Source organism: Hydra viridissima, unplaced genomic scaffold (genome assembly GCF_058129835.1).
Source record: "Hydra viridissima isolate aposymbiotic clone 2 unplaced genomic scaffold, HvirCarnegie_v1 scaffold_6, whole genome shotgun sequence".
NCBI lineage: Eukaryota > Metazoa > Cnidaria > Hydrozoa > Anthoathecata > Hydridae > Hydra > Hydra viridissima.
Genome location: NW_028324305.1, coordinates 18,289,608 through 18,433,786, shown reverse-complemented (window position 1 = coordinate 18,433,786; position 144,179 = coordinate 18,289,608). Strand labels below are relative to the sequence as shown.

The 144,179-nt window shown below is 30.2% G+C and overlaps 9 protein-coding genes, 2 long non-coding RNA genes, 1 other non-coding gene and 3 pseudogenes across 17 annotated transcripts; 7 read left to right on the top strand and 8 right to left on the bottom strand.

The window, feature by feature from the left end:
• Positions 1 to 16,632: 16,632 nt before the first annotated feature.
• Positions 16,633 to 17,510, bottom strand: LOC149887359 (uncharacterized; annotated as a pseudogene).
• Positions 17,511 to 23,081: 5,571 nt separating this feature from the next.
• Positions 23,082 to 25,253, bottom strand: LOC149887358 (uncharacterized). Its single transcript, XR_016453469.1, has 2 exons — positions 24,510 to 25,253; positions 23,082 to 24,395 (listed from the first exon to the last, which is right to left on the bottom strand). It is a non-coding gene; the product is annotated as an uncharacterized LOC149887358 (long non-coding RNA).
• Positions 25,254 to 25,381: 128 nt separating this feature from the next.
• On the top strand, positions 25,382 to 26,165 carry LOC149887357 (uncharacterized). Its single transcript, XM_090091879.1, has 3 exons — positions 25,382 to 25,697; positions 25,830 to 25,898; positions 26,024 to 26,165. Exons 1-3 carry the CDS (start codon positions 25,488 to 25,490, stop codon positions 26,069 to 26,071), a joined length of 327 nt encoding a protein of 108 aa, XP_089948005.1. The 5' UTR covers positions 25,382 to 25,487; the 3' UTR covers positions 26,072 to 26,165.
• A 337-nt stretch (positions 26,166 to 26,502) lies between these two features.
• LOC149887355 (uncharacterized) lies at positions 26,503 to 33,381 on the bottom strand. The gene is made up of 2 exons (XR_016453784.1): positions 33,004 to 33,381; positions 26,503 to 28,197 (listed from the first exon to the last, which is right to left on the bottom strand). It is a non-coding gene; the product is annotated as an uncharacterized LOC149887355 (long non-coding RNA).
• LOC149887356 (uncharacterized) lies at positions 29,918 to 31,872 on the top strand (annotated as a pseudogene). The gene is made up of 3 exons (XR_016453667.1): positions 29,918 to 30,000; positions 30,163 to 30,909; positions 31,109 to 31,872. The product of XR_016453667.1 is annotated as an uncharacterized LOC149887356 (transcript).
• A 13,096-nt stretch (positions 33,382 to 46,477) lies between the features above and the next one.
• Positions 46,478 to 48,584, top strand: LOC149887354 (uncharacterized; annotated as a pseudogene).
• Positions 48,585 to 52,506: 3,922 nt separating this feature from the next.
• LOC149887353 (cation channel sperm-associated protein 4-like) lies at positions 52,507 to 61,739 on the bottom strand. The gene is made up of 13 exons (XM_090091774.1): positions 61,619 to 61,739; positions 59,412 to 59,664; positions 58,602 to 58,796; positions 57,408 to 57,570; positions 56,993 to 57,071; positions 56,540 to 56,592; positions 54,589 to 54,699; positions 54,142 to 54,206; positions 53,501 to 53,668; positions 53,230 to 53,325; positions 53,004 to 53,111; positions 52,851 to 52,898; positions 52,507 to 52,699 (listed from the first exon to the last, which is right to left on the bottom strand). The coding sequence occupies exons 2-13, from the start codon at positions 59,643 to 59,645 to the stop codon at positions 52,631 to 52,633; spliced, it is 1,389 nt and encodes a 462-aa protein (XP_089947900.1). The 5' UTR covers positions 59,646 to 59,664; positions 61,619 to 61,739; the 3' UTR covers positions 52,507 to 52,630.
• A 7,499-nt stretch (positions 61,740 to 69,238) lies between these two features.
• LOC149887352 (RWD domain-containing protein 3-like) lies at positions 69,239 to 72,104 on the top strand. The gene has a single exon (XM_090091371.1). The coding sequence runs from the start codon at positions 69,336 to 69,338 to the stop codon at positions 70,143 to 70,145; it is 810 nt and encodes a 269-aa protein (XP_089947497.1). The 5' UTR covers positions 69,239 to 69,335; the 3' UTR covers positions 70,146 to 72,104.
• On the bottom strand, positions 70,816 to 73,061 carry LOC145190134 (homeobox protein DLL-4-like). Its single transcript, XM_080066912.2, has 3 exons — positions 72,629 to 73,061; positions 71,908 to 72,084; positions 70,816 to 71,762 (listed from the first exon to the last, which is right to left on the bottom strand). The coding sequence occupies exons 1-3, from the start codon at positions 72,891 to 72,893 to the stop codon at positions 71,485 to 71,487; spliced, it is 720 nt and encodes a 239-aa protein (XP_079923038.2). The 5' UTR covers positions 72,894 to 73,061; the 3' UTR covers positions 70,816 to 71,484.
• A 16,419-nt stretch (positions 73,062 to 89,480) lies between these two features.
• LOC149887351 (E3 SUMO-protein ligase ZBED1-like) lies at positions 89,481 to 90,306 on the top strand. The gene has a single exon (XM_090090859.1). It carries the CDS (start codon positions 89,481 to 89,483, stop codon positions 90,210 to 90,212), a length of 732 nt encoding a protein of 243 aa, XP_089946985.1. The 3' UTR covers positions 90,213 to 90,306.
• A 1,654-nt stretch (positions 90,307 to 91,960) lies between these two features.
• Positions 91,961 to 98,877, bottom strand: LOC149887350 (uncharacterized). Its single transcript, XM_090090889.1, has 4 exons — positions 98,691 to 98,877; positions 95,619 to 96,976; positions 95,316 to 95,539; positions 91,961 to 93,071 (listed from the first exon to the last, which is right to left on the bottom strand). The coding sequence occupies exons 2-4, from the start codon at positions 95,653 to 95,655 to the stop codon at positions 92,754 to 92,756; spliced, it is 579 nt and encodes a 192-aa protein (XP_089947015.1). The 5' UTR covers positions 95,656 to 96,976; positions 98,691 to 98,877; the 3' UTR covers positions 91,961 to 92,753.
• Positions 98,878 to 103,052: 4,175 nt separating this feature from the next.
• LOC145190512 (V-type proton ATPase subunit G-like) lies at positions 103,053 to 104,318 on the top strand. The gene has a single exon (XM_080067396.2). The coding sequence runs from the start codon at positions 103,655 to 103,657 to the stop codon at positions 104,000 to 104,002; it is 348 nt and encodes a 115-aa protein (XP_079923522.2). The 5' UTR covers positions 103,053 to 103,654; the 3' UTR covers positions 104,003 to 104,318.
• Positions 104,319 to 106,337: 2,019 nt separating this feature from the next.
• LOC145190148 (cullin-2-like) lies at positions 106,338 to 124,931 on the top strand. Of its 5 annotated transcripts, XM_090090150.1 has the most exons (25): positions 106,338 to 106,560; positions 106,727 to 106,829; positions 107,319 to 107,410; positions 107,572 to 107,671; positions 107,754 to 107,836; positions 109,637 to 109,695; positions 112,077 to 112,132; positions 112,629 to 112,739; positions 112,829 to 112,991; positions 116,939 to 117,063; positions 117,149 to 117,256; positions 117,523 to 117,585; positions 117,682 to 117,765; positions 117,886 to 117,930; positions 118,238 to 118,324; positions 118,397 to 118,543; positions 118,783 to 118,860; positions 120,970 to 121,036; positions 121,365 to 121,470; positions 121,570 to 121,666; positions 121,954 to 122,055; positions 122,199 to 122,252; positions 123,948 to 124,010; positions 124,115 to 124,165; positions 124,397 to 124,931. In XM_090090150.1, exons 1-25 carry the CDS (start codon positions 106,409 to 106,411, stop codon positions 124,475 to 124,477), a joined length of 2,277 nt encoding a protein of 758 aa, XP_089946276.1. In that variant the 5' UTR covers positions 106,338 to 106,408; the 3' UTR covers positions 124,478 to 124,931. The 5 variants fall into 5 exon arrangements, 3 of the variants coding, with proteins under 3 accessions (XP_089946276.1, XP_089946277.1, XP_089946278.1); XM_090090151.1 differs by lacking the exon at positions 107,754 to 107,836 and having other exon boundaries at positions 106,367 to 106,560; XM_090090152.1 differs by lacking the exons at positions 106,338 to 106,560; positions 106,727 to 106,829; positions 107,319 to 107,410; ... (2 more) ...; positions 109,637 to 109,695; positions 112,077 to 112,132 and adding an exon at positions 112,388 to 112,488.
• A 6,261-nt stretch (positions 124,932 to 131,192) lies between these two features.
• On the bottom strand, positions 131,193 to 131,331 carry LOC145190809 (U4 spliceosomal RNA). The gene has a single exon (XR_013847452.2). It is a non-coding gene; the product is annotated as a U4 spliceosomal RNA (small nuclear RNA).
• Positions 131,332 to 133,847: 2,516 nt separating this feature from the next.
• Positions 133,848 to 135,683, bottom strand: LOC145190192 (E3 ubiquitin-protein ligase RNF181-like). The gene has a single exon (XM_080066984.2). It carries the CDS (start codon positions 135,601 to 135,603, stop codon positions 135,184 to 135,186), a length of 420 nt encoding a protein of 139 aa, XP_079923110.2. The 5' UTR covers positions 135,604 to 135,683; the 3' UTR covers positions 133,848 to 135,183.
• Between the last annotated feature and the right edge of the window lie 8,496 nt (positions 135,684 to 144,179).

The window sequence follows — 144,179 nt, the reverse complement described above, 5'->3', positions numbered from 1 at the left end:
GTGAAAATTTGCGAAATGACAAAATTTCCAAAAAAGATGATCATGACCTTTAAAGATAAAAATAATTTCATTTCTTCAAAAGTGTGTCACATTTGCGATGGCAAAGCGCGCGATCACTGCCATTTTACTGGAAAGTACCGAGGAGCTGCACACAACACTTGCAACAAAAAATACAAAGTTCCAAAATTCTTCCCTGTTGTGTTTCACAATTTGTCAGGTTACGATAGCCATTTGTTTATCAAGAAATAGTCTGGTGGAAAATTAACCTGCATTCCAAGGAACGAAGAAAAACACATAAGTTTCACAAAAAAAAATAAAAGTAAGAGAATATATTAACGAAGAAGGTAAACTAAAGGAAGAATGGAAAGAATTGAGATTTATCGACAGTTTCAAATTCATGGCCTCCAGTTTGGAATCTCTATCAAAAAATCTGACCAAACACCAGTGCAAAAACATCGCCAAATATTATTCCGGAAAAAAGTTTGATTTATTGCTCAGAAAAGGAGTTTACCCTTACGATTGAATGGACTCGATCGAAAAGTTTTCTGAAACGCAATTGCCTCCCACAGAATCGTTCTTTTCCAAACTGAATGAGGATGGAATAAGCGACGAAAAATATTTGCATCCCAAAACGGTTTGGGAAGAATTTGGTTGCAAAACGTTCGGAGATTACCATGATTTATACAACTTGTCAGACGTTTTGATGCTGGTGGATGTCTTTGAAAACTTCAGGGACGTTTGCATAAAAAATTACAAACTCGACCCTGCTTGGTACTATACGTCTCCAGGATTGGCTTGGAACGCTTGTTTGAAAATGACAAAAATAAAATTGGAGTAGTTGAGCGATCCTGACATGCTTCTTATGGTTCAAAAAGGAATCCGCGGAGGAATAAGCATGATTTCAAACCAACTTGGAAAATCAAACAACAAATACATGGGAGAGTCGTTTGATCCCAACAAAGGTCGTCCTTCATTCAATACTTGAATGCCAACAAGTTGTACGGATGGGCCATGAGCAAACCTCTTCCCACTCACGGTTTCAAATGGATGACTGAAGACGAACTTTTAAATTGGAAATCGATTCCTTACATTTTAGAAGTCGATTTGGATTATCCAGAAAGTCTTCACGACGAGCACAACGATTACCCTTTGGCTCCGGAAAGAATGATCATTAAAAAAGTGAAAAAACTCATTCCAAATTTAAACGACAAAAAGAATTACGTCCTTTACCGCGAAAACCTTAAATTATATGAACGATTGGGAATGAAAATTTCAATGGTACACAGAGGAATAAAATTAAAGAGAGTAATTGGTTAAAAAAATACGTTGACCTCAACATTAATTAAAGAACAAAAGCCACCAACGACTTTGAGAAGGATTTTTTCAAGCTGATGAACAATTCAGTGTTTGGAAAAACCATGGAAAGCATTGAAAAGCGAGTGGACGTGAGACTTGTGACAAAAAGGGAAGAAGCCAAGAAATTGTCGTCCAAACCAAATTACGTCCGACACACGATTTTTGATGAAAACTTAATCGCCGTTCACATGAAGAACAAAGTTGTTTTACAACAAAACGATTTATTTGAGAATGTCCATTAGGCAGGTCCGTTTTTAGGGGTCGGAAAAACTATAACTTTGCCACTTTATTTTCCCATTCTACGTTGATATACAAGACTTTTTCTGAAAAAATTTTTGAAAAATTTTAAATTTCCTGACCTCCCTAGGGGTTTGAATATTTTATATTTAGTACATTTTTAGTGAATTTTTTTTTTTTTTTTAATTTGCTCTGCCGGACCTATGCGGAGTTATACCCTTAGCGCGCATTAATTTATTTTATGAAACTGCGCTGCGTTTGTAACTTTTTAAATTAAAAATGATAATATCAACACGTTCGAATACTGAAATATATTTATTAGGACAAACCCACGAAGTTGATTGCAGAAGTTTTCCTACAAAAGGCGACGTTTTTAAGATATTTTTATCACTGCTGCAGATAACTAAGTTTCAAAAAAATAAAAAACACACCGAAATTATTTCCTCCCCTCTAGATATAAATCACGAGCTGCTTTGTAATGATAAAACATGTCAGCCCAAATGCGTTGTTTCTGCTCTTAGAAAACCGTGGCTTATGGGTGGTATACCACACAATAGTTGTAGATCTATTAGGTAGCTATCGATTTAAATAATTTTCATAGTTTATTACACAGTTAAAAAGATTTTGATTTTGATTTTAGACGCAGTCATTATCTTTCTGAAGAGACAGTTGTCTTTTGTTTATTTGATAAAAGTCTCGACAATAAAGTTAAAGAAAAATTTACTCAGCAGTTGTTTAAAACAAATTTACCTGAAATCTTTAAACTTAAAAAGTTTAAGCCTGTAGAAATAAATGAAAATTCAGAACTTAATGATTACATTGGTCAAAATTCTTGGCTAATATTTAAAATAGTTCCTTACTTGTCGAAGTGGTTAGAAATTCCACCTGATTTGTGGACTCATGATTCTGATTAAAAAAGTATGAAAAGGTTTATAAAGAGATTAGTCTATGTCAATGACTGTTGTGAAAAAGCTATTAAATTGGTAAAATCGATTCAACAATTAAAGAGGAAAAGTTACAAGATATTTTACTGGTTTTGAAGGAACACAGAGTTAACTTTCCATTTTATAAATGTAACTGGTCCAAAGAAAAATTGTAAGAAAAGTTTTTACAAGAAAAATTTAACTGAATATTTATGTATATTATTTACAAAATGTGTTTGTAAAACCTTTAGTCAAAGTAATTCACATTTTTAACAGTATACTTTTATTTTTTATCTTTATTAAGTACAATATTTGGATTGCTTATTTAACAAACTTCTTAAATGCAAATTTTATTAAGCTTTTTAATGAATATTTAATAGTATTTAGATAAAATATACAATTAAAAGCATAGTAAAAACCAGGTCTTCAAAAGAAACCAGATCATATTTCAAAATGTGTTATCTCGAGAAGTTTTAAATATTTTGAGCTCAAATTTTATACGAACCTTCCTGATAGTAGAGCCAACTCACCCAAAAAAAATTATTAGTTTTGTTGGTCTTTGATCCAATTAAGATAGCAATTTAACGAATAATTGGTCAAAAATGACTTTATTAAAAATATTCAAATCCTCAGGGAGGTCAGGAAAGTTGAAATATTTTTAAAACTTTTTTTGGAATGGTCTTGTATATCAACGTAGAATGGGAAAATAAAGTGGCAAAGTTATAGTTTTTCAGACCCCTAAAAACGGACCTCCCTAATGTCCATCTTGGATTTGAGCAAGAATTTGATGTTTGAATTCCACTACGATTTCATCAAAAAAATGTATTCAGATCGGGCAAAACTGTTGATGACAGACACGGACTCGTTGATTTATGAAATAAAAACGGGCGATTTTTACAAAGACGTTGCTGATGTGGAAAGCAAATTCGACACGATCGAATTTGACAAAAACCATCCCGCCATTAAAAGCATTGGGTTCTAAGTTGGTGCAAACAAAAAGGTCATTGGGATGTTCAAAGACGAAACCGGAGGAAAGCAAATTGAAGAATTTGTCGGTCTGCGGTCAAAATTGTACTCTTACAAAATCCATAAAGAAGAGCACAAAAGATGCAAAGGGGTGAAAAAAAATGTAGTTAAAAAATACATCACTCACGACGATTACAAAGACTGTCTCAAAACTAAAAAAGAAAAGGTAAGTAAAATGAGCGTGATCAGATCCCATTTACACGAAATTTACAAGTAAGAAATTAACAAAGTCTCTCTCAGCGCCGCCGACGACAAAAGAATCATTTTGGAAGATGGAATTCACACGTTGGCTTATGGCCATTACAAATTAAAAAAAAATATACAGAGGCAACACCCGAGGAAACACCAGAGGAAGCACCCGAAGAAGCACCCGAGGAAGCACCCGAGGAAGCACCCAAGGAAGCACCCGAGCAATAGTCCAAGAGAACTTTAAAAAATTTAACGAAGTAAAAAAAATGAGTAACAATAAAATCAATGTGGAAGGAATTGTTTTGCCAAACGAGGCTTTGACCAATTTTCAATTGATAAAGGCAGCAAAAAAACTGAAATTAAAAAACTTTAGAGGAGTTTTTGTCAGAGACGAATTGCCCAAAAAGGCAATGAAAAAAGAATGCGGGATTGTCAACACGGGGGATTCAAGCACTGACGGGTTTCATTGGGTGTGTTGGTACAAATATGGGGATAAAAATTTCAGCTTTGACTCTTACGCCCAACCCCCTCTCGTCGAGCTCGTCGACTATTTAAAAAGTCCCGTCTTTTACAACAGCGAAAGGGTTCAATTTGGAAACACGTCTTATTGTGGTCACTTGTGTCTTTACGTCTTGAAAAAATGTGAAGAGGGAAACAGCTTTCAAGACGTCGTCAACACCATTTGGTGATTGCAAATCGAATTTAAAAAATTTTTTCCATTTAAAAAATTATTGACAAGTTCAACAGAAGCGAATTCAGCGTTTTTTTCGACAATCTTTCAACAGACTCAGCAAACAACGTTTTTATTAAAACGGACGGTTTCAGCACCATTACTGCAAACATTGATTTCAATTCAAACAAAATCATTAATCTGGGAGAACCAACCAACTCACACGACGCCGCAACAAAATACTATGTAGACACGCATTCGTCAGGAGGAACTGGCACGGTGATTGGAGCTGCGGACTTGGATTTAAATTTTCACAAAGCGATCAATTTGAACGAACCGACAAATCTTCTTGACGCCGCCACAAAAAATTACGTCGACGTCAGCTCGAGCATGCGCATTAAAACGGACGGATCAAGCACGATCACTGGAGACTTGGATTTAAATTCCCACAAACTGCTCAACGTCTCTGATCCAACCACTTCTCACGACGCTGCCACAAAAGGGTACGTGGAGACTCGAGTGGCTTATTCGAGCATTAATTACTCAGACATTTACATGATGGCACACAAATTGATCAATTTGGCTGAACCCACTTCAGCCTCAGATTCAGGCACAAAAAATTATGTGGACACGCATTCAGGAGGAACTTCAGTGGGCACCTCTGACTTGGATTTAAATTCCCATAAATTGATCAATGTGCTTGATCCTTCAAACGCGCAAGACGCTGCGACAAATAGGTATGCGGACGTTTTGTCACAAAAATCCAACTTTTTAAGACTTATTCCCAATTCAAGCTTTTCATCCTTGGGGTTAAAATCGAAAACTGTGGCAGGATCAACCACTGCACCAGTCTTTAGCTACGTAGACGGTCCTGGAGTTCTGAGAAGATTATGGCTGGCTTTTTATGGAACCTTCGCAGGAGGATTAAACGTCTCTGGAAATGTTTTTATTCGGATATTTGCAGACGGAGAAATTAGAGTGGGGAATTATTCAACAACCACTGAAGGAATAGGAGTGGACGTCGCTGCCCTTGCTTGCGACTTGCTCTTTTCCCCTCTCGGCGGTCCGTTTTACGCCAACTCATTGCAAGGTTGCAACATTTTCAGCACCACTTCCTTGGGAGGATATTTTACCGTCGACTTACCGTTTACAACAAACTTGACCATCCTATTGGTCAATAATACTGCTTCGGCAATCACTTACTGGATTCAACCGTTCATTTCCACATTCACCTCCATCCCTCTTCTTCTCTCCTCCGTTAAATTGTACTGCAGGACGTTCAGATATTTAAACACCACTTACGAAAACGAATATGTTTTGCTGAACGCCAATGGAAAAGGAAATGGCGTTTTTCTTAGATACTAGTACATCAGGACGCACATCATCGGCTCCTCTGGAAACTGGTGGGAGTCAAGAGTCAGAATGTACGACGGAAATTTACCTCCAGGCAACGGCACTGTCCTCAGCCCCTGGACCTCTTACAGTGCAAACAATTGCAACACTTTCCCTGGATATGACGCCGACAGCAAATGCTTCTTTTCCTCATCTGGATTGGAAGATTTTTACTTGTCTTCGTGGAATGGATTAAACTTAACCTCGTTCAACAACAAATCGACGGGACTGCTGTACCAATCCACCGCATCCATCGGCTCCACCACCACCATTTCGTTTTACAGAAATTTTGTAGAGGCAGATTCCATGCCCAGCGTCGCAGCCGGCAGAAGGCTCGTCGTAATACTCAACTCGGGCGACGCGCAAGTCGGTTAATCCGGAAGCTTTTACCTTCTTGTCGGACAAGCGTATTATTACGCCTAATTATAAACCTTTTTAAATTTAATTGTGTGAAAATTTTTGAGCAAAGAAAAAATAAATCTTAAAAATCGTGAAAATTTTTAAAATTTATTTTCGAAATTTTTTTGAAATTTATTTTGAAAAATTTTATTTGAATTTTTTTTTTAAACTTTTTTTGAAATTTTTTTTAAAACTTTTTTTTAAATTTTTTTTAAAAACTTTTTTGAAATTTTTTTTAAAAATTTTTTTGAAATTTTTTTTAAAAATTTTTTTGAAATTTTTTTTAAAAATTTTTTTGAAATTTTTTTTAAAAATTTTTTTTGAAATTTTTTTTAAAAATTTTTTTGAAATTTTTTTTAAACGAAAAATAATTTTTATCCCAGAACTCCCAATTCCAAGTAGTTGTGTCTCTATCTCACGATTTGTTGGATAGTTTTGACCAGCGTGGTCCGCACTATAGTCAGCTTCACCATTGCCCAGGGGATTTGTTTGAGAACTTGGATCTTTAATTACAACGCGTTCTTAGTTAGATTTGGGAGGTTTAACCAGTGTCAGATCGTAATCGTCATCAGTTGTTATGTCTTTCTTGTCCCCACAACGATGCTGCAGATGAGAAAAGTGTCATTACAACGTATGCCCATTAACTTCAACTTTCCATGCTTGAAACTTAGTTAGGGGTTTTTGTGTTGAATCAATTTTATCGATTCCAGGAGTTCGGACGCGTTTGTATTGTTGGCAAAAGATTTCAAAAGGTCTGCCGTGTTTTGATGGAACGTTGTTGATTAAGAATACAGACATGGGTATACCACATTTTGCTCTCGCTTTTGTTCTTTTTACCGTTCGACGAATTCTTTCAACAATTCCATTTCCAGATGGTTTTTCAACAGCTCAATAAATAAGTCTTATTCCCCACTTCGACGCCATAGCTTGCATAGTCTGAGATCTAAACAACTTACAATTATCTAGGAGAACTTCGAAAGGAGGTCCAAGGAATGACCATATTGTTTCTAACGATTGAACAACCATTGCCGCACTTTCATCTTTTAATGGTGACCATAACCTGTATCTGCTTGGGCCACAAGATATCCTTTATCCCATGAAACCACATGAGGATCAATTGAATTGCATTTATCACATTCAGCGACAACTTGTCTCATTGTTTCTCTGTTAACGTGGACACCAGCACGCGAGCATAACTCCATACTCTTGGAAACTCCCATGTGTGCTATTGAATGAACTTTTTTTAACCTGCTGATTATCGTGTTTATAAATGATATTACATTCTTGTGTTGCAACTTTGTGTTTTATCCATTTTGCTGGCACTCGTGTGAGTTCATCTCCGACATTTTTTGTTGTTGGTTTCCATGTAACATTTACATTAAATGGCATAATCCTCGACCAATTTTCCAAATATCTGAAGCCTTCGTCGGATTAGCATTTCACATTGTCCAGCACATTTTACAGATTTTTCACGAGTCAATTCGGAATTCAACCAGCTGAATACACTATGAGAATCAGTTTTGATAGAGACATCACTAGGAATCCATTTCAATGCCATATTGAGACCTTCAATACATGCATCCAATACAGCTACGTTGACATGCATTGCATCAGACTTTGATCGGAGCCATGTCGCATCTTCTATTTTTTTTTCATCTTGCATTATCACAACTCCTTTTGCCAGCGAACTTGCATCACACCATACAGTAAGAGATGCATTTGGTTTGACATTCTATACGCCTTTGGCTGGATCGCATTTGATGACTTTTTCCACAACCTCTTTTATCATTTCATTAACGTGCTAATCCGTATTAGTTTCATCCCAACCTGCCTCGTTTGTACATCTTTTTATAAAGCTGCATGCGAGTCTCAACCATCCAGCAACTGGTAGATTAGCAACCAGATTACCACACAATGAGACTATCTCTCTCTCTTAGTGAGCGCATTTTTTATAATGGGAATCTCGCGACCTCTCTTCCAAAACATTTTCTTTGTAGACGGATTTACTGTTACTTCCAATCCTAGTGCACGAACTGGGTTTTTGTCAAAATATTCAGGTGTTTTTGCGTGAAGACCCCATTTCTTCAAATGTGCCACCAGCATTCTCCCGTTTCCATTGGTTGCCAAGGTTTCATCAATGTATCCTCTTGTTGATTTTGCGAGTGCAGAATTTTGTTGGAGCACATATCGTAGTATTGAGCTCATCATCACAGGTGCTAGGTTCAGACCGAAGCCCAAAGGTGTGAGAGCGTACCGTTGATCTTTGTAAATGACAGTTTGGTAAGGCCAATGTCGTGCATGCACATGAATTTGTAAGTATGCTCTTTTTAGATCCACCACAGAATCGCTGCTATTTGTACTCATGAGTCTCCAATCTCTCATTGTATCATTGATAACATCCGCATCCCTTGTAGAGACTTTTACATAGGCGTTGAGTTCGCGATAATCAAGCACCGGTCTTATCTTCCTTTTGTTATCTTGCATGACGCACATAAATGGTAGTAATCCTTTAGCTTTTCCCATACTTTTTCGAACGCTTCACGATGTTGATTAGATACGTTATACTGACTTGTTCTGTTCTTCATTTTAGGTTCGTTCTCCCCTCCCAACTAACAATCCAAAATAAGCTTTGCTTGTTTCAATATCAACAGTCGCAACGCGGGGTGTCGATGACAACTTAAATAGAGAATTACAGAATTTTAATCTCCCAGTGCTAATTTTCAGCTCATCACACCAGTATCTACAAGCGCTGTAGCTTTTCTTCCTTTTACTACCAAGTCGATAGTAGGTAGTACTGTTTCGGGACGAGTTCTTGTAGAAATACCTAATGCAAACTCGTCCCTTTTAAGTTTTCTTGGTTTTGTCGAAGTTTGTAACAGTCCTTAGCAGCATGTTTATGCGAGCATTTCTTGCATAAAGAGGTACAGTCACGTGCAAAGTGACTTAATGATTCGCAATTGAAACATCGCATTTCTTTCTTTCTCCGTATATGACTTGTCATTACTGTCCCAGTTGTTCGGTAACTTGCATTTACTTCTTCATTCACAGATAAACATGACGCATTCAATCTGGTTTGTACAATTACGGATGCAGTCTTGACGCAATCGTCAAAGCTCAACGCATCCTATCCCCGAAGAATGGCACGTAGAACACCACCATCATTAACCCCAATGATGAATTGATCACGAAGTCGACCGTCTCTCTCCGAAGGCAAGAACTTGCATTCTTGAGCTGCTCGAATCACTCGATGCGCAAACGTTTGTATCGATTCTTCATTGCCTCGAAAAGTTTTCCCAAATTCTTACCGTGAGATTAACGATGATTTTCTTATCTCCAGCGTTTCAAGTTTTACAGCCAACTCTTCGGATGAAACGTCCTCTGGCAGTTCAGGTGCTGTTAATTCTACCATGGTATTGCAGATTTTCGACGGCAGAGCAGCAAGCAAATAGGCTACGTGTCGATCTGCAGTAATATTGTTTATCACGAAGAAAGAAGTCATCTGCCGAATAAATCGCTTTGGCTGTCCATCTTCATATTGCGGAGATAATAGACACGGCCGGTTAGCTTGTTGTTCTACGCATTTAAGAGCCATTTTTTTAGTTTCTAATATCTTTATTACTTGTCAACAACCTCGACAGCTTTACAAAAAAATTGTTCGCTATATATAGCATTTAAACATACAACTTGTGACTCTTGTCAACAATTAATAATCGTTATAAAAACCGTTATAATAATAAAATTATGCAGCGTGTGAATCTTGTCAATAATTAGCAAAGCTTATTATTGGCACATTGTCGAATATTAAAACCACAACAACAAGTTTCGAGAATTTGTTTCGAGAGGTTACGAGATAACGAGATCCTCAATTGAGAATTTCGTTACTTCTCGTAACCTCTCAAAACAAATTCTCGAAACATGACAAAATTACGAGAATAAAGAGAAATTAACGAGATTTAAAATATTTTTTCGATGTTTTTCAAGATATTACGAGACAAGTTTTTTAACTTTTTAAATTTTTTAAAAATTATTGGAACAAAAGGTTTTTTGTTCATTTTTGTACCTAAATCTTGATTAAAATGGCAAAACGCTATTTCAATGGTCATCTAAGCAGCCATTGGCAGTCCTCATCGTAAAATATATTAGACTCTTTATTTCAGTTTCTACCAGATTGAAGGGAAGGTTGCATCTGGCCAAGAACTTGGCAATTTCTATGTCTCCTCGTAGCTTCTGTTTGTCCTTCAGCTTATACTTCATGTATGCATCAATGTTTTTTGCTTTCTCAGGTGTGGATGGCCCTACCAACTTCCTCTTTCTAAGGCCTCTATCCAAGGCTTTAAGTGTATGTCCTCCTTGCTCTTCCTCGTATCGCTCATCTTCGCCGTATAACTAAAAATTAAAAAAGTAATAATAAGTACCTTTTTTTGTAAAAACTAAAAAGGTTTTGGATTTAGAAGTAAACAAAAGAAAAATGATTCAAAAATTCTAAATCAACAATGAAATAATTAATATTTAATAAAAATAGTTTAATAAAGATTAATTAAAATGATTTAAAACACCAATTCAACTGCTCTAGATTCTGATAGACAACATCTCCTTGGCGCTTTTTCTCTGCCTCTTCTTTTTCCAAAGCCAGATCACTGAGTGAGAACTAATCATGTGACGTCTCATACCACTGGTGTTTCCTCATACCACTGGTGTTTACCACAAAATTTTAAAAATATTTTAAAACATCTTTAAAAGTTTTAAAAATAAACCACATATTTTTTTGTTCGGATTATTTTGGCGTTGACTGTATTTTGCAGCGTCTCCGCAGCAGTCTAGAAACGTTTAAATTCTTTGTAATAAATTATTATCATAAAGTTTGGAGGAAATGATATTTAACGATTGTTGCAATTGACTTCTTCCATAACCGCTAAAATCATCGTCAGTAATTGACTCATGGTTATTTTCATTTATCTTTGATGGATATTTATTGTTACGTTATGAAACTTGTATTAAAATCTTTCTAATTTTCGTAGTTTTATTTATTTTAATCTTTTTAACATCATTTTAAAGTGCAACTATGCAGTCATTAAAAAAAGTTCATACGGCATCCATTTCATTATTTTTCATATTGAAGTTCAGAAATCGTAAAGTGATGTCTTACCCCTCCTAGCAGAAGTGATAAAGTTTCTTTTGGCTTCTTTTTGAAAATATGAGAAAATCAATTGTTTAGGTTTCTTTTAAAAGTTGATGAAGTTCTAAATTGTTTGATCACAAATTAGAACAACTTGCATTTTTCCGTATTACAAAAAATCGTAATATTTTTTTATCTTTCATATTCTTCATACTTTTTATCATGTCATTTTCCGAGGGCTAAGTTTCTGATCATTTGATATTGTTTATCGGTGAGGTCAGTATTCACTTCTAATGCAAGAGTTTGTTTTACACTCATAATTCAAGGAAAGGTTTTATCCAAAGTGTTTTTAACTTTTTTGATCTATAAAATATTTGACTTTTTTTAAAAAGTGTAATTCTTGCAGAGACTAAAAACAGAGTATGATGTTCAACACCTGGTACATTTATTTTTTCTCTTTTGCCTTGCTCTCCAAAAACGAGCCATTGTTTATGGAGTTTTCCAGAACCAAAATGGCTACTTTTATTGGTCGTAAGATTTTCTAAAGTAGCATTAATTTATGTTCTCTTTGCTAATTTCTTCAATTTCATTTGATTTCGTTAAGTTAATACTTCCAAAATCTTAATTTATCCACTCCTAATTCAGCCTTATTCTGGATAAGATCTAATCTTTTTATTGTTGTTGTTTTTAAAATCATTAATATATATCAGAAATATTTTTGAGTACTTTACATCATTTTTCACTTTACACTGTTTAACATTTTATTTTGCTATTTCTTTGACAATTATCACATTAAGTTTCCTATAATGTTTAAGTAAATAATGTTACTTGTATATTACAGGAAATAATGAAGTTGTTTAGTAATGCTATATCAAATATCTAGTACTTCTCGAATAATAAATCTTTGTTAAAAAAAAATAAACATTTTAACAAATTTCTAAGTAGCATATGATGAAAAAAATATGTGTTCTTGAAACTATATTTGATATGTTAAAACATGTAATACTATTAAAAAGCTCATATTCAGGAAATACAAATGTCAATGAGTCCATAAAAACCTTCTTTTCCATCATTTTCATTTGTTTTGATGTAGTATACTACTGCTTAAAAATGGCGGAAAGCAAGGTTTTTATGGGTTTATTGACATTTGTATTTCTTTAATAACTCCCTATACCGCTGGTGACCGCAGCAATCACTTTATATTCTAAAAGTAAAAGTGTTAATTGAACTGAAAAAAATATATATCTCCTTGGAACTCGGTGGAACATTTTTTTTAGTTGGTATTTAAAACAAAAAAATATGTATTTATTGTATGTTATTTTAGAGAATTCTTCTAATTTGAACAATAAAAATCAGGATGCAATTTTTTTATCCAATATTTGAAATATGTAAAGTTAAAAGATTATCTTAAAAGTAAATATAGACTAATTTAGATTAAAAGGTCTCCATTTTTACTAAATAAAAATCTCTAATTTTTTAGATTTCTTTAAAAATAGTAATAAAATTTAACTTCTTTTAACCATAAAACACAAAATATAATCTTTACAAAAAAACTGGTTTTACTTTTTAAATAAATAATCATTTTAATTTAATATTATTAAAAAAAAAAGTGCACTATAGCTACAAAAAAGTTGTGAGGGGTTTATTTTTTTGTTGTTTTGAGTCACCTGTGAAGTCATTTTCTGGCTGGCAAAAATTTTTCTTCACTTCGAAAGCGCGAGTTAGATATCTAGTTAATATAATTGTCTCCTAACGCTTCATAATTATCCGGGACACAATTTTTAAATTCCGAGACAAAATTTATGTCCCGACTTATAACTTAATTCCGGGACAACCTTTTCCTTGTTCTCGTTACTTTTTTCCATGAAATTTCTTGTCTCGTTACGCTTGTCCCCGTTCATTTCGAGAAAACGAGTCCGAGACGCAGACGCTTAAACGACATTATCGGGTAAAATCAGTCAGATACGTGTAATACAATCAAATCTAATCGCGTTCGCAGAAGATAGTCGTTGATTCAGAATTTGTATTGGAAAATCATATGATTATACCCTATTTAGACCCGACAAGAGCACCAACATCACTTCAACAGAGCATAAATATTAACCAAATGCGTTTTTGAGCGTTGCCTTAGACTACTAAAGAGCATATTTAGATGTCTTGAGGTCTTTGCAAGCATTTTATGTAACATAAAAGAGTAATTATAAAATTTATTAACATAATTAACATAATTCTCTTTCTATTCTTCCAGCATTACAATCATCAATGATTTTTTTGTTTGAAAACTCTATATTCATTACAAGATTCTCTGTTATCTTTCAGATATAGCTTTATAGTAAGTTTCTATTAAGCAACATTTGTAGCATTTTATGTAACACAAAAGACTAATTATAAAACTAATATGTCTTCCTTGAATAAAACCCAGATTCATAATGAACAGTTTAGGTTTAAGTTGTAGTGCTTTTCTAAAATTAACAGCATTAGAATAAAAGGTTTCTTTGTTTTGAAATCTTACCTGTCTTACAATATTTAGTATTCATAAAAAAAAGCATTTTAAAGAGAGTAAGACAAGTGAAGACAAAGCAACAATCTATTAGAGATAAAACAATCGAGGTCGATGTGTTTCGAAGTCGAAGTCGAAGCTTCGACGTCGCAAAAAGTTGTGTGTGAACGTGTTTCGAAATCGTTAAAAGTTGTATGAACTTTATTTAAACGGTTTTCAAAATCGTATTACTTCGAATAAAATATATTTTCGCGGTTTTCAAAACCGTAAAAAGTTGTATAAAATTTAATTTGACGGTTTTCAAAATCGTATTAGTTCAAATAAAGTATATTTTCGCGGTTTTCAAAATCGTAAAAAGTTGTGTAAATTCGAAAATGGCGTGTTTCAAAACTGTTTAAAATTTCTAACGGCTTTCAAGTTCACTTCCAAAAATTTAACAGTCTTCGAAATCGTTTAAGTAAACGAAACGAGTGCATACAAAAAGTAAACAAACGAACGTCGCGTGACTTCGTTCAGGTTTTAAGCTCAATGACTTCAAGTTCAAGTTTAATGACTTCAACTTCAAGCTCTATTAGCAAAAATTTTAAAGTGAAGTGAACTGATAAGCCATATTTTAAGCTGAACTTGTATGTGGCTGTACTAGTACTGCTATGCTCTTCCCTTCTGTTCTCCTAGACTCCTACTCTATCCCTTAGATTTGGAAAAAATCACAGTCGATGAGAAGCTAACTATGGTCAGGTTCAAAGACATCGGTATAAAGTAAAGTGAAGTGATAACTGGTTTGGTATATGCTAGCAATCTCTGCCCTTCTATTTCTTAATAATAAAAATTTGAAGTATACACTACAGTAACATTACAGAAATACAGAATATACAAAAGATATGCTAAAAACCTTTCATTTAATAATCATTCTAGATTTCATAAATCCAATTTCTTAAACATGTAAAAAAATTATTTGCATATTATCGATTACCTAATCTAAAATAATCCTAGCATGCTTCCCTAGTAAAGAATATTTAGTTGTTCACTTCCAGTCTTTCATTCTCATTTTTTTGTGCAAGTTCCTGGCCTTGGGAGCCTAAATGATGTCTGTCTCACTTTTCCAGTTCAACAATACTGGAGTTTACATTTTTTTATCATCATCATCATCATCATCATCATCATCATCATCATCATCATCATCATCATCATCATCATCATCATCATCATCATCATCATCATCATCATCATCATCATCATCATCATCATCATCATCATCATCATCATCATCATCATCATCATCATCATCATCATCATCATCATCATCATCATCATTCCCAAATTGGTACAAAGGAGTTTAACAGATCGAAGTTCTCGTTGATGAAGACCAACTTCTCAGTGGTTTTTGGAGACAACCTGCATCTCTTTTCGTGGACCACCTGTCCAGCTACACTAAAGGCCCGCTCACTTGAGGCACTTGAGGCTGGCAGGCAATAATACTCCCGTGCAAGTCCTGCCAAGATGGGCATCTCTTTGCGATGTGTCCTCCACCAGTCAAGGACATTAACCTTCGAATCTATCACAGTTGTTTCTCTGAATTTTGCCCACTCAACGGAAATCGGAGGACCCTCAGCTGTAGCATTTGTCTGCCTGAATTGGCTGGACACAGTATAAAAGAAAGGAAGGAAGTTAAACGTTTAGTAAACTTCGTATAACTTCGCTTTCTTTAATCTAAAATTGTTTAAATTCAAATAATTTTTAAAAAGTTCGTTTAACTTTGAACCGCCCCCCCCCCTCTCCCCCGTATGGCATCGTATCCTCAAATTAAAATTTTTGACTTTGTTTGTTCGATTGCATTAAGATTAGTAGATGTATATTTAACTAGTTTTAAAGAAATTTATTTTACATTATACTTAATAGCTATTACCTTTGCTGCTGCCTTCCAGAATTCAGTCTCACCATCATCTTCAAGAAACTCATCGGTGATCTCATCTGAGACATTGATTGTACCTTGCTGGTTTGACATCCAGTCTGCTGTTGTAGGATGACTGGTTTTCAACTTGTCAAAAATCTCATCCCTGACACCATAAGCGTGCAGTTGTTGGCCTTTCAAGAAGGGGTGCAACAGGCAGCCTACAGTATAAGGCATGATGTCACATTCTCCTCTTGGGAACCGTTTCTCAAGTTCTACAATGAGCTCAACCATGAAAGGACCTACTCCAGTGACACTGTTCTTTCTTATTTCTTTGACCCTCAGAGAAGCACACCTATCCACAAGATGAACAATGGCTGTCAGTGCTCTATCCATTGTAATTTTCTTATCACTCGACATTGACTCAGAGATGACTCGGCATGTGGTCAGGAGTGGCAGAATGGTTGCAACCAGCTCAAATTGTTCATCTGTAGGAATGGGTGTGGTCCATTCTTTTTTGTCAGCCCGGAGAGCACACAGCACACTTTGAAGATGGTTGATGTCTAGGAGCATCATCTGGACAGAGTTCCATCTGGTTGCACAAGGAGCAGTGATCTTTCTGTAGGGTACTGAAACAAAAACTAAAATAAAATTTCGAAAAAAACTTCGCATGAAATCGTAAACTCTTAAAAAACTTTGTTTGAAATTAAAAAATATTTGTAAAAATTTGGCATTAAGTTGTAAAACTTTGTATTCGTATCTACTTAAAAAGTTAAAAATATTACCATTCATCTCGAGGCACTTCTTTTTCAACACCCCTTCAGCAAGAGGAGAGTGATAGACTCGGGCGGAGATTGTCCTGCATGCATCGATAGCAGCCTTGATATCAGGCTGTTTGTTGACAGTTCTTTCCAGGGCCATGTTAAGCTTGTGGTCAATGCACGTGATTGAACCACTTTCAAGATCAGCAATAGTCTCTGACTTCCTCAGTGCAGCTTTTATATTTGAAGCTTGATCACACACAACAACCCGCTTCTTGACCATTTTGAGTGACTCAAAACGTTTAACCAAGTTGTCCAACTGAGTAGCAATGTTCTGACCAGTGTGCTTACCTGGGAATGGAACAACTCCAACAGTTACCTTTTGTAGAACAAACTCTTTGGTGATATAATGAAGAGTCACCGCCATGAATGGGTCGTTGTTGCGTGAGGTCCAGATGTCAGTGCTGATTGCAACTCGGTCGCAATGAGGAAGCTCCTTGTCAAACATGCTCTTCATGGCCATCTGCAGATTCCTATAGAGGACAGGTAACTTGAAGCGAGCCATGCAGGCACCACTTTTAACCTTAAACCTTGAGTCAAAGTGGGCAAGCAGTCTTTGGAACGGGATAGAGTCACATATGGAGAAAGGCTGATTGTCAGTTGCAAGGTAAATCATGAGCTCCATGTCACCACGAAGTTGAGTGGTGCTCTGTGTTAAATAGCACAGATTCTTTCTGGCTTTTAGAACCCTTTTTCTTTTCCTGTGACCTAAAAAAAATTGTATACATTTGTTAACATTGAATTAACCCCGGATTTCGTTGTTTACATAAAAAAAAAGTTGTATAACTTCGCTACATTGCATCGTAAGATCCATTATGTAACTAACTTACCAGTGCCAACTGTTTCCAATTCATCTTCTGCCTCTTCAATTTTGTCCTCCTTAGCAGCTTCCGCCTCATTCTGTATCTTTTGATTTCACATTTCGATGTACTCATCCTTATGGTTGGATCGCAGGTGACAACTCAGGGTCGATGTTGACCCAGTATTCATGTTTAGGTCCTTCTTGCAGATATTGCACACACCATAGGCCTTATCTCCTCTGTATTCCTTCAGGAAGTACTGCCAAACCAACGAGCGATGGGTCTTTGGCATATTTGTTTAATGTTTTACAATGTTTAAATCTTGTTAACATAAACAAAGTTATAAGGTTTTCAAATTCGTTAAATATAATGTAAACAAATTTATACGATTTTCATAACCGTAAAATTTTGATTTACAACATTTTGCGCTCTCAACATCGTTTTAATTAAGTTTTAACAACTTTTAAAGGTTTTCAAAGTCAATTAAATTTAAAGTTACGGCTTGTTACGGCTTTCAACATCGTTTTAATTAAGTTTTAACGACTTTTAAAGGTTTTCAAAATCGATTTAAAATTAAAGCTACAACTTTTTACGGCTTTCGTAACCATTTAATTAACTTTTTTTTGAAGTTTAACGGATTTCGAAATCGTTTAATGAACTTTTTTTCGAAGTTGAACGGATTTCAACTCCGTTTAATTTAAGAAACTTCGCCTAACTGACGGCTTTCAAAGTCGAACAAAAAATATACGATTTCGAAAACCGTATCTCGATTGTTTTATCTCTGCAATCTATTCCACGTTTAGTAGCAAATAATAAAATCTAATAAAAGTTTATAAGTTAAAAATGTTTGGTTAAAAGGTAATTTAAAACTGTTATTTAATTATTTTAGACGATTTTGTATTCTGGAAAAGCATTTTATTTTCGAGCTCCCTTAATTTTGAAGGACAGAACGTATTTGATGTTTTAAGCAAAAATTCATAAAACTTGCAATAAGTTTAAACCGAATAAGGCCTGAAAACCAAAAGGTTAAAAGAACAACCATCTAAACGTTGAGTCTTTTTTTCTAACTTGACATAAACATTACAAAAGTTTTTTTTTTGTTTGCTTTTAGTTAACCAAACTTTTAACTTGTTTTTAGTTAACCAAATTTTTAACTTGGGCTTATTATAGGGATTGCAATCCCGCACACTTTTCAATCCCGCGGGATCCGCGCGGATTTTTTTAATTTTTGTGCGGATCCCGCGGGATCCCGCGCGGGATTAGTAGGTTTCTTATGCACATTATAAAAGGCAAAATGAAAATTGTATTTTTCTTTCAAGTATTTTAGAAAAAATATACTCAACTTATTAGATTGATAAGATAAGGTAAATAAAGCCAAAAAACGCAATTCATTTGTAAATCAATATAATTCTTAACATTTAATGAACAAAAAGATAAGCCAAAGTACATAGAACATCTTTTAGCTTTACGTAGAACTATTAGCTTTATTTGTTTTTTGAAATATCAAATTGAGAAAGTGATTGTAAGAAATGGGCTCTTAAGAAACAGACCCTACTTAAAGTATCATCACTTAATCTACTCCTCAAAGGACTGCATATGTAACCAGAAGCTGAAAAAGCTTGCTCGGCCTCTACGCTTATTGGTGGTATGGTCATCAAGTAACTATGCGCTATATCTAGAAACGTGCCTCTTACTCCATTACTTTCATAGGCAGACATTTCCGGCTTCAATAATATATCAAAGTCTAAAGAATCTAAATTTGGTCTCTCCTTTACATTTTCTGTCCAGCTGTTCTTGTCTTTCTGTGCTTGATTTTCCAATTCTTTTTTCAGCGATAGAATTGTAGGAATAAGTATTTGGGAATTGTTAATAAAATCTACAGCTTCTTTTTCTTCGAGTTCATTTTCTTAAGTAAACTAGTAGTCCATTTAAATTCTTATTACGACGTTGTTTAAACCTCTCACGAAGTGCCGCGGCTAAATCTTTGCTCAAAAGTGATGATTGCTTTCGCAATTTATTTGGCATAAATTGAAAAGTTGTTTCCACCGTGACAAGGTTCGATTCTCTTCTGCATTAAAGTTCGAGACCAAGTTTTAGTGGTGCCAGGCAAATAATTAAGCATTGATTTGGGACCACTCTTCTTGGGTGAAACGAATTTCTGACCCAACATTAATTAAGGCTTTCTCAATACACACTTTTAGTCTATGAAATCTTTCTAACATATCGAACATACTGTCCCACCTAGTGTTACAATCAAGAATCAACTGAAGCTTTTTCCCGTGTTCTTGTAGGATATCTTTCTGTAAATATTTCCTTTTTGACAGGAGAGTTTTTAAATATTTTTACAACCTTTCTCACTTTTTTCATGAGATCTTTGTAATTGCTAACCAATTCAGCTGATGCTCGGTCCAAAATCATTGTCAAACCATATTCTTTATTTATAGCTTCATCATCCTCAGTTTTACCACATTCATCTTCTTTTTCACAATTTTCATATGTAATAAACGATTCTTCGACTTCTCCGCTGTTTTTCTTGTATAAGATATCAATAACTGCAAGTTGTATTCCATGAGCATAACATAGCTGTTGATAGCAAGACATCATTTTACCGACTTTTACCATCACACTTGCTCTATCAGTGGTCATGGCAATAATGTCTTCTTGGAGGTCAATATCGAAGCTATTTAGCCTTTCTGAAACTAACTTGACGCAATATTCTGCATTACAAGATCCATGGATTCGAATCAATCCAAGATTAAAGTGTTTCGCCTCTATATGTACATTTAAGTTTAAGTATCTCTGACTATTTTGTGATGCCCATTCGTCAAACGTTATCTAAAACTTTTGATTTTGCTTTTTTAGTGATGTGAGTTTTTGCATTATATCGGTTTTTACAGAATCTGAGAATTTAACTACCATCAATCTTATAGTATTAGGTGAAGTAGGGAGCCGGAAACCACTCTTTGAAAACAAGTACCGTAAATCTGAAGATGTGCAAAAACTATTAAATGTAAAGCCATCTTTTGCAACCATGCGCGATACCGTTTTTTTCCATAGAAGTTTCCTTTACGAAAAACGTGTCAATTGTTCTGACTTTTTTCGATGGAATTACTTCTTCGTCTTCGCAGTCGATGTATATTTTAGGCTCTAGTTCAACTGGTTCATGCTGTTTTGAAGTTGAAGCTCCGTCTTGTTGTAAAACGTTTGATTTTAAATCGGTGCCACGTTTAGTTTTTAAATGGATTAATAACCCTTTAGTTGATCTTTGATTAATTTTTAAAATAGCCGAACATAACATGCACTTCGCATTTTCTTCATTATCACTTTTTTAAAATAATTCCATATAGTTTTAATTTGCGACATGCTTAGTACTTTTGTTTTAAAATCTTGATGTAAATAATTTTTAAAGACTTTTTAAAAAGTAGTTTTTAAAAGTATATTTTTTACAATTATACACGCACGTTTTCAATTTCACGTTTTCAACATACTCATTAACAAAAATTTGAACATACTCATTAGCGAAAATTTCAACATAATCATTAAACAAAAAAAACTTTATCACTACAGTTTATTTATCTCCTTCTAGAACGATATTTTAGTGGAAAAAGTGAAATAGTATCAGCTGATTTCAGCTGCTACCATTAATATTGCTAAAGCTTTGTTTGTATAGATGCTATAACAAGGTTAATAGTAGCAGCTAAAATAAATGGAGGTAATTGTGCCAGAAATTCATTACTTAAGTTTTATATTAAGGATTAACTAATATGTCTCGTTATGTCTCGTTATGTCCCGTTAAAAAGATGTAATTTCCGGGAAACTGTAAAAGTCCTATTTTGTCCGGAACATCTCGTCTCGTATATTTCTGTTGTCGAGAAAATCGGTACAACTCAATTAATTCACAATTTTCAAAGCCATGTATAAAATTACGTTCTTTGTAATAATTATATTGTTTGTAATAACTATAGTTTTGCAATAAATATAACTTTACATCGTAATAATTGAAACTAGAAATAAGGGCATGTTGATGTTTGAACCAATGGTTTAATATTATAGAGTATTATATATATTTCATTCGGCTTCAGATAAGTACACTCCCACAGTAAAAATAATACTTTAGTTCTTTAATGAAAATTCAAAAGAAAATAGATCAAAGCTTTCATACTTCGTTTTTTAAAGATTTCATACACTCGTTTTAAGTGTGTTACCCTTTCCGCGAGTAAATATTTTAAAATCAAGAAAATAAGAAATAAGAAAAAGCAAAAATAAGTTAAGTTCAAAAGATTTTACAGCTTAGAACGTGATTCTCTGTATGAGCTGAGGATGATGAATTAAGTTAATTGATGACCCAAAATTTACCTCCGACGGAACTCCACATGCATCTTGGACTTGGAAATGACCTTTTTAAGGTTTTTGAGCAACTCTTAGTTGCCCTAGGTTTTAAATAAACTGCACATTTAATGAACTCTTCTCTTCCCACCAAAATTTAAGAATTTTGAATTATTTGTAAAAAGCACTTTTGACCATTTAACTTTAAAAAATCATATTCACATGCAGAATGATGTAATTTTTTCACTTTTTTTTATATTACAGAAATTTAATTCTTCCGCCAAAAGTGAATCCATTTCGACCAATCCATCAACATCATATTAAAATATTTGCAGCAGATGGAATCCCTCAAAGTATGAAATGTTTTTGAAATTTTTTTGTTTTGTAGAAATATTTTTTAAATGTATTTTTAATGGTTAAAATGACAGAAGAAAAAAAAAATTCTGAAGAAAAAAATAGGAATTTTTTATAATTATTTGTTTATTTTACGTTTTGAGATTTTGGGAAAATCATTAAAAAGTTAAAAGGATTATTAAAAAGTTATTAACTTCTAATTTAAATGATTTTCAAATGGGTTGTGACGATCTCGAAACAGCCTTTTTCTATCGTTGAAAAAAAGTATTCTTTTTCGATCTCAGAAAAGTCTCGATCTTTTAAACGGTTGCTATTAGTTCATCAAATTCAAACAAAACTACACATGCACCGTAATGAAATAAAAAAATTTATGCTGCAACGGACGAGTGATAAACCGAACTCACAATAACAGCTCCTTGCTTGATGTTGATAGTTTCACAAAATTTTTGGTCTCGTCTAACCAGTCACATCAACTTCCTTTTAATTATTCAAGATAACAGCAATAGAACCAAGTTTTAAGCTTCATTTTATATAGATAGACATTCCTAATATTTTAAGAAATAACGCTAATGATAATGTAAAAATAGAGATCATTTACTTAACTACTTTAGTATATGTATAACTAGAGATATAATAGATAATACAAAATATCAACTAGTTTTGTAGCTACCCAGAGCATATTGGTTTCATGTCCAGAGAACTACTCCATCTACTATATTGCTGTAGGCTTCTAGTTTATTAATATTACAGAATTTTCTATTTTTATGTTTAGCAGCAGAAATATATACAGTTAAGGATAAATAACTTATGCAAAAAATGAATGTAAATACGATAAAGAAAAAAATAATTTGTCACAGTTTTAAAGAATTTAGCAAAGCCAATTTACGGCAAACCGCAAGTATAACTAAGTATTTAACATTAACATAACATGATTTACCAGCTATATATAAACTAACTTTTATTTGACAAAAACAAATGGGTTATTATGTGTTTTTTATGACAGATGAAGTTATATATGAAATATGAAAAACGAAAACATGAAATATCTGGCCGCATTTTGCAAGATAATTATAAAATTAACTAAATTTTTAAAAGTTTTTGCTTTATCAAATGAATTATAAAAAATCCCATTAGAAAATACACCTATTAAAAAATAATGCATAGTGGAATATATATTATGGAGTTTAGAGTAGTCGAGGCAAAACCTGTTCGTGGTGACAACGAATTTACTTTACCTTGATTTAATATGTTTAGTAATTTGTCAACATATGAAGTCGTTACTTTATCCTCAACAGACTTATTAAACAAATGATATAAAAGTTTAAACTAGTACCACGTGATCAGAGTTTCTGCTTTAAAACTCTGGGCAGCCATTTTAATAGATTTTTTTATAGACGGGTAAAAATTTAGAGTTTTTCGGAAACTCTCATGGCTCGCTGATTTCCGCGGCCTCTTTGAAGTAAAACAAAAGGTTGCACGTCCATCTCGTATAGGTCCATGGTTTATGAGACAAGATTTGTTTAACCACTTTAACTTAACAATGTGGTTAATCTGCAACGATATGGATAATGTTTTGGATTTTCAAAAATAATTTATCCATATGTTAATTGGCACAGTCATGTTATAAAAATAAACATTTTGCTTTTATGAGACACTCCGCTGAATATTTATCATGTTGACAGTCGCTTTTATTTTTTTACCTTAAAGTAACAATTCAGTTGCTACATCAGCGTTCAGGTAAGTCTTTGTACAACAATCATCAAATAAAGTGTTGACCTCATCCTTTTTATTTGCGTTCTAAGCTCACGGCATTTTTTGAATTTAGGTTTGACGAGAGAGAGTTTTCAATGACTTTTTTCTCGTGTTTTGTTTTTAATTCCGGTGAATTCATAATGTTTTTGCTTTCTTTTTTTTCCTGATGAATCCAAACAACTTTAAGTCTCTGTACAGCCATTAATTCCGCAAACTTTATTACTTTTATATTCTTTCGACAAATGATTCAAGTTCAAGTATCTTAAGCATGATATTGCTTCGGAGTGATTTCTCAGATTCGTGCGACATCATGGGTTTTAAAGATTGGACATACTCGAATTTTATGATCATTTTTATAAAGCATACATTTAATGCTCCAGTTCACTTTGTTTATTCGATTATTTTCTTCGAACAACTTTACACGAATATAGTTACAAGAAGGTCCAATGTGATTTAAACCTCAAACTTATTTATACACCCAATAACATTTTAGAAAATGTAATATGTTTGTGCAAAAAAATGTTTAAGGTTTTTATCACTTTGTTTTCTTTTTTTTGGGAATAGCGTAGATATAGAATGCAATACGGTGAGGTAGGGCTGTCAGTGAGTGCAGCGGAGATGGTGATAGGAGTATGATACTTTTCTGTAAAAATATTGATGTACATAGTAATAATAACAAGATTTTCTGAATAGAAATGCATACAAAAATAGTAGTACTTTTTCATCAGGGCATCATTTACCATTACTTTGCATTTACCTTTTATCTGCAAACAGCATACTCCATATTTTTGAAACAAGTATTCCCATTGCACCAACTTTGCAGCTTCTTTCAAGTCACTCCAACTACTTCTTTTTCCTTTTCTTTTCCTAAACTGTTGTGTAACATTAAAATGACTGGAATAGTAAACAAATAGGTACATGAATTTTAAATACATTACCAAAATGGATGATTTGTAGGTAAACATAAAAGTAATAATAATATTGCCTGAATCGAATCTGGTTTTCTTTCTCTTACTTATTTTACTTAAGGAGACCCTCATTTATTTGTCTCATGGATATATTTTTTAACATTAACATATACAAGAGAGCAACACATAATAATACATAATCAAAGCCTCTCAAATGTTTTTTCTTCTCACCAATTTTGAACTCGTGGCCGATATGAACTGTACTCACTTTTAAATCTTCATTTGTCTTTTTTCAAAAATCTCTTTATTAAATTTCTTCTCATAAAATTCTCCCCAAAAAGGAATCCCTGAAGATTGCCTCATAAAACAAAAAAGGAGAGTCCTTGAAGATTTCCTGATAAAATAATTTCTCCTTAAACTCTTCAATAACTCTCTTCATAAACCCCCGTGATCAACGCACATGTCTTAAATAAAACAAAAGCTATTTAGAGAAGAGTGGTTAAAAGATTTCTTAAGATATCCGTAAAACGTTAAAAAAAAAATAAACCGTCGAAAATTTGGATTCCTCACATGTAAAATAACTTTCGACTTTTGATTGTCAATGACGATGTTTGAAATGACAACAAAAAGAATGTTATTTTTACAAAGTGCATCAACAAAAAGTAATTCTTTAGTAAGATATAAAACCAAAAGTGTCAATATTTGTTAGCATGTATCTAATTTTAACAAACATTTTAAACCTATGCAAACTTCGATAATATTGAAACGATATTTAGTTGCACCTTCGCAATCGAAGTTAGTTCGTATCGAAGAGAATTTTTAGGAAGATGGCAGATTTTAGGCACGGACTTTGCGATTGTTTTAACGATTGTGGTGCATGTCTGATAACCTACTTTTTGCCATGCGTAACAGCTGGTCAGAACGCAGAGTATGTTGGAGAAAGCTGTTTCTGTTATGGTTGCTTGTCTTTGACATGTGTCAGACCTTTTACCGGTGCTTTAGTTCGACAAAAAATCCGGGAAAAACATTCAATCCAAGTGAGTTGTTTAAATTTTTTTTTAAAATAAAAAAAAAAATCGAACTTCTAAAGGTATATTTAAACTAGAAACCCTAGAAGTCAGACACTTTAATTCTTTTATTCATTGTAAAAGAAAAGTTATGAATTTTAGGGATCGTTTTGTCAAGATCTGGTCTGTCATTTTTTTTGCCCGTTGTGCGCTTTGGTCCAAGAAGCACAGGTAAGTTTAAATGAGCAGAGTTTTATCTGATTTTGTAAAGAGCTTGAAAAACTTTTGTGAAACAAAATCTTATCATTTTTTAAAATTAACAAAGAAGTAGTAAAATATCTTTATCATAATTACAGGAAATCAAAGTACATGCGCCAGGGGGAGTGGCAATGGCGCGAGAATGAGTTTGAAGAAAATGGTTTGGACTTATCGAGAACATAAAGTTGTAACCTGATATCTTTTTTGTCTGTGTTTGTATATAATAATAGTTAAACTAGATTTAAGATAAATAAATATGTAGAGCATCCCGCCATCGGAAATTGCGTAAATCCCGATGTGAGAAATAGTTTACAAAGGTGACTCCGATGTGATACGATGGTGAGGAACGGTATCACATCGGAGGTGCGATGTAGTCCGAGGCCGATGCGGAGAAATTCACGCACTCTCCGATATATTTCGAGATTTACGCATCATCGTACGATATTTTCGTCACTTTACTCTATCCATTCTTGTAAACCATACATAGCCTTTTTGCAAAAATAAGAAATATATTTCTTATTTTTGTCGAAAATGTCGAACTTATTTGCCTCGCTTTTTTTTTCTCTTGAATTTGTGATTTTTTTTTTTTTTCGTCCTAGTTATAAATTTTCTTATTTTCGATACCTAAATTGCATTTTGTCTAAATGTATTATAACTAAAAGCATCTTAACCCTTTCATGCGCTGGGTTGTTTTATAACAACAAATTAAACTAAGCTTCCCCAATGCAAATAGTGCATTCTAACCGATTGAAAACAATATTATTTTATAAAAGAGAGTTGAAAAAGGCTGTAGAAAAAGTCTCCTTTAACATTTCATAGTGCCACAGTCATTTTGTAGATAATTTTTTATGGGTTATGTTAGTTATGGGAAAATAATTGGAGCATGAAAGGGTTGAAGTTCATAAAAAACTATTAATTTCAGAAGTTGGAAAGAAATATTAAGTATGTATTTTTAATGAGCACTTTTGATAAAGCATTTTTAAACAGTCAGTCATGTAAAGCTACTTTAATTTATAATGATCTTATATAGTGTTGTTACTAATAGTAACAACATGTGATAATAAAATGATAAGATCATACCTTTCGTTGCATATTTTTGAGCCTTCTACAAGTGATGTACAGCCTTATTTTTAACCTTTTCTAGATATATCAAAAGAAGTAATCTTATATTCCTATCTATTATCTCATTACTGGATAAATAATGAGTCTTCATGAGGAATATTTAAAACAATAATGTAGAAAGTGTGGCTGCATAATAAAACAGGATAGTCACTATCAAATAAAACCTGTTGTTATCTTTAAACAAGCAACTCTTAGTTTTTACAAGCTGGATGTAACCTCAGATTATCAAAACGTTCATCCTGAATATTTATGCAAATCATGTCATATGGTCTTATAAAGGTTAGATTTAAAATCAAAAAAAGGCTTTGAAGTTGAGAGAAATGATAAATTCTTCACTTTTTCTGAACACACGGAAACCTGTTATGTTTGTAACACACTCACAAGAGTTGGAAAAAATAAAAAGTATTCATCAACAGTTAAAAGCATTTGCATCAAAACATGGTTTTGACTGTTACAATGAAAATAACAAAAATTATTTTGAAATATTTAAAATCAATAGTTATCGCCAATCAAATGGCATGTGGAGACTAATTGTTTTAAATCGTAAAGTCCCATAATCCATTAATATTAACAAATCTCTTCCAGATCAACTAAATCTTCAATCTGCTAATATGATATTCTCCAACATTTCATGCATAAACATCTATAAAAGTAATAATGACTTCTACTTTTTTTTTTTCTAATCAGAAGTAAATTTTCTGATTTTAAATATTTCCGAAGCACATCAAATGAGGATGTTGGAATAATTGAAAAGAAAGAAGGCAATACAGTTGAAAACTTTAAAGTAATTAGAAATAAAGATTGTTCATTAATATGGTCAGAAGTCTGTTGTGATTTTAGTACCATCTACCGTACTAACTTGTGTATAATGGAATGCAGGTTAAAGAGCAAATAAATTCAATCATCTATTACCTTTAACTAACCATTTTTTAACTGTGCACATTTTCTTACAACAATATATGTAATAAATGTAATAAAGACAACTTGCATTCTTCTACATGAAAGTTCAGTAGTACATTACAACAATTTATTGTTTTGAATAATTTCTAAAATCAAAATTAAGAGTTGTTGAAATATTTTCATAATCTAGGAGTGTTTGCAAATATAAAATAGCACCAGTTAAGACGTTAAGCTCCACAACATGTGGGCGCTACTGCAGTTTCTCTCCCCCCCCCTTTTTTTTATGATTGATTTTGATAGAGAATTTTATGCTGATTCAGAAAAGTATAAAAACATAGACCTGAAAATTAACGGAAAGTGCTCTAATTCGAAGTCAAAGTTGTAAAAAATCCCACTAAAAACCCTAATATTCGCCATTTTTTTTTCAAAACGATTTCATTTTTAACGAAAACTAATTACCGTTACATTGCGCAATAAACAGACCTGGTTTCCATCAGCCTTTGCATTTTTGTTTTAAAGTATTATAACGAAATTGTTATAACGAAATGAAATTAATGGAAGATTTCAAATAAAGGTTGAACGTAGAATTTGAGAATGCAGACAAACTGATGAATAATTATCATTATATTGTACGCTGGTTTTTTTATTAAAAAAAAATGGTTTAAAGGTTACTATTTCTAAATTTTACATGTGATAAAACAACAATTAACTAAGTTTCAAAAGTTCTTCTTTTAGGAAAAAAAACTGTTGATTTCTTTTTTAAAAATTATTACAAAAGTACATTACTTGCAAAATAGTTTATTCTCTAATAATCAAAAAACGGCTATTTTCATTGCCACAAAAACTTGCGCAAGATAAACATACTTTAACAACTTTTTTAACGTAAAAACCATGCTATTAATGTATTGCTTTTGTCAGCAAAAAGATCATTAACTTATTATTTTCAAAATGGCGAATATTAGGGTTTTTAGTGGGATTTTTTACAACTTTGACTTCGAATTAGAGCACTTTCCGTTGATTTTCAGGCCTATGTTTTTATATTTTTCTGAATCAGCATAAAATTCTCTATCATAATCAATCATAAAAAAAAAAAAAAGGGGGGGGGGGGGAGAAACTGCAGTAGCGCCAGTGATATTTTCATTAACGTGAAGTAATATTAGAAGTAAAAATAATTGATTTCGTTAATGTGAATAAAAATTTAAAATTAGGATATACCTGAAGAACGAAAACTGAAATAGAATTGAATATAAGCATCAAAAAACGAAAATAGGAATAGGATTAGGAATTATTACCGAACGAAAATTATTGAATATTAAAAGAAATTTCGATACACTAATTAGTTTTTTTTGACAATTAATTTACAAATTTTGCATACTTGCTTTAAAATTGGCGCACATGTTTCACCATAACGATGATATTTGGAATGATTATAGAATGTATCAATGGACCACAAAACGTGCTTGTCATTACGTTAAGTATAAATTCAATGCGTTCAATCTTTTGTTGTAAAATAAAATAAACATCTAAAGATTCTTAAGAGTTGCAAATTAATAACAGAATAATGAGTTTATCAAGGTTGTTGGCTGGTAGGAAGCGTGACAGTACTGTATGGAAATTCTTCGTTTACGATGAAAAAACTGACAAATCCAAGTGTCTAGTACAGGACATAAATAATGAGGGCGCGTGTGGCGCATTTCTTGCCGGAAAAAATTCCAGTAACTTAGTAGCGCACATTCAGAGAATACATAAAGAGACACACAAATGTTACACGGATGAAAAGAAAAAACGAAATGCAGAAAAAATGTTTTTGAAACGTAAAATTGATGAAATCAATTCTACATCTTCCCGAAATAGTGGAAAGACAAAACCCAGACAATAAGAGAGAGCTTTGAACACCGAATCACCGCGTGGCCAGCGGAATCAAGTGAATATCAAGTTCGTCAGGAAAGCGTGATTGAAATAATTGTTAATACCAGCTATCCAATGGTATTGCTAGATCAGCCGTCGTTTCGAAAGATGATAAAAACGCTTGACCCAAAATTTAAATTGCCAGGTAATAATTAACACAACTAAATTTTTAAACTATTGTTTTAGATTCATTCAATGCTAAACAATTTTTAAATGTTTACCTGTAATTATAGTATGATTAATGTAACACTATAGTAACTAACTACACAAACATTAAATTTTAACTGATTTAAATTTTACATTGCAGGGTCTGCAACACTGAACAAGCGGATAAACAAGCGTTTTCTTCTACAATCTGCACAACTGAAAGACTTGATAAATCGTACACGCAAAGTAACAATTTGTCTTGATGGTTGGACGAAGAAGGGTCTCACAGCATCGTTCCTTGGAATATCTGCTTGTTTCTATGACACCACCATTGATAAAACACGGCATGCTTTCCTAAATTTGATGGAACTCCAACATCCCCACACGGGTGAGATGCTTGCTGAATGTTTAAAGAAATGTCTTGACCAGTGAGGTATTAGAGAAAATCAAGTTATGTTGATTGTTTCAGACAACGGGTCTAATATGGTTAAAGCCATCAGGCTCTTACAGGAAGTGCATGCAGCTAAGAAATCTGACGAATCTGAATCTTATGAGTTTGAATCTGACGAGTCTGAATATGAAACTTATGAGGAAGAGATCCAGTCTCAGTCAGAACAAACTGATTTATTCCTACCAGATCATATTCCATATCGTCGAATCCCCTGTATGGCTCACACACTCCAGCTTCTCATAAAACCAGTTTATGAACATTATAGTGCAACCATCTTAGAAACGAGACAAGTTGTATCAAGAATTAGGAAATCAAGTGTGGCAGTTGAGAAACTTATTGACAAATGTGGGAAGTCTGTGATAACTGACTGCACCTCAAGATGGAACAGTACATATCAGATGATTGACCGGCTGTTGAAAATAAAGACATCGGTGAATGAAGTTCTTACAGAAATTGGTACATATTATTTTATTATTTATGTTATTAGTGTATATAAATTGTTTTAGGAATTTTATTAAATCTACAAAATTGTGTCTTACCTTATTTAAACTAAAAAAACGAAAATGTTAAAAAAGAGACGTACATCAATGACAATTATTAGTTATTACAATTGTTATAAGTAAACTTTAATTACAGATAGTTTACTTAAATTTAGGAATCGACACATTCAAAGCAAGTGAATGGGTTCGTCTTCAAAACATTTCTTCACTTTTGGAACCATTTGCAGTACAAACAGATATACTTTAGACCGATGCCCAGTCTATTTCACAGGTTCTACCATCTATACTCAATTTGTAATGCCATTTACAAGAATATCCTACCAACAAGTCTTTGACAGCGAATCTTCTTGGAGATCTACGTCAACGGTTTCAATCAACTCTGCAGCCGGACTCAGATACGTTTAATTTTCTTCCGTCTACTGCATGTTTGTTAGATCCAACCGTTGCTGTCTTTATCCTCACACCGGAAATGGGCACCTTGCTCCATGCAACAAAGATGTATATAATAAAAGTTTGTGGAGTAGAACAAGAATTACAAGCTGCTGCTGAGTCAAATGGATCTGAATGTGAATTTGCTGCCATAAAGCGCTTTAAGTTCTTGTCAAATAAAATCTTTACAAAAGAAGGAAAGATTTATAACCAAGACAATATCACTGTTGCAAGTCAGCTGTCAAGGTATTTGGTTAACATAAGCGGTGATGAAGCGCTGCCAAGTAACGGCCTGCTCTTTTGGAAACAAAACAAAAGCAAGTATAGCAAGATTGCAATGTTGGCTGAAGATTCACTGTCCGCCCCAGCATCACAGGCGTTTGTAGAAAGGATTTTTTCACTTTATGGAATTTTAACTGTTGGTCGCCGCAATCGAATGAAAAAATCATTAGAGATGAGAACTTTTATGAAACTGAACAAAAACTTGTAACTATAATTCAACCAGATATTTTCTTTCAATTTCGAAAAAAAATCTTATTATAACTCAATTGAATCATTGAATGACTATTTTAAGACTATTTGTATGGTTATTCAGATGTTTATTACTAAGTTAAAAAATTTTTTAATTTTTTTTCTTGAAACTTATGTATTACATTATTTCTAGAAATAATGATAGGGGAGACCGGGGCTAGTTGTCAGTAGGGGTAAGTTGACGAATTGCGTTTATCTGCAGAGTCTTTTATCAAAAAGTATCAAAAATCTTAGGGAACTTTCCTAATTGACCATTTCATCTTGGGTCCTATGAATAAAACTACTATAAATATTCCAGTCACAATTGATTTACTATTATCAGTCAGGTTTTTTTAGTAGTTGTCGTTTTTCAGGATCTTTAGGCAGTTTATTGAAAGGCTTTTGGGGTTTATTGGCAAAATTTTCACTGGGGAAGCTGGAAAACAAAAATATCTTTATAAAATCAATTTTTTTTGAAATTATTATTTGTAACAATATTGAAAAAATTTATTTTTACAAAAATAAATTTTCTTAATTTATTTTTTACAAAAAAAATTTTTTAGGAGATTTTGTTACCAGGAACAAAGGTGGGGTGTTGTTTTGGCTTCATATTCGAACTACTAACTGCTTCTAGCTCATAGAAATATTAAAAATTTTTTATAAATTTTTACTCACTAATACGTTTGTAATCTTTATTATAGTTTGCGCCAACTTACCCCGGGGTGGGGTAAGTTTTTTTTTTTTTTTTTTTAAGGCCCAGGAAGGAGCCATAAGATTTTTTTTTTTTTTTAAATGAATGCAACTAGTACAAGTTACCCAAATTCATACACTTCAAGACTACACTTTAATTTTTTCAAAAAATTGTGCCGTTAGGACTACTAATTGCTGTAAGATTTGATAGAAGTAAAATATGAACTGATTTAGAAACTGAAATAAGAATTAAAATGATTGAAATCATAAGAACTGAACTGAAATTAATTTCATCAGAACTGATTCAAAAGAAGTAAAATTAAAATTAGAAATTAAATCAATGCTACAAGAACGAAGTAAAAATGGAAATTGCAATTATATTTATAACTTAAATATCACTGAGTAGCGCCCAACATGTGACTATAAACACACCTTTAGTACCAATGTAACATTTCATTTCATGCTTTTTAAAATTCGATTCTCTAAGATATTTATTGTGACATTTCGGACAGGTAAATTTAGTTATTAAGCGTTCTTCTGTTTTTTTTTCAGCATTTTGGTTTCTTTTTCTGCAATCAGCTTCTCTGCTGGAATTGGTGGTGGTATGAGCTCCAATTCAAAATCCTCTGATAACAAGTCCGCTAACTCTTCAAGATCTATCTCAATAAAATCATCCATAACTACTTCAATTTCGTTATCAATATTTTCAAGCAAAAAAGAATAATCTTGATTAATAGCAAAGTTTTCTGTCATACTCATTTTATCTATCGCTGCTCAGTAAAATATTTTTAATAATATAATTATTGGATAGTCGAGACCATCTTTTTCCGACGTCGAAAAAAATAAAAATACTCCCCGGTTTCGCAATTATCACCGATTGTTTCGCTTTTGTTATCTAAACAATACCGTAACACGCTTATCTTTTTTATGAAACAATGCGTTGAACAGCCATATATTAATACGTCCTTGGATTACTTAACGCATCATATACATGAAATGATGGATTTCTTCTTAATTGAGGACATGAAGTAGTCTGAGTGTGAGGCCTTTTTTTTGGCTTGTGTGAAAGTGGTTTTTTTTTAACCCAGAACCTCCATCTTGAGGTTTTTGTGATGATGCTCTTGGGGTTGATGGTAACTGTGTTTCAGCCTGAGTTTCAGTGGGTTCATGTATTTCAACTGGTGTAGGTAGAGCACCAGGCTCATCATTACAATTTTTGACCCAGTACTTATTATTTGCTTTCACCTGTGAATAATTTTCTTTAATAAAAACTAACATTTTTAGTGTTTCTGGTTTAATACACTCCCGTTTGGCACTTATAATATTGTCACCTGTAAAACCATCCTTTCTGATGAAGCTGATGTTACTGATATACACCGATGGTCTCTTGCAACACCTGACAGCAATGGAAATCTCTTTTCATGCTCCTTCCACCATTGTAAGGAATTCACATTATAACTTTGTGCTGGCAAGTCCATGTATTTCATTATTTCAATTTCCAGTGGGGAACATTTCAGCTTTGGTTGTGAAGTTTTCAACAATTCTTGCTCCTGATTGATGTCAAACAATTCATCAATTTCAGCTTTATCCAAAGTTATACTATTTTTCACTGTCATCTCGGCTTCACGGGCAGCATAGAATGCAAGTGTTGTTTGATGATTTTCCACCAAAAAATTTGTCATTTCTAACGATTTGTCTGTGTGTTTTGTGATAGTTTGACACCAACACCTCTTTTAGATGGGTTGAAAAAGTTTCCATTGTTGTGATATTTATAGTTTATGCCTTTTTCTTGTAGGCGAGTTTCTTATTTTGATTGGAAGTTTTTCAAAAGAGGAACAAGAACTGTTGAAACCCAATGTCTTTTTTTCACTTCATTGGCACAATACTGATGCAAACACAGAACACCATGTTAAATTTTATGAATTGTTGTTTGTGTGTCGGATGCCCACATTTCACTGTTATGTTTGCACTTGGCAAAAAAAGGTTCAATTGCCTCAATTAATTCAAATTCGTCTGGTGTTGGGATGAGTTCTGTGAGGATTGCATTGAGACTGTTTTCCTGAACATGTCTCACACCAGGCCTAAGGGTTAAAATTGATTTCATCATCATTTGGTTTGAGTTCCATCTTGTAGCAGAAGGTTGGATTAATTTGTTTGCAACTATTCCTTCTTCAGAACATGCAAGTTTGATTTCCTGCCAATTAATTGTACTCTGATGAGCCAGTTTCTTGCATTTGCTAATTACTTCATCAACCATTTGTGTGTTTTTAACAGCAGACTGGAAAAAAAATTAAAATTTTTTAAAAAATTTTATTGTAAATACGATGGTTTATTGTACTTCCGATATTTATTGGTAATTATAAAATCCAATATTTAACTGTAAACCCAAAGTTTTTACTGTAAAAGCAATTAAAAAAAGAAAAGGAATCTGATATTTTTCTGTAAAACAGATATTTAACGTAAATTTCGCTCTTTTTATTGTAAATATTTACCTGTAAACTAAGGTTCATGATGTGGTCCACACAAAGCATGTGTTGATCAACAAGTCTTGATTGCGTAGCAGCAATCTTCATGTTACTAGCACCATCTGTCACACACACTCTTTTAAGATTGTCCCCAGCAAGGATGGGGAATTTGTTAATCATATTGTCTAATCCTTGTGCTAGTTTGATACCGGTTTTTCTGCAATCCAAAGTAAGCTTTTTCAACTCAAAATCCTTGTTACAATAATGGATTATAAGGGATTCATAAGGATCATTGTTTCTGGCAGTCCAACCATCACTTGTGAAAGCAATAATTTTTGAATTAGGAATGTCTTCATCAAGTTGCTCCTGCACATGTTTTTCTATGTTTTCGTAAAGCATTGGAAGTTTGTACTTTGCTAATGTTGTCAAGCTTTTAATAGTTGCTTTAGAACACAAATAGTTTAGGAGCATTTGGATCCCTGGAGATTCAACCATTTTTAAAGGAATATTTGATAGGACAAATGAAAGTGTGAGAACTGCATCAAATTCTTGCTCATTATCACTATGTAAGAACCATTTTGGTGCATCAATATAATCTCCGATTTGACTTTGTGCTTGCAATTTTTTCTGAGATTCTGCCTTAGATTTTGGCTGAGACTTAGACGAAGATTGGGTATTCTTCATGGGGGGAAAGAACCCTCTTCTTAGACCTGATATTTCTTTTTGTTTCCTTGCTTTCTCCTTATCAGCTTCCAGTATCTTGCTCAGGGCACAAGTTTTAGCCTCCATCTCAGCAAATTGTTTTGGATGCTGAGATTTGCAAAAAAAGAATTTAAAAAAAAAAGGTTAAACATTGGAAATTACAGTTATTTACAGATGGCGCTATAAATGCGATATTTTACTGTAAAACGTGAATTACCCATAATTACAGTAAAATTTCGGCTTAACGGTTTGTTTTGGTAATTTTAATAAAATGAACTAAATATTCGCTTAGTATAATACTGTACTTCTACAAAACTTCAGTCAACAACTATTGGCCTTCCTTCTTTAACCACAGAATATTTTAAAGCTATAAGTTATTTACAGCGAAATCTCGTATTTACAGCGAAAACTCGTAATTACAGCTATAACTAGATTTACGAAATATCTGTTTCTTAACAAAATGCGATGTATTATTTTAAATACTTACTCTAAATGTCCTCTGATTTCAGTAGTGCTTCCATGGGTACATTTGAGTGATTTTCTGATGCTTGGACACAGAATACATTTGACATCATAATTCTTCCTCTTTCCACTCTTTGTCAATCCTTTCAATAGAATCCTCATCAATGGTGAACTAATCCCAAATGAGTTGAACAACCATTGTAGTTTTTTCTCGCAACCAACAAATCAATAAATAGCAATAATCTTCTCTCTCCCAACCGAAACTCTCTTTTATAAATTTTCTCCTTCATTTATACTCTATACTTTTTATAAAATATCCTTCAAAAACCGTCATAAATAACTGCAAACACATGTTTAGAATTCTTTGGTTTTCACTGGTAAAAACTATAAAAACTTTTAAATCCACAACGTCATTAAATGTTCTAGAACTTTCCCCAACGGAGTTACAACCATGCTGATTGATTGATTGATCAATCTAAATATTTCTTCCCTGCCCACCTTAAAAACATCAATAATCGACTCCGGACCATGGTCATATTGGCAATTAAAACCATTCCTAGCGCAGGAACAGTATCTTATTTACTATGAAAGCCATTCTTAGAGCCAACCCGTTTAAAAAAAAATTCAACTCATGGCCGAGCATGGGAACATTTTACTACTCTTAGGCTGGAAGAATTATCTTTTCGAAAATGTCCAGAACGTATGGAATTCAAACGGCATCAGGAAAAAATCACTCTGGAAAAAATTCCGAATAGTTCTTTTAAGGTGAGCTTCCACTCATCCGTTTTTGCTACGGGAAAGGGAAAGGGATGGGGAAATTAATCACTTGAGCATGCGCAGTGATTAATTTTCAAAATTAAATTACTAACTGTGCACGCTCACGTGATTGATTTTCCCTTCCCTTTCCCTTTCCCGTAGCAAAAACGGATGAGTGGAAAATCACCTTTATATACTATGACACGCTTTAGTATAGTATCATTTTATTATCGTATCAGCTTTTTTCCTGATACCATTTTTACTGTTTGATTTTTAAAAAATTATTTTATTGCTTTTTTATTTTTGTTTTATCGACTGATTATATTTACGTAAGATTACTTTCAAAAACAATTTACTTTTACATATAAAAAGTAAATTACATTTCGATGTAAAGTATTTGTATAGGTAAAATCTAAATTACTTTTTAAAGTAAATTACTTTCACATGACTTACTTTTAAATTGATTTAACATAGACAAAAAAAAGTAAATAACATTTTTTATGTTAATTACTTTTACTAGTAGTATTAAATTACTTTAACAAGTAAAAGTTACGCATTTTTAAAATTAACTTCATGTAAGTATTTTTTACATGTAATATATTATTTTACTATGCTACTTTTTAAAAAATGAATTACTTTTAAATGTAAATATATTTGATAATTTAATCTAAGTTATGTAAAGTAATATTTGTTTAAAAGTAACTTTTTAACATCAAAGTAAGTAAATGTGCTATCCCTAGTAGGTTTGTAGGAACTAAATATAAAAACTTTAATCAAATTACAGCTTTTACAGCTTTACTAGTTTTTCGTCATTCGGAAATTAATTTCCAATTAATTTCCGATGGAATGTTTAATTGTGGAGGAAATTTGCGAAAATCTAAATCGGTTTTTACAGTTAATTCACTCTTTTTATAGATTACCATCACAATTTAATCAAATACCTCGTATTATTAGAATTACTTCGTATTTACAGTGAAATCTCGTGATAAATCATCGAATTACATCGTACTTCGAGAAACCTCGTAAAGGTTTTTCCGATAAATTACCTTACTTTATTTTGACCATCGGTCAAAATAAAGTAAGGTAATTTATATAAAAATCGCGTATTTTTACGATGGAAAGTAATCCAATTACGCACTTTTGCGTAAAAACCGATGCATCACTATCGTAAATGTCGTAAATGACGTAAATCTCGTACGAGATTCCCGCCGAGTCCGATGGCGGGATGCTCTATATCGCCTCATAACAAATCATCACAAAAATACAAATCCCCCCCCCCCCCACCTTCCGGCGCCGGGCGTAATGTATGGACGACCCCTAACGATTTAAAAATTGATAAAAGAAAAAAATGCAAATAAAATTGATTATGCTTATTTAAATTACTGAAAAATAGAATCCTTTGCAAAAGGGATATAATCAAAAGGTTTTTGTTTCTTTTTGACAATAATAAGTTAATAGGTATGCAGCAACGTTTATTTTACAAAATACCACATTATTCTAATAAAAACATTAAGCGATAAACATTATACAATATTTATTGAATTACAAATAAATCAGATTGGTCAGTGAGAGCCATTTATATCAGTTAATAAAGTATTATAGCCGTAGTTCATATAAAGAGTTGTTTTGTTTATCCTCTGTAAAGATAATTAACAATCTATTTATCATGTCATTGTAAATATTTGTCGAACTCTATTTATCCTTCTTCTCTCCTTCCTTTTATCGTTCCGCCTCCTGCCCCCCAATTCTCTCGTAATAATTTGTATGAAACATTTTTTAAATTTAACTAGACTCAACCTTCCTCATCTCTAAAGAAAAACAGTCTTTTAGTTCTTTTTTATAATTTTGTAGGTAGTTTAACAAGACCTAAATATTTTCAAATATTTTTAGAAAAAATTTTTGTTGAGTATCTCGCCACTTGACTTCTAGTTTTATCAAGAAATAGATGCATTTCGTTAAAACAACAATTACTAGTCAGCAAGATTACCCGCACTCCAACCTTGATAATTTTATTGAATTACGGAGATTTCTTGATGGAGAGATCGCCGCTAAGATGACCAAATGTTTTTAGCATGAATCAAGCATGTAAATCTTAAGGGACATTTTACACTCTTTGTTATGGCAGATACACTTCTTAAAAATTTATACCGAATCAACAGAGATGAGACTTCCTAAAGTCAGCTATAATTATCTTGAAAGCCAACCGCAAATCTTTTTCCTTTACATGTAGAAGCTCTTCAGAGATGTTATCTCGTTTTCAAAATTATGAGCCTGTATAGATCTCATCTTTAATTTTTGCATCATTAACTTCTAAGAATCTTGCACTGAAATGGGTGTCTTAATGCTTTCACAGTAATTTTCATGAGATTTATTGTGTAACTGTGCTCAGTGACCCTGATTAAGTTAAAAACGACAAAAAACAAAATCCAAAAAAGTGAAATTTTTTTTCTGATTTTTAAATCCGTTGAAAATGTTCAAGTAAATACGTTCTAGTGTAAGACCATCTTTAAAAATTTTCATAGGTGTTATCAATGTGCAACTTTACCACTTAAATGTAAAAAAATTGAATTCATCGCCGCATATGAAAATTAAGTTGGTAGTTTGTATGGTGGTAAATAAAGATTTTTTACATAATAAAGGTATCTTTTCGTGTAAATGACCTTTTCTTAACAGCACCATTTAAATTTTTGTTATCATTTATGCTTAAGTACTGAGCTTATTATTAAAGTGTGTTATGTGAGTGTGTAAATATACCCTTATATCTAGGAAGAGTAAGATATGACCTTCAAAACTGAATTGAAAAAATCTTTTTAACTTTTTAATTGTTTTTTTTAAAGCAGACTATTTGTGGCAAAACATTCCTAAAGTGTATCCCTTAATTCCTTAGGGTTGAACATTTAAATGAAAAAATCCTTTTTGGACCAAAGTGATCGCAAGATAACATTTTTTAAGTAATCCGTCTAAACTACGTTTAGCTGAGAATAGAAGTTCTACTTCACAGTTTCCTTTCATCAATCAGGTTTTAAAATTAAATGAGCTCAATCAGAAAGATGTTGAAGAAACAGGGTTTTTTTTTTTTTCTCTTAAAAATTTTTTTTAAATTTCAAATGTAAAAATTTTAAATTCTTTTAGAAAAAGGTAAAATTACTTCTTAGATTATCAAAAGATGATGGTGGTGGTGGTGATGATGATGATGATGATGATGATGATGATGATGATGATGATGATGATGATGATGATGATGATGATGATGATGATGATGATGATGATGATGATGATGATGATGATGATGATGATGATGATGATGATGATGATGATGATGATGATGATGATGATGATGATGATTCAACTCTTTATGCACTTAAAACAACAAAAGTTTATGGTGTGAAAAGTTTACACTCATACAAAACTTGGTATTTTTTAAAAACAAGCTTAACGGAATTGAAAAGTAATTCGCGCAATTTCTTGCATGATTAAAGCAAAAAAATGAAATCTATGTGAGGTATCGCAAATTTTTTCTATGGAGTATTATAAATTTGTGATTAAAATGTAAAAGTTGTTTGAAATTTGGTTTCAAATAGCTGATATCTAAGTTAGTTAGAAGTTTGTTCGATATTATTCGTTATTATTCGTTATTATTCGTTATAAACGGAAAATCAAAACACTGACGACAAATCAAAACATCATTAATGATTTAATGCTTAGTCTGAATCATATCATGTATGATAATATTAGTTATGGTTTTTGGTGACAAATGCGGGTAGTTACTAGTTGATAGTTGATAGGTAAAAAAATATAGAAGTTTACATTTTTTCAGAGATGCCACTATCTGGAAACATGTCAACTAGCTTTTAATAAAATTTGTAAGCGAAGTTCTGATCTCCAGAAGTGTAAAACAAGTAGCATAGCTGAAACCAAAAACTTTATTAAAAGTAGTTGAGTAGCATCGCAAAAGTTTCGCAACTTTTAAGGGTAACAATATCATGAATATTTACTTTCTATTCTAGAGAATAGAAGAATCTAGAGACAACCAATAACTGCAAATTCCCAAAAAACTGATTGAAAAACTTAATTTTTAAAGAAATAATGAAATTATATGTGGGGTTTTTAGCATTTGTGCACAAAATGAAATCTTTTTTCCATGTACTAATAAACAGCGTGCGTAAGTGTAATTAGCAAAGTGTGCAAAGCGCAAAGACGACAAGTGTAATAAGCAAAGATGACAAGAATTGAGCACCCAAAAATAAATAATTTACTCTTGCGAAAAAATATTTCCGTCACAAAAGGGCCAATTGAAAAAAAAAAACATTTTAATTTTTTTTAGGACATTTTCGACTTTGCGACATCCTACAGGACATATCTATATATTTTTGGGGACATCTTAAAGGACATATATTTTTATTTATACGAAATTTCTGATTGTAAAAATTTCTGTGAAAAACATATACTTTGGTAAAAAATTTAAATAGAGAATTCATAGGGGATGCGCAGAAGAGAGTAGGAGCTCATTTATGAAAGCTTACGAAAACAAAAAAACAAGAGGAATGAGCGGAAAAAGAAAATTAATAAATGCAGTTGTTGACAAACTTCAGAAATACTATGGATTATCTATCACTCATGTAGTTTAAGGCCAGTCTCCGTAAATTTTGGGTTTGTTTCGTTTATCTAAGGGTGACGTAAAATTGTGCCGTTCAAATCCCGCGGGATTTTTCTACACGTTTATAATAAAGCGGTGACTAAAAAAAGTCCGACAAGAAAGTTTTCTAATTTTTTGAGCATATATCATGAGTTCATAACATGTTATGAGTTAGTATATAATACAATTATTTATAACTAACCACATTATTTATTATTCAAATCTTGAATATTTATTATTTGCAATAGATTTTTTAAATTGGATGTAAATTGTGTTAGTGTATTTTACAAAATTAGTGCTCAATGTTCAGAACAGAACATAGAAAATAGAAAGTACTCAATATTCTTAAAGAACAAGAAAATAGAAAGACTTCTTGACGATTCTGAAAAAAGAGAAACTGGCAGCGTATATATATATATATATATATATATATATATATATATATATATATATATATATATATATATATATATATATATATATATATATATATATATATAAACAATATCTAGATAATCTAGATAAGATCTAAACAAACAAAAAATCAATTAACTGCATAATTATTGTTAAAACAAAATGAATAAAAAATTATGATAAATTAAATAACGATAATCAATACAAATCAAATCCTATTTAACAAAAATTAATTACTAGAATTTAAACTATTACTCCAATAATATCACAAAGGATGTTTTCAAAACCAATCGCAAAGGTTTTTCCAATTCATTTTGATGTATATAAACATTCGGCAATTACCATAATCTTTAAACTTATTTAGCTCCATTTAATAAAAATTACTTGTTAATTCAACTTATGTCCATACATTTGTTGTCATTGATTTATAATGTATTTCGAATGATAATAATTTTACTACAAAAGAATTTAATAAATCGATTTCTATTCTTCCAAACAAATCGGTTAAATTCGTTTTGTCAACAGTCTACTAAAGACTACTGCTGATTTTGTTAATTTATTTATTTTCAATCTAAATCTTTTTCTTTCTTGCAATATTTTCATTCTTGCTAAATAAACATTTTCTTTTTCTTCATTTTCTCCAGTTTTATTTATCTTTACTAAACAAATTAAACATGCTATCAGTCAAATTTCAATGTGTTGTAATTAAGCAGGATCCATCCTCCTATAGTAAAGTAAATCACATTTCTATATAACTATAAAATATACTTGTAATTATTTTTTTTTTTTAGTTATATAGTAAGCATTGTAAAATAGTAATTGATTTCTTTGACCAGGAAGTTCCATCAACTACATTAAAAAATAAAAAAAATCATTAAAAGTACTCAAAAGAGACTATGCTGTCCAAATATATTTGGGAACTAAAAGAAAAAAATATTAATTTTAAATTAAACTGGTCTTTTCTAAAAACTGCGCCTACCTATAATAACATATCTCAAAAATGTAAATTTTGTTAACAAAAAAAGTTTGAAATTATTACTTATTTAGATCAAGAAAATTTACTAAATAAAAAAAACTCAACTTATTTCTAAATGCAGACATGAAAATAAGTACATTTTAAAAAATTATAAAAACAAATGACCAAACTTATTGACCAAAGTTATTTAACTCTAAATACCAATTAAAAATAATAAATTTATATATATATATATATATATATATATATATATATATACATATATATGTATGTATATGCATATGTATATTTATATTTATAAGTAAACGTTAGGCAGGTCCGTTTTTAGGGGTCGGAAAAACTATAACTTTGCCACTTTATTTTCCCATTCTACGTTGATATACAAGACTTTTTCTGAAAAAATTTTTGAAAAATTTTAAATTTCCTGACCTCCCTAGGGTTTGAATATTTTATATTTAGTACATTTTTAGTGAATTTTTTTTTTTTTTTAATTTGCTCTGCCAGACCTATACGGGGTTATACCCACGGCGCGCATTAATTTATTTTATGAAACTGCGCTGCGTTTGTAACTTTTTAAATTAAAAACGGTAATACCAATACGTTCAAATACTGAAATATATTTATTAGGACAAACCCACGAAGTTGATTGCAGAAGTTTGCCTACAAAAGGCGACGTTTTTAAGATATTTTTATCACTGCTGCAGATAACTAAGTTTCAAAAAAATAAAAAACACACTGAAATTATTTCCTGCCCTCTAGATATAAATCACGAGCTGCTTTGTAATGATAAAACATGTCAGCCCAAATTAGTGAGTCCAAAAAATCGTATTTTTACGTTATCCTGGTAATCGAGTATTTATTTTTTTAATTACCCGGGTACCCGGGTATCCGGGTAAAGAAAAAAAAATTTACCCACACCATGTTGTGTTAATTAAATTTAAAATAAAATGCAACAATTTTAGTTTTAAATCTATTTTTTATTTAAAAAATAATACTTTAAAAATACAAGTTTGTCAACCAATTCTATTTTCAACTGATTTCGGGTTTTTGTGACAAAAGCTGAAGCTACCGAAAACACTCTTTCACTTACTGTTGACGTTGGTTGTATTGTCAATAATGCTGTAAAAAGTTTTCCAATAGAGTCACCTCGTTTTGAACAATCTTTCTCCCACAACTTCATTTCTTTTTCCAATGTGGATTTTCTCTCATTATTTTCTTTCGGAACAGCCATAATTAATTCAATTGTTTTTTGGAGTTCATCATAATTTGAAACCAAACCATTATTTGAAATTATTTCTTCATTTTCAATTGTTAACTCTGTATCCATCTGTGTGTTTGCAGGATCTTCATTGAACAGCCTTTTGAAGGTTTCTTTACCCAATAAATGAATAGAACTTTTTTTTAAATAAGTAAAATGGCAGGTAATCTCTGGTTTAGGATAATTTCCAGATTGTAAAAAACGCAAGAGTGATACAACATCCTCATTTCGTCTTTCTTCAATTCTTTTCTTCAAAGCAGTGAACATTTCCATGGCTAACTGCGTATTTGTTTCTTTTAGTTTGTTTAGCAAAAAAATGTATACTCCTTCAGCTTTTAAAAGATTATTATTATCTTTACTGAGCTCTTTAACAGCAAGCTCAACCGGTTGTAAAACATGTGATATTTCTTCTAAAACTTTGATATTTTTTTGTGAACATTTTTGCTGACCTAATTCTATTAGAGCCTTTTGTATACAATCGTATATTTTTATGAAACGATTTAGCATTGGTACTATTGAGTTCCATCTTGTTTTGCAATCGAGTAGCAATCGTAACTTTTTGCCTTCTTGATCTATTATATGCTTTTCAAGAACACTGCTTCGAACTGAAGAATATTTGAAAAATTTAATAATTTTTCGTGTTTCATCAAGAATTTTGCCAATGTCTTCACGAAAGATTGGTAATTGTCTAACTAAATCATTTTGGAAATTTAAGCTACCATCAAAAGCAAATGCATCAGCTACCTCATCATTTTGTTCGGTAGTTTCAACACAATCATCATCTGCTAAATTTTCATCATATTCTAAATTCTCATCATCTTGGAAATTTGTATCAATTACCGCATCATCATTCGTAATTAAACTCCCACTTTTTTTATAAAATACATCAAGTACAGCAAGATGTATAGCAAGGTTGTAGCATAACTGAGAAAATGGTAAAATATTTTTCCCATATTTTACCATGACTGATGCTCCATCATGTGTGGATCCGATGATATCATTATCCATTTCAATTCCATAATCTTTAAGTTTTGCTTTTACCAAATTGATAGTGGCATTTGAATCACAAGAACCAATTATTGCAGATAGACCCAAGACTACAGGTGGCTTTGTTGCTGAATGAAGAGTGATATTCATGAACCTTCTAACGTTTATATCACTCCATTCATCGACAGTAATACTGAATCTCTCTCCAGATTTTTTTTGCTCTAATAACGACGCCATTAATTCTTCTTTTTTTTCTTTATAAAAATCCATTATATATTTCATTACCGTTGTTTCACTTTTTGGCATTTTATAATTATGACTTGCTACGAAACCCCTAATGGGTTCAGATGAAGTAATTCCTTTGATGCTAAATCCATCTTTTGTCGCACATTTCGCCAATATTTCATTCAATGATTCTCGACTTATGAAATTTATTAATCCATTTCCAACTGGTTTTGTGTTTTTCGAAGAAGACGCATCAGTTTCATTTGTGTCGCCCAAATTTCTTTTTTGTAAAGATATGCTATGTAATTTTAAATGATTAATCATTCCAGTAGTATTAGATCCCGGACGTTGAATTATAGATTTGCATATGTTACAAACTGACTCCGATTTCTCTTTTTTTGTAAAATATTTCCATACCTCTGATTTTTTCGAAGACATTTCTGGGTATATGTAAATAAATCACTAAAATAAAAAATCACAACATAAAAATTGAAAATTGAAATTTATACGTATTTAAATATGCATTTATTACTTGAAATTTAGTACATTTTACTCAAAACACTTCACTTACCAAAGGCAGCTATATATATTAGAAAATTAAGTATTTATTTTATTTATTTCACAAATTTTTTTTTAAATATTTCACTTTCTTGCAAATTTTACGTCGTACAACTTCAAATTACAAATGTTATTTATTTTATGTAACTTAGTTAAAAAAAAACTTTTGAAATTTAGTTAAAAATCAACGGTTGCTAAGCAAATTTATTATAGAAGTAAAAGAAGAAAAAACGGTAGAATACCGATACTCGATTGATTAATAGTTAAATGAATGTGCAATATTTACATTTTTTTGTTTAAATATTATACTCGATACTCGAAAAAAATATTCCGAGTAGTCGACTACTCGGAACTTGCTTATAAAGTATCAATTACTCGGGTATTCGGGTAATCGATAATCGTAATTGGATTCCCTAGCCCAAATGCTTTGTTTCTGCTCTTAGAAAACCGTGGCTTATGGGTGGTATACCACACAATAGTTGTAGATCTATTAGGTAGCTATCGATTTAAATAATTTTCATAGTTTATTACACAGTTATTGATAATTATTGATATCAAAATTTAAGCTAAATGACAAATAAAAATTTATTAACTCATTTAGGGAAAATGTTCCTAAATTAATATTTCATCACAAGAAACTGGTATCGTATCGTTCAAAAAAAACGGAAATACAAAAGCTGCTTAAAAATAATTTTTTGGCATTAGAAAAACAATTGTTTGACATAAGGTACCCAAAACTTTATGAGATAATTGAAAAAGATTTTGATCAAAAGATGCAAAAGAATGCAATATTTTGTTTTATGAAGACCAAAAAACTGAAAGAACAATGGTAATTGACAAAATAGACAAAAAATATCAAAAAGTTTATTCCGACAGAGTTTCGCAAAAGGAAAGTGTGAGCGAATGGAGGAATCTACCACAAAAAACTCAAAGTTAAAACAGTTTTCATCAAATAGCAATTGTATTAATGGAAATCAAGAGCTATTTTTGTTAGAAAATTTTGATAATGAAGAATTTCAGTATAATAACTATGATGAAATTGCAAAACATTCAACTAACATAAAACGAAATATAGTGACAGTAACATTGATGAACTAATCAAAAAAACTTCAACATTTTGTGGGCATTTTGGAATTTCTGTTGGAGTACAGACAGGATTATTAGCATTATTTTTAAGACGTGGAAATATCAATCTTAATGAAGTAAAACTTTCAAAGACAAAATTAGAAAAAATAAGAAAAGATTTATATTTAAGTGAATCAGAATTAATTAAAGAAAAAATAAAATAAAAATGTAAAAACAGTAATTTAGTTTTGCATATTGATACAAAAAAAGTTACGGCTTTAAATGAAGACTATATTTCTGAAGTAAATGAACGTCTAGGTATTGCTTTTTACAAGTCCAGACTGGGATTTAAAAACAACAGGATGAGTTGCTAGGCATAGTGGAATGTCAATTAGGAAAAGCATATGATCAAGCATTGGCATGTTTTAATGTTATAAAAAGTTTGGAATTGAAAGCTTTATAATTGGAGTTTGTGCTGATACAACAGCATGTAACTCTGATTGTAATAAGGGTTGTATAAGTATTTTAGGAGAACTTTTAAATCGACCTCTGTTAAGGCTTCTTTGAAGAAAATATTCTCAAGAACGACATATTTTACATGCAATAAATGCAATCACTAAAACAGAAAGCAAAGGTCCATCAAAATCTATTTATACGAGATTCAAAGCTGCTTGGCCAATGAATTATGAAAATGTTCAAAAAAATATGGATCAGTTATCAAAGTTTCCGTGGTCCGAAGTTAGTGGAACTCCATTAGAAGATATGGCTAAAAAAAGTTTATCTTTTTGCAAAAAAGCTTTGGAACTTCATACTTTCCCCAGAAATGATTATAAACATCCGTGTTAATATATCATTGTTTTTCTGGAAGGAAGGGAGGCAGTTCCTGGATTTATTATACACAAACCAGCTGCTGAACATGAATCTAGATTTATGGCAGATGCTTTATGCATTTTGGCAATGAAGCTTACTCAACCAATCATAAAGTTTTTAACCCTAAAGGAAGAAATAGTATTTTCAAAAGCTGCGATATATGTAGCTTCAGTTTATGCAAAAAACTTTTTTCAATCAGGTCAAGTTGTTTCTGCTGCTCATAATGGTTTGTGTACGGTTAAAGAGATGATAAAAATGAAAGATTTTGATTTTGATTTTAGACGCAGTCATTATCTTTCTGAAGAGACAGTTGTCTTTTGTTTATTTGATAAAAGTCTTGACAATAAAGTTAAAGAAAAATTTACTCAGCAGTTGTTTAAAACAAATTTACCTGAAATCTTTAAACTTAAAAAGTTTAAGCCTGTAGAAATAAATGAAAATTCAGAACTTAATGATTACATTGGTCAAAATTCTTGGCTAATATTTAAAATAGTTCCTTACTTGTCGAAGTGGTTAGAAATTCCACCTGGTATGTGGACTCATGATTCTAATTATAAAAGTATGAAAAGGTTTATAAAGAGATTAGTCTATGTCAATGACTGTTGTGAAAAAGCTATTAAATTGGTAAAATCGATTCAACAATTAAAGAGGAAAAGTTACAAGATATTTTACTGGTTTTGAAGGAACACAGAGTTAACTTTCCATTTTATAAATGTAACTGGTCCAAAGAAAAATAAATTGTAAGAAAAGTTTTTACAAGATAAATTTAACTGAATATTTATGTATATTATTTACAAAATGTGTTTGTAAAACCTTTAGTCAAAGTAATTCACATTTTTAACAGTATACTTTTATTTTTTATCTTTATTAAGTACAATATTTGGATTGCTTATTTAACAAACTTCTTAAATGCAAATTTTATTAAGTTTTTTAATGAATATTTAATAGTATTTAGATAAAATATACAATTAAAAACATAGTAAAAACCAGGTCTTCAAAAGAAACCAGATCATATTTCAAAATGTGTTATCTCGAGAAGTTTTAAATATTTTGAGCTCAAATTTTATACGAACCTTCCTGATAGTAGAGCCAACTCACCCAAAAAAAATTATTAGTTTTGTTGGTCTTTGATCCAATTAAGATAGCAATTTAACGAATAATTGGTCAAAAATGACTTTATTAAAAATATTCAAATCCTCAGGGAGGTCAGGAAAGTTGAAATATTTTTAAAACTTTTTTTGGAATGGTCTTGTATATCAACGTAGAATGGGAAAATAAAGTGGCAAAGTTATAGTTTTTCCGACCCCTAAAAACGGACCTCCCTAGTATACGTATATTTAGATGTATATATAATGGCCATACGCTCTATTTTGTTTATTACGAATAAATTCCACCGACAGAAACCATTCTGTTTATGCGGTCATCAAAAAGCCTTTTAAAACAAAATCGCTAAGTATTACCGAGTTCTCGACACTTCAGTGTTCGTTGTTGAAAGAAATAATTAAACGTCGGATTTTCTACCCTATAGGGTAGAAAATCCGACAGAAGATATACCTTCTGAATCAAAGTATGAAAAAACAATATAATTCAATATCGATGTCTTTTAGCTTGTAGATAGCTAGAAAAGTTGTGCTTAACAATTTAAACCCTTATTTTTTGAAACATTCATCTTTAAGTTTAAGGACAATATGCGTCATCCACCATATTTTTGTCAATAATATTTTTTTCGACTTAGCCCAACTTTTGCTAGGTATTATTCAGCTTAGATAACAAATTTTCAAAAACATTTTTTTTAAAAAAAGAAGTTTAAGAAGGTAGGACGAACTACCATAAAAATTTGGACTGGCCTTAAATCACCTGAGCAGTATGTAAGATTACCAGGCAGTATGTAAGAGATAAACAAGCCTTGAAAAAAATAAGTCTAAGTGATTTTTGCCATGTAAGATTAACAAAAATAACAGTCTTCATGTTGGCTGTCCAACTTGAAAAGATATCTAGTGCGGATATCAACGTGCTGTTGCAAATGTTGAAGTTGACAAATTTAGGCAAGTTCCAGGCTTACCAACAAACCTTGCTCTCAGAGTCAGAAAATGGATTAACAAGTGATTCGTTTTTTAACGTATGCTTACTTGGAAAAACATGAGTCATTTGATAACACAGTTTGGGAAATTTTTTACCCAAATTAACATTTTGTAGGTTTAATTCAGCTTTTATCTTTAACCTTGAAGTTAATGCAGCAATTAATTTGTATGAGAGACTAAATATGATTACAGGGTTTTATACTAAATTGGACGTAGTAGACTTAAGAAAAAAAAGGACATAAAATTCAAAATACAAAACAAAGTATAGTTGTACAAAAAGGAAAAAATAATAATAATAAAGACGAAAAAAAGCAGAATGACGAAAAGATCAAAAAAGCAGGGCTGTTATAATTTAACTTTAAAAATGCTGTTCTTGTGACATTTAGTTACTTTATTTGAATAATTGTATTCTCTCTTTTCATTTATAGAATATTTTTTTGACAAAAAGTGTTCAATAACTGAAAAAAAGACAATAGAAAGATAATTTACCAATCGAATAAATTAGATTTCCAAATTTCAAGAGTTTTCGACGTTCGTCATTTTGAATTGGTAGACATGGAAACCAGGTAGTTTTTCAATATGAAAAAATAATTTTTAAAGTATCTTTTCCAATAAATACACTACATACTTGAACGGAGTGAGTACCCTTCGCTCGTAGAAAAATGAAAATACTTTGTGCTTTTAAAATCCAATTTTAGTTTAAAAAAAAAAATTGTTGTATAACGCTGATAATCTTTTTTTTTTTATGAAATACTTAGAAATCTGTCTTTAAAAATCTTTATCGTCACCAGTTCTTGTCAGTTGTTCTCACCGTCACCTGTTCTTTCAAAACATCACGGCATAAATTAATTTATCTCCATAAAATAAAGTTGTTGAAATTTGAATTGTAAGACATTAATTACGACTAGATTTAACTTTAATATAACTTTAAAAAGAAAATTTTTAAACAATAATATATATATATATATATATATATATATATATATATATATATATATATATATATATATATAATTAAGGTGGTACAGCCTCATTAAAGCTAACTTTTAATCTATATTTGTTCAAAGCTTGTTATCGATTGTATTAAATTTTGTATTAAGATTTTTAAGAATTGATTCTATTATGCCTAATTAGTCCTTTAAAGGTGGTACACCCCCTTTAAAAATCGAATAAAAGAAGTTGTTTTTTTTGAATTTTGTTATTCCAAACATTGAAGTACAAAATCAATATTATTTTTTACTATTATGTACTTTAAAAGTAAAAAAAAAAAAAAATTGCAGTTATTGTGGTTAATTCAATTTGTTACTCCTTAGCAACTCCATAGCACTTTTTTATAAAAAGAAATATTTCTTTTTTAAATTTTTTTTTTAAACATCATTTTTAAATTTTCTTTCAAATTTAAATATGTTTTGCAAAAGAAAACGTAAATAGCTTCAATTTTGTTAAAGCTTTTATCTTCAAATTGTCACAGAATATTTATTAATATATATATGAGGGCGAGAACTAAAATTATAAAATTTAAAGAACAAATAAGCTAGTTTGAATGTAGTTTGTCAGACCAATACAGGCAATAAATCAATATCTGTACGTTTAATGCTGCCATTTTGGATTTGCCAAACATTTGAAAAATATTTTAGTTTCTACCCTGGAGCAACTCTTTTGCTACCATATAGTAAAATATGGTGTTAAAAAACGATCTTTTTTATGCGAAACTACAGTATCGCAAACCAAATTAGTAAAAAGCGTTCCATAAAGAACAATAAAATTCAATCCGAGTGTGACGCCCTTCACATAGTATTATTACCATGGATACCATCACTGTTCCCAAAATTAAGGAAAATATTTAGAAAAGTTGGATATAGAGTGTTTTTAAATCAAATCCTAATTTAAGATAATTGCTAACATGCGAAAATAAATCTAAATTACCACGCAATAGTCAACCTGGAACTTATTTAATTGAATGCAACTGCTTAAAAAAATACGTTAGGGAAACAAAGTTTAAAATTACAACTCGAACTCAACAACATCAAAAAAGCTAAAACAAGGGCAAACATCATCAGTTTGCAAAAGCCACATATAGTAAGTCATGCTCAGAAGAAATTAACTGGCAGAAAACTTTTAAAGTAGAGACAAAAAAATTTGATTTCTTAAATTTATATATATATATATATATATATATATATATATATATATATATATATATATATATATATATATATATATATATATATATATATATATATATATATATATATATATATATATATATATATATATATATATATATATATATATATATATAAATTTAAGAAATCATTTCATTTCCATTAAAGGTAATCCAACTCTCAGCAACTTGGTTGAAAAAGTGTAATTTGAAGAGTTCTTCAAGGTTAGTTATACCTATGATCAAACCTTTCCTTAAACTCTGTGTTGTCTACTCTTTGGCGAAATGTGAAATCTTTTAACCTCTAATATGCATCTTTCACTTCCTACTCATTTTTTTCTCTTCTTTTGAATCGGTTATCTGCTTTTCTACGGTTTTATCATGCTTTAAAAATTTCTTTTTAAACTCCATCATGTTGCCACCAAAATTTTATGAAACACCAAACTTTGAAACATTTAAATCAGATTTTATCGAAGGTAAAATGGTGTCATTTGTATTCTAAAAAAACGACATTTAGTGTTATCGTGAAACAACTTTTCTGCAGAAAATTCAATAAGCGAACTTAAAAAAAATTAGGACATATAAAGTTTAGGCATCCAAACTAGATTACTTGAGCTTGTATAATGCAGAGATCTGAATATAAACTTACACAATCAGCTATAAAAGATCGGTTCAGCTCAAAAACTTCATCGAAAATCTAAATTAAGAATATCACTCTTAAAACGTTGTGATTGTTATCACCGTTATCATCATTGTCATTGTTATGGTTGTCACCATTGTCGTTGTCATCGTCAAATCAAACCTGCAACAGTTCGGCTTTTATCCTTAAATACTTGCTCAAATTATCTTCCATAGCTGTGATGATTATGAAATAGTTTTCTAGATCCCTGACATGTAAACTGTCTAAAATCTAGAAAGAATTGTTACTAAAGAGCAGCTGATTCCACAACAAATAAAAATCATGAGAAAAAAAAAAAAAAATTATGGAGTAGAAAGAAGGAAAAAAAATATCAAATTGAATTTCCTACAGGAATTGTTAATGGAGCTTGCATTTCAAATACTTCGTTTGGCAGGTCTTCTCCTTTTAGAGTTCCGACCAAGCATTCTGCATCCTCTGCATCAAGCTAAATAATGAGCCTACTTTTTAACAACTCAGATCAGCATAATTTTTAAACACATGAATTGTGATTGACAGTAGAAATTTAGGGGTTTTAAAATAATTTATGAATATTTTTACCAAGAGCTGACTCCGACTTACACTTTGATAATATTTAACACCACATTTTATCCAACACTCACGTTTGTTTCCTTGTCATGTTGCTGCTTTTCCTGCTTATTAACTTTAACAGCGTGTTCAAAATTTGTCACCACCACTGCAACTACCAATTGAGCAAAAATAAATGCACCAATCACAATAAACAAAACCAAAAATATGCCACCACTGATGCAATAAATTTCACTTTTGAACTGTAACCCAATCGCATGAACAAGAAACAAAATAATCAAAATAACAAAACAAAAAGCGTCAACTCATACACTGGCTAACTATAATACAGCATAAGAGACCATTCCTGGATGGTCTCTCATATTGTAGCATATATAATATGTACCATCACTTCTGATGAAAGCATCAGCTCCAGTGAGATGTCATCAGAAGGGATTTTAAGATAATAACTTTAAGATAATAACTAACAGATTACAAAGAACTCCTCTTGCAAATTAATTGGAAATATTTTTGATAATTATATATTTAATACTAAATATTTATCACAAAAACATTTTTCACTTTATTTTTTCTTGTTAAGTTCACATTTAGACATTTTATATATATCGCTTAAAAATGGATTTAAAAAAAAAAGAAGAAAAAGAATAGTACAAGCTATTGGCTCCCAAAACAAAAACTCCTTTAAAATAAAAAAAAACTACATAAAATTTTTTACACGAAAAGCCCTAAAGATGTCCATCCATCCATCTTGGGTAATGCAAATAAACAAAGAAAACATTGCTGAATTGTTAAAGTTTAGTAAACTTGAATGTTGTTGTAGCACTATGTGATTTTTTTAAAATTAAAATTTTATATATATTTATGTGTATATATATATATATATATATATATATATATATATATATATATATATATATATATATATATATATATATATATATATGTATGTATATATATATATATATATATATATATATATATATATATATATATATATATATATATATATATATATATATATATATATATATATATATATATACATATATATACACACACACACACACACACACACACATATATACATATATATACATATATATAATTTTTATCATTCAATTACCTATTAAATAGTTAAACAGCATTAAAGTTGAAAAGATACCAGTTGAAAGGTCCCCAAAATATTCTGGTACAGCATCTTGAAACAATGTTATTCCAATTACAGTAAACACCAACATTATGATTATGAGAAGTATTAGAATGCTTGCCATATCTTGATAAATAAAAATAAAGCTAAATTTATTTTAAAGTTCTTCACAAGCATTAAAAATAAGTGTTTTCAAAAATTCCTTTTAGATTTTTGACAACCATTACAAATAAGTGTAGATCTTGACAAACATTAAAAGTAAGTGTTGTCAAAAATCTTTTTTAGATGTGAACAAAGAGTACATTTAAATGAATATGTAACTCTTTATTAAAACAACTTGATTGAACATCAATACCATCATATTGCTTGTAAGATCTGTTTGCTAATTATTTCTTAGAGTGAACTTTGCTTAGTAAAGATTATTGTTTTGTTGTTGTTTAATTTGCTGCCAAACTTAATTAAAAGCTACTTACGCCATACTTTAATTAAACTAAATTCTCAAAATTGAAATTAAAATAAACCAAAAAATCTTATTTTAAAATTGTTAAAAACAGAAAATAACCAGAGGTTTGGCAGAGGTTTGTTTAATGAAAAAAAGTTAACATCTTTTTTTACATAAAAAATACAACTAAATCTCAAAAAAGTCAACAAATTATCTGCGCCTAGTCCCAAAAAATAAACTCATCAAACGTTATTTTAACTTAAAACCTAAATTTTTACCAACTTATTTGCTCCAAAACTGATTTCAATAAAAATCCTGTTCATAATGTGGAAAAAATAAAATTAATTGCGCAGCAAGCTCCAGCACTTGGAAGCAGAATGAAGAAAATCTATTTAAACATTTCTAATAGGAATAAAGATTCAACTTTTGTTAACTGATGTGTGATTATCACTTTATATTACTTTATATTCATATTTATTTGCAATTATAACTATATTACTTTATATTCCTTTATATAGCTAAAATTAACAAACTAAAATTACAGACTGTTGGCTAAACATTGCTACCAACTCTTTACGCAAAGACAATATGGAACTGTTTGTTTAAAATGCTATCCAGATACAGCTATAATTTTTTTTTTTTGTTAGATAAAGTTCTGTTTTTAAAATTTGTTGAGATTGATCTCATTAAAGATTTAGTAGATTGTTGAAGCTGGATTTGTTACGCTTTGTAGAAAAGCATAAGTACATGTAGATTGTTTTGTCCAATTTAATAAAAAGAATCTCAAAGTCACCAAATATCATTGGGATTCATTATCTAAGGAAACAGAGAAAAAAAAAAAAAATTTCTGGTCTTTTAATTTATTCAAAATATCACATTAGTTACAAAAAAAAAGACTTGCATGTTTTTTTTATGATTATGATAACATGGAAATTTATTTTATACAAGAATAAAAAATTGTTGTTTCTGCTTAAATAAATCTAAAAAAGTAGAGGTAAATCATCATTTGACTCTGAGAAATAAGAAAAAGATTTAAAAATTACTATGTTTAACCTCATTACAAATGTTTTGAACCAACTAACAATTGTCCAAATGGATTAAAAACATTGAGCAATACTTCCTTGGTTCTACTTCCCTTAGTTCCACAGTTCCTTGGTTCCACTTTCCTTGGTTGAAGTTTTGCTTTAGTTTTGCACAGTAATTTTAAAGTTAATCATTTTTAAAGTTACGAGTCAATAACTTTACTAAGTGATACTAATAAATAATATAGAGTTTATGTGTTAAAAAGAAGAAAAAAAAATGGTACTAACTGAAAGTAGTGTAGTATTTGGATAATTAAGAAAAACTCATATAAATGATTTTATCACCTAACTGATCCCCCCCCCCCCCCCTAAATGTAACTGAAAGAGGTTTTGTATATAGTGTGTAAAAAACTGTGTTGTATAATATAAATCTTTTAATTAATTCTGAATAAGTATGATTTACCTGGTATTAACTAAAGACTTTTAAGAAAGCAAAACTTACCTGATACTGAATGAAGGATTGTGTGTAATATTATTTGAAACCCTGGGCTAATGCTAAAAAAATTGTCATACAATCTTAAAAAACTCAAAACTTTTTAAATAATAGCAAAGCATAGTTAATAACAGAAGTAATTCCTTAACTAATTCAAAACATGGAAAAAACATTTTATTCCAAGAATATAAATTCCTAGATAGATCTTCTGCTACCACATCATGGTCATTTAGATCATCACCACACCATGGCCATTTACACCATTATCACACCATGACCATCTACACTATTACCACATCAATCCAAATGTTTACTTATTTGATGATGACCTTTATTTTTTTTATTTAAATTCATTTATTATGATTAACTTTTCTTTTTCAATTTATTTTCAGAAGTCTTAAAAAATATAAAACAGATAGATTTGAAATATATAAAGCTTAATACAAAGAATTAACAAGTTACCTCCTTAAGCTTTTAAAAATCCGGAGAACTTGTAAAACTCTTATGACACCAGACCAACGAGGTGATTTACCCAAAACCACTAAATCAATTATGTTAAAAAAACAAAATCCAATTGACATTTTAAAATATTAAATAGTTACAAAATAAAACACTTAATAGAATCAGGGTATATGATATATAAAGAATTAAGAAATTATGAATATTTGGGTTGTTTCAAAAATAAAAGAAATTAAATTTGGTGAATATAGAGATTCATAAATTCATAAGTTACCTCTTTGTGAAAGACAGTAAATATGGAATAGTAAAATAAATATGGAACTGTTAAAGCAATTTAAAATTTTGGAAAGGCATCTCCAATTGATAAAACACACAAATACACACACACACAAAAGAAGGAAAACAAAACAAAAATTACTTGGCCCAAAAAACATCAAAACATTTAATAAGAAATCCAATATATTCCATTTTTGTTTCCAGAAATCTTTAAATCCATGGTACCACTCAAGAAACATTTCACAAATAAATACTGTCATAAAGCATTGCTCCAAGCAGTTGAATATAAGACTGTATTTCATTTCCTAATAGAATAGTATATAAAAATACTTATAAACATGAAACAACAAATAGCAAACTAAAACATCAACTTTTAACATCATGAGTTTCTTCATTTAAGGGCTAAAAAATTTTAAAAAAGTATAAAATTTTTTGTAAAAGACATGAATAGAATTTTAAGAGCAGCAACTTAACAATCAACAACTGTCACATGATACTTTGTTCACTACTTTCTGTCAAGTTAAAAAACAATAGTCAAGCTCTTCAAAGAGTTTTTATGTTGGTTTTATTTATTTTTGGCATGCAAGCATAACTATTTTTTGATTTCTAAAGTTTGATTAAATATTTTTTCTTACTAAAATATTTTGGACTCTCATTACTGAAATACATTACCATAATAAATTGACATGATACATAAAGATAATAATTAATATGTATGAGATGGAAGGGTTTGTTTTATACAAATGAAAGTTTTGGATAATGTTAATCATATTCAAGTATAATTTAGAAAGAGGCCATAAATTAGCATTGAATAATCTAGACAAAACAAACATAATGACAGTTAAACAAGCTAAGTGTAGGCTGATGTAATAGCTAAGTGTAGGCAAAAGAAATTTTGGTAAAGTGCCTTAATTTTAAAAGAACAACTGATTACTATGTTGTTTAAAAGCTCAGTACCACTAATATTTATGTTTCTAAGAGCAATGTTCTCCTATACACACAGGCAGCCAAAGTGAATAACAAAAGTGATAATAATAAGAATATAAACATCATTATAAATAATTTTCTTAGACAGTTACAGTTCTATTTTAAGCTTTTCTTTTTGTTTGAAACAATACATTATTTTATCAGTTTATTTAGACGTCAAATAATAATTCATATAAAATTTTAGGAAAACTTGATTACCAGAAAACAATAATCGCTTCTTAAGTGTTTATTTTCCAGTAAATTTCTTTTTAAAGATAACTTAATATTTCAATATAAAAAAAAAGTTTTAACAAATTTAAAAAAACATGTAAATAAAAGATTAAATACTCTATAGAAAATAACTTTTTACCAGACTTTTATTTGTCTCCACAAAAATCAGCAAACTGTTTACAACAGCTGCAGAAAAAATGGTATACTTAAAATACTTGTTCTTCAATAATCTTCCAGCTAGTTGTTCCGATACAAATATTGCAACTTCATCATCATTCATAGTAGGAATATAGTCCATAACATTCTCATCTCTGTTATTTTTCTGGTCATTTTGCTAAAATTACCCATTGTATATAATTTAACATAAAAGACTACTTTTAACATTCTGCACCATTATATTTTCCATTACAAACTTGTTTCTAGGATCTTATTTCTGGAACTTCTTTAAAAATTTTTTTTAAGTTTAAAAATAGCTTAGTAGGACTAACATAAAACAGACAGAAGTTTGAAAGAATAAAATAAATGGTAAACAAAGAAAAAAAAGAATACTTCTTTGTTTAATAAAATAAAGATGGTCTCAATAAACCTAAAGCTCTTAACACTCGCTTATTTTTACACCTCATTATTATATGTTTTCACTACATTATTATATGTTTTCACTACATTATTATATGTTTTCACTACATTATTATATGTTTTCACTACATTATTACATGTTTACATCAAATTATTACATTAACACTATATTAATTAGTTTTTGACTTTTTCTAGTATTTTAAAGATTGAGAAAAATACACAAATCTTTTAATAAAAACATTATAACAAGATATAAATTTGATGATCTTAACTTGCAACAAGTTTTATCAATACTTTTCAGTAAAAAAAAAAAAAGTTGATAATATTTAAAACTTTAAAAGTATTGAAAAACATTTTGTAGTGTGAAACTTACATCTTTAAAAATGTTCTTCTTGCCTGTTTTATTTATCTGCTTTATACAACTGAATTGCTCAATGTGTCTGGATTCTGATAATGAACGCTGAATAAATTCCTTCTCAGATAAGTATTGCTTAGAAGTACTTTTATTACCTATTGGTTGTTGACTATCACTTAATGAGCTACTACTTTGCATCTGTGTATTAAGTATTGATTGCTGACAATAACTTGATGGGCTGCTGCCGTGCATCTGTATAATATGCAAGTAACTATCAAACAAAATAGATTTTATTATTTTTCATCCATCTTTATCAACAGTTAAGGTATACAAAAAGTAACATTAATGCATCATTATCCTGAATAAAAAAAATTAATTTCTTTTCTTTAAATAAAAGTACTTTATAATTTAATATAAAGTAGAAATTTTATAACTATCTTTTTAAATAAAAGTAAGTTACAATTTTTCATTTAGAATTTGTTACACATGCCACTAATTAAAACAATAGCAATACATAATCAGGGCTCAAGCATCCAATCACCAATCAAAGGCCTTCCAATATTACAATATATTCTAAAATATTATCTTAACCTTAATACCTAAAATATTGATGTTGCAAATTGTTTTTTTTTATTATGGCCTTGCTTTTACCAATACTCTGGCTCATTTTGTTATTACTATTTTTACTTAGATAAGTAATTATGCTGTTAGTATCTCATAAGCACAATCTGCTATTTAGCTGGCAGTGGGACAAGGTCTTTTATAAAAACAATATCCATTCATCACTGATTAAATTTTACCCATAGAAGTGTATTGTTACCCAGAGAAGTAGATTGTTACTATGGTACCTGCTATCATATCTGGATAAAGAAATGTGAAAATGTAGCATAAGTATTCATTTACAACTACAACACTTAATACTTAATATCAACATTAAGATAATACCCTAATATTAGCTGTTATCTGATCCTTTATAGAGACAATATTTCTGAACTTACACAAATATTTAAATCTAAAACATCATAACATTAAACTAACTTTTTTTAAAGAATATTTTCTAATAAAGTTCTAAACAAGTGTACTATTTTTTAAAAAATGCTTAGTAAACTTGTAGATTTCTAATACAACTACTGTATTACACAAAATTATTATACAAATAATTTTGTACAGTATTGTATTTAAATTATAAATTTACACTTAAAATATATAACTTAAGATTTAACAAAATAAAGACATCATATAATTAAATAAAATATACTGCTATTAAATAATATATACTAATCAAATAACATATACTGCTAAGTAAACATAAACAATACATGTGTGTGTGTGTGTGTGTGTGTGTGTGTATATATATATATATATACGTATATATATATAAACGGTATGCATAAATAAAGAATTATCAAAAGTTTAATAAATTAAGATAAATATAATTGTTAAATTAATAGTTAAATATGCATCATACTTTGAAAGTAAAAATCTTTAAAAAAAGCATAGTAAAATAAAGACATGCACTTGCTTTTTTTCTTTTCAAAAAACAAAAAAAGAAAAAAAAAAGTCTATAGAAATTTAATTTTAATAAAATAATATTTTTTTGAAATTAAATATGGTATAATGTGTGCTGTGATCTTGTTTTATCCAATTATCTTTTCAAATTTATACACAGCTGTTGCAGTCACTGTTGCTTGTTTTATTTACGTCTTTCACAAGTGCAAATGTGAAAAGGCAAGTAAGGTACTTCTATTATATCCATTATTTATTGCCTTCCTAGTTATTCTGCATATGAAAACTTAATCTAGACTTAATCAGAATTTTATTGGAATAGTTTATATATATATATATATACATATATATATATATATATATATATATATATATATATATATATATATATATATATATATATATATATATATATATATATATATATATATATATATACATATGTAAACTGAGTCCACACTATGGTAGAATCTTTCTTTCAATCTACAATATTTTTTAAACGGATTTTTCTGCTAGTGATTTCTCTGATGAATTAATTGCTTCTCCTTATGTTAATCTTTTTTTTTTCTCTCAATAATACAGCAATTTAAGAACAAGAACTTTACTTATTCTTAAATTACTGCTGTGGAAAAGATGATAGTTTCAGAGAACTGCTGTAGAGAAAGAGATTGTTTTATAAATTGAAAACACAAAAAAACACTAATTTCTATTTAGGTTACCTAAAGTCAATTAAGTCAATTACATCAAGTAGAACTAAACCAAAAGGTAGTAAATCATAACAACAGCAACTTTTTTTTTTTTTTTTTTTTTTGTAAGACTCCTTGTATTTTAAAAGCTTAAATCACTTTAAAATTTTCCGCTTTTTTTAAGCTACGCGTCTCTAGCAACGTCTGTAGCAACGTCTCTAGAAACGTTTAGAAATTTACTGGTTTTACTGATTGTTTTAACACAATGACCGGACAGTAGGTACAAGTGAAGTTCGAAAATTAACACTATATGTTTTTGAAATTTTTAGAATATTAGAAGTATAGTTTTACTTTTTCTAAATAAACTTAGTTTTGATTAATTCAGCATTTTAATTAGGTTGCGGCTATTGCCGTCATGCTACGTAGTGAACTTCGGTTTGACGGCTATAGACGTAAGTGTCCGTCAACGGGTTAATAATCTTTTTTTTTTCCATTTTATATTTGTAAATATGTCATTAACCCTTTCATAGTCGAGATGCGCTGCAAGTTAGCATTCTATCCTAGTAGACATTGATCAGATTATCTTTGTTCGTTCATTGTCGATCCCAAGTAAAAGATTTAAACACATTCAAAATTGAAATGAAAGAGAGGCTGTTTTAGATTTTATTATTTGTTTCAACGAGATGTATTGTTTCATAGGATTTCAGTGGATGCTATAAATCATCTTCGTGCAAGAATTTACTCAAAACATATTTTAAACGGTTCTGCACAAAGATGAGTAGAACATTTTTCGTAATAAATACAGTAACGATGACAGAAACATTGTCATCTAAATTGACAACTGTTGTATACATTGACATTTGTCATCTAAACTTTTAAAATATGACAAAAATACATTTTTTATGCCTTGATAGTAAAAAAAATGGTCGAAGAACAGAATTAAATGTAGAAACACAAGTAGTCATTGTGGAGTTAGACAAAGAAGGTTATTCAACGCAAAAAGTTGCTTCAAAAACTCAAAGTGCAGTCATGGGAGCGTTGCATAGAAAGCGCAAAAATTGGTGTAATAGTCATTGGTCTGGAAGGCATAAAGCAACTTCAAAACAAGAGGAGAAGTTCATCTGCGTTCAAAGCACTCACAGCTCTCAAATTTGAAACCAACTCACGCAGAAAGCACGAAAATACATAAGCATCTCTTTCAACTATATACCAACGTTTGCATAACTACGGTTTAACAGGTTGTGTTGCCTCATAAAACATTAAACAACAACACAAACAACACAACACAAGTTTAAAACAACAATAACACAAAGGTAAACAACACAAAGTTAAAAAATTGAGTTAATTAAAAAAATTAAGTTAAATAAAAAAATTAGAGTTAATATATAAAGATTTGACAACTGAAAAGTGGGTTAAGGTTTTGTTCACGGATGAATCAAAGGTTAAAATTTTTAAGGACGCCGTCGACAATATGTTTCACATTTAGTCGGCGAGCGTATAATTAACCAATGTGTTATTCCAACAGAGGAGGGTCGGTTATGGTCTGGGGATGCCTTGCAGGGAACAAAGTTGGTAGTATTGAGCAAATTGAATACATTATAGACAAAAAAAATATACCATAAAATGCTCCAACAACATCCGTTTGCGTTTGGGAAACGACTTGTGGATCACGGATTTGTTTTTCAGCAGGGCAAAGAATCCCAAGCACAATTCTAAATATTTCCGGAATTGATAAATCAATGAAGAGACGCTGCTCTTCCGGATTGTGATCAAAACCCAAGGCCGAGAACAATCCTTCAATGTTACAATAAAAATAGAGACTGTCAACTTGTGCAAACAATTTGGTGATATCATGATGTCGGCTTCTAAACATAAGTAATTTCGTACCTGGTGACAGCAGTCACCATCCCTGCACTCTGGAACCCAGCAACTTGGCTTTTGATTTTGACAGATCCAAATCTCTGACCAAATTTCGTTCAATTCTGACTGAGTTATCAGATGTAGATCACCTAACGAGGGTAATTCAAAATCTGCTTCAATTTCACTGTCAGTATCCTACAATGGAGTTTCTTCATCTGGTTTGTCTAAGGTCTAATCCTCGGGTGGTTTCGGAATTGGGAGGCTGTTGTCATGTTGCACAGGTCTCATTGCTGAAGACAGATTAGGATATCAGTTGGCTTCTTGTTTTTGGAAGAGAGATCAGTTAAATTAGTCAAACAAAATAACAGTCCGTCACATAATCTTTTTGTTCTCGCCAGATCATCGGAACAGCAAACGGCATACTTTTGCGAGTGCTTCTAAACCAGGGTCTTAGATTGATAGCGCATGTTGTGCAGCAGTTGTGAGGCGTCCATTCGTTGTCTTGGTCACAAATTTTGCAGCCAAAATACCGATGACAAACTTTCTTCACAAGAGCAGTTAAAGAACGTTTCTGAGACGCAAGTGTATATTCGCCAAAGATATAGCAGAATGTATCGCGACTGCTATAACATTAACGATAATATATCGCCAAAGGGTTGGAGAAAAACTTTGACGATTTCAAAAATCGATGATAAACGAAAAGATTCGAAGCGAAGTTTCAGAAGTTCGAAAACCACCGTTAACTTCGTCGAAGTGGAAACGAATCGTTGTTTAGTTGCTGTCGAGCAGTGTTACCAGACGATCATGCCACAACTTGTCAAATCTTAAGTATTTCATTTTTGGTCATAAGCCAGCCGGAAGTTTTCAAAGTTCGACTTACCTGTTAAGATGTCTCAGCCTGAGGTGAAAAACAATTTTGAAATTAAAGTGGTGTCAGTGGAGTGTCAACACCAAAGGGCAAAAAGTGGACTTTGCCTGTAGGTGAAGTTTGAATACCTGTCAGAAAGCGAGCGGCAAGCCTGAACACCGCCATGTGGGATTTTTTTAATGAAGGTCCAAAAGCAGACAGATTTATCTGCAAAGTGTTTAACTTCTCCACACGCTGGACAGATTCGTTGACATCAGACATGTCCAACCACCTCAAATTGATGTACCTGGGTCAAGCCGTGTACAATCCAATGAGAACTCAGCTGAACCAGAAGGTAAAAGAAGTTGAAGTAAATAACTTTTTGTATTCAATTATTACCAACATATTAAACTTCATCCAACATCGTCAACTTCGATTTAATTTCATATCATAAAAGTATTTCTTCTAACAGCTAATCTGCTTTGATTCAAGTAATGATGAAAAGACCCTTCTTCGCAGAAACACAGCTACTTGATGGCACCGTTGATATCGGCGCGCAGATGAGCTGTGGGCTATTGATTCGGTCTGTTAAATTCTTGTTTCTATCACACTTCGTTATAGAAATTAGAATACCCTTACATCGATTTTGATAAGAATTTGAGTTTGTCTTATTCAATACACTAGGAAATATGAAAAAGCCTCGGGAACTTTTTCCAGTTCCGAGCTCCTTAAGTTATAATTATAGACTCTCTTAACTTTTCATTCCTTAGGTCAACTTTGGTTTCTTGTTTGGCACGAAAAACAAAAAATTGTTACTCAGGTTGCCAAGCATTCACACTTTAAGATGGTTGAATTAAAATCTGGATCGGGTTGGAAGAAAACTAACTCATTGAAGACCAGGATCTACAGCCTTTAGAAGTATTCGGAGGTTTTTCATAACAGCAAGCTAAAGGGCTCTAATTTTCTTCATCGATTCTCTACCCGCCATGCTTGGGTAATGAGCAATAAGCTCCGGCATTAAAACATGGCAATCAAATGGCAAGCAAAGAAAGATAATACAAAGTACACTTTAAAGTAGAAGTTTCAACTCCACACAAACATTAAAGTTAAAAACAAGATTTTTTTTGTGTTATTTATTCTTTCTTAAATTTTCTGTAAATCACTAAAGATCTGAAATTGAGCAATCTTCAAATGGAAAATGTATCACTGCATTACAATAAAAGCATAACACATGTATTAGATCGATTGACCGAGAAATGGTTTTGTTTTAAAAATTCATATAAATTAGAGATATAAAAAAAGGAGTCAAAGAAATGGCGTTTATTTACCGGAACAGTTTAATTTAATATTATGTTTGCATCACAAGCTACAATAACAAATATGTATATGCAATAATATGCAATAATAAAATAAAAACATCTCATACACCAAATAGGCTCGTTTCCACACCTACCGTGGATTTAACGAAAAGTCATAAATAAAGTTATAAAAAAGTATATAATAGATAACTAAAAAAGTGCGAAAGCATTAGAAATCAATTTTTTGCCACCACAAATATAATATTTTAAGGGTTTGATTAAAATTTTTCTTAACCTGAAACTTAAATCATTTATGTACTAATTTTGATCAAATTTTTGAAAGTCAGTTTTCCTGTCTTATCGTATGTGTTCACTCTTATCGTATATAGAGTTGACACTTACGTATAACGTTAAATCGGCTTTTGTATGTTTCAAATGAAAGATTAGTGCATTTGTAATATTTTTGTTTTGAGTCCGCTGCTACGATTCAGGTATCACTACCGAAGGTAAACGTTCTATTTTGCGCTTGGACATTTGAACTGTGTGTCTTAGCCATTTAAAAACATCTTCATTTGGATTCACAATTCTGTTGTTGTTTTTAAGTTGAAACATGTTGTTTATGGGTTCTTTTACCTCTGCAACATTATAATCAACTTTTTACATTGGCTTTAATTTGCGCATTTTCTACATTACATAGTCGATGTGACATTGTTGGTAAAAGGATTTCCACTTTGCTTTCATTTTAAAATAATACATTTTATATACTCAAATTAAACAAAGTTATGCATAAAGAGTTAAATACTTACATTGATTATGAAAGTATTAATAAAAATCTTTTGTCTTCTTTTTATGTATATCTTCAGGAATTTCTCGATACAGCGTCCATTAATGGTCTAGCATCATGTTCTCGTTCCAAAAGGGTTTCAATTGCTTGGATGACTTGGTGAAAACTTACTCCTTGCTTGTCACTAACCGCTCCAAGATTATCTGGAAAAAAGTTGATATGAAAAATGCAGGAAGTGTAGCTTTAGGGACATTCCTAAAGGCGTCAATAAATTTCTTGATCCCATCTTTAAACTACGGAGGCTTATTTTTTGCAAGACAATTTTCACAAACCTGTATGAAAAACTTGAATGCTGTCTTCTCAGTTGGAGTAAGGACATTTAAAAATTGATCTCTGTGCCTCTATGATGAACGAAAAAAGCATATAGTATTGTTTTCAAGCAAAGCGTTTGGATGGAGAAATTAATATCGCATGCAGCTCGTTCAGCTGCAAGACTAACACCAGCAGCAATGCTAATACTACTAGCTACTAGTGAGCCTGCGATGACTCCGGTTAGGATGTCCGTTTTATAAACCACCAATGAAGAGGTCGAAATTTTTTTTGTTGTTGTCCTCCTGCATTGAAATTTGTTTCCGAATTGGTTTGCCTCAATTTCCATGATGCTTATCCAGTAAAAACCGCCATGTTCTTGATATTTCAGGTGCACTTGCATATATTATTCTTTATTTTACAACACAACAGCTTCGTGATTTGAAATGATTGCAAGTTTAAATTGCAACTCGAAAAGACGGTGATCTAGAATAAGAGGTTTGTATGCTAACACAATTAGTTCAGACTTTACGTAATAGTCTCCACCAACTTGTAACATTCGAAGAGAAAATACTTCAAGAAACTGTTTTTGAACCCCATTACACACTGTCGTTGATGAAAAGCCATCACATACTATACCACTGTACACACAAACGCCACACCGCTGGAAGAAAAGATCTATTGTTCATTGATCATTGTTCACGTGCTTCGAGAGCATTTTCAAACTCAGTTTGTGGATATGTACCTAACAAAAGGGCAAAGGATTACTAACTATAGAGCTGTTATGACCTGGGCTGAGCTGAAAACTCTTCATTAGTATTGACGCACAGTGGTCACTTTTCCCTAAAATTGCGACTATATCATTCATTATTACAACTAAAAATTTAATTACAATCTCAGTCAGCAATTTCAGTTAACTGGTAAATCATTTTCACGACTGGAGCCAAATGAAAGAAGTTTCCAACTTGCTTGATTAGCAATGCGTGAAACCACTACAATAAAATGTAGTAGCGAAAACTAATCGGTATTACAATCTAAAAACTTATTGAAATATAAAATATAAAAAACTGATATCTTATAAAAAAAATTGATATCTTATCAAAAGCAGTAGCAAAAAAAAACCCATTGGCTCCAAAAACATTGGCAAAAGTAATCAATCAAAAGTATTAAACAAAAACTGAATGCCACCAAAGCGCTACATATGAAATTTGTTGTTCCTTAACTCATTTTGGTCCTTGAAATAAACTGCTTCCAGAGCCCCATCTATGTACTACTATTATTTACACCGAAATAGGCGCAGAACTGTTATTTTTTGTGACAAATTTTTTTCCAAGGTGCCACGATATTTCTGTAAAAAAACCAGGGCTGTGGAGTCGGTAAGCTGCTGTTCCGACTCCGACTCCGACTCCGACCCCTTGATTTCATGGACCGACACCGTCTCCGACTCCCGACTCCGACTCCGACTCCTTCATAAGTAACCAATTTCTAACAACAAATAGTTGTTTGTTTTACTACAGTTATTTGTTTGTAACAACAAATAACTGTAGTAAAATGTTAACATTGGCTATTTCATCACTATGCTACAAATAATCCAACCACTTAGTGCTTTAAACAATATTTATAAGAAAACAATTTCTGAACAAACAACTTTTCTGAACTCTTGTTATGCAATAAACTCTTATGCAGTCGCTAATAACATTATGAATTTGTCAAAATCATGTTTGAAATATTGTCAGTTGGACAATATTTCAAACATGAAAGAACTTGTTCTTCTTTAAGTTCATATTCTTTAAGAATCTTTTCTACTAAGACCTAGAGAAATTCGCTGGTGTGATTAGTTTTGGCGTCTTTTACTGCCAATATCTTGGTAACTGCTTTATTTTTTTAAAAAAAGAATTAAACATTGATTGCAAAATAGTTCACTCTGTTAAGAAACACAAAGCGTCCCTTGAGACATTCATTAAGTTCTTCTTTTTGTTTAACAGCTTCTTCAATCACTAATTTTCTAATATTCTCTCTCTCCAGAGAAACAAAGTTAATTGAATACTTACAGTTTTTCTGTTTGTGGAGCAACTCTTTGGTGCTTGGTGGTGGCACGCCTAGCTTTCTACTAAGAATATGTAGCACAGTGCCAGACAATTTAAGTCGGGAGTTAGGGGATCATGAAGTTATATAGTTTAAGGGAAGGTAGAGGAAAGCGCAAGGGAGGTGATATATGATTCTCAGTGAAAAGCAGCAAAATACCCTATTGCTTATCACTGTTTTAAAGGCCTAAAAATAACATGTCAAACTCCTTGTCCTCCAGTTGTTGCAAACTACAATTCCCATTGTGTCTGGATATCCTACAGCTTTCAGACCATCCTGGGACTTGTAGTTTTGTAACATCTATAAAATCCTTATGAAAATTATGAAACTTTGAAAGATTTTTTTTAAACCGGAGTCGGAGTCGGTACAATTTTTCCGACTCCGACTCCAGCCAAAATGAGCTCCGACTCCGACTCCACAGCCCTGAAAAAAACTGCATTATTGTTTTTAAAACTTTTTTCTCGAGTACGCTTATTGAAACAAGCGATGTTTTGGCTTATGGCTTTGTTCCGCATTTTTACTAACAAAAACTTCTAAGGAATAAAAAATAAAAAGTTAGATACAAGAATGGAAAATGAGTTGCAAAACGATTTATCAATGTTGAGAAGTTATTTTTGTATTGAAGGAGAGCTTTTAGTTATTGGTAATATTGAAAAGTCTGAAGTATTTAGCAAGTTTATTATAGTTCTTAACACTTTATTAAAAAATGATATAAAACTTCATTTGCAAGTTTCCATAAATTCTCCAGATATCTTTGAATGGTTTTCTGATCCTAAACAAGTCATGTTTAGTATTGAATCGACAAGATTTATTGACAAGAACATTTCGATCTTGTTTAAAAATGAAATTCTTAAAAAGTTTAGAATCCTTCTTGATATTGGGGAGGCTTCACTTTTCAATATTCTGTCTTGGGTTCCCAAAGGCTTTCATGAATTCTGGTCTACAACAATTTCACATGATGACATTGAAATATCTAGTACAAAAAGTTTATGTCCAGAAACCTTTGAACATCTATTTGTGTGTTTATTCTTAATAAACCATATTCGATGTGAAACTCGTTACTTTAAGTTTTTAAAAAAGGCTGCAACAAGCTTTAAGGTTAATATTAGGCTCCTTCATTGGACAAATGTAATATATAGCTTAGTGCTTGCTGAAAATGAAAGTAGTTTTAAAGAGTTTTTAAAATTTTATAAAAGTAGCTTGGTGGATATCAACAGTCAGGGAAAGCCATGCAAAGAGAGGCAAATAAACATTATAGCCAGAAAGTACATTCCAATGAGTAAGTCATTACACAGTCATGATTTTAGTTTGATAAACTTTGATTTAAAAAAAGAGTTGAATGAATACTTGTCAAAGTATGATTTAAAAGCTGTATAATTGTTATGCATTTATTTAGTAAATTTTCGAAAGTTCTTTTTGTTGTTGTTTATTGTGCCTTTAGAGGATTATTGTCTAACATTTAACAAGCAGTTCAACAAAAAAAAAATTTACATGTTCTAAAGGAGGCTTTACATGTTCTAAAGGAGGAATGCTTTATCAAAAGTATGGTAGAATTAAGTACAAATACACTCTCATATGGGTTTTTAGGAGGGAGGAGAGGGGGATAAGTGAATGAATAAATTAAATTACATATATTATACTTTAATTGAATTTTTAAATTTAGTAGAAGTAAAGAAAACTGAAAGATTCATTGAACTTTATTGTTTATTATTGTTTTAAAACATAATAATGTAAAACATAAAAATATAAAACAATTTTGAAGCATATCCAAAATGGCTTTTTGAATTTTGGAAATTTTGCTTCTACTATTGATTGTAATCTGGTGACTTTTAATAGTCTGTATAAATTTAACTATGTTTTTGTAAATGAAACTACTTTTTAGTCTAATAGTAGTAGTCTGAAAAGATTATCTCATTAAATTATAAGTATGTTTCACTGTCATGCTGATTTTTTCTCCGATTATTATTAAGTTGATTAACCTGAAAACTCTCAGCTTTCAAACTACAAATAGCAATTGTGTATGTTATCTTTTAAATTTTTAAATTGCTTTTCTTTTTGTTTATCTATCTTGCTCACCTTGTTTTATTTGTTTTGTGTTAGAAAACTATGAAAATTATAAGGCTGTCAGTAAGAGTTGGTGTTGAAATGTTAGTAATTGCTATAGGTAAATTCTTGCATATCATATGCATACCCCTGGGTTCTCCCTTTCTCCTTGTTAAGGAATCCTGCTTATGCTACTGTTGAACTACTGAACTGGTATGAAAGTAAAAGTAGATTAACTAACCTTCAAAAAATTTATCATAAATTGTTTTTAGTCTGGAAATATACTAAACCTATGAAATGATTGGTATCATTTGAGAGATAATGATTAATGTTTTAAAAAATGCTGAGTTTAATTTAATGGGATAGTTTGTTGACAAATTTTGAGTGAAAGAATTTTTATGCTACTTTTTCTAAGAATATGAGATATTATTTCATTTTATATCAAAGTTGTTTCTAGAAAAATTATGAATTGCAAATGAGCCACTCAATAAGTAAAAAAATTTCATTAGTTTAAAGAGATTAGACAAATTTATACAAAAATATTTATCTTTCTGTTTCTTCATTTGTTGACTAAAATACTACTAGGTATTTCCTGCCCTAACTAAAAGAAGTTAGTATTTTCACATAGTATAATATTAAGAAAAGGCAACTACATGTTGCTTCTTGTTTATATTTATGTCCTGTTGTTATGTTCAGAAGGTAATTGATGTGAAGAGTACCATAAATTTTGTGCTAAAAATTGACTCGGAAACTGTGAAATAGAACTAAATGTTGATGTTGCTAACGTTTGTTTCATATTTTCACCCCAAGTGATTTGAAAATCTCCGCTCGAGTTTTGATTGGATGGAATTAATGCTTGAAAATTTGTATTTGCTCTAATTACTTTCTTGAATTTTGATCTCTTGTTTTGAAACCAAATTTTAACTTGAGTCGGTGTTAAACCAAGCGTTTCTGGAATAGAGAAGAAATTAAAGTCAAGTTTTTTGTCATGCTCCTACTTATTATGTTTTGAGACAAACGTTTGAACGTAAAAGTTATTTTATTTCAGTTGAATTGACAATGAAACGAGAATGATTTGAAAAAATGAGCGATATACCGGCCAGTTCTGCTTTCTCCGGAAGAGAAAGATACTGCGCTTTCAAGAATCTTCGGTTAAGTTCGCGCAGTTGATAGCTGCTGTAAATTGTTCTTGGATTTCGAGATTTTCTACTTTTATTTGTTGCTGAATCTGAAATGTTTTCTTCAGGTTCACATTTTATGGTTGCATTTAAATCTGGAAAAAAAAAATAAAAAGAGAAATGCTCGTTGTTCTTTTATCTATAAAATCTTCTGAATTCGTATTTGTAATCACTGATCGGGATAAAAACAGTTTTCAAAAGTGATTACTGATGAGTAGAAAATTTTTTGTGCTCATAAATTAAATTTGTTAATAATTTTTCAGGTAAAAGTAGTTTATCAGCAGAAAAGTTGATTCACAGTTTAAAAAAAAAAAAAAAGGTACCGTGGTGAAACCTAACAAAGCCCAATGCTTTAAGAAAGTCCTAATTTAAGAAATGACAAATTTTGTATACATAAAATAAACACTTAGAAAAAAATATATAGTTATTCTATCTAACTAGATATCTAGATAAAACAACAGAGTTATTTTCAGCAAATGTTTCTTTTATATAAACGAAATTTGTCATTTCTTAAATTAGGACTTTCTTAAAGCATAGGACTTTGTTAGGTCACACCACGGTATGTACATTTAAAAAGTTTCTTTAAATTCATTTCACAATTCAAATCAACCACTCAAAATGTTTTTGTTTATAACTTACCGTTGTTTTTAACAATATTTTCTAATTCGCCGTTTGACGGTTGCAACGGTGAAACAGGCTGATAAAACGGAAGCTGCGGCAACGACGTGCCATCAGAAACACTTAAATTAAGTTCGTCATAAGAATGCGCATGTTTGTAGCCGTATAAATTATTTTCATGAGTAGATAAGTAAGATGGTTGATTATTTGATGTACTTACTAAAATACCATCTGTCGAGATCCTAGTTGATACCTCTTGATTGTAAGCTGTATTGTATACTATCATATTTGTTGATACTAATTGAGGCAATTATTAACAGATAAATACAATTAATTGCACGATTTTTTTCATAATAGAAATCTTAAACTATCTTGTAAGTATATAGAGACGTTTTAAATGCTTGGCGACGAGTTTTTACACAGCATTTCTAGTTACAATCGAGGTATTGTTTACAGCAAGAAAATATATAGGTAAGAAAAATAACAATCGAGTGACGTCAATTGTAAGAAAAATGACAGATTAAGGACTTATAAAGTTTATTACAAGAAAACAATAAATCTTTTTCATTCAGTGAAATAAAGCCGAATCAATTTTTGCGTGTTGGCACTGCTCTCTATTTAGTTCGATTTAATAAACAAAAATCCAATTGATTCTTATCAAAATGATTGTTTTATTTTGTTTTATCCAATGGGTATCATGTAAACACGCATTCGCATGCTCTCACCACGAAGTACGGTATATTGTTAAATAAATCGTTTAAGACCACAACTTTCTTTAGACTGAACGAGATGTAATCATTAATTTTAATATCGATAATTTAATTTGATTAATATTTTTCTTTTATCTAGCTATTGAATGTTTAGGTTCGATTTTAGAAGGGAATATAATACTAGAAAAGCAACACTCTCAGATCCAAGCTAAAATCTGTCTAAAGATAAGTGGAGTACATAATCAATCAAATCAATAAAATTAGCACACAAATCTATAAATTTAGCGTTTTTCTCAACGCTCAAACTTTCATGATTAAATTACATGAATTTTTTATATTTGACCAAACACTTGATTAATCAAGTGCGCATTAAAATTTTTATTGATACGATTATGGGTATGATGAAAAAAAGGCCCCTCATACTCAAAAAACCGTTAGCAATTTATAATTCCATAGTTGCTCCACCAAATATCAGATTCAAAATAGGTGAAATATTTTGAAAAAGCTCCCGATTTAATTATTAACTTAATAAACTTTGTGAACGAGAAGCATGTCGGATTTCTTAAATATCTCTTATAAAAAACAGAAATCTCTTAAGTTAATAAAGTGTCATTTATCCTTTATCTGATTAATTTTTTCATCACGCAAAAGCGTAAAAATAGAATGCTGAGAATTTTATGCAAAAAGCACGAGCTTAAAAAAAGAGAATATTGTTAAAATTTATTAAATCAAAAATATCAATTGAATGCCAGATAATTCCAAAGATAAGCGTTTAAATTGTCCCACAGCCCGCATTGCTTATTGAAAAACGATAAAACTCGGTACAACAAACGTCTAACTACGTTTGGTTTTGGGTAATTATACGAAAGCTAATATAAATCTCTAAAACAATGCGTCATTTTTGTATTGGTATACGTATTTAACGTACCATATGTACGCATTTATTGAATTATTTAACTTATTGAAGCATAATCTTTGTAAGATAAAAACACTCTTTGTTTACCAAATCTGTATCTAGATAATTAATTTCCTTTTGAAATTAGTTATCGAGATATAAGTTTGGTTATCGATAGAGTGTTTGCTTCTTTAAGCCCTTTTTTTTCAAAGATGCTATATTGCATAACTGATTTTCAGTTTCTATTATAATTGTGGAAATCATTTGGTTTTAGCATGGAACTATAAGAGATGGACGTGCAACCTATTGTTTTACATCAGAGAGGCCGCAAAAATCAGCGAGCCATGCGAGTTTCCGACAAACTCTAAATTTTCACCCGGCAACAAAAAAATCTATTAAAATGGCTGCCCACAGTTTTAAAACAGAAATTCTGATCACGTGGTATTAGTTTTTTATAGCATTTGTTTAATAAGACTGTTCAGAATAAAATAACTACGCTAAATTACTAAACAAATTACACCAAGGTAATTTAAATTAGTTGTCGGCACGAACAGATTTTCACCATTTTTCCAAGATAAACATTTCTAAATTTGGATACTTTTTTCGTATAAACAAAGTTACGTCAATAATAAAATAGACCTGTAAGGATAATTTTAAAATGACTAAAAAAAGTATAGCAAAATATAAAAAAGCTTAAATAAAATTTTTTGTCAAGATCTGGTTTTATTCAAATCATTGGTCCTTCATTCACCAGGCTTAATTTTATGTAATTTTTAAGTATTTTTTCCGATATGTCGCCATTTTTTGCCTCGACTATTCTACAAGCTCCATAATATATATTCCACTATGCATTATTTTTTTAGTAGGTGTATTTTTTAATGGGCTTTTTTATAATTCATTTGATATAGCAAAACCTTTTAAAAAGTTATTCAAATTTATAATTATCTTGCAAAATGCGGCCAGATATTTCATGTTTTCGTTTTTCATATTTCATATATTATTTCATTTGTCATAAAAGGCACATAATGACCCATTTGTTATAGTCAAATAAAATTTAGTTTATATATAGTTGATAAATCAAGTTATGTTAAAATTAAATACTTAGTTAGTCTTGCGGTTTGCCATAAATTGACTTTGCTAAAAACTGTGACAAGTTAATTTTTTCTTTATTGTATTTACATTCATTTATGTATAACTTATTTATCCTTAACTTTATATATTCTGTTGTTAGACATAAAAATTGAAAATTCTATAATATTCATAAACTAGAAGTCTACAACAATATAGTTGATGGAGTAGTTTTTAGGACATGAAACCAATAAGCTCTAGGTAGCTACAAAACCAGATGATATTTTGTATTATTTACTATATCTCTAGTTATACATGTACTAAAGTAGTTAAGTAAATGATCTCAATTTCTATATTATCATCAGCGTTATTTCTAAAAGTATTAAGAATATCTAGCTATATAAAATTAAGCTTAAAACATGATTCTATTGCTGTTATCTTGAATAACTAAAAGGAAGTTGATGTGACTGGTTAGACGAGACCAAAAAGTTTCGATGAATCCGACAGACTTTAATATAATTTAATTTCTATTGTTTAAAACAAAAGATTTGTAACAATGCGCAACAAGCATGGTTCGCAAAAAAAACAATAGGTTGCACGTCCATTTCTTATAAGCTTGGTTTCCAATAGTTGTAGGAATGTCGTACAACAGTTGCATAACAACTTTGTTTTATAATGGAAACATTTTCTAGTGTAAGTTGCACAACTTAACGTGGGTTGTACAACAAATTTTATGTTGTACAACTGCGGTTGTGAGTTTTTTTTCAGAAAAAAAGTCTTTTTCTGCAACAGTATTGTGTTTTTTGTGCAAAACGCGCAGCTTATTTTTTTAATGGAAACCACACATAACTGTTGTACAACAATAAAGTTTACAAAACATCGCCATTGTGAGGAATTATTTTAACCTTCTCTGAAACACTTATGAGCCATTGCTTTCTTTATGAACTTGACAATATTTTTCCCATCTGACTGTGAATCATACAATTTACAAACTCCACTCCCCTTTTGCACAGTAATACAACCGCTTCATTTTAACACATTGAATAGATTAAGACAAATTTGAAAATCCGATTAATGACAAAAGGTGTTCCAGTCTGTCAGGAGACATTCTTAAGTATCGATAAAAAAAAATTCCCTACCAAATAGCATCATTTCTTGCACCAAAGAACTAAACGCACCTTGCTTAACCAGTTTTTTAAATAGTTCTCTGACCCAAAACATATGCTTTCTTTTCTTTACGCTTTTTTGGCGTCTTAAAATTAAAAGTGTAACAAAAAGTCGATAATTTAGAGTGATATTTTTTTTTTATGACGGCCATTTTTTGTTTTGTTTTTTTTTGAAAGATTTTTGCGCTAACTCAATCTGATGGAAAGATTGCGTTGCACAACAATTTACCGCACAACAAATCAAACGAACGTTGCACGATTTTTGTATAACATCTCTACAACTATTGGAAACCAAGCTATAGGTCCATGGTTTTAGTGTAAGGTTAACACAACTACGTCATAATAAGTTAACGCAGTGTATTAATGAAAAAAGTTAAGGAAAATTTCATTAAGAAAAGATTTTTGATGCAATATGGAAACTAGAGTGTTTAGAAAACGAGTTATTGAGGGATCAAGAACAAGAGTGTCTTAGTACTAAAATTTTACTAATTGGACATAATGGCACCTATCTCCTCAAATGCATTAAAATAATCTTGAAATACTAGAGCGGCCGTACCTAAAAAGTTCGTTGCGTATAAGATTCTGTGGTTTGATAGTTTTGGTACCAGAAGCCAGAAGCGCTGGAGAGTTTTGTTTTAGAGAAGCAGAAACTAACACCGCTAATAATGTATGTATGTATGTATGTATGTATGTATGTATGTATGTATGTATGTATGTATGTATGTATGTATGTATGTATGTATGTATGTATGTATGTATGTATGTATGTATGTATGTATGTATGTATGTATGTATGTATGTATGTATGTATGTATGTATGTATGTATGTATGTATGTATGTATGTATGTATGTGTGTGTGTGTGTGTGTGTGTGTATGTATGTATGTATGTATGTATGTATGTATGTATGTATGTATGTATGTATGTATGTATGTATGTATGTATGTGTGTGTGTGTGTGTGTGTGTGTGTGTGTGTGTGTGTGTATGTATGTATGTATGTATGTATGTATGTATGTATGTATGTATGTATGTATGTATGTATGTATGTATGTGTGTGTGTGTGTGTGTGTGTGTGTGTGTGTGTGTGTATGTATGTATGTATGTATGTATGTATGTATGTATGTATGTATGTATGTATGTATGTATGTATGTATGTATGTATGTATGTATGTATGTATGTATGTATGTATGTATGTATGTATGTATGTATGTATGTGTGTGTGTGTGTGTGTGTGTGTGTGTGTGTGTGTGTGTGTGTGTATGTATGTATGTATGTATGTATGTATGTATGTATGTATGTATGTATGTATGTATGTATGTATGTATGTGTGTGTGTGTGTGTGTGTGTGTGTGTATGTATGTATGTATGTATGTATGTATGTATGTATGTATGTATGTATGTATGTATGTATGTATATATGTATGTATGTATGTATGTATGTATGTATGTATGTATGTATGTATGTGTGTGTGTGTGTGTGTGTGTGTGTGTATGTATGTATGTATGTATGTATGTATGTATGTATGTATGTATGTATGTATGTATGTATGTATGTATGTATGTATGTATGTATGTATGTATGTATGTATGTGTGTGTGTGTGTGTGTGTGTGTGTATGTATGTATGTATGTATGTATGTATGTATGTATGTATGTATGTATGTATGTATGTATGTATGTAAAGTATGTATGAAGAGCATCTAAAAATAATGCTTAATTTATGCAACTGTGCTACACAAATTTAATATAAAATTGTCACGTTACTTGATTTGGGTTTAGTTTTCAGTAAAGCCCCTCGACGGCAAAAGTATGTATGCACTATTGAATACGACGCTCCAACTACTTGTATTTTTGAGAACCAATATAGTCGTACGAACTGTAATTTTTACAAAAGTTTGTACGTGACAATTATTGTAACTACTATATGAGACATTACTAAATGAGCAGGGCTGGAAAATTGATGGTGTTTTATAAATCAAATATCCGATAGTTTGATTTTTTTCATCCAATATCCGACAGGATTCCTAATTTGTCAATCGAATAATCGATATTCCGATAATCCAATAGTTCAAAAGAAATTTTATTCGATAGTCAATTGCCCGATAATCCGATTGTTCATAAATATACATATATTTAATTTTTTCTACCAGTTTTGAAAAAATTTATACTTTTTGCTGGGTATTTTATAGTTGAAAAAATGGCTTTAGATTTAGCCTGATTAAAGTACCTTACAAAGTTAAACAATTAAAATGGAAGAAAAGCTAGGTATTAGTTGAATTTATTTTTTAGAGCAGAAACAAAATCAGCGTAATAACCGAAATGAATAATGATATTTTTGAAAATACTGAATATAAATAAGTGAAAAAAGTAAATAAACATGTAATTTAACTAGAGTTGTTAGTGGGTTAAGAAAATTGAACCCAACCCAACCCACTGCCACATGAACCCAACCCAACCCATGGGTTGACCCACGGAGTGCATGCAAACATGTATAATTATACCGTTAAATTGGCGACATTTTAATACATTCTAGCCTATACAACCATATTAGATACAAATAATATGTTGTTACTCAGTTACTGTCACTATATGTGTTAGTAAGCAAACTAACAAAGAACAGCTTTAACATAAATGAGCACTATATTAGTGAAACATGTCATTTCGCATTCCCCAGCGTACTAATTCGATAGCTTCTACGTTAGCCGGTGATAGTTGCGACCTTGTGTCTGTAATGGAGTGCCCAACAGAAGAAAAGTCTCTTTCTGACTGCGCAGAGCTTGCTGATATGCAGTATAGTCTGCGAGATGTTGCTGCTAGAATGGGATAATCGGCTGCGTTGTCCTTCCAGAAGGTTACGGGATTCTTGCACGCAGCAGTAACACGAAGACTCTTGTAGCTGGACAGTTCATGTTGGCAAGTCTCCTGTAGCACTGTTGCTTCATTATGTAATTGCGCGTCTTGCGTCTGTGGCCGATCTCGCGTTGACTGCATTGTTCGCAGCTCATCAAACGGGTCCGTTCTTCTCTTCTTTGCTGGTGCTTCCAATTGGAGTTGGACACCTTGTTCCATCAATTCTTCTGCTGCTGCTTTCCTGGCAATTTGTGTAGCAGCAGGCTGCATTTCAGCCAGAAGCCACTGATCGACGTCATTGAGCAAGTCACGCTTAAATCTTTTGTCAGCCGCCGTCACATTAGGTATAAATGCAAAATTTCTGAAAGAGGGATCTAGAAAACAAGATAGCCAATGCATTGCTTTAATAGATGTCCAAAACTTTAAATCTAAGTATTTAATGAGTTTTTGCCGAAATGTTGCTGCTGCTGTTGTCAATCCTGGTGCAGGTTGAAGCCGCTTAATCAGTAGGTAGTAAGTCGGAACTACTAGTTGCATAGTTTGACTAGAGCGTCAGTGATGTCAAATTCTCCATACTTGGCGCCAAAGTCAACACATGTTTGAAGCAGTCTCTTAAAACCATCGTGTTCGACAGATCGAAAAGAATGAAAACCATCAGCACAGAATTCTACTTCTTTTCTTTTCATAAGGTCACAGTCATCTTTTGTCAATTGACACTTTAACGCGAAACATTGACGAATCTGCAGTTGTTTGCTGTCCTTCGTGCCGCATAATTTTGCATGATTTATGAGATTTTTTGTGCCAAAGCAGCTTAGACCATCAGCAGACTTATACGCATACACTTTTTTGCATACGGTACACGCACAGAAATATTTCAATTCAACACTCGATGGCTCTCCATTTCCGGCAACGTCACGCTTTTCAAATATTAAACTAAACCTATCCCAAATCGCAGATTTTGCAGCCTCGTACGGTTTGAATAAATAATTATTGGGGTAACGTTTCAATTTATTTTCTAATTCATCGGCATTCGCCATCATGCTTAGTTTGAATTATTATGATGCTTTTAATTTAATTTTATGCTGTTTATATAGCCGTACTCAGCGATGAATTTGCTATATGACGTCATTCACGCAGAAAAAAACGCTCTAATCGCTAACTGTAAAAAACTGCTCTTGTGTCATCGAAAGTAATTATGCTTTCGATGACGCAAGAGCAGTTTTTTATTACACTAATTATTATACATTATTTTTTTTTACATTAATACAGCGGCCTGGATATCGATGTGTTGACGTCAATTCGACGGTTGGCTTTAATAAAACTGCGTCATTCGATAGCAAATCCGTTAAATCTTAAGTGCAAATAATGAAATAAACATAACGGTGAAACGGCGAAAATACAATGAAAATGCAGCTAAGGCGTGGGTTATCAGTGGGTTATACTTCCTCAACCCAACCCAACCCAACCCAACCCAACCCAACCCATGGGTTAACCCAACCCACTAACAACTCTGAATTTAACTGTTACTGTAGAAGTACCATTTTGTGAGATTTGTAAGGTAGAGTACAGTACATAATGGTACGGTAAGAAGGAAAAGAAATTGAAAATCTATCGAATATTGGAAGTAATGCCACTTCGATAGTCGAAGCCCGATTCATATTTAGAACAATAGTCCAATACTTTTGTTAAAGCTCGATACTCTTGGATTATGGGTTATCGAAGCTTCTATCGGGAGTGCATATGAGACACTACTAGCTGAGACACTACTAGATGAAACACTACTGTAAAAGACCATTATTTTGTAAGCAAAAAAACTCTGATATGATCATGTCATGTACACAGAAGTTAAAAATTAAAAAGAAAACAAGAATAAGTATTAGCAAATCCATTACAGAGTATAAAGAGTGCATAATCATAAAATATAAGATAACCATAAAATTATAAGATAACCATAAAAATATAAGATAATCATAAAAGTAAACGACAATCATAAAAATACAAGATAATCATAAAAATATTAGATAATAATTGAAATTTACAAGTTTTAAAATTTGGTGACTCGCATTTTAACATAAGGATGTCAGACGGAGTCGTCTTTCTTCTAAGGATAACTAGATTCAAATTATGGAATCCTGCCTATGAATTTATTAGATCTCTTTAATATACTTTAGGCCAAAAGTGATATAAAAAAAGCTTCTGCGTAATTAGACTAACTTTAAATGGAGAGAGCCCGAAACCTTATTTTACTTTATTTATTTTTATTAGGTTCTTAATAAGATTTAAAAAAGAAGGCAAAGGTTTCCACTTTACTGATTGCCGCTAATCGCTAAAAGAAAGACAATTCACAGTTTTTATGTTTTAACTACAGTCAACGGACGTGTTAAAGTTAAAGAGAAACAAAAAAAAACACAAAGTCTTAAACTCGTGACAATTTAGTTCTAAGTTTTGCTAACTGTCGAGTAAAGATGAAATATGCATTCTTTTATGTAAAGAGTTTTTTTAAGGGCGTGTAGAATGTATATAATGAGGGAATTACAAGAGTGACAAAGAAAAGGTTGTTTAGAGTTCGCATACAAGACGAAAAGTTAAAACACAAAATATTGAAAGTAAGTTACCTAAACTTTCTGCCGAACTGTAATTACATCAGTGCAAAGATATTTGTATACTGCATCATTAGATGTTACAATATATATCAAGGTAAACAAGACGAATAATAACAGATCTAACTCATCTTCAAACTTACTATGTCCTTCCCGAGCTCCATCTATGCTTTTTTTATCAGAAGACTTCTATGCTCTTTCAAACCTTTGCACAGTTCTCTCCTTTTTGCGAATATTTTTGAAATATCTTTTTTTTTTATCATTCAAATGCGTTACTTTTTAAAATTTTTCCTGTCTCCGCCGAGCCATAATTCCGAATTCTGCACAGTTATAACTATATTTCTTTCAGTTCTCTGGTCTCCCGAAAAGGCTACATCTTCTCTTTTCGTCTATTCTGTTCTTCTCTGGTATTTCATTAATGTCAATTAATTTATGAGCAGATATATTAAACAGGGTTTGACTCTCTATTTGGAACTCTGCTTCTAATTTCAGTATGCTTTACTGGAACTCCCGTTTATTTTATTCCATTCTTTCATTTTATTATATTTCTCTGTGAGTCTAAAGATCATTTCACTAAGAAAGTATTATCAAGCAGAAGTTAATGAAAAAACAAATCTGAAAAACAAATTGTAAAAATATTCTTGTAAAGTTTACCAAGAAGACCTTCCACTAGCAATTAATTACTAATTATGCTAATTATGTAAATTATTAATATTCCACTTAAACCGAGCTCTCATCAAGATCTCAGTAACAACTGAAGCTACACTCCTATTCATTAATCCTTCACGGGCTCCTGGAAAACTAGAGCTCTGTTTCCTGTTCATTTTTTTCCTGACTCGTTTTTCTGTGCAAAATATTTTTGGAGTACGTTATTTTTGTTTATGAAACTAAAAAAATGTAAAAAAAACTGTTTACAAAATCACATGCATCTTAAATAAATTAAAATTTCATGATGAATAAATAGCAATGATCCGTTTGTAGTTTTTTTCCCTCTTTTATTTCTTAACTGCATCAAGATTTTAGTGGCCAGACGTTACTTTGCTATACTAGTGACTTTTGCATGTTTTCCGTCGGAGGTTTGATAGTTACTGATTTTAGAAAATGTAAACCCAGAAAAAATATTAAACAGAGTTACACAAGATTTCCATCTAACCACAAATATTGGGAGAAAACTTGTGAAAGTGAACCATTTGAGTTGCCTCATGTCACACTACCACTACCACCACCACCAGAGAAGACTAAACAACAAGGAAAACTTAAAACCAATACTTAAACAAAAAGGTAAACTGAAAGAGGTGCACCTAAAAACGTTTCCCTAAGTTAAGTACGAGAAACTCAAACTGGTCCTGAACTTTAAGAGCAACAACAGCTACAGCTAGACTCTCAAGAGAGTCAAGGGACTCTCCATCAACAAGAAGAAGATAAAGTTACTCAAAGTGAAGAACTTTAAGTCTCTCTGTTGATTCCAATGGCAACAATCTTAGTAATAGTACTAGCAAAAAAGCAAGTTAAGTGATACGATGAAGTTATACGGAAAAGGGAAGGAGAAAAAGAAGTACAGAGTATTGAGGTTATAAGTATTTTATTACAGTCAGATGATGAATTATCTGATGATTAATTTTGCATCAATAACTTGTTTGTTTAAAACTTTAAATGTAAAATTTAGTAATAAAAAATCCAAATTGTAAATTAAAAAATTCTTGTTTATTATTTAAGTAATGAGCAAGAAAAGCATTAAATATTGATAAAGCGGAAAATAATGATAAAAACGGTAAATTTGCGTATTGCGCATTTTTAAGGATTAAATAATGTCTCGTTATGTCTCGCTATGTCCCGTTAAAAAGATGTAAATTCCGGGATATTGCAAAGCTCCTATTTTGTCCGGGATATTTCGTCTCGGTATCGTCCCGGATTTCGACTGAAAATTTAAAATTGTCTCGACATTTATCGCTAATCGGGACAAAGCTTTAAGGATCGTCTCGTCTCAAATAAAAAAAAAACGAGACATAGACGCTTACATAACAGTTCGATCGTTAAATATTTTACAAACCATTTTCCAAAAAATAATTTACTAACTACTAGCGAACTTTTATTTTGAGGTTCCTCTTTGATATTACGATTATTAATCCGAAAAATGATTTCAAATTAATATAATTTTAATTTGCTTAGCGAATTATATCGATTGGAGTCCGTTAACTAAATGGTCCGATCCGAAAAATTAATAAGTAGTGGATTTTTATTTATTATCAATCAGTCCTAATGGACTAATTTTCAATAAACCAAACAAGTGTTCAAAAAATCAACAAATCTACTATTCTTTACTCACATCTTTTACGGTAAGCTATTATTTTTTTATTTTGTTTAAAAGTTAATTTTTCGAACTAAATTTTTGCGGATTTTTTTTTTGGCGGACCGAATTCCTTTGCAAATTAATTGCGCTTAGCGTATTACTACAATTAGCGGATTGATCAGATAAAATTTACGTTGTTATACTTTTTCTATTTAAATAGAAAAAGAAACGAAAAAAAAAACTTGTTTCATTTTAACATTTTAAGATAAATAACCCTTAAATAATTAGTTCTTTTATTTGAAACTTTATACACGTCGCAAAAATATCATTATTTATTAAGGCAAATATAAAGGAAATATTTCAAATAACCTTTAAGTAATTAGTGCTTTTTTGGAAACTGTATTCATCAAAAACTATGATGTTTGGTAAATATTAAGGAAATATTGAGGCAATTACTTCAAAAAAAGTCTGTAAACTGAGAATGTAATTTTTAATGAAACATATTGGAAAAGAGAAGATTATTATCGATTACGTCCGTATTTTGATTTTAACGTGAAAATGTTAGATTAAATTCCAAATGAGCGAAAAAATTTTTTTTTTATATAATGGGTCTCATTACTACGCAAATATGTTCAGGATTTGTCTTGATTTCTTTATAACATATTTTCCTGTTGCCAACCCTACAAACAATAAAACTTCGGAAGCGCATTGAACAAATTCTCCTTTATACGTTGCAACAAATCATTTCTCTTAAAAACACTAAAAGCAACATGGATTTGAGTCTCGACGACATGTTTTATAAGAATGCTGATGCAAACAAAATATTCAACAGTATGTTTGTTGCTATCCTGGTACAACACGAATAGTCAAAATATCCTCAGTGCAGTTCATCGTAGCACAAATTTACCGAATAACATTATCTTTTCTTTTTGACTTTTTCTCTAAAATGAAAAGCTTGCAAAATATAACCTACAAAAGTCAGAAACAAAAATACAAAAGCGCTAAATTTCGACCAGTGGTCATTATGTAACATGAACACCATTTAAACCATTTTCTTTATATTATTTAGGTCATTGCGTTTTATTAGTGAATTACTATTTGCAATGACCTGTGTTTTTTGACCTGTGTTTTTTGACCTGTGTTTTTTTTGTAACACCCTTAGCACGAAATATATTGATTGATTGATTAAAAAAATATTGATTGATTGAAAAAACTTGAACAAAGATGCTTTCTGTACATCGAAGGTTCTGTCCAAGAACTTTGTATACCAAAAATCGTTAAAATCTGAGAAAGTATGGTGTCAAATTTAAGTTGACCTAGAATGATCAATCTTTAGTATCATATAAACATAGTGGATCATTATCTCAGTTCTCAATATATATAAACTTAGAAAACTTTGGAGACATTTTGTTTACTAAATACAGTTTGTATTTAAAAATTAAACCGTTGTTTTTTGATAAAGGAATTGTTAGATCTTATTCCCAATTGGAATAGACAATTGGAATAGACAATTTGGTTATAAATCATAAAACAGATTCTAAGCAAGTAAATTATTTTTATTGTCAGGTAATTTTGTTAAACAAAATAAAGACTATTTTTTGTTAAAAATACGTCTGATGCATGTTATCTTAATTTAAAATCTCCATCAGAAAATTATGGCCTTAGTTCTTTGAATGCTTGGATTTTTGTTCCTAATATCTTGAAAAATTGTTAGTTGAAAGGTTTTTAGCACTCAATGTGGATCAATAAACTATTGTGAAAAAATCTGTTTGTTAATAATTTAACTTTTTTGATTATAGATATTGTGTAAGGCGAAAAAACAAATGTTAAAGGAAAAGCAAAATGCGAGTTTGTGTTTTCAGAAGCCCACAGCTTATCAAAGTTTTTCCAGTTTGTAAAGTTACAGCAGATTTTCAAAGCACGTGGTTAGAGAATTTAACAAATTGTATTTGCCGGTGGTGAAGCGTCATAGATTAACAATAGATAACTAGTAGGGGAGAGGGGGGCACATTAAGAGACTTTTTAAAAAAGGTATTACAGATTCCGTACTGTTATAACAGTACGGAAAAAGGTATTACAGATTCCGTACCGTTACAGATTCCGTACCGTTACAGAAAAAGGTATTACAGATTCCGTTACAGATTCCGTACATAAAAAAGGTATTACAGATTCCGTACAAAAACTTAAATTTTTTGCTGAAAAAGGTAATTGAGGTATTCGTTCTTCAAAAAAAAGCTAAATCGACCTAGTTTAAATAAATCATAGTTGTTTTTTTTTCTTAAAATCGAAGCTACCCATTGTCCAAAACTACCCCATAAGAGGGGGTAATTTTTAACTTTAACAGAATCAACAGAGTTATTAGGAGTAACATAATTATTCTTATAAAGATCTCAAACCATTAATGAGTTTTTTTGTATATTCAAATAAACTAAAATGAAAATGCTATTCAATCACATATCACTCTTATTAATAAAAAGATATTAATAAAAAAAACAAAGAGTGTGAATATAAAATGGATTTAGATAAACATGAAATTTTTCTTTTATTCGAATTGAGAGAATTCATAACATTCAACCAAGTTTAAATGTAGAAAAACCAAATTTGAATATTATACCAGAACCTCTTGAAATGCTTCCTATATTGTTTGGCATAAGAAGTTTATCTAAGACTTCTGCAATTGGCACCGACCACTTATTTTGTATATCAGGAAAGTAAAATATATTAAATCCTACTTTTTTTATTCAACAAATTAACAGCCAAAATGTTTCCATTTATTTCTTCAATTCTGCAAACAAAAGCTAACGTTACATTGTTAACTGTTGAAGCACATTGAACAAAACAAAAAGAGAAAGCTTTTTGTGTCTTATCATAAATCCTTTCATCTATCGAATGCCAGCAATTTTATTATAGTTCAGGACATTTTTTCAAAGCATTACTATACTAAAATTCTAGCTTGGTGATAAGTTAAACCATAATTTATTTTTGATGATTTCAACATATAATTTTCTAACATAGCTTCTTCTGCATTAGTAAATACTTGATTCATAGAATCTTTGGTTGAAAAGTTATCCCTTTTCAATTTTCTGATATTTCTGAGCATTTTTATTCTGAAGCTGAAGTTTTTTTAGAGCACCCAAATACACCTCCAGCTTCTCTTACTTTCATTGTTTTATCAAAAGCATGTTTAACTGCAATTTTTAAACTTACCTCGTTTGTAAATCTTTCACATTTCTATTTATAATTGCGTACCATTTTTAAACTTAGCATAGTTTTTAGGGCTGCGGAAATTAACGATTAATTAATCGATTAATCGCTAATTTATTTAATCGATTAAAATTTCTTTAATCAGTAATATTTCGATTAATTTTTGCCGGTTTTCCGTTACTTTTTTTTTTTTTTTTTTTGCCGTACCTATATATATTTACAAGTTTCGTAATTTATAATAGTAATATTTACAAGTTTCCTTAGTCAAAATATATAAACGAGATTATAATTATAATTAAAATAGTACAGACAGGACTTCAAGAAGATCGTACTGATCTTATCACGAAGCCCTTACAAGTGAATAATATATATTATGTTCAATATAGGTAATATATTATATATTAAGCACAACTAGTTGTATTAAAACTACTCGAATATTAAAGTTAACTTTAATATTCTTCAATTAGAATAAACTCATGATTACCTGTTTCTCTTATATTATATTTATTAACGTTATTTATAAAGAAATTATTTGTGAAGTGGTATGGTACATGGCCTAATTTAAATTTTAGCATGAACAATATATTTTGATATCTGTTAATTTGATAAATGTTAAGCATAAAAATTTATAAAAAAAATATATCGTTTTCATATAAATCATTCGCAAAGAAGTTATTTTTAGTTTTAAAAGTTTTAAAAACGTCTAAACGCAACTTTTCAAAATCAATTGTTTCAAAGTCATTAGCCATGACGAAAAAGAGTATTAAATTTAGAATTTTTCAATAGAATTCGATAAATATAAAATTAATTTTGAAAGCGCGTATCTTGAAAATCTCGACTAAAAATTTTGTCATATTTTAAAATACTTACTGACCTGGGAACATTATCTTACACTTCAATATCCGTTTCTAAAGTAAACAAAGTTTGTTTTGCAAATATGGCTGCGGCAACTAATGAAAGCAACGTTTCTGTCAAACATTTAACTGGAAAGTTAAGCAAGCATTTTGTTTTCAAGTTGAATGCTGATGGTAAAGTAGACGAAGGTGACAAAATATACTGCGTTCACTGCAATAAACAGTTTGCTTTCCGTGGCTCAAACACATCGCTGACTTATCACCTTCAGCACAAGCATCCTCTGAAATATCAACAGGTTGTCGACAGTGAACGTAAGATGACCCCTCAGATAAAATCAATCACCAATTTATTTACGTGTCAGTCAAACAAGCCTGTCAATGAAAAGGTCTCAGCCGACCTGAAGGTGGCAATAGCTCATTGGATTGCCAGTTCTGGACGTCCAACAGCAATTGTAGAAGATGCTGGACTAGAGGCGGTGCTTCGTATTGCCCTTCAAAACCAGACTTATACTTTGCCCAGTCGCCGTACAATCGACACTGTCATTGGAGAGATGTACAATGAGAAGTTGAATGAGCACAAGAAAGCTCTAGAATGCATTCATAGTATTGCTCTAACTACTGACTTTTGGACCTCCACCAACAATGAATCGTACTGTGGGATAACAGGTCATTGGATTGATTCTGAGTGGAAACTGACGTCTGTCGCTTTAGCTTGCATAAATGTTGAAGATAGGCACACTGCTGATAATGTTGCCAGTTTCTATGAAGAGTTTGCCGCAACGTGGAACATTGCTGAAAAAATTAGCTGTATCGTAACGGACAGTGCACGAAATATGGTTGCTGCTATAGGACGGACGGATTACAGCCATATACCGTGTATTGCTCACTGTCTTCAACTGAGCATACTAGCAGGTTTGAAAGCAGCTGATTCATCTCCTATTCTGGCTAAATGTCGACAGCTAGTTGGACATTTTAAGCGCAGTTCAAGGAATACATCAGAGCTAAAGGCCAGCCAAGCCATGGCTTGGCTGACCTGTTAGAGGTACTGCAGTACCTCTAACAGGTCTGACGATGTGAAGTTTCACAGATTGCAGCAGGATGTAGCTACGCGGTGGAACAGTACCTACCTAATGTTAGCCAGACTGCTGGAAGTGAAAGATGCCATTAAGCAGTATCATATTGACCATCCCGAGAATTACACTGGAGATAAACTAAGGGAGTTGGACTGGGAGAAAATGTCAAAATTTGTCTCGGTATTGGGTCCACTTGCAAATGCTACTGAGTATATTGGTAGTAAACAGTATGCTACATGTTCGGCTGTACTTCCGTTTGAAGCATTTTTGCGCAGACTTCTGCGGGCTAATGATGACGATCCAGGGTATATAGCACGTTTCAAATCTGCAACACTAAATGACTTCTCAGGTCGCATTGAAAACATTGATGCATTGCCAACGTTGCAAATGGCTGTGGCATTAGACTCACGTTACAAGAAACTCGGCTGTCTCTCAAGAGAGAAACGTGAAGCAGTTTGGACAATACTTTCTAATGCATTTCGGGTGTACTGTAACCAAAGACAGAGAGCTGAACGTGAAACTACTACCAGCACTGGCGAGGCATCAGAACCTGTGCGTAAGAAACTGAAACTTACTCTGTTGGTCAGCGACTCGGAATCGCAATCCTCATCAGATGAATCACAAACAGTACATGGCTCACTGGCTGAGCTTACACGATATCAAGAAGAAGGTGTAATTCCAGAAACTGAGAATCCCCTCATGTGGTGGCAACTGAACAGTCATCGTTACCCTAACCTGAGCAGTTTTGTGCAGACAATTCTGTGTGTACCTGCCACTTCTGTTCCTTGTGAAAGACTGTTTAGTTCGTCAGGGTGCATTGTCAACAAACTGCGATCTTGTCTACTTCCAGAAAACGTTAACGTCCTCGTTTGTTTACGTGACTGGCTAAAGTGATGCCTACTTGTACTTGTCAATTAAACTGAATACAGTATAGCAGGCATTAAGTGTCTTGTTTGTTAACGTTTGTGAATACTGTAGTTAGTTAACGTTTACCGATAACAACTTCATCTCACCAGTGGTGAAAAGCAGGTTATTCTGTCGACTTCAGAATTAATCGATTAAAATTTTAGACGATTAATCGAACAAAAAAAAATTAATCAGTACCAGCCCTAATAGTTTTATTTGAAGATAAGTTTGTTATGATCCGCGCAACACGTCCTAATGTGCCCCGTGAAAATTGTCCAATGCTGCCTCAACCCTGATCTCAGGAAACATTCCACAATTTTTTTGTGAAGAATTTATGTTTTATCGTTGAATTTTTTATTTATGTCGCAGAACATATCCCTTTCAGTAAAAATGTAAAAAATAATTCCTTGGGCGGAGTAAATTTCTTTACAAATCCTTACACTTAAGAATTAAAAATTAGAAAAAATATCAAAAATAACAAAACGTTTGTAGAAAAGCTACCTGACTGCCTATGACGCTTACGTGTGAAAGTATTTTTAGTCGACTAATATATTTAACTTTGTTAAAGAGTTAGTTTTTTTTGGATTATTCGGATTGTCCTAAACTACCCCTGTCCAAAACTACCCCCCCCCCTCTCCCCTAATAGTGTTGAACAAAAAACATTTCAAAATTTCAATGCAAAAATCTTACTTCCTTCTAAGTAATCCTATGCATATTTCAAAATGTATCAGAAATAATAAATCACTGAAAAACTACAATGTTTGAAATATACATTGCCAAACGATAATAATAATACAGTGTGACTCGCCCAATCGAAACTTCTAATTCAACTTCATGTTACTGATCATTGAGTTGTTAAGTTGCCGCCTTTAACTCAAAAATCTGTCTCCAAAACCAATTGACTGATAAAAGGTTGAATTAGTTCTTAATGAAACACTTGCCGCATTATTTGAAATTTAGGAAAAGAATGGTTGATTAAAAACCGTGTGCCGAAATTTCATCTTCAAGACAAAATTTCTTAGAAACTAGAAAAAATCTTTTATATGTCCACATTCTAAAAAAGTATTTTAGTTTGAAGTATAGTATTTTGCTTAATTTATGAAAATATTATTTGTATTGTATGTATTAAATTGTCGAAAAAAAAAAGTTACAAAAGTGAGTTTTTAACTACAAAAATAAAAAATGTTGTCGGCAAAAATTACATCGGTTTATTTTATTTTTTTTTTAATAAGGCTTTTTGATAGTTTAAGAAAATTTTTTTTAAAAAAAAAAATATTTGGCTGTAAAAAGTGAGTCTTCGCTAATTTTACAAAAATAAGCAGTCTGCCTGTGTATGTTAGCCTTGCGACGGATCTTACATTAAAAAAAAGACGATAGTAAATGAATGTCCGTTTTATTTAAACACCTACTTAGAGTCTCGGGAGGCTAAAACAACTCTTTTAGACTGTCAGACTTCGTCCTGTTAAGCATAAAAACGCAGATCTACGTTAAGGAGATGTTTTTGTTCATAACTTTTTTAACGAATGATTTTAAGAATGATGATAAACAAAACGACTATTTAAACTCCCCAAAATGGAGTTCTGATGAAATTTCTCATAAAAACTGTTGCAGTTAGATAACTTGCAAATGTCGTTTATTTTAAAAATTAAGCTTTTTTAAAGCTCTGCCTCTTAAAAAAAACCCTACTTTCTCCAAAGTCGAAAAGTCGCCTTTCAAAGAAAACCAAAAACCTAAAATTTTTCTTAAATGAGATTTTTTAGTGACAAAGCTATAAAAATTACAATTTTTTTTTTTTTAAAAAAAAAAGGAAAAAAGAAGGACTTCCTAATTGATGATATATTTTTCGTGATAACATGCTTTATTTTAACTCAGAGCCGGAGTAAAAGCCACACGCACTCCAACCGTGAAGGTGGAGCTCGCTGATTTAAGCTTACTCAACGACTATAATTGTCAAAAAAAAATGTTTCAAAAAAGCTAAAATTGAGGCACAAATTAAGTTCTGGTGAAAACCTCCACTAGTGTATAGTCACTTCAAATCATGTCAAATTATTGTATGTCTTTTCGAAAGATCTTTTTATCATATTTCAACAAAAGCTTTAAGATTGCTGATGAAACTCTTCTTGATCAGAAAATAAGTGCTACCGTTATACCATTTACGCATTCTATCTTCTAATCAATTTAAATCCCCGCCTAAACACACTCAAAGAAGCCCAAACCAATCCCAACTGAAACCCAGATTTAATTTGCGGATGATATCACTTCACCATATGGGATCTATCTTTTCTCAGATCATTTCCCAGGCAAAACCCAATTCCAATAGCCCAGATAAATCCCAGCAGGGACCCAGTTGTATTGATTAACTGGGTAATACGTCGCGTGCTCCATTTTCTTCTTAAGTAAGCATTAGTTAATTATGAAATCTTTTAAGCAATTCAATTTAAATGCAATAGTTTGCATTTTTAAGGATAAGCAACGAAAAAAGTTTAATAAAATGTAGTGTGTAATCATAAAACATACGAAGAACAATAACTAGATTTGAATTAAAGTTGCTAAAAAAACTCCTAACAACATATTCCGTTTCAACAGAACCATTTCGAATGTCCTGGTACCAGAGCTTTTAACTTTAGGTGAAGTATATTTTATGTTAACGTTTGGTGAAGTAACGACAACGTTAACAGATTCGGTATTATTAACGGTTAGGTTAATAGATTCGGTAGTTATCTCAACATCATTATTTGGGTCAATAGTGGTATCCGGTTCTAAGTTAACAGTAGTAGTAGGTAGAGTTGACTTAGTACCAAAAGATAAGCTCTCGTCATTGCAGTAATCAAAGTCGCAGCAAAAAACCTGAAAAGTAAATATCAAAAAGTTAAAAAGTTTTACGATTAAGAAATTCATTTTCATTAAAAAATTTTATTGTCTATTTTAAATACAAACTTACGGAAAAACAAACAGACGGAAGTTATTTATTTATGATTTATTGGTCTTATTAAATTAAATATGTAGATAGATATGTAAACTTAAAATAATCAGGGTAGTCTGGTGCACAGTTGGACATCTTTTGGGAAATTTCCCCAACTTAAAAAGAAATGCCATATACAATACAAATTATTGCAAGCTGCTAGCCCATAATGTTAACTATACCACTACTAGTTTGTGTTACTTTTCCTAAAATCTGGGGTAAAATTAGACAGGAAGAAAAATCAACATTTGACTTTGATTTTTCAAAGATTTTTTTCAGATTATGTTTTCAGCTTGACTTTTTAACGATTTGATTTTTGTATGTTATAGAAACATTGAAAACAAATATATAATGAATACAAAAATTATCTCTGTTATGAATACAAAATTATCTCTGTAATGCTACTCTTCATGTACGCAGTACAAACAAAACAAGTTATCTAGTCTATCTCTGCATTGCTCAATTTTACTGGATAAAATCACTCATTATTGTTTACTTTTTTGTTTAAACTTTTTTTTTTCTTACTCCGTTCCGCCAAGTTTCTCTTTGGAGAGCTAAGTTTTGGAATTTGAACTCTTCAAATGTGAAGTATATCGTCAAAGGACTTTGACTGACTAACAATGTCATTATGTAAGCTTTCAATTTGCTTTAACACACCATAATGCCGTGATCCTAATGTAGAAAACTTTAATGGTTGTAAAGTTTCGCTTCACTTAGCTGGTGGTAAAAAAGTGAATTTCAAAGAAGACCTGCTAGTAATAGACATCACTAAAAATTGAACTTGGGTATTCATTTTTCAAATCATATGGATTAAAAGAGACAATCCGGTTGTTCAAAAGGCTTGAAGTATTTTCCATATTAGCAGCTCTGAAATATGCTTCATTGAATAGTGCTCCAAGATTTTCTGTTTGCATCCGGGGTCATTCCATATGAAACCATTCAGACCATGTAACCCTAATGTCTCAGAATTGGTTAAGTTTTACTCTATTTGCACTCGAGAAAAAATAATTGCGAAAACTTTAAAAATACACATTCTTTCTTAAGTTATTTTCAGTTGAAAATATGTTTACTTATGCTTGATAGTCTAGAGAAATGCTTCGTTCATCTAATTTTATTTAAAAATATTGACTACAAATTATCGATTTTTAGAGCTAAATTAAAGTCTGTGACCTAAAACACCAGGGAAGAAGTTTAACTGTAAATCATTATTTTATCGAAGGTCTACTAAAAAAATTAGATTCGTACTTACTTATTGCTTATGAAATACTTGATCAAAGTATGCGCTCAAAAATAGCATGTTTTTAGCATTTTTATTACTTTTTTTTCATACTTAGGTCTTTAACGACATTGAAAGGTCTTCAATTTTTCTTAAAAGTCAAATTTAGTGACTGTTTTACAACATGCATAGCCAACAGCATAGGGAGGGGGCAAGAGGTCCCTGCCCAGTTGTTTAAAGTTTGAACAAATTAGACTAAATCAACTTGAGCACCTTAATATCTCTAGACCAATTGTACAAAATGTGAACTCCAGCCGAATAATTGTTAACCTCGTAACATTGGGGCATTTTCATCTGTACAAACTAAAATGTTGCACCTGCATGTTGTTACATTCAACAATATCTCCAGCTTCCCTTTCCACAATTTAGCAATTTTTTTTTTTTTAATTTCTTTATGATTAATATTAAAATTCTATTCGACTGCATTTTTTGACTTCAGGGCTCTTAGAGAGTATTATTTGTATTTATAAACGTAATAAATTAAAGAGTAACCATAACACACTAATAGAACGTTTATATGATATATATTGTGTAATAGAATACACTAAGAGCGGTAAACACAACCTTAACCTTTTAACGATTTAACCACATCCATTACTAACCAAACTATTCCTAAACCTCGCTCTTTTCTACCCAAGTAATCCCTAGACCCTTAACTTCAATCGCAACCTCCACATTACCTTTCAACTAACCCTAGAGCCCATACCTTCCTAAATTCCTAATCCTTGACAACTTCATACTACAAACTAAAAGATAAAACATTAATTTATCAAAAAACGCCGCCCTCACAGTATAAAAAAGGCAATAGCTTTTTAAATCATAAACCAACAATCATTTGCTAAAGAAACCTTACGTTACAGTAGAACACTTGAGCACTTGAATCTGTCGAATATACTTCTTCTCGGACCAAGTTACATGCTTCGTTACATATTGTAATATTGTCGTAACAGCTTTTTAGTGTTGTATTAAAAAAAATGCCGAAACGAATCCCACTTGTGTGTAATTGTCCGCACGTTTCGCAGTCTGAAACCATCGCTGGCAAATTATTTAATTGAAACCAACATTTCAAGCTTAAAACTGTGGGAAAAAAAGAAGAAGATAAAGTAAAATAACATAGGGAATATAAAACAATGAAACAATAAATTTAAAAACTCACCACAAGGAATAAAAAGTAAACATTGAAGGACATCCATTTAACAGGGTTCTTTCAAAAAAAAACTAAACGAGTTTCAAGAACCAATTTTCCAATAAACTTTAGGAGTTTATAAAGGTAATGATATTTATTCAGTTAGAAAACTGAAAACATCTATGGATGATTTCAGTTTTGTATCCATACCTCTTCCTTTTTTTTTTTTTTTTTTTTTTTTTAAGAAAAAAAAGAAAAAAAAAGAAAATACCGGAATTTTTTTAATTTAACGTCAGATGTCTTTAGAAGGACTTCATCGGCTTCTTTTAAGAATAAATGCTATAGAAAAGTAAATTAAAAAAAATTCACATAATCAACATGCTGGTCCCCAAATTCAATAACTCTTGATATCTGTTAAAGCTAATTGTCGTGCTGAAATCCATATAAGATCAAACAACTTTTTTAACTGAATGTCTAGGCTTTTTAAATATCTGCAAAAGATTCTCCGGACATTTTAGCATCTATTTTTAACTTCCCGACCCCCTTCTGCGAGAACTAGCCTTATATTATCAAGCTGCTTGGATATACTTTGCATTATAAATCCATGATTGGAGGTCATGAACCAGTATTTATAGATTGTAACATGTCAGTTCGTTGTATTTTTTAATCGTATGTCGATGATTAAAGCTCTTTTTCTTTTGTTCAATCCAAAACCAAATGAAGAATTTGACTTCATTTGGTTTTGCATTGAACAAAAGAGTTAATGTTTCATTACAGTTTATCAAGCTCAAATTAAATAATAATCACTAATAAACAAAAAATAAACCACAGGAACAAATAAACCTAACAATAATCTAATACCAATAAAATATAACAAGTTGGAAATGCGACATCATCTTAGAATTTTTTTTTTTGACTACACTGTGCATAGTAAGAACATAATTTTTTGTGATGTCACCGTGCATAACTTCGTCTTCACTTCATCAATTCAGTTGAATCAGTAGGAAAAAAAAATCTTATTCAAAAATTTTGAGAAGTAAAATATAAACTTTAAGCATTGTGTTTTCTATAGCTTTAGTGGTATGTAAAATTTAAAGATTTACAAAAGTATTATAATTAACTTACTTGTATTAACCGAGCATATGCAAGTCCGGTATTTATCTTATATAGATCGTTGATCGAAGTTCAAATTTAAATTTGTCGTATTAAATTAGATATGAGGAAAAATGATTTATGATTTACTACGATTGTCTTATTTTGATTAGCAGTTGAGCAACAGACTGATTAATCCATGATCCGGCAATTGCCTTACTTGCTCAGCTGAGTTGTGATATTATCGATTTCCTTTACTTTGTTGCATATCATAGATGATACCTCACTGAGCATTTCTAATCAAAGAAATTATAAACGGAATAAGCAATGTTATTTAATTTAATGCAGTTTGCAAATAAGTTTACAAAAATCTTTCCGCTGATAAAATAAAAATAATATATATAAAAGTTCTTTGACGATTGCGACGTTTCAAACCGTTGTCACGTTAATTAATAAAAACTGTTGCAGCATCGAAATTCATGTACAATCTTAGTAAACAAATATCGTAAAAAGGAATGTATCAACAACCCACCTAACATCAATCTGATTTATTGTCATTTCGATAGTAAAAGAGTCGGTTTTATTTTTCATTCAATACCTCGGCTGTCTCACACTTTTCATCATTTGAATAAGTAATATGTTTGAGTCGGTTAAAAATAAAACCAATAGTCATAATTGCTTTTGTTTTCCCTTTTCATAATGGGTTGAGCAATTGTGTAATAACCAGCGGCACCATTGCTAGGCGGCTAGCGATAGATTTTACCAATAATTTTGCAACAGTAACATCACGCGCTTTGATAAACACTTTTTAAAGAAATTGTGATGAAAACATTTTGCCATCTAAGCAGTCAAAATTCTTTGCACATTCAAAACAAAAGGAACTCATTGTTATAAGTGTTTTCAAGTGTAAAAAACTTTGTCTTGATGAAGATGAAAGGTATCCTCAAAGATTTTTTCGTTCATAAACAATAAAGATGCATTCTTACAAAGATGATAGCCTAATCTTTTGCAGAGTAAGTAGGGAATTAGTGGAGGTATTTCTTTTAAAACTTTGTTATTTTCTTTTGTAGTAAATTCAATCGGTCGGCAAGAAAGTTTGGATGTTGGCCGCGGATTTTTCCTAATAAGGTTTCTGCCGTCACTAAAACTTCAGAGAACAAATAAAAATACAAACAGAAACTCAGAAGTATCGGAGTTTGTTAACATCTGTTTAAAACTCTTGTGGCCGGAGCTTCCATCACATCTCCGTTTGATATGTAAAGTAAGTGACTGAGGAATGGGGACTTTTTAAGAACTTCGAATTGCGTTTCAACTAAACATTCAGAAGTTTTATTCTGCATGCCTTGAAGGTTAGTTTAGGCATGTGTTTCTGTTAGAAACAGAATAGAAATATACTCATGAGAAGGGTAACATAACATTTTCGACTTACATACACTATGATAAGATATGATAAGACACTTGATTATCTGCCTTTAATAACAGCTTTCGTATCTCTTAATAAGAATGACTAGTAAATTTAGAGCCGACGTGATGAGCTAATGCATCTTTATTATTCAACTGCCTGCTACCAAAGAAACGCCAATTAATTTCATTTATTTTGATGTTTCAAAACATTCTCAAATTAAAATAGTTAGCTTTCTGTGACTCAACAAGCGATATGCAGTCAACGACACTTCGCGAAAATATGCAGTCAACGACACTTCGAGAAAATATGCAGTCAACGACACTTCGAGAAAATATGCAGTCAACGACACTTCGAGAAAATATGCAGTCAACGATACTTCGAGAAAATATGCAGTCAACGAAACTTCGCAAAAATCTTTGAAAAATAAAATCTAACAAACAAAAATTTTACTGATTTTTCCGCTACTTTTTTTATATAAAAAAACTGTTTACTTTGAAAAATTAAAAACGAAAAAAAGATATTAAAATTTTAACGTGGTTTGAAAACATATTCTTGTACACATTGTTACTCTTTTGAAAGAAATGATTAAGTTAAAAAGTACTTACCCTCTAAAGTAAAATCCATCTCGGCAACACTATGGTTCTTTACTTAAAATCGAGTGTTTAAAATTAGTGCATGATCGATGAATTAGACTGATGAATTACCGTGTAAACCCTATAAAGGATGAATTAATAGAAGTTGCCTGGTATAAAGAACAAAGTTTGATTCGATGGTGATCATAAAATAATACCGATTATGTAAATAATTCTACGATTTTTACCGCTTTTTAATTTACATTGTTTTACATTTATATTTTATAGGATTTTTAGGGTTCGTCTCTGCCCAATCCGATAAATCGTCAAAGTATTTTGGGTACAAAATTAGGTTTAAGGCGAGTTCGCGAAGCATTTAAGTTGCTTAGGGTGGCTCACATCCCGGCATAGTGATCAGACTGAACAATAAATGTGCCGAAACTCCAAGAAACTGAGTTTTTTTAACTGTTAGTAAGCTGTTACAAGTTTGTTTGCTATGATTTGAAAAGCCAATAAAATATTTTTTTAAAAAAAAGTGACCAAAAATTTTGTTAAACAATGACAGGAAGATGCTTCAGCTTCAGCACTCTCAAAAAACTAATATATTTCAAAATGTCAAGGTTTGTGATCATAACTTGAAATTGATTTTGATCAAAATGCACTTGATTAATTAATTTTAAAAGGTTTCATTAATCATAAAAAATGACTGATTGGATTTTTTTGAAAAACTTTTCTGAAATTACTATATAAATTTTCCAGATTGTTGTAAATTTTCCGAAAATAGCATTACATAACGTTCGCGAATATAAAATTTTTTGGTCATTTTTTTTTTTTTAAAAAAAAAAAAGCTTTTATTGGCTATTCAAATATTAAAGAAGAAATTTATGTCAGTTTACAATTAAAAAATATCAGTTTGTTGGAGTTTCGACTTATTTTTGAGTATTCTGACCACTTTACCCTAATTTTAGCTAAAAATCATAAAAACTTTTTTAGTTAATTCTTATGATAAATTTTACAATAAATTCAAATATGTTTTTGAATTTTATCAAAATATGATTTGGTTAAAATTTATTTTTATTCAACCCTTCCAAAAGTCATGTCATAGCAACATCATAGCAACGGCTTAAAATAATTGCAGATAAATACGGTATAACCTCTAGTAAACCACCGGCCAGAGTTTGCCTCTTTGGTATCAAAAAATCTGCAGGACAACCATTACTTAACGAAAAGTGCCGAAGTTGGGTCTAAAATGAACCTCCATCTTACCCTGATATCTAACATAAACTTTGTAAAGGTATATGTTAGATGTCAGGGTTTGCAGCATACTAAATATATGTCGTTAGGACTACGCGTAAGTTATGATGATTTTATATTTAAATGAAGGATACAGGTTACCCTGTTTTTAGTGTAGCTGTTACCCTGTTTTTAGTGTAGCTAAAATATTGCCTTTAAGAACTGGTCATAATTGAACCTTGCATCAACGACAATTCTTTATTTCCAGTTTTTTTCTCAAATTTATTTAGAAAAAACTGGAAATGATGTAAGTCATTTTCCTTTGAAAACTACTTTAAAATTCAATTTTTTCCTTTTCATTTCCAAATTTCCCGGATAAATGTTATTTCCATTGTAATCCATCACTATGTTTTTTGATAAAACGACTTTTTTTGAAAACAGACTTTTAAACAAATTTTGCACATTACAACTTTATCATACATAATATTTATTGATTAGAAAATGATTAGATAAACTAAAAACAGTTAAAAGAAAGTCTACATCTGATTCTTTATCATTGCTTGCCTAGGATTCTCGACCGGAAGGCTTTCTTCTTTGCAGACTTAGTTGCTGATGTTGATGATGATGTCTTTTTCTTTTTCTTGTTAATTCTTTTCTGCAATTTCTCTGCCCATTTATTCTCTTTCTTTATCTATCAGCAGTTTGGCGTTTATTTTTTTCTCCATCAACTCATAGTTGACTTTCATTAGAGTCAACTTTTTGGATGACTTAGAGCCAAAGGTTCTGCAATTTGGAAGTTATGATATTGCCACTTTATGAAAACAACCTCTTACTGCTGGTTTCTTCAAGTAGAGGTTGTTGTGCCTTGTTAGCTTTCCACCATAGGAGAGGGTCAACTCTATGTTTTTCAGGTATCTGAGGCATGGCTTGATATGAATTATTTTCCTTTTGTAGTGTTGGCTGTTCGTTAAAAAAAAATTTTTTTAATTCTCGAATGTTTGTGATTTATTTTCTTATTTTCCGATCTCTAGTTGTTTTCTAATAAAAGTTATCACATTTAACAATAAAAATAAAAATTCAGAAATTCTTTCAAACAGTTTTAAAATTTTTTTCGATCAATTTAAAGTTTACCAAATCCAAACCAAAAATTATCGCTTTCGATAAATTTTTTTTTTTTTTGATAAAAAAAACCTTAATTAACGTTTTGTGGTTCTTGAGCTTGCTACAAGGGTTCAACTTCCAGCGAGAACTTATTATTATCAATAGAGAATTCTTCATCACTCAGGCCATGACTCAGGCCATCACTCAGGCTGAGACCTATCTTTGTTGTAGGGTGCTCATCTACCAACTTGTTGACAAGCTGGTCATAGATCTTGCACTACTTTAGGAAAAGGCTTCTGTGTTGGTGGTGGAAAGGTTCTCCTTGCAATAGGCTAGGGTTATTTTTCCAATTGTCATTGAATCTGGACTGGCAGTTTGATTGCTCCAAAAACCTTTTGAAAAACATCTTAACAAATCCAGCTGAACTACAAAGGGTACTGATGTATTGATTAAAAGAAAGGTGATCCCGAATCCTCAATTAATTACTGCCAAATTTTAAAAAAAGCACCCGTCATTGCTTCGAAAAGTGTCTTTTAAAACAAACTCAGTTAGGCTCCAAAAAAGAGTTAGACTTACCATGTCGCATGTCGGCGTAAAAACCATTTCTTACGATCTTAGAAAACGTTTGGAAGGAAATAAAATCAAAGATTAGTCGAGCGGGCTGCACTTCGATTCCAGAACTGGTGACGAAAAAAAAAGTTTGAATTTATGATTTGTCTCTGCAATACTTTCAAAAACTCTCTGAAAGCATGTCGAAGCGTATTGAAATGTTACTTATGAACAAAGGGTAGATGACTAAAAAAAAAAATTAAGTTAGATGTCCACAAAATTTCTGCTCAAGCAGTTATTGCCAGTTGAGTTATATCAATTGCATCTAAAAATCGATATTTTCTCTTTAAAAAACTTTTTAAAGAAAAAAATTTTTAACAGTCAAACATTATCATCGGTATTTGTTTTATTTGAAACAAATTTTCGGTTAAGATTACAGCTCTTCAAAAAAACGGTTACAATGGTTCGGTTAAACTAAATATAAATTTTTGGCGGGGATTTTCTTTCAGTTAAAATTGTATTCTAACCGTTGCTTGAAACTGTCGGTTGCCGAATGGTTAGTTTATTAACTTAATCCCCACCAATTATATATATTTACTAGATATCTAACTCGCGCTTCCGCAGTGAAGCAAACTTTTTGCCAGCCTGAAATGACGTAATTGTAATTAAAAGCAAAACAAAAATGAAGCATTGTCAGTTTAAATAAAACGGCTACCAGCATTAAAAGCTTTAAAAACTTGCTTCACTTTTTCTTACGGAATTTTTGTGTAGTTAGACATCTAATTAATATACATTATTGATCCCCACTGAGGAATGAAAAATATTGAAGTATTCAAATATTGTCTACTTTTAAGCTGATATCCATAAAGTGTAGAAAAAACTGATAATCTTGAATCATCTCAAATTTCGTTTTACAGAAGGAAAATTTCAATCATTACGTATTAAACTTTTATGCTGAAAAAAATGTTAAACTTTTGCTACACAGACACTATGCACTTATTCAAGTATATTTATAGATTACATTTGCGGTAAGTATTCAAATACTTTATCATATTTTCTCGCTTATCTATTTTGAAGATTTTAAAGATATCGAAAAAGGAATGTTTAAGACATGCACTAACAGCATCAATTTAACGGAATGCTGTTATTGGTATTTTTTGGATTATTTTTAATACAATTTTCTTCGGTTACCGTCTAAATAGGTTTGGGCTGAAAGTAAACGGTAAAATACCTTCGCTGATCTTATTTAAAGCTGGTTTTCTTTATATTAGTCGAACTAACCAACTGATGAACCAAGATATATACATTAACAATATATTAATCTGAAAATTAAAATTTATTTTTAAAAAATAATAAAATTTTTAGAAGTCTTTATTAATAAATTTATATTATTGTTTTTTTAATGTTAAAATCCATGTAAATAAAAATAATCGAGTTAATTAATATGCATAAACCACCCTTAACTGAAATCTTTATTGACGTCAACAGTAAAATGTTTGGGTTAAGCAATATAATATTAATGGTACTCGGTATACCGACTGCTCTGTGGTAGACTTCAAATATTATGTTTACTCATAGTTATTTACTAAATATTTTATGAATAATGATAGTTGTTAGTTAAGTCTTTTGAAGAAAATATAGAATCATTAGAGCAGTAAAAACATAATACAACATGAATATATCAGAAATATGTGTAACAAACTATTCTTATGGTTCTAAATAAATGTGGTCTTCTTTACATATAAGCAAGGGTTCATCTGTTTAAGTTTTTAAGAATACATAACTTAATTGTAAATTTATAATTATTTCAATCCCTTAAAGCAAGTGTCAAAGAAAACACTTGGACCTTAAGAAAGTATTATTCTGAAATGGATTTTTTTCATCCAAAACTTGTATTTCTGTTTGCTAAGTAAGTTATTTGTTTAAGACCTCAAATGATTTGTAGCTTTGGTGAGCTAAGGGAAGTTAAAATTTTAAAATGTAAAAGTACAAATATAAAGTAATTTTTTTATTATTATTACTATTATTTTGTGTAGACATTGACATTGATATTATTTTGTGTAGACATTGACAATAGACATTGCTAGTTTTTCAATGATAAAATTTAGAACAAAATGGCTCAAAAGTCTCATGGTATCCAACAGCTGTTAAATGCTGAGAAAAAAGCTGCTGATTTAGTTGCTGATGCTAGAAAGCGAAAAACAAAGCGTTTAAAACAAGCCAAAGAAGAAGCGATTTCAGAAATTGAGCAATTTCGTAATGAGCGTGAGTCAATCTTCAGAGAAGCTCAACAGGCTCGAATTGGTCAAGATGACTTCCAGAGGCAAATCACTGAAGAAAATAATGCAAAGTTGCTGTTAGTAGAAAAGCAGGTGAAAGCTCATAGGGAAGTTGTGATAAAAAGAATTTTGGATTTAGTTTATGATATTTCACCAAAGCTACATGAAAACTTTAGAGTTTAAACTTTTTTTACATTTAACAAAGAATGTTAGTGTTTAGAATCTAATTTTTTTTATCACTGTTTTATGTTTTCATTGACATTTGGAGACTCATGAAACAAATGTTTTCAAAAGTATAATTTTATTGGGTGTTAAGCATTTATGCATACTAAATTTAGTTGTTATACTTTAAAATAAACTGTTGCTGATAAAAAAAAAATATTGATTTGTTATTTCCTCTTTGTTTTCAAATATGTAGGTTTGTGTTCAAATGCTATTTAATTGTAAAACAATAAGTTTGTAATAAACTAAATTTTTTTATTAAATGTCAAGTAAGCAATCAAGTTGTTTTGTTTTTTTGTTGTTTTTTTTTTTACTTATAAAATGTAGCTAGATTGATTTAATCTTTTTTTTATTATTAGGAATAAACAACTTTATTTTGCTAATCAACTAAGCAGCTCTATCCTCAATGGAAACCAAATATTTTGTAAATTCCTTGTGTGTAAAGGGAAATGAAGTCTTTGATTTACCACTTTATAGGATAAACTTTTTTTATCCAAAGTGTTTTAACATTTCTAAGTTATTTTAATTTGTAAAACTATTTTAAACTAAAATATTTTGAAGAAAATAAAAGAAATTGCATAACTTTAAGACTTGCGTAACTTAAGAAGGAAAAAAAAATCTCTTCATGTTCTCTTCTTTTTAGCATTAATTTCTTTAACATAATGGTTCTTTCAGATTTCTTTAAAAATTGCATACTATTTAGAGGTTGCTCATTAATAATTTTGTTTAAAAATTTTTTTACTTTTTTTTGTTTCTAATAATTTGAAGATTGCACTTGTTCATAAATTTTTTTATATATGCTTGTTCATTACAATTTTTCATTTCATATGGTAATTTGATATGATTTTTTTATCAGCTGTTTTAATGCAGTAGATAAGTTTAAAATATTTAAGAAGAACTTTAAAATATTTGGAAAAAATTTTAAGAATCTGTGAAAACCCTAAGGTATTATTTTTAATGAAGTTTTTATATCACTTCCTGTCAGCCATTCTTTTGTGTAGGCAGCTGCAGCATCATTAAATAGTGTTAATATATCTGTGTTTTCACAGTTTTAGTGGCATGTATTGATATGGAACAATCATCCTCAATCATGATTCAGACATGTAGGGCAACAAATGTGTGATCAGTCCAGTTTCAGAGAGACTTACTGGCATGAAGTTGTTGACATTTTGGCAAGTCCCTTTAGTGATCTTCCACCAACATAAAGTATTCAAAAAGAATGTTACAATACAGTTATTAAAATATTTTGTAAAGTATTTTATAGGATAATCTATTGAATAATCCAACATCTGTTGAAAGAAATTTAGTAGATATTTTTGGAGAAAATGTATTGTGGGGGAAATTTTTAGAAAATAAGATGAAGTTTAAATAAATGAAACTATTTTTAAGATATAAGCTGACAAGCTGTTTGGTATAGCACACCAGCATAATGACTATCATCAAAATTTCAAATGGTTGTTTGTTTCTCACTAGTTAGGGGATTAGCTTAGATGGGTGATTTGCTGAAAAATTACTCTTGCAAACAGAAATTCTCAGAAGAAAATGGTCATTTTTAGAGGAAATGCATAGGAAGAAATGCTATATAATTTTAAATTTATTTGTCTGAGTCAAAATCATCTGCTGACATGCTAGATGAAAAATTTTCTGCACAGAGATTTAAGTCTGTGATGGAAAACTTACAAATATTACTTGCTGACATTTTATGCATTAAGTACTTTTCCATCAATGTAGTACATTGGAAAAGAATGTAAGAATAGGGTAAAGAAAATACTGTAATATTTTTAATTAACCTTTTTGAAGATAATTGCTGGTCTGGGATTTAGTTAATTTATTGCACTGTTAATTCTATTATTTTTAGTTATGTTAGTTATTTTTAGTTATGTTAATGATTTTTCTATTTTTTTTAATTGTGAGAACATCAATTTTTGACAAAATTTATTACAGTTCAAGAGATTTAAGCACCTTCTAAATCTCAACCAATAAAATTATTGTTTTACAGTATAAATTTCATAAGGTATTTTTATTAATTTAAAATGGCACCACTTTACACACACAAAATTAAAAAGTTTGTACATTTTTTCTAATTCAATTCAGTCTGAAGTATGTTTGTCATTAAAATCCTTAAACCAAATAGTTGATTTTAGCAACAACTAAAAGTTTCTCTTTTATTGCAGTTTTTATAACTTTTGTAATGTATACAACCATATATATGTTGAGTATTTGCTAATAAATGTTTCAAAATAGCTTTGCTTGTAATTTATGATATGTATGTATAGTTCAAAATGTACTTGTTTATACAAGTTGTATGGCTTGCTTTTTTTTCTTAGGTTATAAAAATAACTTAGTAAAATTATAGTTTCAATCAAAATGAGTGCTGTGAGTAAAAATTCTGAAGTTAAGTTAACTATGAGGCCTGCTGATGTAAATTTTAACGAGGTATGGTTAAGTATTTCTGGAACATTACAAAATGTAATTACACTGACTCCGATCAATAAAGCAGAATGGCATCAAAGGTTCTCGTATCCTTTTCTGAAATTTAACCTGTAAAAACTAACATCACATGTTAGAAGAAATTTTTTAAGAAGATTATTTTTTTGATGCTCAAACTAAAGGTGTGTTTCAACAAAATCTTGTTTATGATTTTTGGTTTATATTTAAATCTTTATTTTCTTTAAACGTGTTTAGTGACATTTACAAAATATGTGCATCTGACATTGAAGGTTTAGATGCAAAGCTCTATTTAAAAACAAAAGAATTCTTTGAGTTACATTCTAAAAACATCTACAAAGTAAGGTTTTTGTTTTTTAATTTCATTTTTAATATGATAGACATCCTTCAAATAATAAAACATTTACTTAGCAGAGGTTTTATTTGGTGACTTCCTTGAATTGAAACTATTTAACTCAGATATAAGTTCTTAGGGACATAAGGTTATACAAAAGGCATTGAGATGCTGTTAATAAAATGCTGAGGCATAGCAGGCTGAGATAATATAGAGACCTGGATCAAAAAAATCCAGATAATGGTGCATTTTCATGCAAAACTGAATTTGTTTTATACACGCGCACACACGCACGCACGCACACACACACATATATAAGTAAAGAGTAAAAATGCAAATTGGCTGAAATTAGGATAAAAATCAATGCATCAAAGTAATTCATAAAATTTTATTGGTACAAGCTGATAGTGTCTTTGAACTTCATGAAAATTTTTTGAAAATGCATTTGAGAAATTCTTTTGTGTATTTATTTTTTGTTTGTTGTTTGTTGTTTAGAATATTTCAAATGAACAAAGTTTATTAGGAAGTTACCACAAGCATTGGTTACAATATGAATACGGGACCAATTGTATAAATAATTTGTACAGGTAAGTAATATGGTGAATTTATAAACAAACATAACCATAGCATTGTAAATTTTTTTATATTATGTTTGCTTACTTTGTTTTTCATAATTTGATAACTTTATCATAAACATTTGAAATTTTGCATGCTTTTCTAACATTTTTTAAAAAAAATTCAATTTTAGATATTTAAATGAGCATTATGCAGAACGTAAAAAAAATAATTATGTAGAATACATACCACTGCCGTCAATTTCTGGAAATGACAAAAAACCTATTGGTGAGGTAAATAATTAAATTTTATTTTATTTTTTAAGTAAGTGTTGTATTGTTGATTAGTTTGTTCAGATAAACCTTTTTTTTTTAGCTGGCATTTGAAATGTGGAAACTGGAGATCATAAAGCCATTACAAGATGCACTTATAAGTGCACTTCTTCAAGAAATAACAAAGTACATTTAATCACTTAGTATAAGAATAAAATATTTGTAAACAAGAAAAAAGATGGCAGTACCTATGGAGCGATGTAATGCTATTATGATTAGAACTTAGGTGGTGAGGGGGGGAAAGGAACTTGTGTTTTCTCAATTATTTTTTTTTAATTGGTGTCTTTTTAACAAACTTAAACAAATTTAAACACCTTTTTTAAGGTTGTAACCAGTAACCTAGTGAGTATGATGTTCAATACCATTATATCAAATTGTATCTACTTTTGTGCTACCTTGTATGTATCCAAAGTCTTGCTTGCAATGTCTGAGAGTGAATGTATTGTATTTTGCTACTAATTCATGATTGGCCATAAAATGTTGGTGAAGGTTATTCTGATTGAAAGCAAATTATTAACTCAATCTTTTATCAACACTCTGATTCCTAGAGGGCAGAGATTACCAGTCAGAAGGGGAGAGAGTAGTGAAAATTCCAATTATGCACATTTACTCTACCTAAGATGTAAAAAAAAGACAAACATGTTTCTGTAAAAATACAAAATAATCTGGCAATCTTTGTTCATCGACTTTCTTTGCTCTTTTAGTTAATAAGGCAACATATATAACAAATCACAATCAGTTAGTCACTTGTCTAAGATTTATAGACCAAATAAATTTTATAGTCGCAATGAATTTATTGGATTGCATAATACAGCAAATTTTTATGCTGACCTTATCACAAATGTAATCAAAGGCACTATGGTTTGTATCAATACATAAAAAAAAAATCTCATACTCAAATCCTATGATGGCTGCAGCAAAATGACTGACTTGATTGATGTAGCAACATCCATTAGGAAAGAAGAAATAAAAATAATTTTTAATCACTGTTTCTGACATGCTTTTAACTTAGTAATATGTAAAAAATCATTCTTATTATTTGTTATTTGTAGAGAGATATGTTAGTTCTTGATACTACTAAATTGGCAAAATGTTTCTTGAGAATATATTTGCAATTGGATAAGATAAGAGAGGGAGGATGCTAATAAAGATTTTCCTGCTGTTGAATTGCTCTGCCTAACATGATGGTCATTGAGAGCAGCTGTTCTGGAAAGCATAATCTAAAAGTATTTGGATCTTTAGGAACTATGGGAATGGTCCTTGAAAAATTATAATATTTCAGAGAATGAATCACTGCAATTTCCCAGGAGTAAAAAAAATGTTGTAGAACTTTTCTTTCCTATTTGCAATTATTTAAGTATTTTGATAACTTGAGCAGAAATCCTCAAATGTCATAGCTAGTTAAAGCTGAAGGAGTAATCTATACTAGTACTTGTTATTAATTGTTGTATTCATTTCAGATAATATATATTGTCAAAAAGCTTTTTGTAGCCGCTGCCCTAATCTAAAATAATGGCAATTGTCTACATGTAACCTAATTATATTTTATAACATAACTCATGCAAAAAAGTGTACTCTCATCTTTAATTTTGAAACAATAATTTGCAGGAATTTTTTATATCTAAGTGCTTTCCCCTTCCCTTTTGAAACTGGGTTACTTAATAAACCAGATAATATATATTACTAGATAATAACAGGACTACTGATAAATTATTGTTGCTTTTAATTTTCTACAAATTACTTAAATATTATCATTTACTATGAAAAGCAGAAAATAAGTATCAATAGATAATAGAAACAATATAATAGAGATAATAGAGATCATTCTGGTGAGTATCAATAAATAATAGAAATAATATTTGTTCTACTTAGAGATCATACCGGTGAATATCTATAAATAATATAAACAATATTTGTTCTACTTAGAGATCGTACCGGTGAACGACCAACAGAAGCAGTTGTTAAAGGAGTTATTCATTCATTTAGTAAGTGTTTTTTTTTTTTGTTTTGTTTTTTTTTTTTTTTTGTTTTTTTTTTGTATCTGGATGTTGAAATTTCAAATCATATTTTACTTTTAGCTATACTAATTCAAAATAACTAATAATAGTAATTCATAATATATATCTTTTTTTGAAGATCAAAAGCAATTTTACTCAAGAAAAAAAAAGCATCAGAAATAAAAGAGTAAAATATGTAGTTTTAGAAATCAAACAATCAGGCTTGGTCGGGAAAGGCGTGCGATCGCACTCTAATCTTGACCACACATACAATATTTAGTTGCGACAACATGCCCACAACTTCATAGATATTTTGAGAACATTCAAGTTTAAGTATGTTTCCATGTTTGTCCACATAACAGTAAGTTTTAAAAATACATGCTAAAAAATTAACTTCATAACTTTAATCTTTACTAATTAAATGATTTTATATTGGCGAATGCTTTAAAAAGATTCGCTAATATAAATTTGTTTTATTTTAATACCTTGACTTTTTGTTGGAGCCACACACACACACACACACAGATATTTAAAAGATTCAATAAAATGGCAACGTATAAACTTTTTAATAACATATTTTGATCTATATTATTAAAAAGTTTTATATATACAGCATATAAATTATATGCTGTATATATAAAACTTTTTAATAATATAGATCCACATCTTCCTGTGGAAGGAACACCAAAACGTAGATGTAGATGTGCAGAAAACCAAACATAAAACGGAGAAAAACAATTTTTCTGGAATATGACATCCTATTACGTTCAAAATGTTTTTCAGCTTATCACACATACAATATTTTGTAATATGTATGTACGTTCATTTTTGTTTATGTCAATTAGTTATATTATGCTCAAAATATACGATATTTATTGAGCAAAAATACTCTATTACATAACAATAAAGAATTCAACTTTTTTCAAGAACAATATTTGTATGGTGCTGATGGTACACATATCAACCACTACAGAAGACTGCTGGTACATGTTTGTACCACCACCCTCGCTGACCGTCTGGAAAGGGTTAATGTTGCTTTGACAATTTATTTTTTAGATTGTATGAAACAGATAGAACTTTAAGAGAGTAAACAAAAAGCCTAGGTGGTATGCAATACTGTTATAATAACACATGTTGTTGATATATCAAGAACATTTTCTTTGTTCAATTTTAATTCATCTAATCTATTAGATGAATTAAAATCAAATAAACAAACAAGATAAAACAGAAATTACTATCACTAAGTAAAGAAACAAATACAGATGTGCATTTTACATCATTTTTCGCAGCAATTAAAGCAAAAATTAACAGAAAACTTGATTTTAAAAAAAATGGCAACATAGATAGGTGGAGTAGATGGGGCTGCTAAACTTTTTTTGGGGTGGCAGATTTATAAAACATTTTCGCATTTTTAACTGAATACCATAACACATTGCTTAACATTTTGGTTTAAAAAGCATCAACTGGTTACTATAATGAGAAAAAGGAAACAATGAAGTGGTGCTACATACAGTAAGCTAAGATTTAAGTTTATATGATACAGTAAATTAGGTTCAATGCTCAGATATTTTGGTTGAATTAAAAAACCACTATGAATGATATTTTTACGTATGGCTCAATAGTTATAAATAATTTTTCTTTACAAGATAAACTACTTATAAATATATCTCTTTACTAATTGTTCAGCATCGTAACAATATTAAAGATTGATAAAGTTAAATCAAGTGAAAAAATTGGATATTAGGACGATTACCTGACTAAATCGACTTTTAGTCGATTAGTAGGAGATTCATAGTTGATTAAATCGACTATTTGATTTTTCAAAGTCAACTTATTTCGACTTTCAACTAGTTGACATTTAGTCGATTTAGTAGAAGTCGATAATAACACTAATAATCTTGTAACAATACTTGAAATATAATTAAGCATTTTTTTTAAGTTTAGATGTTATTTGTAAATTTTCATCAATAAAATAAATTTCAAAATTTTTTGACTTAAGTGTGTGTGTGTGTGTATATATATATATATATATATATATATATATATATATATATATATATATATATATATATATATATATATATATATATATATATATATATATATATATATATATATATATATATATCTGTGTGTGTGTGTGTGTCAAACTCTGTATGTTGCATAACTTTTATACATTGTATTATACTTTATATTGTGAGTATAAAAGTGTCTTTTTATATTGGCTTTTCTATAATTTACTCCCTTTTTTGCAGGTTACTTGTTTTTGAAAATGGACTTTACATCAATGTTCTAAATTATCTTATTTAAACAGAGATCTCAGTTATATGTTGTGAAGTTTTTTATTTTTTACTTTCTTTAATTTTTAGTTGAGGTTCATGGCTATGTTTCTAAAGATGTTGATAAAGATGGAATAAAATTAAAAGTAAGTCAATTTATGAATCTGTGCAGTGTTCCCAGTATAATCAAACAAGTTTGCTGAGTTGGTCTGAAATCTTTTATTATGAATAACTGAAAGGATGGTATAAGTAAAATCCAAATAAAATTAATTTCCAAAATACTATAAAAACATTTCTTTTTAAAACAAACAAAGGATAAACATTTTTAACATATCTAATAGAAAAAATATATATCTAGTAATGAATGTTTTTAGAAAATTTTGTTGTTAAGGCATTATCATAGCCTGATATGTTGTTATTGTAACCTGGTAAACCTTGCTAGAACAATGATTACTAGTACCAACTCTCTGATCATACTAAACTTTTGGAGTCTGATATTTGAGTATGAATTTTATTTAAAATGTGCCATTTGTTAGTAACATTAGTTATTAAAGATATTTTGATTCTTTTGAATTTTTCTTACTTTAACTTTTCCTATTTTTTTTTTTTTTTTAGCTTTATCAAACGTTATTTTTTTTTTAGCTTTATCAAACAGCATTTGAACAACCAATGCTATTGGAGACTTCAAACTTTTACAAAAATGAATCAAATCATATTCTTGAATTTTGCAATTGTTCTGAATATATGGAAAAGGTTGTCAAAGAGGATATTATACAATTTATTTAAGTTCAAGCAAAAGTTTGTGAAATTATGGATTCAAAGTAAACTTTTGATATTTTAAGGTTGAATCAAGATTAGCTGAAGAATATTTAAGAGTTCAGAGATATTTACATCCAAGTACATTTGATAAGGTCATGACAGTAGCTCAAGCCAGACTTGTTGAAGACCATTTGGAGTTACTAACAGGTGAATGCCGGAAAATGGTTAAAGAAAAGAAGTTTGCCGGTAAATAATTTTGATAAATATTTAAAAATGTCAAAGTGTTGTTATAATTTCTGTAGTTTACTTAAAATTTATATATGAAAATGAGTTATGATTAACTTAGAAATTTGTGAATTAATTTAGAAATTATTAGAGTTTATGAAATTATTATAAATTCGATTTTAAAAAAATATTATACATTAGAGCCTGTATAACTATTATATGTCAAAGCTTACAAAAAATTAAAACACTCCCTGTTTTATTTCTTGCAAATAAAATCAAACTTTCTATACAAAAAAAAATCTAAGATTTTATCTCTGCATAATTTCTCAAAGCAAAAAAAAAACTTTTTTTGCACAAACTTTTTTATTACAATAACCAAAAAAGAAACTCTTCCACAAAAAGACATCAAAGTTCATTATTACCTTAAAGAAGTTTTGTAAGTGAATCTTCATATTAAAGACTATTCAAGTAATCTAAAAGCAATATGTTCCTTACAATTCAATGCATTCTCCCTTTCAGAAAAGACTAAGAAATTATGAAGTAGAGGTTAACTGGATACCATATGTAAAGTGCAGTATTTAATGTAAATTAAAGCTTCATATTCCTATCTGTTAATTATTGTAAAATTTTCATAAGTGGTTGTACTTAGATAATACGGTTTATTTTGTATAGGGGAGAGCGGGGTTGGTTGACACGTGGGGTTGGTTGTCACAAAGTTTATTACAGGAAATGTAGATAAGATTTAGAACTTTAAAATCATTCAATCAAAATGCTACTTAAAAAAAACATTTTCACTGTAATTTTCAGCTTTTTTTAGCGTGTAGAAAACAAGTTATTTGTTTTTATAGGTTTTTGATATGAAAAAGTTAAATTTTGCTCACTTAGAAATTTTCTTTTACCAAACGAAAATTACTTTATTGTGCTTTGAATGTACATTTTTTTAAGTTTTTTATTCATTTGAGTAACTTAATGCACAAAAAATTCTCATGAAGTTCACACGCTTTTAGGTAAATTTACAGGTGTCTTGCAACTTACATAGAAGGGGTTGCTTGTCACAAAATATATGGGGACGGTTGTCACAATTGCCTCGACTCCGTGTGCTGCAAACTAAACGCCACTTTTAGATATTCCTTGTTTATTTGTCCGTATTATTGAGGAATATTTTAATGTTAGAGATATTATTTAAAAATCTTAAGTCAATGGGTTATATTTGTTTAACTAAATATCTATAATCTAAATAATTTTTATTTCAATGTGTATAACTTTAAATTATGATCCAATGTTTAATATAATTGTAGAAAAAGGAATACAGAAGTTCAACTCTTTGTTGTTTTGTTTGTACATCTGTCTGTTGTTTTGTTTGTGCATTGTTTAGATTTAGTGTGTGTGTGTGTGTGTGTGTGTGTGTGTGTGTGTGTGTGTGTGTGTGTGTGTGTGCGTGTGTATAATGTCTAGTGCATACATTATTTGCAAATATTTTTCTTTGCTTAGTAAAAACATGGTACGATATTTTAAAAGAAAAACTAATAGAGGTTATACTTCTGGAGATATTATGTGTGCTATTAAAGATGTAAAGCTTAACAACATTTCTATTAGATCAGCAGCAAAAAACCATGGCATTAACTACAGAACATTAACACGTTATTGTAAAAAAATTATTATTAATAACCCATCACATGGTTCTATAACAGATCTAATTGACAAAAATCAAAACTCCACCTGCATGAACATTATAGGATACAAAAGTCAACAGATATTGCCAGACAAAGTAGAAAAAGAACTTGTCACATACCTGTTGCAGGCAGCAGAAATTTATTTTGGTTTTATTCCTACTGAAGTAAAAAAGCTTGCTTTCCAGCTTGCAATTAAAAATAACATAAAAGTTCCCAATTCTTGGGTTGTAAAGGAACAAGCTGTTAAAGATTGGTTTACAGGATTTATAAAGCGCCACCCAAATATTTCCATTAGGCAACCTGAAGCTACTAGTTTAAGTCGAGCAACAAATTTCAATAAGCAGAATGCTGTATAATTTTTTAGCAATTTGCAGCACTGTATGCAAAACTACTTGTTCTCACCAAATGACATTTGGAACATGGACGAAACTGCTGTAACTACTGTACAAAGACCTAAAAAAGTTGTTGCCAAAAAAGGATTAAAACAAGTAGGAGCCATCACATCAGCTGAAAGAGGAACTCTTGTAACATTAGCATGCACAATAAATGCTATTGGAAATAGCATTCCACCTTTTTTTATTTTTCCTCGTAAAAACTTTAAAAACCATTTCCTAATAGGAGCACCAACAGGAAGTGCAGGAGATGCCAATGCAAGTGGTTGGATGAAAGAAGAAAACTTTGTAAAGTATCTACAACATTTTGTAGGCAACACAAAATGCACTAAAGAAAAACCTTGTTTATTGTTGCTTGACAATCATGAAACCCATCTTAGTATTGAAGGTTTAGATGTGGCAAAAAAAATGGAATAGCAATGGTTACCTTTCCACCGCAATGCACGCATAAGTTGCGGCCCTTGGACAGGGCAGTTTATGGTCCCCTCAAAAACTATATAAATACTACTATGACTTCATGGTTGGTAATGAATCCAGGAAAAACCGTTACAATATATGATATTCCAAAAATAGTAAACATTGCATTTCCAAAGGCTGTATCTCCCCACAATATTTTAAGTGGTTTTGCTGCAACAGGTATTTACCCATTAAATCCTGATATTGTTACTGAAATTGATTATTGTCCTAATTATGTAACTGATCGCCCTGACCCACCTTGCTTACAGCTTGATTTAAATTAAAAAAACTGTGAACCTTATTTAATGCAACCAGAACCAGCAAATAAAAGGTTTAAAGAATTTATTCAGATACCAGATAATCAGGTAGGTTTAGCAATAGGAGATCTAATTGTATCAAATAAAACCTCTAATCAGGACCCAATCACTCCATTAGTTTTAAAAAATTCAATCATGCTACCTGAGAGTATTAGGCCTCTGCCTAAAGCAGGTCCAAGGTTAGTGTCAAGAAAAGGTAGGAAAAAGCATTCATCTATGATTCTTACTAACTCACCTGTCAAAGAAAGGATTGCTAATTATAAAAAGAAGAAAACTAGTTAAAAAAATATTAATAAGAATCATAAATCATTTATGAATGGAAGTAAAAAAGAATTGATAAAGTCAAATTTTGCCAAAAAAAAACTTCTTACAGTCTTAAATTCATCTAAAGATGAAGAGTATCTATGCATCTATTTATAGAGTTATTTAATATATATATATATATATATATATATATATATATATATATATATATATATATATATATATATATATATATATATATATATATATTCTTTGTTTATAGCTATATTAAAAAAAAAAAAACATTTTTTGGTATATAGTATTTTCTTTTTTTCAGTATATAGCCTTTTTTTCCCAGATTATTCAGATTTATTCTTGGTATTATATAAACAAAATTTATTGGTACCAGTTTTAAATATAATCAAAACATACCAAGAAATGTGACAACCAACCCCGTGGGTGGGGTTGGTTGTCACACGGAAGAGGTCTTTGATAAATGATTATACAGCAAAAAATATTTCACTCAATGTCATAAAAATATTCTAATAGTTACCAGAAATAGTTAAACTACTTTTGTGTAAAGTTTGAATTCAGAATATTCATCTTAGCATAGTTTTACATTATTTTAAACCACATATATTTTATGTTTTTCTGTAAATGTAAATAAATTTTGAGTATATTTAGCCTACAATTGTTTTAAAAATTAACTCTTAGCTTTTTTTCAAATTAAGAAATTTGAGGTTCAACATTCAACAAATTTATTCAAATATTTACATGCATAATGTTTGATGAGCAAGTACTTATATGCAATAGCTTTTAAAGATATTGTGATTCCTTGTTTTAAAATGCTTGCTCTTTTTTTTTTAAGTGATATTCTTTTAATTTAGATTTAAAAAGAATGTATGAGCTTTTGAAACAATCATCTAAAGGATTCAAAGAAATGCTCACAGAGTTTGAAATACATATTACTGAAACGGGTCTTGACCGCGTCAAATCATTACATACAGAAAGTGTGAGTTTTGGTTCTGAAAAATCTCTTACAGCACTTTAATGGATTTAAGTTTTTGTTTTTAACCCAAAATAAGTATTATGTTTAGGATACTGGTCAGTTTGTAAATGTTCTTCTTGACCTCCATGTTGAATACACAAATCTCATTCACACAACTTTTAAAAAAGATCAATCGTTTTTCGGAGCAAGGGACAAGGTTTTTATTTTTTATTACTGTTCACTTAAAGCCTGACTATTTTTGTAAGCACTTTAAAATTATAATTTTTAAAAATGGCTAGTATAGTTAAAAATGATTTTAAACAAGATATAGTTGTTAAAGATATAGTTGTTAAAGATATAGTTGTTCATTGTGTAGAATTTTGAACATTTCGGACATAAGCTATTTTTATTGTTTTTTAATCACAAAAATGTTCATTAAATGCATAAAATAAAATGCTCATAATCATTAAATTTCATTTGTAGGCCTGCACAAAAGTTGTGAATCATAGATTAGATTTAAAGAAAGCATGTAAATCCCCTGAACTGGTGAGTGCAAATAAAAGTAGAACATTTAAAAAATTTTTTTTTGTTTTTTTCATCTTTTTTTATAATCTTTTTGTTCATAAATATCTTTTTTTTAAGCTTGCAAAATACTGTGATTCACTTTTAAAGAAAAATACAAAGAACTTTCCCGAGACTGAAATAGATGAAAAGTTAAACAATGTTGTAAGCAATATATAATAAACAGTTACAATATGTTCAGTTAACTCATTTAATTTCTTGTATTTACTAATATTTTTAGTATTATACAAACTACATCAGTATTTTTTAAAATTTGGTTTGTAGATAACAATTTTCAAATACTTGGATGAGAAAGATATTTTTCAAAAAGTAAGTCAATTTGTGCACATACCGCAGTTAACTCCACTAAAAAGTTAGCTTCACTTAAAAACCTTAAAATCACCGGAAAAAAAGGATAAAGTATATTTTTCTATGACACATTGCTTTTTATAAACAGATAAAAATGGATTTGTTTTTATTAAACCTTATAAATAGAAAATTTGTTAAAATCAATTAAATGTTTAAAGCTTTACAGACTAAAAGAAAATTGATTATGAAGAAGCCATTTTACTGAACTAAAGTAAATTTCTTCACTTTTTCTATAAAGTAATAAAAACCCATCTTTTATGCTTTTTAGTTTTATTCCATATTGTTAGCAAAGCGACTTATTCATAATTTATCAGTATCTATGGATGCAGAGGAAGGAATGATAACTAAGTTAAAGGTTGATACCTTTTAAATTTCACACTCTTGAAATATCTTTTCTTGACCATAATTTTTAAATATTTTGTTTTAGTTGGCATGTGGATATGAATATACAAACAAACTTCACAGGATGTTTACAGATATGGCTATTAGCAAAGAATTAGAGTCAAAATTTTTAGATTTTTTACGAGAAAGAAAAACTGAACTCGGAATAAATTTTTCAGTACTTGTTTTGCAGGTATAAACTACACATATTTTAAGTTAAGCTGTGGTTATCTATTTTCTAAATGCAATATAAAACATTTAGATCTAAAACATTTGTATATGTAAGTATATTATAAAAAACCTTGTTGTTGAGTATCATTAGCATATAAATCTAATCATTTATTTTTCATTATTAAAATGATTATCCAGAACAAGAGATCCAGATTGTACATGCTTTTGTTATATTTTTGTTATGTTATGTTTTTATGTTAGTCTGGAGCTTGGCCACTTGGTCAGTCAGTTTCACCATCAGTAATTCTTCCATCAGAATTCTCTAAAAGTGCACAAATGGTAATTTTAAAAATTGGTTTTAATATTAGATTAAAAATATAGATTTTTATATATATTTTATATTAGATTTTTCTGTTTTTTATTATGATAATCAAGAAATATACAGCTGTTGCCAAAAAAGGATTAAAACAAGTAGGAGCCATCACATCAGCTGAAAGAGGAACTCTTGTAACATTAGCATGCACAATAAATGCTATTGGAAATAGCATTCCACCTTTTTTTGCAGATCTCAAACTCATTAGTTTGAGATCTGCAGCCGGGAGAAACTTGATAGTAGACAGAGGCAGAGGTTTTAGAATAAAACCAAAGTTTGAATTATGTTTCTAAACAATTCTCTACACACCCAAGGACTATTATTGTTTATCCCAGAGTAGGTACCACGCTACCATCAACATTCCTTTCTTTCTCTGGTTTGAAGATAATTGCAATAATTTTTAGTGATCCACCTTCTGCGTATCCATAGGATCTTGACCTCTATACTCCATTGAGAAAAATAAAAATGGTGACTCTTAACAAATACAATATATTTGTTCACCTCAACATACTCCTTCCAATTTGCTCTTCCATCGAGTGGAACTTCGTGTTTTTTAAAAAGTTAGATTTGTTAGCTAACTTTTGTTCCATAACTGTCAAATTGAACAGCATTGAAGTATTGAAAGCATTTTCTTTGGCTGAGAAAGATGTAATTTTATCACAGATATTCTTTAATAAATTTTCAGCTTTTTCTTGATTTATGGTGAAGTTGATAATGTTTGATTCTTTTCTACAGATCATTTTTTATTATTCTTGAGTTTTTTTTCCTCTTCAAACTAAAAGGAAATCTGTCTGATTGCAAATATTAAACTTTGCATGACAAGCAATTCTTGTAGTAAGAAAAGTATTTAATTAACTGCAATATTAACATAGTGCTAATAAGATTCTGCAATTTTAATATAGAGGTATTCTAATTGCAATTAGAATGCTAATATATTATTATTGCAGTTTTCACAGGTTTAAAACTGATTTTTCTCAACTCCCATATTTTTTTAAAGACTGTTTAAATAATGTCTAGCCATGCACAAGTAATTCCCATAAAAATTTCTGGGTTTTTCTTTTCATGAAACTCCTTTTTTCCATACTGTCTGCGGTAGTAGTTTTCAAAATATACTTTGTTAGAGTTGAGTGTATTTTCTTTAACTTTTTAAACTTAAATTTATTTTCAGTATTTAAATCTTATGACTTGATCATACAAAATCCTAGTTGCTGTGGAGTTTTAAGAAAACTGACATTAAGTTCCAATTGTAATTTATAGTTTCAAATTTTAATTGATGAAATTCCCTTTAGTGCAACAATTGGTTCCTTTAGATTCCTCAAAGAAACTGAGTTTAAGCAAAAGAAATGTATAAGGTGCTTTTAGTGAATTGTTAATATTATGGCAAACATAGTATTGAAAAATTGAAGAAAGTTCAACCGATTCCTCTTCTTTTACTGAAATCAAAAAAAAAAATTTTAGGTTTTCAAAAATCAAAACCTAAAATTTTTTGATCTTGGTAAAAGAAGAGGGGTAAATGGAAAATAAAGAAAAGAAGAATATGCAAAGAAAATAGCTAATAAGGTTAAACAGGAAATGTAAGCTCCCAATAGGAAACTAGAGCAAAAAAAAATTTGACTAATGAATGTGATCATGAATCTGCAAACCAAGATCTTGACTGTAATTTGTTTTCAGTTTAAATCAAAGAAAAAACTAACTATTGAACTGCCAAAAAACCTTTTTTAAAGTTTAAAAATTGCACTAATGGCTAATTTTTTAAAACTATCATTAAATCATTCCAGACCACACTGAATTCTGCCTTGTTAAACATAAATAAATATAAGTTTTTTTTACATATAAATATAAGTGTAAAAATTTTTGTGTGTTAATAAATTAGATATTTCAAAGCATATATCAATTCTAATATGGTATTAGATTTATATAGCATCAAATATAAATTGTATATGTTTTAAATTTTTAAAAACGATTGCAGAAATTAGCATAATTTCTCAAATTTTAGGGTCTTAGATTTTATTTATTTCACTTTATGGTGGTAAAGTTTGGTGTTTTTATTTATTTATGATCATTGTTTTCTTAAGTTCAAAACATTTTACAACAGCAAGTTTAATGGTAGAAAACTTACTTGGCTACAAAACCTTTCTAATGGTAATTTTTTTTTTCAGTTTAGAGTTAGTATGATTTTTTTTTTTTTTTTTTTTTTTTTGTAAGTTGAATTTTAATAATAAAGACTATAAAAGAAATATTGATATAAATATAGACTATAAAGACTATATTACTACCTGTTATTATCAAAAATCAACTAAAAAAAGGCAGTTAGATATTTTTGAAATGGTGTCAGTTAATCAACAGGTGGTGTTTTTTAATTTACTTTAATATTTTTGTGCCAGCATAATAAAGATGATAGTTTTCTGCAAATGAATTTTTTTTTTTTGTTTTTTAATGTTTTTTGTCAATACTGATGTCAATATTTTAGGTGAAGTGAAGTTAACCTATTTAAAAAAGCCATATCTTGTGACCTGCACAACTTACCAAATGGCTGTTCTTCTTTTATATAATGATTCTGATGTACTTTCTTACAAGTAAGCTTTGATCTTATTTTTATTTGCAAGCAAATTATGCCAATGTGGCTATCCTCTTCTAAAAAATATTTCCCTACTAAATAATCAGTTTATTTTTAGCGAAATAAAATTGAATTGTGAATTGGAAGAAAAAGAATTAAAAAGAACATTACAATCAATTGTTGATGTAAAAATTTTTATCAAATCTCCAGAAGAGGTAGATAAGTTCAACTACACTAAATTTCCTTTTGGTTTATTTGATGTTTTTTAAATTACTACTGTAATTACCTTCTTACTCTTTTACAACACAAAGCCACTTTTTCTCTGTCTATCCTTTTTCTTAAAACTTGTTATAATCCTGTTTTGAGATATTAGTTATTCTGTTCCTTTGATTCTCTTTTTCTTTTTTTTTTTGATGACTTATTTGTGCTACAATATTTACAACTATTTACATCACATCAATTTTTTGTTTTAAAAGTTTTGTAAATGATGTTCTTACTCAAGGCAGAAGATCTCTGTACATGTTCATTTTTGCTCAACTCACGGTTTGCAAACAAGCGCACAAAGTTCAAGATCACTGCAGCTTTACAGAAAGAAACTCCTCAAGTAAACACTCCTTCCTTTTTATTGATGATAAATATTTTAGATCACTGTGTTATTTTTAACAAATTAGCTATTTTATTGATTACTTTTGGCATGTCAGAGACCACAAAGTACTTTCTTTGTATATAAGTATTTGACATTTATAGATTATTGAGCAAACACATGTAGCAGTTGATGAAGACCGAAAAATGTATACACAGGTTTGTTTAAACTAAAATACTACTTTTCGTACTCAGCAAAATAGTGGTACATACTTGTTATTTTTTACTTTTTTCATCATATGGATAGAAAATTTTTAATTTCTTATCCTATTACTTTTGATTGATTTACTAATTTTCCATTCTTACTAGTTTTACATTTTTACTAGTTTTGCTTACTTTAAGTAGTTGGTTATTATTAGTTTGGAAAGAAAGTTCTTTCCCACTTCATGAAATAGTTTATTTCATTACAATCTTCTGAGTAAACAATCTACAATATAATCGCCATTTTATTATCAACAACAATTCTCCATTTATTAGGGAAGGATTGGATACTATCCTTGTAGAAGCTGCTTGGCTGCGCCTCAAAGAATTTACCAATTTTGGCTTTGAGTAGGCAAACATATTGAAGCAATTCTCTGACATGAAATTGTAGGGCATGGAAAAGGTTGCTAAGATCTCCCATTCCATCTCTATAAGCTAAAGACATGTCTATTTTTCAGTGTGCAGTTGCACATTCTCATGCAGAAAATAAATTTTTTGGTGCTGTGGCCACGCTTCAGTGACTTTCTACCTGAGTCTTTTCAGTTGTTGATAGTAATAATTAATCGTTATGGTGGTGTTGGGAAGAAGAAGCTTGAAATGCACAATTTACTTTTGGCTCTGGTTCTCCCTTCTCTTTAGCATCAACCCATTAATGCTTTTGTGTGTTGTTTATATAAATTACCAACTTCACATCACCAGCAATTAAGTGAACTAACCAGTCAAAGAGTGACTTTTTGGAGAGCAAGAATGTGCAAATCACCAAGTGTATATCCTTGTCATGTTATGTCAGAACCTAAACCCCCAACTTTTAGAATCTTTCCCAATGAATGAAAACAATGCAGCACTGGTTTGTAAGAACATTGAAGTCTTGGATCCTTCTCCACCAGTTTGCGCACTGCTTCAGAATTAACTTCAGTTGGATAACTAAACCTTGGACAAAAATGTTGAAACCAAATTTGACATATGTGTTTGGTAATACTGCATTGGCCTAGGGATTGGCGTGTGTTATGTTCAGTTTCACCGGTGAAATGACTGACCTTGGAACTCATAAAAAATGCAGTGTCTGATCTGACATTTTATGTCAAGTGAACCACCTATACTTGCTTATAATGTTGCATGGAAATTTCTAGAAAATATTGTACCATTGATGAATTAAAAAAAATTCTTGAGCATTCTAGGAAATCAGAGAGCTTCCCATGTTCTAATGAGACTGATTTGTAATGGCGCAAGTACGAAAGAACTTTCTGTCCAACCTAATTTTTTTACTCAGAACGAACATCAATAGCGGTTTTCATGTCGAGTAACAAACAAAGTACAAAAGTATATGTGTGTGTGTGTTTATTTATTATATATATATATATATATATATATATATATATATATATATATATATATATATATATATATATATATATATATATATATATATTAAGCACGCACAAAAATGCTTATTTTATATATCCTGATAAAGTAATTTTACTCATCTCTTTGAATTATTCTTCAAATACTTCTTTTAGATTTGTTTGATTTATTAAAAGTTTCATACTTCTTATGTTTATTTCTATGTGCTCCTAAACTTTTATATTTATTATTTCTTTCATAGTTAAATTTTTTCATTTATAGCAGTTTGTAAGTAGTTTTACTTTCCTATAGGCTGCCATAGTGCGCATTATGAAGTCGAGACAAGTTTTAAGACATAACACGCTTATACAAGAGGTTTGTATAAAAATTTAATTTAAACGTAAGTTTCTATGTAATTTCAAAAGACTTGTTACTAGTTTTAACTTTAGTTTTACTTAACTGAGTTCTTTTTACCTCAGGTCATCGATCAATCTCGGGCCAGGTTTTCTCCTACCACACAAATGATTAAAGTAATGTTTTATTTGTGAATGTTTAAGTGTTTAATGTTTTACTGTTAAAATCCAATATGAGTATGAATGTAAGCTCGGGTTTCATATACATATATGTATATGAAAACGTGAGCACATTTTACCTGTTATGCTATTATATTTTACATATATGTAAAATGTGTGCTGGTCGTGAACTGTTGATGAGGTGTTCCTATTTATGAATTGTCACCATGTTTCGATTGCTTTGTTTAGAAATCTATTGAGGCGTTGATTGAAAAAAACTATATTGAAAGAGTTTCTGGATCACGTGACGAATACAGCTACGTAGCCTAGTTTATTTTCATCTCAGATTTTTAAAACAAAAAGCGAAATTTCTCAGTTAAACTTTTTATCAAGTTTAAATATACTTTATCGATTTTCTTATCATATTACTTATTTACAGTAATGATTTGTCTTGTAATTCTGCAAAATGTCGTCACTCAAATAATCCTTATATAATTATATACAGAGATATGCTTACATATATATATAATCTATGTTAATCTAATAGTTATAAACTAGATATATGACGCATATTTATGTTTATGAAATATTTGTGTGAATGCATTATACATGTTTATGCGTGTGTTTGCATATACATTTGTATACATACGTATGTGTGTGTATATATATGTATATATATTCAATCTTTTTCATATTTATAGATTTATATGGCAGTGATACTCTTTCTGTAATTTGCTTGTTACTTGACATGAAAATCGAAAAAGAAAAAAATTTTTTATAAAAATAATCTTTTTTTTTTCTCTTTTCCTCTATCAAATCCAATAAAATAAACTGACCATTGTTTTACCAGATATCAGTCAACGACCATTTCACCTTTAATTGGTTGAAATAGAAATAAGTTTTCATACATAGTTTTATAATTTCGGGAATAGTTTTCAAAATCTCTAAATTCGGGATTAAGAAAATGTTTACCTAAATAATATTCTTGTCTTTCACTTCGCTGGTGGTCAATCACTTTCATGTTTCTCTTCTAATTTACGGTCTTTATTTGATATTAAAAGATGCAAGTTATGCACTTGCGGTTTTCAAATTTTTGCGGAAAACTGAAAGTGTGGATAATTTACTTTTTTTCCTATATTTAAAAAAATCGAAGACATTCAATTAATTGCTGGTTTGCAGAAGATTACTTGTGTAAAATCAAATATTTGCGCCAAGTTTAGCTGGATTTTTAAATACTTGCAATCAAGTGCGGGTTTTTAAAAACATCGATTTTTTTAATGGTAATCTGTTCGCAAAACTTTTGCGTTTTTTCTCATTCGCAAAAGAAAATATGAAGACTTTTCCTCATTTCGAACTTGCCCATTTTTTTGGGGAATTTTCCGGCCATAAGACATAAGATGGCGGCGCACAGTGACTCAGGATGGTCAAAAAACGGCAAAAACTCAATAAAATTTGACATCGTAAATAAACGTATTATATGGCTGCACGTGTAAAAAATAATTACAATTACAATTTTAAAATTTTCAAGCCAATCAACAAACATCTTTGTATTTTATTCTACTTGATAATTGCATAACAATTGTTTTTAAAAGGATGTTGATACATAAATTTTTTTTTTTTTTTTTTTTTTTTTTTTTTTTTTTTTAGATTTGTTATATCTATCTGATTGTTTACATTACAATCATTTTAATAACTTCATCTAGTAATGGTTTTCCTAGATAATTCATATGCTTTCTAAAATTTTTTATTTATTCAAAATCTTCTGTATCCTCAGAACATACCACAATTGGCCCAATTAGTTTATGTTATATGGAAATACTATGCAGTAGCAATTTGTGTACAACAGGTGGCATAACATACCAGCCATACAAATTCACTATAAGCTTAGCTGTTTCAGTGGCTGTATAAATCTAATTCATCGTTATTAATGGGATATTCACAAGATATGGTTATGAGAATATTATGCAGTCTTATGATCACAATCAACGTAATTCCAGAAAAAACTTGTAGAATTACCATCATTTATTTCTGCTGCTACTGTTGATATTGTTATACCAGATATATAAACACAGCTTTAGCAATATTAATGGTAGCAGCTGAAATCAGAGAAAAATATATATTTTTAGGATAAAATTCAACTTTTTCCATTAAATATCGTGCAAGAAGGGGATAAATATATGTTCTAGAGTTAAGTTTCTGATTATTTGATATTGTTTATCGCTGATGTCAGTATTCACTTCTAATGCAAGGGCTTGCTTTACATTCATATTTAAAGGAAAGGTTTATATCCAAAGTGTCTTTAATGTGTTTTTTTTTGTGAGTGTGTTCTCTTTGCTAATTTGAGATTTCTGCACAAGCAACTAATATATTACCATGTTGGCTGCTGCCAACAGTTGCAAGTTAGCAATTATCATTATAGACTTAATAACTAGGCTTCTTTGGTCTAGAATGACAATTGTTTGCTAATTTGACAACGTTGTCAACAAATACTTTTTCTTCACTTCTATTAAACAACGTAAATTTAAACAAACTGAAAATAAGATTTACACTTATTTTTACTGAGAATTTGTATTTTTAGTTTATCATATTTATTCAAAAAACCGAAAAACAGAAAAGTTAATATACAACAAGATATTGCATGAATGGTTTTTTTTTAAAAAAAAAGAGTGTATTTATATTTGAAACTTATGTAAATATGTAATATTCCATTAATTTTAAGAAAACAATTGTTGTTATAAAAAAAAAAAGATTTTTTTTTTTTTTGAAACTATATTTTACATTTATATAAACTATATTACATATTTATCAATATTTGAACTTCATTATAATCAGTTACTTAATTTTTATATAACCGTTCGTAAATTCCGCCGCACAGTGACTCAAAACAACAAAAAAATGGCAATAAACCCCTCACAACCTTTTTGTAAATCTGGCGCCCTTTTTTTAAGAATATTAATTTACAATGACTTTTTATTTAAAAAGTAAAAACAGTTTTTTTTATAAAACTTGTATTTGATTTTTTATAGTTAGAAGAAGTTAAAAAGTTTAATATTATTTTCAAAGAAATCTAAAAAGTGAGAGATTTTTATTTAGTAAACATGGAGACTTTTTAATCTAAATTAAAGTCTATATTTACTTTTAAGATAATTATTTAACTTTATATATTTCAAATATATTGAAAAAAATAATATACAAGTAACATTATTTACTTAAACATTATAGGAAACTTAATGTGATAATTGTCGAAGTAATAATAAGATAAAATGCTAATAGTGTAAAGTATTCAAAAATGTTTCTGATATACATTAATGATTTTAATAACTTGGCGATTCTTAAAAACAATAACAACAAAAAGATTAGATCTTATCTAATATTTCGTTAAGGATTTACTTGACGAAATGAAATAAAACTGAAGAAATTAGCAAAGATAACATAAATAAAGTAAAGGATACTTTAGCTTCATTTACTTCAAAATTGAAGAAAAAACTAAAACAATGTGGAAGAAATTATGATTCATTTATAAAAAAAGAACATCAATGGGTTCAAGAAAATCTTATAACCATAACCATTTTGGTTCTGGAAAACCCCATAAACATAAAAACCCCATAAACATTTTGGTTCTGGAAAACCCCATAAATGGGTGGTCCTTGGAGAGCGAAGCAAAAAAGAGAAAAACAAAAGAATTAGGTGTTGAACATCATGCTCTATTTTTAGCCTCTGCTAGAAGTACATTTTAAAAAAAAAAAAAAAATCAAAAAAAGTGTTCTACATTTAAAAATTTATTTAACAATATAACAATATTTTAATTAAATGTTCGCACGTATACCTGCATAATGTAACTGTGGCTTTAAAAATCCAATTGTTTGAGGTCATTTTGTTGTTGATGTTGTTGTTGGTACATGAATCTTTTTACTTGTGATAACTATTAAACTTTCACATAAAAAAAAGACTGAACTTATTTACGTCTGGCAATTGAACAAACAGTGCAAACTGTTTGTTCAATGTATTGTATTGAAAGAAATCAGCTGATATTTTTTCAAATATCAAAATTCAATATATAGATGTCTTTTTCCGATGTCTTAATCCTTACTAAGGGTCTTTTTAACTTAAACAAACCGTAAAAAACTAAGAAACCGATGGTATTTTACGTTATGATACCTAAAATTATTTCATTGATTATTATTAACATTACTAGATTAATTTACAAATTTACAAAAAGTATTACAAATTTATCATAAAAATCATTTTTTCGATACCTTTATTAGGGTGGGTCCTTTTGAAAAAATTTGACGAGAAGTTTTAGATCATGTATGAAATCCTTTTGTAATGATCACCTTTCAATTTTTAGCTTCAAAAAAATGCCGTTTTATTTTTGAAAAAAAACGTTCTGTTACTTGTTGCAAAATTTTTTTTATTTCTTTAATGATTTTAAAAATGATCAAGATAGGTTCCTTACTATAAAATACCCCCAACTAGATCCCTAACACATAAAAATTCTCCTAACCAATACCAATTTCTAACCATTAAACTATTGAAATTTAACGATTATTTGTAAGAACTCTCTAGTTTTGTAAATATGTTTATGCATTTTTATAAACGTGTAATTGCATATATTAAAATATATGTGTAATTAAAATATCCACCAAAACAATTTTTTCTTGAATAATTTAATGGTAATGTTTCTATGGTAATTCGTTGCTGGTTATATGTTCTTAGCTCAAATCCAAATTTTTCTTTCATGTAAATTCTTTCTTTTTTCTTTCTTTTAAATTCTTTAACAATCCTTCTTAATACTTTTACCATGAACAGGGAACTTTTGTTCTTCGTCTAATCTAGGGGAAAAAAAAGCGAAACAGTAGGAGTTTTTTTGGAAATTTTTCTTTATATTACACTTTTGTCTTCATTGTTTTACTCTTTTCTTTGAATTCTAATTTTTTTGCATTGGGATTAATTGGATTCGATTCGATCAATGGGATTGTCTTTTTACCTCCTTAGGGTTACAGTGCATAGTTTATGGAAGGGTTTTAGTATTACTGTTCCAGGCAGAAGAGCTGACGTGAGGCAAATAGTTTTTGAACTAAGTTGTTCTGAGCTTTAATTAGCTTTAATTGTGTAGTGGTCCATGAATCCAGCTGTTTTTAATCAGTAAAATAAAAAAAACTTAATTTGATTAGTTACTTATCTGTTATATTTTTGAAATTTATCTCATATTTTATTCTGAAACACTTTATTCAATAAACTCCGATTAGTTTCAAATTCATTAAGTCCTCCTTCCCTTCTAGTTCATGCTTAGAGGACAAAATTCCCATTCAGTCTACTGACAAGATTCCCTGACCTCACCTTGTGGAATAGTTGCTGTATCTTTTAGATTGTAAGTAAAAATGTTAATTACAAATGCTTTGAGAAATTCTATATAGTTACTTTTAATTGGTAAATAAACAATTAACTACTTCTCCCCAACATCTTTTTTCGAATTAGAGTTTCCATTCAATTTGTTAATTGATTTTTCAATGTTATCGCTGATTTTGTTTTTCCATGTTCTTTCATCAGTTGATGCTGTTGATCAGTAATATATTCAGCAGGTGTTATGTTATCTCTTTTTACTCGGTTGTTAACAAAATGAAATAGAAACTTTCCACACAAACAAAACAATGGTCTTTTTTGATTTCGGTTGGATATAGTTTAATGTCCTCACGAAAATCAATGATTTTAATTGTGCCTTACTAGTTTTCTCCCATCAAACAATATGCATTGGATCTCTTCCAAAATATTCAACCTATTTGCACTCACTTATTTTTACTTTTCGTTCCTACTTTATCTGAGCCTTCATAAACTAAAGTTCTATACAAGGAATTTTACTTTCCTATGAACATTTTCTTATTGTATGAAACTTCTGATTGAAGTTATCACAACTTGACTCTTCACAGGATTTAAACGTAAATTTACAGGCTGCTATTTCAAAGTGTCTAACAACAATCAATTTATGAGCAATTCTTATTTCAAAGATATCCTGTTGTTTGCTAAATCAGCTGCTCTGTTTCATTCATTAGCAATTTTGTCAACCTACTCTTATCAAAGATAAATGATACCAATGTGTTAAATTTTCCCCATTAAACTCTTTACTTCAACTCAAATTTTTTCACCGGTATTTCCCTAATTAGAAAACTGGTCATCAATTCTTCTGAGAAACAGTCCATATTAAAGAATATTTCTTAGAATTGGAAGATTAGATTCAGAAAACTTGCTAGCTGGACCAATATACTTAATTTATAGGAAACTTCAGTTCTAACTATGTCCGCCATTATTAAAATAGATTAGAAGATTTTATAAAGTTATAAATTCTCAAAATAAGCCTTGTAAACTTAGTTAAGATGATTTTAAAAAAATAAAGGTTACTTAATCTTTATTTTTAAAAAACTGATTTTTTTTTTTTTACTGTGTAACTATAATTAATTTAATTACTTCCAAAAACCCTTTAATTTAAAATTAGAGAAACTGGCGATAAATTTTTTTTTAGTAAACATATCCTTTTTTAAATCTTAAAATGTTTGCGTTAAAAACATATTCTCAATGTTTATGTATTTGATGTCTGAACTTGGTATAAGATATAACGATGAGATATTCTTCATTTTGTACAAAAAGATCGGCTACAAGGTCCAATTGCTTATCAACTTTTTTTTATGTAAAAATTCTTATAATATTCATAAAAATGAAAAAGTTAAGTAGTTATAAAATTGGCTTATATGGGCCAAACCCATGCTTAGGGTAACTCTAGAAGGGTAGTTGTGCCCAAGGAATCGATCTAAAATGTTGTTAGAATAATGAGGGCAACAGAAATAATTTTCATAACCATACGTAAAGAGCATGTTTTGCACAAAAAAAATTTTAAAAAAAAGCTACTTTCTAATCATTAAATCATCGAAGACAAGAAAAATTCACACCTGAATCTCATTTCAAATTCTTATTGTAATTGACCTACTCTAAAACTCTTGTAGTGCTGAAACTTGTAGTGTCATAGTTATTTCTTTATGCAAGATTAGGTAGGCTCGCAGACGAGCCGTTAAAAATTGCGTAGCCGACGGTATTTCACGTCGTCTAGCGGGGTATTGGGAAAAGTTTTCAACTAGCAATAACCACGGCTCGGTTTAACCTCATTGCCTATGGTAATGCCACTGCGCAAAGCTAATTAAATGAGAAAATTATAAAATTAAAGATATTAACTTGTTTTGAAGTACTTGTGGAGTGCAAACAATTATTTGAGAAACATAGATAAATTATATTTGTAAAATAATTTCTTTTGTTTTTAATAAAATTTTCTCGTTTCAGGTTTTATCTTTTTTTTTAATTCATTTTTGTTTTATGAAATTTATGTGATTTTTTTGATTAATCTATTTGATTAATCTATTTAATATATTTGATTAATCTATTTGATTAATCTATTTGATTAATCTATTATCGATGGTTTTTTTGAGTATTTTTTATACATCATTGCTTTGTTCATTGTGCTTTATTAGTAAATCAATAATAGCAATGACCTGTCTTTTTTAATATTCCTATTATAAACATATATATATATATATAACATATATATACATATGTTATATATATATATATATATGTTTTTAATAGGGATATTAAAAAAGACAGGTCATTGCTATTATTGATTATTTATACAGAAGTCTTTTGAGTTTTTTACTTTTTTAGAAGATTTTTATTTTTTTAGAAGAGGCGGATGGTGTATGCAATTTTTCCTAACTCTAGTCTTCAAAATTTAGTTACGTATTCTTCAGCACACCTGATATTGATGAAAGTTGAAGTTCTTGTTAACGAATAGCAAATTCTAAAGTTTATCAGAAAGATGCAGTTATAGTTCAAAACCTGCCTTGTGTTTACGACGTAGATGTTCAACTGTACTACAAAAGAGAATATTTAAAATCAACATTATAGAAGAGCACATCTCATTAGAAAAAATCTCCTCGAAACTGAATTTATTTTTCACTTTTTAAGATTCAAAAGCAAGACTAGAATGTAGTTTTTCAAAAATGATTGAAGGATCATCAAACTCAATTTTCTATTCTGGTTGGTTTGGCAAAAGAATGTTAATTTCTAATTAATAAAAAAATAAACTAAGATGAAAGCCTTAATTCTTCAGTTTAAGGGAACACAACTATTGTCCAATAATTTACATTTTTGAAATTTTATTAATTTAAAAGGTCAACACTTTTCAAGCTTGACCATTTTTCCTCAGAACGTTATTTCTAGATTTTCTAAAGTTTTGTAAGAATTTTAGTTTGTAGGGTATACTAGAAGTAATGTCTGTTGCTGCCCTTAAAGTGTTTGCTGAAATTAAATTAATTTTTTTAAGCAAATTTATTCTTATATCTGAAGTGGAAGTTGTTGTATGCATTTAATAATTCAATGTTTACAACATATAAATAGCATTATTCTAAATCCCATGAAAATGAAAATGAAGTTACAGGTAGAAATAAAAATATTATTACCATTGTCTGCCTAAAAGTGATCATAAGTGATGCTTGGTTTGAAGAGATAATGCATTTTTATTCTTTCAAGGAGATCATTTACCATACCACCACTCAAGAGAAATATCATTTAACGCACCATACCGAGAGTGGTAGGGTGCGTTAAATGATATTTCTCTTGAGTTAGCATTGAACACCAATTGATGAAGTTAAACTCAGAACCTGTCTCAATTCGTCTTCCATCATTAGTTAAAAATCTTACCACTGCAAGATCATACTTTTATTTAAATGACTGTATCAATTGTCGAATAAAAAATTGTTTTTTGTTTTTTTTTCAGCTGTCGTTAGTCTTTACGATAATACCTAATTCTTGTAGCAGATGCACGCTCAACAGTTGCTTTTCCGTGTAATTTTCTATGGTCTCGTTCTGTTTTTAGAGAAGCAATAGAGTTCCAGTTTTCTAAATATAATATTTTGTTGCAATCTTTCTGATTACATTGCCAGAATGTTTCGCTTTTTCCAAAGTATTCCCTACATACTGATTCTTTTAAAGACATTTATAATTTGGAATGAGGTAAATAACACACTTTCTTTTGAATTTGCAGCCATTAACATGTAAAAAGTTTTAAGTTATTTATACGAAAGCTTAATTGAAAAATATTAATTGAAAAGTTTGAAGGGAAAAACTAATAGGTTTTTTTTTAATTTGCCTTTCTAATCGGCGCTTCACATTATTACTGTCACTAATCGGCAATTATTTTTACTAATACACACTTCGAATACATTAAGTTACAAATTGGCCCTTCGCCACTGAGATTTTACATTCAGAAATGTTTTTCAACATCTTAGCAAAATATAATAAAAAAAAACAACTTAAAAATGATTTTGAAAACTCAAATCATTTCTTTTTAATCGAATCTCGAATCGAAGCAGCACTAGGTTCACTAATCAATTCGATTATCAGGGCCCTATTCAAATTCATTAAAAATGGCTCCCAACTTCTACTCGTGTCAGAAATTTGATGATTAAGCTGTAGAATAAAGACGAAATTATTTTCAATCAGAAATACCTTGAGCGAAAATGTAAAAGCAGTGCGATGTTTAGTAAGGAAAATTTACGACATACTTATTGAAGTTGCTGAGCAAACTAAATGACCAAGAAATCGATGTGAAGAAATGCCATTGTGAAAAGAACTCAAGAACTTTAGTTTTCTTATTCAATTTTTTTTTTTGGTACGATATTTTATTCTAATTTAATAAAATAAGCAAAGAGTTGCAAAACATATCAGTGGATTTGACAACTGTCATTTCCAGCATGCAACAAATGGACAAGAGGTTAAGATACCTCTAACCATAACCATAGATACCTCTTTTGTAACAGCATTAACAATCATAAAAGAAAATCGCTGCTAAATTAAAAGTAGATCCGATTCTCAATGAGACACGCTAAAAGAAAGAAACAACCCTAATGCGAAAGTGATGATGAAGCATTTGCTTAAGTAAAAGTAAGATTTAAAATGAATATAACAATTTTGTAAAGATTGCAATGTTGTTACACAGCCGATTCGAACAATTGCAAACGCTTCATGACACACAAGCTCCTATACAAATTTCAGTGGTTAAAATGAATTGATTCATTAAATTTCAGTATGTATGTGGAAAAAACCTTACGACTAGTAAAACTAAGGATATTTATGGCTGTATGCTTAGGAGCTGTTATTGTTAAATTTCATAATTTCTTATTTGGCATGCAACAATCCGATTAATTTCTTACTTGACAACAACGATTCGGTTAACTTCTTATTTGTCATACAACGATGAGGTTATGACTTCAAAAGTTCTTTCAAAACTTTTTCTGGTACAAAAATTGCACTTCGAATCCTTCTAACAATTCAGGCTACAATAGCTTTATCTAGGGAAAGCTTTAAAAAAAAGCTTTTTAAAGCTTAAATTGATTAAAAGCTGTGCGTTCAACGACCCTTTGTCAATTGAGAATGATGTTGCTAACCAACTCGATTATAATGAATTCTATTTCTGATTTTGCATTTGTTGAACCACGAAAAATTTATAAATATGAAAATTCAACGATCGTTTATATTAATTTGTTATTTTATATGTAACTCATGTAAAAGTTAAATATATTTCACAATTTTATTCATCATTAAAAATGTTCTTACTAAAAAAAAAATATTTTTACTATTTCTCACTGGTAGTGTTAAACTAACAATAAGACCTGGCCTTAGGGTGAGACAAGTGAAAAGCCCACTAACTTTTTAATTTTGGCTCTTGCTTCTTGATGTAAGAGCTCCCACACATCAATTCTTGCCAAGTGCCCCACATGTCCTAATCCCTGGCCTGTATATATTTACATGCAAACATATACTTACACACATTTTATTATTACTATTACAAAATTAGAAGACCAAAGCTTTAAGTTAATTACACAATACCTATATGATATTTAAAAATTTGCCTAAAAAAAGAATTATAAGATTATTACATGTAATATACACAAGCATCATGAATTTTTTTAAAAATGTCTAAACATTGAGTAACATTATGAAAACATAGAATTATGAAGCTCTTCAAGCATTTCTTCCCGTTGAGGTTCTTTTTCCTTCAGCCGCCTATTTTCTTCATACTCAAAGTCATCTGTAGGATATTCACACCGACATATAGGACAAGTATTTGTTTTATACAACCAAGGCAAAATACAATTTGCATGAAAACAGTGCTTACATTTTGGCAGCTCCTTGACAAGATGCTTTGTTTCAAATACCTTTAAGCATATGGCACAGCTATCATTTTGTCGGTGTACAGTTGAAAGATTTGCTAAAAACTGTTTTGAAGCTGGAGGATTTTTTATTTTTGTTACCATAAAACTTTCTAATTCTGTAGAATTTTGAAAAGCTGTTTGAATAAACCTAGCAAGCTCAAGAGAATTCCAAGATTCAAAATTGTAGGTTTGTGAGGTCATTGTAGTGGTTATTTAGTTTAACTTTTTAAATAAACAATTATAGATATTTTATATAACTAGCTGTAAGTAAATCATAGGTACTTTGATATAAACATAAATCCATACATATACATACATACATACATACATACATAACATACATACATACATACATACATACATACATACATACATACATACATACATACATACATACATACATACATACATACATACATACATTCATGCATGCATGCATGCATGCATGCATGCATGCATGCATGCATGCATACATACATACATACATACATACATACATACATACATACATACATACATACATACATACATACATACATACATACATACATACATACATACATACATAGATACATACACATATATATATGTATATATATATACATATATATATGTATGTATATATATATATATATATATATATATATATATATATATATATATATATATATATATATATATATATATATATATATATATATATATATATATATATATATATGTATACACGATGCAACTATTTTACTTTTTTTTAACTACTTGTATACATACATAAACTTAATACGCTAATTCAATGAAAAAAAGTGAAATAAAAATTAGAAAAATGAAGTAAGCTTTTAAAAGTCAATTATTATTCTCTGTTCAAAAAGCAATTTTTATTTTGTTTATAGTATCGTTTACATTGAGATTATTTGCGAAATTTTATGAACCCTCGGCTTCGGTAAACTTTTTAATAGACAAATTCACCGTGCGTATGGCTCAAAAATCTTGAGGTAAACATTTTGTATTTCCATATACTGATACTTAAAACTATTGATTTTCTTTCAATAATTCAAATTAACCCCCTGTGAAAGTAAATTTTTATTAAGTCTGTTGTATAAAAAGGAATGTTTCAGAAAAGTTTTATTGTTTCTTTATTAAGATCTACATAACATGGCTCTTCAAAGACCATTAATAAACGCCATAACCCTATCGCCGAGGATCGTGTAAATCAAAACCGGCTGAATTTTCATAGCCACACAAATCTATGAAGTAGGCTGTGACAATTTCCGTTTTCCGGGAAACGAAAGCGGGAATTTCCGGGAACGGGATTCATTTCCCGGACTTGGAAAAAAACGGGAACGGGAATTCCCGTTCCCGTATTTTAAAAAGCGGGAACGGGAAAATCCCGTTCCTGTTCCCGTTTTTCACCTGGAACGTCTAATATTTCCTGGTTTTTTTTCCTGCTTTTTTTTTTTCTTTTTTTTTCCTGGTTATATAATTTGTTTTTTTTTTTTTGTGGTTTATTTTGGTTTAGGTGTTTGTTTTTTTTTGGATTCTTTTTTATTTTTTTTTTTTTATTTTTTAAATTTATTAACTTAACAACATAGAAGACTTTTACAACATAGAAGATTTTTACAACATAGATGACACACAGGGGAGTTTTAATAAAAGCTATGTACCTAAAAAAAAAAAAGGAAAAAAGGTTAATTCTAACTAATAACTTATATTCAAAGGAAAATAAGGTAATTAACAAGAAAGATACCAAAGATATGAAGAAAGTTAGTAAAGAAAAGACGCAAGTTAGCAAAGAAAAGAAGAAATTAGTAAAGAAAAGAAAAAAGTTAATAAAGAAAAGAAGAAAGTTAGTAAAGAAAAGACGAAAGTTAGTAAAGAAAAGAAGAAGTTAGTAAAGAAAAGACGAAAGTTAGTAAAGAAAAGAAGAAGTTAGTAAAGAAAAGAAAAAATTAGTAAAGAAATGAAGAAAGTTAGTAAAGAAAAGACGAAAGTTAGTAAAGAAAAGAAGAAAGTTAGTAAAGAAAAGAAGAAAGTTAGTAAAGAAAAGAAGAAAGTTAGTAAAGAAAAGAAGAAAGTTAGCAAAGAAACGAAGACAGTAAACTACTTAAAAAAATTATAATTAGGTCTTAAACCTAATTATAATTTTAAATTATTATAATATTTATATATATTTACCTTATAGTTATAGTAGTTTGTTCCTAGTATTAGTACCAAATTTATAACATAAATCTTAAAATCTTAAAATAAACGGGAATATATGCGCGCAAATCATAAAATAGCGGGAATCCCGTAAAAAAGCGGGAAACTTGGTAAAATGCGGGAAACTTGTAAAAATACGGCTTTTCCCGTATTTCTTATATTATATTATAATATATAAATATATATATTATAATATATAAATATATAAATATGTATATATATAATATATAAATATATATATTATATATATATAATATATATATAATATATATATATTATATCATAATATATAAATATATATATATATATTATATATTATAATATAATAATTACGGGAAAACCCCGTAACATCGAATGACGTACGGGAACAGGAACGGGAATTTCCTGTTCCCGTATTTTATTTATTACGGGAACAGGATCCCGTTCCCGTATTTTAAATACCAAAAGCAGGAACAGGATCCCGCTCCCGTAGTTCCCGTAAATACGGGAACTTGGCGCACTCTACTATGAAGAATATTTTTTTGCAAAGAACATTAACGAATTCCATTTTCATTACTCGATGAATGTTCATCTTTTCATTTACTTTTTTTTCTTAAGTAATATTAAAAATTTTTACTGAAAAATAATGGTAAATCCTGTTAAACTAAAATTCACAACAAGGAATCATATGTTTCGCAAGAGTAATATGTTTTTAGCTCGTTTGTCTGCCTTATTACACTCGAAAGAACATTCGCATCTATAACAAACCAAAAAATAATTTTTTTAATAGTAAAAAACAGGCTGGCAATGTTTTGATTTTGAGAACTAAGCGCCGGAGTTTGATTTTTCCATTTTTTACGATTAATAACAATTAAAATAAAAATTTTTGTGTAAGTTATTTAAAATAAATCTAATTTTCTGAAGTTTGTTAAAATAGAACTCTTCATGGGTTTAAAACAGCCAAGTTTTTGGTGTGGCATGTTTGCATTCACACATAAAATTGTTATTTAAAATTTGTTTTAAACGAATTATATCAGTTTTAATCGAATAGCAACTGAGTGCAATGTTTTGAAACAAGTTAATATAAGTTTTCGAGGTATCGCAAATTTTTATTTTAACTGTTATTAATCGTAAAAAATCGAAAAACCAAACACCGGCGCTAATTGAGAACAAAATCAATCGTAAAGTTAATTTACTCAAGATGGTGAATTTCAACGATTTACTGTATATTTTTGTACTTTCAACTTCTGATTAGAGCATTTTACATTAATTTTGAGCCATTTTTCTATACAAATCTTATTCAGCATTTAAATCTCTATCATTATTGATCATAAAAGTAAGGGGGTTGGGGGTTGGGGTATGGGGGGTATGATGGTAAATACGTTTGAGTACTTGGCAATGTCATGTGCTACATCTAGTTCTAAGAGTCTGAACCTCCCACCATTACAGCATTAACAAGACTAACATCAAAGTTAAAACCTGTTTATGAGGATAATCATCTATAAAAGGTTTTTTCAAACTTAATAAACAGTAGGCATAAAAGTTATATTATTCTGTTAGCCAAAGTTTATGAGAGAACTATGTTGATAAACCATGGAGGGAACAGTTTTCGGAAAAGTAGTTAACAATCCAATTGTTCTTATTAATACTTTATTGAGTTTTAGTTTCATGAGAAATTCAGAGACATTACTGAGGATATCAATAGTGGATGATTAAATAAGGCCTGGTGATTTAATATACCAATGGGTAATATGAATTGCTATACGATGTTTTGTTAATGTTTTGTGCTGATATAATGTGCATTTCTTCTTTGTAAATTGTAATTATGCTTACATCTGAATCATACAAACTAAATATGAATAGAAACCATAGTGTTATACTTTTAAACACATTCTTTAAAGAATATTATAATTTTTATTCTTTATATTATTTTTTAGAGTTATACACTATATATGTATATAATTATATGACAAACTCATGACGAATAGGCCTGTGTTGAAGTATGCCATAGTTATATACAAACAAGATCGAAATTTAAACCTAAAGTGTAAAATTTTAATATGTGCATAAATTCCCATATTCTGAATAGTTTGGCGCAGATGGTTTTTCATTTTATTTTATCTTTTTTTTATATAAAATATTGGAAGATATTTTGCATGTCACAACTTTAACTAACGAATATTTTTGTGGTATTTCAGATTGAATAACTTCTTAAGTTTTAGATGAATGTTAAGTGTCCGACGACTAAAAAAAAGGGTTTCCTGATTCGCACCTGACTTTTTATCATTTGAATCTAAAATGCAGAAAAGACAAGAGAGAGAAGAATTAAGTATGAAAACCATAAGATCTTATGTTAATACAGAGCAAAACATGTGAAAACTCAATCTTTTTTATTTCTAAGAGTTTAAAAGTTTTTTATTGCTTAGTCGTATATTTTTTTTACATGACAACGGATAAATTATGATATATGACTTTTTTACTTTTCACACATTTATTGAAAAAATATTTACTAATAAATTTAAAGTTGATTGAAAGGTAATTGGAAATGTTAAGAAAGTTATAGGGACTTACAGCAATTTTAACTTTGTGTGTGTTCTTGACGTAACAGACGATGATTTATATTTGCACACGCTACACATTGACATCACAAGCGTGATAACTTGTTTAAAGGTTTTGACGTCACGTAAAAACATTTTAAAAGTAGTATTACGTCATACCTTCTTAAAAAAAAAATTTAAAAAAACCACAGCAACAAAATGCCACATTCTTATTAAGAATTCTTAAAAAGAATGAAAAAAAAAAAGGAATTTTTTCTTATTAAGAATTCTTAATAAGAATGTGGCATTTTGTTGCTGTGCTTTTTAACATGTATTTTTTTTGCGAAAATATGGCGTAAAAATTACTTTTTTAAACTTTCGTAATATGGATTTTACCAGAAGGAGCGGAAGTAACCGCAAAAACCTTGCATCTCGTGAAACTAATTATTTGACATTTTTAATTCTGGCACTAAAATGATTTTTAAAGAGAAAACGATTGGGTTGGACTTAGACTTTAAACTACTTTTTTATAATTCAATAAAATAGCTCCTTTTTATCCTTTTTCACAGTCGTCATCATACCTAAGTTCATCATCCGTTTATCAATATTTCTTTGACATAAAGTATGAAACTTATGAAACAAAATATATCCAAGATTCTATTTCTGAATATTGGCAAAAATAGGATCTTTGATATGTTTTTTTTATTGCGTAAGTTTTTTTGTTTTTTTTTTTAAAAAAAAAAAAAAAAAAAAAAGAAATCAAGTTTTGAAGATATTTAAAAGTCTTTTAAAAACTAAATAACAAAACTAGATTTTTTGAAAAGGAATCCTTAAATGTTTATGCTTTTTAGAATGTATAAGCTTAACATAAATCTCAAATGCGCTGAATGCTAGAATTATGAACTTTTATTTAAACTGTGCGTTTATATAATGGTAAATTCTTAAAGTAATATGAACCCATAATTTATTAAAAACTCAAGTTAGTTACTTAGACTAACTCCATGAGGAGAAGAATGGGTTTCCTAAGTGGTTCAGTTAGTAATTCACTTAAAGAGTGTAGCACCGGTTAAACTTTTTAATTGTGGTACCGGTTTAAGTGTGGTGCTGGTTTAAAAGAAAGTTCCATTTTACTGATAGCCCAGTGGGAATTACCTCGGATACCTGGATATCTAAGAACTCTGACCCATACGTCTTTATCGCTTTTCTTTGTATTTCAAAACAACTCGAGATGAAATTGTGTTATGAAATATGAAAATTCCAGTATTTTACCGGTTTGTACAAGATTACGAAACTGTTTGAAATAAGTTTTTAAACAAAGACCTTGAAAACAATTCAAAACTTAGAGCTTTTGGGTATTTGCTAACTATTCATGCATTTCTATTGGTTAGTTTTCTAAGGTTGTAAGAATTGCGTCAGTTAAACTCTAAACATTAAATCCCATAGGAAAATTCTTGTTTTGAAAGGATGAGCAATGAAAGACGGCGCCTCGCAAGCCATTTCAACACGAACTGTTTACTAGCACCTTTTACGTTACAACTTTTAAAAGTATTTGTAAACACTTTTGAAGGCGTTTGTAAACACCAAAAACATATTTAAGAAAATTTAATTTCTTTCTTTACACCATTGAAGGAGTGCGTCCAGTGACTATTCATCTATAAATTGTTAAGACAAATCTTATTCATTTTTTAATTTAAAATCAAAAAAGAAAATGAAGTTTATTATCGCTTCACTTTTTGTTGCATTGGTTTTCTTGGAAATTGAAGAAGTGTCTTCAAAATGCTGTAAAGGTGCAAGTTCTGCTTTTGGATGTTGTGCAACTGGAAGATGCAATATATTTTGTTGTAATTGTGATGGCGATTGTAGAAGTACGTGGAAAGTGGAAAAGTGCGGTGGTAGTGGAAGAAGAAGTTGGTGCGTTATACAGGACAAATGTAGCAGCAGAAAGCGACGCAATGTTGCGACAATAGCAACTAATGAAGCCTTTAGAAAATTTAAACAAATTGATACTGATTCAAATGGTGCTTTGGACTTCAACGAGACATTTTTAGTTGTTCCATCAATACAAGAAAATAGGAGGCTGTTTGATGACATGGATACAAATAAAAATGGTTTGATTGATCCCTTCGAGTTCGATTCTGATTTACGTCATTGAAAACACGAACCAAGCTGTTCATTTCAGCGTTTATGAATCCAACTTTTCAAAAATATCTACCATTTTAATGTTTTCAATCAAAGTCACTGAAGCGAGACGATCGAATAAACAAATAACTTACATCACGCAATAAACGTGTTAAATGACTCGACTATTCGACATGTGTTTGCTAAAGATGAAATATTATTTCATTTTTAACAAACACACTTTTATGAAATAATATTTTAGGCGGTAATATTTTATCGTTAGCTGTAATTTTTTAGTCGTTTGATCCAAAAGTATATTTTACATTTTAATCTTCCAAATCATATAACAATTAAAAACCCTTTATATTTAAGTCAACCTTTAGAACAAAAAAATGGTATCTAAAAAAGAAAATAATGCAAGAAGTAAAATGATGTAAAATGTTGAAAGAAGTTTATGATACTTTATGGATAAAATATTTTCCCAATAAATCATATTTAACAAAGTGAAACAATAGTTTAATCCTCGGAAAACCCTTCAAATGTACACTTCGAAGTAGATTTCAAGTTAAAAAAAGTTCACTGAAAACTAGTTTGTTATTTCAAATGTAAGTTTTAGGACTTTAGATAAGACAGGCAGTGAGAAAATAAGAGGGTAATAAAATTATCCGGAATCAAGTAAAAAAGTTACCCGATCGTCGAACCGAAATTTTTTCGCGATCGGGTGTTTTCGTTCATTTTTTTTTTTTTTTTTTTTTACCGTGTTTTTTTTAATCTAACTTTATTTCAATTCTTTTAATATCATATGTATTTCTAGTTGTTAGTTCCACCCAGTCCGTGTAAGTATTTTATTTTAACTAATTAAAACTTAATACTTACAGTTGTGGACAAAATAATAGAAGTGTGATTAAAATTAACGAAATAATATTATTATCTTTAAACAGTTACTGAAAATGAAATTGTAATACTGGATTATTAATTAAATAGCTGTGAGATGATAAACTAATTAGTAGAAAATTTTAAACTGTTGCTTTTATTTATAATAATAATGTAAGTATAAAAAACAGGACATAATAATAGTAGTATTAATTTATTTAATGTTATATTGCAAATAATTTATTTTATTAACAAAAAAATGATATAAATTTAATTAAACAATAGTAAAAAACTAGTATTTAATCGCATGCCCCCGGTTTTTTATCACAGCTTTGCATCTATTCGGCATTGAGTTTATTAAATTTTGACAACGTTCTAAAGGAATGTTGTTCCAAGCATTCTGGACAACTTACCATAACACCTGCCTCTTTTACCCGTCGAAAGGTTTTCGATCGGATTGAGATCCGGTGACTGTGCAGGCTAATCCATAACTGCAACCTTAATCTCAATGAATCAACTTTTTACCCTGCGACTGGTATGATTTGGGTCGTTGTCCTGCATATAAACCCATCTTAGGGGCATATCTTCTTCTGCATAGGGCAACATGGTATTTTGTAATAGTTGAAGGTATTTGTCTTGGTCATTATGGACCACCAATCTTATAGATTGGCCCTACGCCATAATAAGAAAAACAACCCCAAATATTTTTTTTTGCTCCGCCATGTTTTACAGTTTTTATGGTGTATTGCGGTTTGTATGCAGAGTTAGGTGGCCTCCTTACATACATCCTGCGTCCACTTGACCCAAATAAAACAATTTTGCTTTCATCAGACCACAAAATATTACGCAATTTTGAAACAGGCCAATCTGCATGCGTTTTTGCAAAATGTAATCTTGCTACCACATGCCTTTTTTTCAAAAGGAGAACTTTTCTTGGGCTTTTGGCGACTAACTTACTTTGTACTAACCGCCTACGCACTGTTCTCGAAGAAACGCTTAAATTTAAATCTTCTTTAATATGGCGGGACGTTACAAAAGGATCGACAACAGCAGCACGTTTTATCAATCTGTCTT

Excerpts from the sequence above, each read along its gene's own strand:
- LOC149887357 (XM_090091879.1), top strand. The coding sequence starts at position 25,488 with ATGGCAGATTTTAGGCACGGACTTTGCGATTGTTTTAACGATTGTGGT. Across the intron at positions 25,698-25,829 it reads GGGAAAAACATTCAATCCAA|GGATCGTTTTGTCAAGATCT; the intron begins GTGAGTTGTTTA and ends TATGAATTTTAG. Across the intron at positions 25,899-26,023 it reads CTTTGGTCCAAGAAGCACAG|GAAATCAAAGTACATGCGCC; the intron begins GTAAGTTTAAAT and ends TCATAATTACAG.
- LOC149887353 (XM_090091774.1), bottom strand. The coding sequence starts at position 59,645 with ATGCACGGCAGCAGCCCATCAAGTTATTGTCAGCAATCAATACTTAAT. Across the intron at positions 57,072-57,407 it reads TTTGATGTTTTTTGGGCCAA|TGGTTTTGGGTAAATCACCT; the intron begins GTAATTTTTGTT and ends TAATTGATTTAG. Across the intron at positions 52,700-52,850 it reads GATCTTTTATAGCTGATTGT|AATACAAATGACACCATTTT; the intron begins GTAAGTTTATAT and ends TCGTTTTTTTAG.
- LOC149887352 (XM_090091371.1), top strand. The coding sequence starts at position 69,336 with ATGGAAAATGAGTTGCAAAACGATTTATCAATGTTGAGAAGTTATTTT.
- LOC145190134 (XM_080066912.2), bottom strand. The coding sequence starts at position 72,893 with ATGATAGTATACAATACAGCTTACAATCAAGAGGTATCAACTAGGATC. Across the intron at positions 72,085-72,628 it reads AAATATTGTTAAAAACAACG|ATTTAAATGCAACCATAAAA; the intron begins GTAAGTTATAAA and ends TTTTTTTTCCAG. Across the intron at positions 71,763-71,907 it reads GGAGAAAGCAGAACTGGCCG|AAACGCTTGGTTTAACACCG; the intron begins GTATATCGCTCA and ends TCTCTATTCCAG.
- LOC149887351 (XM_090090859.1), top strand. The coding sequence starts at position 89,481 with ATGTCAAAATTTGTCTCGGTATTGGGTCCACTTGCAAATGCTACTGAG.
- LOC149887350 (XM_090090889.1), bottom strand. The coding sequence starts at position 95,655 with ATGGATGTCCTTCAATGTTTACTTTTTATTCCTTGTG. Across the intron at positions 95,540-95,618 it reads TTTACTTTTTATTCCTTGTG|TTTTAAGCTTGAAATGTTGG; the intron begins GTGAGTTTTTAA and ends TTTTTCCCACAG. Across the intron at positions 93,072-95,315 it reads CTCAAGTGTTCTACTGTAAC|GTTTTTTGCTGCGACTTTGA; the intron begins GTAAGGTTTCTT and ends TTTACTTTTCAG.
- LOC145190512 (XM_080067396.2), top strand. The coding sequence starts at position 103,655 with ATGGCTCAAAAGTCTCATGGTATCCAACAGCTGTTAAATGCTGAGAAA.
- LOC145190148 (XM_090090150.1), top strand. The coding sequence starts at position 106,409 with ATGAGTGCTGTGAGTAAAAATTCTGAAGTTAAGTTAACTATGAGGCCT. Across the intron at positions 117,586-117,681 it reads CATGTAAATCCCCTGAACTG|CTTGCAAAATACTGTGATTC; the intron begins GTGAGTGCAAAT and ends CTTTTTTTTAAG. Across the intron at positions 118,325-118,396 it reads GAATGATAACTAAGTTAAAG|TTGGCATGTGGATATGAATA; the intron begins GTTGATACCTTT and ends ATTTTGTTTTAG.
- LOC145190192 (XM_080066984.2), bottom strand. The coding sequence starts at position 135,603 with ATGACCTCACAAACCTACAATTTTGAATCTTGGAATTCTCTTGAGCTT.